Source organism: Cucumis sativus, chromosome 6 (assembly GCF_000004075.3).
Source record: "Cucumis sativus cultivar 9930 chromosome 6, Cucumber_9930_V3, whole genome shotgun sequence".
Classification (NCBI taxonomy): Eukaryota; Viridiplantae; Streptophyta; class Magnoliopsida; order Cucurbitales; family Cucurbitaceae; genus Cucumis; species Cucumis sativus.
The window spans coordinates 29,860,803-29,966,255 of NC_026660.2; the positions used below are offsets into that span (position 1 = coordinate 29,860,803).

The 105,453-nt window shown below is 32.8% G+C and overlaps 17 protein-coding genes across 27 annotated transcripts; 13 read left to right on the top strand and 4 right to left on the bottom strand.

Moving 5' to 3' along the window:
* Window positions 1-1,120: 1,120 nt before the first annotated feature.
* LOC101222448 (protein SRG1) lies at window positions 1,121-3,498 on the top strand. The gene is made up of 4 exons (XM_004134559.3): window positions 1,121-1,469; window positions 2,309-2,556; window positions 2,628-2,952; window positions 3,052-3,498. Exons 1-4 carry the CDS (start codon window positions 1,215-1,217, stop codon window positions 3,316-3,318), a joined length of 1,095 nt encoding a protein of 364 aa, XP_004134607.1. The 5' UTR covers window positions 1,121-1,214; the 3' UTR covers window positions 3,319-3,498.
* Window positions 3,499-4,005: 507 nt separating this feature from the next.
* Window positions 4,006-6,049, top strand: LOC101216705 (protein SRG1). Of its 2 annotated transcripts, XM_004134871.3 has the most exons (4): window positions 4,009-4,519; window positions 4,595-4,842; window positions 4,949-5,273; window positions 5,360-6,049. In XM_004134871.3, exons 1-4 carry the CDS (start codon window positions 4,268-4,270, stop codon window positions 5,609-5,611), a joined length of 1,077 nt encoding a protein of 358 aa, XP_004134919.1. In that variant the 5' UTR covers window positions 4,009-4,267; the 3' UTR covers window positions 5,612-6,049. The 2 variants fall into 2 exon arrangements, with proteins under 2 accessions (XP_031744155.1, XP_004134919.1); XM_031888295.1 differs by having other exon boundaries at window positions 4,006-4,842.
* Window positions 6,050-9,014: 2,965 nt separating this feature from the next.
* On the top strand, window positions 9,015-16,234 carry LOC101210649 (ABC transporter B family member 9). The gene is made up of 12 exons (XM_004134511.3): window positions 9,015-9,461; window positions 10,348-10,402; window positions 10,950-11,125; window positions 11,214-11,435; window positions 11,536-11,774; window positions 11,859-12,384; window positions 12,509-12,782; window positions 12,866-13,520; window positions 13,593-13,821; window positions 14,341-14,607; window positions 14,711-14,974; window positions 15,268-16,234. Exons 1-12 carry the CDS (start codon window positions 9,210-9,212, stop codon window positions 15,919-15,921), a joined length of 3,813 nt encoding a protein of 1,270 aa, XP_004134559.1. The 5' UTR covers window positions 9,015-9,209; the 3' UTR covers window positions 15,922-16,234.
* A 2,196-nt stretch (window positions 16,235-18,430) lies between these two features.
* On the top strand, window positions 18,431-21,492 carry LOC101202888. 2 transcript variants are annotated; one of them, XM_011659969.2, is made up of 6 exons: window positions 18,431-18,738; window positions 19,486-19,787; window positions 19,880-20,147; window positions 20,284-20,312; window positions 20,411-20,523; window positions 21,166-21,492. In XM_011659969.2, exons 1-5 carry the CDS (start codon window positions 18,663-18,665, stop codon window positions 20,501-20,503), a joined length of 768 nt encoding a protein of 255 aa, XP_011658271.1. In that variant the 5' UTR covers window positions 18,431-18,662; the 3' UTR covers window positions 20,504-20,523; window positions 21,166-21,492. The 2 variants fall into 2 exon arrangements, with proteins under 2 accessions (XP_011658271.1, XP_004134611.1); XM_004134563.3 differs by having other exon boundaries at window positions 18,432-18,738; window positions 20,257-20,312.
* Window positions 21,493-21,686: 194 nt separating this feature from the next.
* LOC101209586 lies at window positions 21,687-23,007 on the bottom strand. The gene is made up of 4 exons (XM_004134592.3): window positions 22,787-23,007; window positions 22,475-22,694; window positions 22,126-22,171; window positions 21,687-21,979 (listed from the first exon to the last, which is right to left on the bottom strand). The coding sequence occupies exons 1-4, from the start codon at window positions 22,896-22,898 to the stop codon at window positions 21,893-21,895; spliced, it is 465 nt and encodes a 154-aa protein (XP_004134640.1). The 5' UTR covers window positions 22,899-23,007; the 3' UTR covers window positions 21,687-21,892.
* A 711-nt stretch (window positions 23,008-23,718) lies between these two features.
* LOC101216459 (pentatricopeptide repeat-containing protein At5g46460, mitochondrial) lies at window positions 23,719-28,169 on the top strand. Of its 3 annotated transcripts, XM_031888083.1 has the most exons (3): window positions 23,719-23,971; window positions 24,079-26,232; window positions 26,724-28,169. In XM_031888083.1, exon 2 carries the CDS (start codon window positions 24,119-24,121, stop codon window positions 26,030-26,032), a length of 1,914 nt encoding a protein of 637 aa, XP_031743943.1. In that variant the 5' UTR covers window positions 23,719-23,971; window positions 24,079-24,118; the 3' UTR covers window positions 26,033-26,232; window positions 26,724-28,169. The 3 variants fall into 3 exon arrangements, with proteins under 3 accessions (XP_031743943.1, XP_011658273.1, XP_031743942.1); XM_011659971.2 differs by having other exon boundaries at window positions 23,719-26,232; XM_031888082.1 differs by having other exon boundaries at window positions 23,719-26,232; window positions 26,738-28,169.
* On the top strand, window positions 26,831-27,883 carry LOC105436044 (rho GTPase-activating protein gacV). The gene has a single exon (XM_011660221.2). It carries the CDS (start codon window positions 26,831-26,833, stop codon window positions 27,881-27,883), a length of 1,053 nt encoding a protein of 350 aa, XP_011658523.2.
* Window positions 28,170-35,474: 7,305 nt separating the features above from the next.
* On the top strand, window positions 35,475-37,928 carry LOC101208924 (60S ribosomal protein L32-1). 2 transcript variants are annotated; one of them, XM_004134589.3, is made up of 4 exons: window positions 35,475-35,623; window positions 35,797-35,906; window positions 37,171-37,352; window positions 37,476-37,928. In XM_004134589.3, the coding sequence occupies exons 2-4, from the start codon at window positions 35,817-35,819 to the stop codon at window positions 37,603-37,605; spliced, it is 402 nt and encodes a 133-aa protein (XP_004134637.1). In that variant the 5' UTR covers window positions 35,475-35,623; window positions 35,797-35,816; the 3' UTR covers window positions 37,606-37,928. The 2 variants fall into 2 exon arrangements, with proteins under 2 accessions (XP_004134637.1, XP_011658274.1); XM_011659972.2 differs by having other exon boundaries at window positions 35,496-35,623; window positions 35,804-35,906.
* Window positions 37,929-41,415: 3,487 nt separating this feature from the next.
* LOC101212607 (protein MEI2-like 5) lies at window positions 41,416-48,145 on the top strand. Of its 2 annotated transcripts, XM_004134519.3 has the most exons (13): window positions 41,416-41,728; window positions 42,766-42,889; window positions 42,978-43,118; window positions 43,205-43,674; window positions 44,244-44,402; window positions 44,500-44,616; window positions 44,724-44,875; window positions 45,484-45,575; window positions 45,685-46,606; window positions 46,716-46,800; window positions 46,909-46,977; window positions 47,087-47,266; window positions 47,462-48,145. In XM_004134519.3, the coding sequence occupies exons 2-13, from the start codon at window positions 42,856-42,858 to the stop codon at window positions 47,588-47,590; spliced, it is 2,550 nt and encodes an 849-aa protein (XP_004134567.1). In that variant the 5' UTR covers window positions 41,416-41,728; window positions 42,766-42,855; the 3' UTR covers window positions 47,591-48,145. The 2 variants fall into 2 exon arrangements, with proteins under 2 accessions (XP_004134567.1, XP_011658275.1); XM_011659973.2 differs by lacking the exon at window positions 42,766-42,889 and having other exon boundaries at window positions 41,417-41,728.
* A 1,120-nt stretch (window positions 48,146-49,265) lies between these two features.
* On the top strand, window positions 49,266-57,911 carry LOC101215257 (nuclear envelope morphology protein 1). 2 transcript variants are annotated; one of them, XM_031887691.1, is made up of 9 exons: window positions 49,266-49,405; window positions 50,399-50,631; window positions 51,293-51,456; window positions 51,835-51,934; window positions 52,619-53,143; window positions 53,739-54,076; window positions 54,492-56,400; window positions 56,845-56,892; window positions 57,733-57,911. In XM_031887691.1, the coding sequence occupies exons 2-7, from the start codon at window positions 50,463-50,465 to the stop codon at window positions 54,648-54,650; spliced, it is 1,455 nt and encodes a 484-aa protein (XP_031743551.1). In that variant the 5' UTR covers window positions 49,266-49,405; window positions 50,399-50,462; the 3' UTR covers window positions 54,651-56,400; window positions 56,845-56,892; window positions 57,733-57,911. The 2 variants fall into 2 exon arrangements, with proteins under 2 accessions (XP_031743551.1, XP_004134578.1); XM_004134530.3 differs by having other exon boundaries at window positions 54,492-56,892.
* Window positions 57,912-58,697: 786 nt separating this feature from the next.
* On the bottom strand, window positions 58,698-61,456 carry LOC101206424 (PLASMODESMATA CALLOSE-BINDING PROTEIN 3). Its single transcript, XM_004134578.3, has 4 exons — window positions 60,415-61,456; window positions 59,660-60,154; window positions 59,378-59,420; window positions 58,698-59,288 (listed from the first exon to the last, which is right to left on the bottom strand). Exons 1-4 carry the CDS (start codon window positions 60,473-60,475, stop codon window positions 59,048-59,050), a joined length of 840 nt encoding a protein of 279 aa, XP_004134626.1. The 5' UTR covers window positions 60,476-61,456; the 3' UTR covers window positions 58,698-59,047.
* Window positions 61,457-63,827: 2,371 nt separating this feature from the next.
* LOC101211388 lies at window positions 63,828-71,251 on the top strand. 2 transcript variants are annotated; one of them, XM_011659974.2, is made up of 10 exons: window positions 63,828-64,274; window positions 64,885-64,928; window positions 65,113-65,230; window positions 65,306-65,429; window positions 66,092-66,738; window positions 67,754-68,024; window positions 68,429-68,681; window positions 69,155-69,316; window positions 69,958-70,407; window positions 70,594-71,251. In XM_011659974.2, exons 1-10 carry the CDS (start codon window positions 64,091-64,093, stop codon window positions 70,879-70,881), a joined length of 2,541 nt encoding a protein of 846 aa, XP_011658276.1. In that variant the 5' UTR covers window positions 63,828-64,090; the 3' UTR covers window positions 70,882-71,251. The 2 variants fall into 2 exon arrangements, with proteins under 2 accessions (XP_011658276.1, XP_004134562.1); XM_004134514.3 differs by having other exon boundaries at window positions 66,095-66,738.
* A 655-nt stretch (window positions 71,252-71,906) lies between these two features.
* On the bottom strand, window positions 71,907-75,592 carry LOC101208439 (coatomer subunit zeta-2). The gene is made up of 6 exons (XM_004134587.3): window positions 75,404-75,592; window positions 74,185-74,344; window positions 73,753-73,900; window positions 73,555-73,632; window positions 72,458-72,542; window positions 71,907-72,348 (listed from the first exon to the last, which is right to left on the bottom strand). The coding sequence occupies exons 1-6, from the start codon at window positions 75,404-75,406 to the stop codon at window positions 72,289-72,291; spliced, it is 534 nt and encodes a 177-aa protein (XP_004134635.1). The 5' UTR covers window positions 75,407-75,592; the 3' UTR covers window positions 71,907-72,288.
* A 1,443-nt stretch (window positions 75,593-77,035) lies between these two features.
* On the bottom strand, window positions 77,036-79,818 carry LOC101207464 (pterin-4-alpha-carbinolamine dehydratase 2, mitochondrial). 2 transcript variants are annotated; one of them, XM_004134583.3, is made up of 7 exons: window positions 79,660-79,818; window positions 79,549-79,595; window positions 78,806-78,903; window positions 78,484-78,569; window positions 78,262-78,385; window positions 78,090-78,158; window positions 77,036-77,404 (listed from the first exon to the last, which is right to left on the bottom strand). In XM_004134583.3, the coding sequence occupies exons 1-7, from the start codon at window positions 79,714-79,716 to the stop codon at window positions 77,298-77,300; spliced, it is 588 nt and encodes a 195-aa protein (XP_004134631.1). In that variant the 5' UTR covers window positions 79,717-79,818; the 3' UTR covers window positions 77,036-77,297. The 2 variants fall into 2 exon arrangements, with proteins under 2 accessions (XP_004134631.1, XP_031743552.1); XM_031887692.1 differs by having other exon boundaries at window positions 78,090-78,170.
* A 1,868-nt stretch (window positions 79,819-81,686) lies between these two features.
* LOC101207705 (DNA-binding protein DDB_G0278111) lies at window positions 81,687-85,692 on the top strand. 2 transcript variants are annotated; one of them, XM_011659975.1, is made up of 7 exons: window positions 81,687-81,921; window positions 82,635-82,700; window positions 82,791-82,840; window positions 82,950-83,014; window positions 84,934-85,025; window positions 85,146-85,217; window positions 85,296-85,639. In XM_011659975.1, exons 1-7 carry the CDS (start codon window positions 81,919-81,921, stop codon window positions 85,332-85,334), a joined length of 387 nt encoding a protein of 128 aa, XP_011658277.1. In that variant the 5' UTR covers window positions 81,687-81,918; the 3' UTR covers window positions 85,335-85,639. The 2 variants fall into 2 exon arrangements, with proteins under 2 accessions (XP_011658277.1, XP_031744105.1); XM_031888245.1 differs by lacking the exon at window positions 81,687-81,921 and adding an exon at window positions 82,422-82,541 and having other exon boundaries at window positions 85,296-85,692.
* Window positions 85,693-88,028: 2,336 nt separating this feature from the next.
* LOC101220017 (two-pore potassium channel 3) lies at window positions 88,029-92,334 on the top strand. The gene is made up of 2 exons (XM_004134549.3): window positions 88,029-89,620; window positions 91,835-92,334. The coding sequence occupies exons 1-2, from the start codon at window positions 88,491-88,493 to the stop codon at window positions 91,980-91,982; spliced, it is 1,278 nt and encodes a 425-aa protein (XP_004134597.1). The 5' UTR covers window positions 88,029-88,490; the 3' UTR covers window positions 91,983-92,334.
* Window positions 92,335-101,331: 8,997 nt separating this feature from the next.
* WRKY46 (probable WRKY transcription factor 71) lies at window positions 101,332-103,085 on the top strand. The gene is given in 3 exon segments (NM_001305739.1): window positions 101,332-101,591; window positions 101,675-101,821; window positions 102,707-103,085. Coding segments are annotated over 3 exon segments (786 nt in total).
* The last annotated feature ends 2,368 nt before the right edge of the window (window positions 103,086-105,453 follow it).

Below are 105,453 nucleotides of genomic sequence, written 5' to 3' on the forward strand. Positions count from 1 at the left end.
TGAATTTTAATTAAACTCATAGTTTGTGATAATGTTAAGAGTCTATATAAATTGGAAAAGAAAAACTATAATTAAGTTATGATATAAAGTTGAGGGCAATGGTTTAAAAGGCTATTCCTAATAAGAGTTTGTGATGTGATGAGGGAAGGAAGGAAAGAGAAATGTTACGACGTCCCTTCGTTGAATTTTAAATGGAAGCCTAATGGGCTTTCAAAATTGGGCTTGCAAGAAGCTTGAGACAAGCCCAATAATTGTACTAACCCAAAGGTATATGTCCAACCTAGTTAGTAACCCAATCAAGATCCCTTTCAAATGGAATGATTGTAATTGAAGGTGATTTTATGAATAATAATTAAAAAAATAGCAAATATTTAAGAAAAATTAGTAATATAATAAAACTACTTGTAAATTTTTGTTGTATTTGTAAAATTTTAAAATGTTGCTATATATTTAATTATTTCGAATCTAATTCACATAAACCGTTATTTATAATATTCAACTAAAGTCCGTTTGCAAATCGAACACAATTTCAAACAAATTAATAACTCTCCTATCACATTGTTAGAATAAATGAGCAACAAACTCAACATCAATTGTCTTAATTAAGCTTTAATCGCAATAATTTATTCACGAACAAATTTATCCTTTGGTGTCACTATACATCCATAAAGATAGATGAAAGAATGGCTACTCAACACCTAATGAAAGTCTATTTGATAGTTACATAGTCTCCTCGGATAGCTATTTATTTTTTTGTTTTTAAAGGTTTGCATGTTTTCTTTCTATTTATTGTCTTGATTTTCATTTTTTAAGTAAAAGAAAATTGAATACTTGGCTAAATTCTTAAAAGTTTTTTTTTTTTATAGAAAAGAAAAACTATTTTCTCCCTAGCTAAATATTGAATCAAATTAAAGTTATTTTTAAAAATAACAAATAAATTAAAATATTTTTTTGGATTATATTCATATTATGTATGTCACTAATAAAATAATATTTCTAACAATTAAATATTTGTTATTAATAAAATCTAAAAATTTGGATATAGTTTATAAATATTTTTTCAAATTTGAGATTATTATTAAAAGAAAACGAATATTTTGATGGTTGACTGGTCAATCAGATAGTGAAGAGGGTCAAATGTAAACCGAACCACCGCCTCAAATAACTGTTGAAATTTAACGGTCGACAACACCGGTCACTGCTTTGGGAAATCCATGGAATCGAATACTCAAATGGTTGATTTCGGAACATCCATCGTAGTCCCCAGTGTTATTGAGCTGGCGAAACGGCCCATCCCCAAAATCTCCCTTCGCTATGAACGTCTCGATCAGGACCCTCCAATCGTTCCCGGCGGAGAATCCGGGCCGTCGGTACCGGTCGTTGATATTCACAGACTGGCCATTGGAGGTTCTGCTTCTCCGGAAATAGACACGTTGCATTCTGCCTGTAAGGAATGGGGATTCTTCCAGGTATGTAAATTTAGTGTAAACCTTCTTGGTAATTGTTCCCTAATTTTGTGAGTCGTGAATGAAGGATGGTAGGTTAATGGTTTTGAAGTTGAACTGTGGATTCCCCTTCAAAAATTATATAAGTGCTATTGTTCTAGTTCTTTAATATGTAAAATAAATAACTCGAAACCTCAGTAATCCAACCATGGTTATTTTATTTATGTTGAATAAATTTACTGCAAAACATTCAGAATCTTTCCAATCCAACCCAAAAATAACCATTACCATAGACATCTTGAATGGAGGACTTGGAAAACATAAAAGATAAAGAATAGAAAAAAGGACAGCAATAAGAGAAAGGTTATTATGGTGATTTGTTATAAATAGAGGGAGCCAGGAAGGAGAAAGTGAGGTAGTTATTTAGTGGTTTAGGCTCGAATGACATCTCAAGAAAGGAAAGGTTCCAAGTACTTTCTAGTCTTAGGAGAGTTATATTTTAATTTTGTTATCTTTTATATTCCAATGCATCTAGGATTCAATCATTATGAAGAAGAAACTCTGTATAAAAGTAATGCGAGGACTTGCGAGTTTAGGGGTGCCAGAAATTTTGTTGACCAATAGGTGGGAGGCTTTATTGTACATTAAAAATAATCTGAAAAAAATGTTAGAGATGAAGCTTGAACTTAGGTCTGGAAGGAACTAGAAGACAATATTATCACCGGGCTAACTATTGGTATTGGTTTTATTTCAGTTATATTATATAAAGAGCATAAAGTTGAGGGAGGCAACCTCCCTTGATCTATACTAAACCCATTGGTCTGTGGTTGGTTCAAAAAGACTGAAATAATTGTTGTTGGCAGATTATAAACCATGGGGTTTCGACTACATTGCTGGAGGAATTCAGAATGGAAGTTGAAAGTTTCTTCAATCTTCCCTACGATGAAAAGAAGTTGCTTTGGCAAAACTCAGAGAATCAAGAAGGATTTGGGCAGCTTTTTGTGGTATCGGAGGAGCAGAAGCTTGATTGGTCAGACATGTTCTACATAACCACTCTCCCTCTTAATCTAAGGAAGCCTCATCTTTTTCAAAGGCTTCCACCAAAACTCAGGTCTCTAGCCAATTCTTGAAGCTTCAATTGAATGGTATGTTTTCGATTTCTGATTCACTTACATGTTGCAGAGAGACTTTGGAAGCTTACTCAACTGAAGTTAAGAAGTTAGCAATGGTTATCCTAGGCCATTTGGCTGAAGCTCTGAAGATGGATGTTGAGGAAATGAGAGAGCTATTTGGAGATGGTGTTCAGTCAGTGAGGATGAATTACTATCCTCCATGCCCTGTTCCCGATAAGGCCATTGGGTTCTCAGCTCATTCAGATGCTGATGCTCTGACAATTCTCTATCAGCTCAATGAAGTCGAAGGATTGCAAATTCGAAAAGATGGGAGATGGGTTTCTGTTAAACCACTTCCAAATGCATTTGTAGTCAACATTGGGGACATCATGGAGGTGCGTAATCATTACTGTGCATGGAACTTCTTCTGATTCTTGTCGATAACTTTGTTAGCAACTTACTATCTTTGGCCTGTCTCTCTACCTTTGCTGCAGATTGTAAGCAATGGTGTATACAAGAGCATCGAGCATAGAGTTTCATCAAATTTTTCCAAGGAAAGGCTTTCGGTTGCAACTTTCTACAGTTCAAATATAAACTCGGAGTTGGGTCCAGCCAAAAGTCTTATAGGACCACATAACCCAGCGGTTTTTCGAAGAGTTCTGTTGGAGAAGTATTTCAGAGACTTCTTTGCTCGAAAACTAGAAAGAAAATCATACCTTGAACATATGAGAATAGAGACTGAGGGAGACCACTCATGTTAAAAGTTTGCAACTGAAAGGAAAGGGAAGGAAAATCAGACGTATGCTTGTCTAGGACTCTAGCGTGTGCAAATGAGAATGTAATGTGGAATAAAATGTTACATCAGGACAAAGCGAATTTCTCATCATAATTATGTATTATTTCCATTATCATGGTTTGAATTTTGGAGCTAAGTTTTTTCATCCTTATGTTTGCTTCATCACTGGCCTAGGCATTTTGGACTGCCCTGATCTAGCAGTACATAGAAAGTACAAAATAGAATTAACGGATGGTAAAGATAGGTTAGGTTAAATTTCACCACTTGATATATTTTCAATTTTTGGGAAGTTGAAATAAAATTATTTTGTGCCTCGTTGATCCTACCAAGTAACAAAATCTCATTGGATCGGTAAAATGAAAAAATATTGATGGGAAGTTATCAAGATTGGTTTCAATTTTTTGTGGGGTGGTTGAAATAAAGCTATTGTGTGCGTCATTGGTTCCACAAAGAAACAAAATGTCTAATTAGTTTTAATTCTTTCAAAAAAAAAATCAAACTCTAAAAAGTTTGTTTTTATCTAAAATTTGAACTTATCGAAGGATAGTTTCCAAACTTAAAATTGAACTGTGTGTTTGTGCTTCTTGGGGTCCCAGAAAGAAACAAAATGACCCATTAAGACAGTATAAAAAATTCAACACGAAGTTGAAGTTGAAGTTGCAATATTTTTTTATTTGGAATTAGAGCTTATCCATTTCCTAAAGCTATACTGATAAATTCAAGATTGGCGGAAAGATCTAAGCTAAAGCCGTCTTGGTTGCGAAATTACATTGCAACTGAACTCTATCTTTGTCTTGACATTTGTCTTAACTGTTCCTTGGCAATTCAGGTTTGTTAACTAAGCATATTAGATACAACATTTACTTGCAAGTATATGTGTGTTTAGAGAAAGCTACTGGGAACTTTGTTGGAAGATGGAGACACTATCATCAAAACTGCTGCTGAGAGACCCTCTTCCGGTGCCTTGTGTTCAAGAGTTGGTCAAAAGCTCATTGTCGACGGTTCCCCTTCGATATGTTCGCCCTGATCAAGATCCTCCTTTCGAATTCACTGACGCTTCAGCTGAAGTCCCTGTTATTGATATGCACAAGTTGTTCTCCAACAATTTTGAGAATTCTGAACTTGATAAGCTTCATCATGCTTGCAAAGATTGGGGTTTCTTCCAGGTAGTACTTGCAGTTCGATCTGTTATTGAAGCTTTCATTAATATAATTCTGTTGATTCCTTTTCTTTCTGATCAGGTGATAAATCATGGAGTAAGTGATGTACTGATAGAGAATGTGAAATCAGGGATTCAATCTCTCTTTAATCTTCCTATGGTAGAGAAGAGGAAGTTGTGGCAAAGACCAGGAGATGTTGAAGGATTTGGACAGAGCTTTGTTGTCTCTGAGGAGCAGAAGCTTAATTGGGGAGATCTCTTTGGAATATTTCTCCTCCCCACTTATTTGAGAAAACCTCACTTGTTCCCCAACCTCCCTCTTCCATTCAGGTAGTAATATTTCCTATATTTTTCAGGAATATGCATTTGTAATCAAATTCTAGTATAAAACATTATGAAAATGGATAAAAGATTCTTCTCTTTTTGGTCCTTTTAGAGATGATTTGGATGCCTATACATTGGAGATGAAAAATCTAGGCATGAAACTGTTTGACTTAATGGCGAAAGCTCTGGAAATGGACAGTAGCGAAATGAGAGAGCTGTATGAGGAAGGAGTACTCTCAACAAGAATGAATTACTATCCTCCATGTCCTCAGCCAGAACTTGTCATGGGACTCAATAACCATTCTGATGCTTCAGCCATTACCATTCTTCTTCAAGTCAATGAAATGGAAGGTCTCCAGATAAGGAAGGATGGGAGGTGGACTCCTGTTAAGCCTCTCCCAAATGCTTTTGTTGTCAATATTGGAGATATTTTGGAGGTAAAAACTTCTAATTTTCCCCTCTACATATTTTGAACCAACCCCATAAAACTTATTGTGTTTCGATATTGAAAATGAACTTTCAGATCATCACAAATGGAATATATCGCAGCATCGAGCATCGGGCAACAGTGAACTCAACGAAGGAGAGGCTTTCAGTGGCCATGTTTTTCACTCCAAGGTTGGATGGGGAGATAGGTCCTGCCCCAAGCTTGGTCACTTCAGAAAGACCTGCTTTGTTTAAAAGGATTGGAGTCGCAGATTTCCTCAATGAATTCTTCAAAAGAGAACTGAATGGAAGGTCATATCTTGATGTTATGAGGATCCAAGAGGAATAAGACTAAAAACAGGCGTTAGCTCTTGGTGATTTTCAGACCACACAGACCAACTTCTTGTCAAGTTCTTTCTCTTTTTACAACCCCAGAGGATGGGTATATCTAAACTACATTGACAGATCCTAGCACTCTCATTATACCCTGAATCTAGTCAACATTTTATTACTTAAATGCCCCACCACTTACCTGTTTGCAGCTTGTTGCTTCCAGAAGTTCTTTTGTTGACAAAAGCTGTTTGAAGCAAATTTGAATTGGTAAAAGCTTTCGAAAAGTTGGATCTTTTGTTCAGATTTTGAAGCAAATCTGAGTGGGTTAGAGGGTTCCTTTTTGCTGTTTTGATCCATATGCCAATTCAAATTATAAAGTAAATGCAATATAAGCAGTGGGGTTTCCCCTTTCTTTTCCAGTTTTAATCAAAACTATTTCTAAATCTGAAAAAAATTCAAGTGGGTGACTGTGGGTTTTCAACTGTTTTGATCAAATGCAAACCCCAATACGAATTGGGGGAAACAATCAAGTGTGTAAGTTGGTACGTATTTTCCCATTTTGATCAAATCCCAGTTCAGTTTTGAAGAACAATTACTGCTATATGGTCCATACCCTCTCTTAGAAAATTGGAAAACAATATTTTCCCATCAAAATATGGATGATTGAATATAAATAAAGTCAGTGTGAAAACAAACAAAATACAATGTCAACATGAAGATAAGGTAGATGATTTCTTTTGCCCATTCCCATTCCAATATTGGTATCAGAGTAGTTATGGTCTAAACCAAGTAATGTGCGAGATGAGCAAGTTATCAAGTTCTCTTTGTTAGGAGGGGATAGATGAATTTTATAATGCCATTAACTAATGTTATCTTTAAAAAAGTTAAACAATTAGTCGTATAATCAAAAGTCCAATAAAAAGGGAGATATTTGAGAATTACTTTTACACATTATTTCTTTATATGATCCTATTACTCTAAATTTTCAAGTGACGTCTTCATCTTGCAATGATCAAAATGAAGTTGTTTGAGAAAAAGGCCTATACAAAATCATTTTTTAAACAAATTAGTGACATATAATCACTTCTGTTTTAGTAATATTTGATCTTGTATGGATACATTTAACTTAAGTAATTTTAGGCCAAGGTGATAATTTCCATGTGATTTTTTGGTTGATTGCATGGACTTTTTAAAAGATGGTACCCACATATAACAGAAAAGTAATTACAAAATAAATAACAATAAAACACACAATAACGTCAACTTTGATAATAATGAAAACATACCCACACATGTGATATATATTTAATTAAACTATTAGTTAATGCCAACTTTAATGAGTTTATGAAATAAATTCATACGTGTTCTCTACGATTAGAGTTTATTAAAACATATATAAATTAATGCATTGATATATACTAAGAATTTTGTAAATTTTATATAAATTAGTGGTTAGGCATGAATAACTTCACACACATATATTTTAGGTGGGGCAAGAAGCTAGATGAGGTCGAAGTCGAGATCGGGTTAGGTATTTGTACTGTAGGTTCTTAAAACATATTTACATATATTTATTTTTTCTTCTAATTAAAAATTCTAATTATTATTTAATAAATTGTTCTCAATATTACCTTTTGGATGAATAGATTCAAATTAAAGTATGGAAACTAAGAACCGAACCAACAACAACGAGATTAAAATTATATTTTTTTAAAATTTATTTCTAATTACTTAACATTTTAAACAATCCTTTCAGCTCCGAAAACATATAACATTAGCTAACAATGATCTTAGTCTAAACTACAATACAAATTAAATAATGATATACAAATTGGAATTTAATGTAGTAATTGTTGACTTTGTCATAAGATTTAATTCATTCATAAAATTAAATAATGTTTTTTTAAGCAATCTTGTATTAAATACTATTTCCGTTTATGTTTTTTAGTCGTAATTTCAACTATGTTGATCATTTTAACGTCTATATATTTAATTTTTTTCATTTTATTAAAACAAAATTTGACAAACTATTTACGACTCATAACCTAAAATAAATAACCAAAATTTTACAAAAAGTATCAATTTTTTTTATGTAAATATTTTCATTTTCTTCTAGTTAGGTAAATTATTTTAATATAAAAGTACAAAATGACCCAGATAAATACTTTGAAATATAAATATTTAAATAAACTAAAATTTAAAATACAATGATAATAAATTTTGAAATTACATCCATCAAAATTAACAAAATAAAATAAAATACTTATGGAGTATTTAAAATAATAATATTTATGAAAAATTGATAAAAATAGTACACTTTTAATTTTTGTTTTTAAAATTAACACATTTTTTAAACCGCTTAAAACTATTTTATTTTTCATATTGGACGAAATCGACATTTTTCTAAAATATTATACATTTTCTACTTGTCTATTGTTTTGATTTTCGAGTGGACATTAGATCGAGATTATATATTTTCCAAATTTCTTCAAATTTTATTTAATTTTTTTATCATTCCAAAATATTATTCAAATCTTAATTAATTTTTATCTCCATAAAATTATCTTTTAAGATAAGAAAGAAATATTTTAATATTTTAGAAAAATCTCGGTGATTGATTTTGTCGGATGGACTGAAAAAACAATTTTAGGAGTTTTAAAAAACCGTGCTACTTTTAAAAATGAAAATAAAAATACGTTGTTTTGCTAATTTTTCAATCTTCATGGAACAAATTAAGGAAAGAAAAAAAAGAAGAATAGAATAAATAATAAAATCAGCCAAAGCCCTTTAACACTACAGTGCGTTCTATGCTGTTTCCAACTTTTTTTTAACCAATTTTTCTTACGCTAAAAAATATGTATTAAGGTAATTAAACTACAATTTTATCTCTTAGTATTCAAATTCATTATAATTCAATTTGGATCCACAATTATCAAGATTATTTTATATATTTTAATTTTGAATTCAATGTTAGGCACTTTTAAAAATTCAAATTTCAGTATTTTAATTTTAGGGAAATTATGTTTCTCTTCTAAAAACAATAACAATATTCAAGTTTTAAAACAAAAAAATAACAAGATAATTATATTATTTTTAATCTTGTTTTGTTTGGAGAATTTAACTAAAAATTCAATCATTTTTTAACTAATTAATTTTCAAATCAATTTTATTTAATCTACATGATTACGTCAAAAACCCACGTATGAACTTCCGAAATACAAATTAGCAAAGGAATTAATATAAATGTATGAGAAAAAGAAGGAAGAAACAGATTGTGATTGTGTATTTACCAAATATAAAGTTTCTAGAAGAGGAAGGCTACGTGTTATTTTCATATTTTTCTTCTCTCTTCATCAAAAATTACAATTATTATTGTTTCCCCCAAGCATTCCTTCTTCCTTCTATATAAACCCTCCCCGTTTCCATCCCTTTTTCTCGTTCACATTAAATCTCTCTTCTCTTTATATGCTAACAATATTCAATTTAAATTTTTACTCTTTAATTCCCTTCTCTTTTCTTGATCACCAATCAACAATTCTCACGCGAATCCTCTTTCACGTTACGTTTCCATATTATTCTCATTCCTTTTTCTTCACTTCTAATATCTCCCCGTCATGGGCGGTGGCGGTGGCGGTGGCCACGACCACACACCTTCTCCGCCGAATAATGGACGAAGCGATCAGAAAGTTCCATTTTATAAACTATTCACATTCGCTGATCGCTCCGATAATATATTGATGGCCGTCGGCTCCGTCTGCGCTGTTGCTAACGGCCTCTCTCAGCCAATCATGACGCTTATTTTCGGCAAGATGATCGATTCCTTTGGCTCCTCTAATCAGTCTAATGTCGTTACTCAAGTTTCCAAGGTTTTCATATATATATATATCTACCCCTACATTTTCTTTTTTCAAGAGTAATGCACGTTCTTTTTTTCTTTAATTTATTATTAGTATATGTATATGTATTATGTATACGTATCTTTTTGAAAATATTACTTTGATCTAATCTTATATTCATGATTTGTTTTTGTCACAGAATTAGTATTTATGTTATTTTTGCATGAAAAAAATTTAAATTGTAGTTTGTATATATGAGGTTAATCTTGTAATTGTTTGTGAGAACAGATGTTTAAATCTTATACAAGAAATGTTAACCATTAAGTTTAACTTCTTATCAAAACAAGAGAAGGAAAAAATAAACAAAAAAGAAAAGAAGATTTTGTTTCTTTCGGTTTAACTGTAAACTCTTGTGTCTCGTGATTCTTTTTTCTCAAAGTCAAAAAAGTACTTTGACACAATTGGAAAGCCATCTTTGATTTTTATATCTTACTTACTTCTACTACCCATAATTTTTTAATTCAATTTCTACTTAACTAAGACAGCTTTTGAATATTAATGGAGTGTTTGGAGCTAGTAAACTCTAAGCAGTTATAAACTTAGCCCTCGGTGTAAAGAATTAATGGCATATAAAAGATGTTCTTGTAGTATTAAACGACGAGTATAGTTCGATATTTCACTTATCTCTCAACCCTTACTTACCAACTCCAAGGCCAAACATGTCGAGAATGTTTTGTTTTTTTTTTTAATATGGAAAAAACCATGATTTGAAAGACTGGAATGAAACAAACACGAATTTCAAAATTTGATGAAGTGATTTAATAAAAATGCTGTCTAGAAGCTGAATCTATATTGTATATTTATATTATTATATGTACACTTTTTTAATTAATTAAGCTGTTTGTTTGGGTTTCAGATTTCCATAGACTTTGTGTACCTAGGCATTGGTACTGGAATTGCTTCATTCCTACGTAAGTGTTCCAACTAATATTTCCTCATTATTGGATTTACTGTAATTCTCTTTTAGTCTAAGGTATCAATGTTATATTAAATTAATTAAAACGTCACCTAAATCTCAAATTTTTACCATGATATTATTAATTGGTAATATTATTTTGGTTTTCAAATGCAAACTGTTGTTGTAGTTATGTATCACCTTTCACTATCAATAACAGACCCCTGCTTTGGACTTGCTGACATATATGTGGGCTTTATAGGACCAAACCTTTTTAACCCCAGTGTATATTCAAGCTTTATTATGTCTGGAGATAAGAATATTATTCGAAATTAGTAAGTTGTTGTCACGAAGTATGTGTTTGGAATGAAAAGTGGTTTAGTTCATGTGAAAGAAAATACTCTTGAAGTTGGTGTGGAGTTATTTAACATCGAGTGGGTGGACCAAACACCTTAGAGAAAATTTTAAAATACTCATTTATTCATGTAGTTTAAGTTTAATTTGTTTTTAAGTGTTTAAAGAATATACTAAATTAAGCTTTTTTTTTTAATAATCCTTGGCAGAGGTTGCTTGTTGGATGGTAACAGGAGAAAGACAGGCAGCACGTATTAGAGCATTGTATTTGAAAACAATACTAAGACAAGACATCACATATTTTGACACTGAAACTACAACTGGAGAAGTTATTGGTCGAATGTCTGGTGATACCATTCTTATACAAGATGCCATGGGAGAAAAGGTATATATATATATATATAGATGCTTTGATCTTTTCATTTGCTAGTTAAATATCTAAAATAGTTTGTTTGATTGTTTGATTGGTCCAGGTGGGAAAGTTCATACAGTTGATGTCAACTTTCTTTGGTGGTTTTGTGGTTGCCTTCGCGAGGGGATGGCTTCTTGCTGTGGTTTTACTATCTTGCATTCCTGCAGTTGTTATTGCTGGTGGCACCACTTCACTCATCATGTCTAAAATGTCAAGCCGTGGACAGATTGCTTATGCAGAAGCAGGGAATGTGGTTGAACAAACCGTAGGAGCGATTAGAACGGTAAGGATTGGATCGGATTAAACTCGTGAGTTTTTTTCATCTTTTTTATATGGGACAAAACTTATCAATTTGTAGTTGACTTTCTTTTGAATGATTCAAGGTAGCGTCATTCACAGGAGAGAAACAAGCAATCGAGAAGTATAACGAGAAGCTGAAAATAGCTTATAAGTCTACTGTTCAACAAGGACTTGCCGCAGGTTTAGGACTTGGCATAATCTTGTTAATTGCCTTTGGAACTTATGGGCTTGCAGTATGGTATGGATCTAAGCTTATCATTCAGAAGGGGTACAATGGTGGACAAGTTATCAATGTTATATTTGCAATTATGACTGGGGGAATGTAAGTTTAAATTTTCATTTTTCATGTTACATGATCTAAGTTTTCTATGGGAAATTCACTAACATTTTGATTTATGTTCGATAGGTCATTGGGCCAGACATCACCTGTGGTGAATGCATTTGCTTCAGGGCAGGCTGCAGCTTACAAAATGTTCGAGACGATCAAACGAAAACCAAAAATTGATTCCTATGATGCCAGTGGTATAGCACCAGAAGACATACAGGGTGATATTGAACTTAAAGATATCTACTTCAGATATCCTGCTCGGCCAGATGTGCAGATTTTTTCAGGATTCTCGTTGTTTGTTCCCAGTGGAACAACTGCTGCGCTCGTTGGACATAGCGGAAGTGGAAAGTCGACAGTTATCAGTTTGCTAGAAAGATTCTATGATCCTGATTCTGGTGAAGTACTTATAGACGGAGTGAATTTGAAGCAGTACAAACTTAGATGGATCAGAGAAAAAATCGGTCTTGTTAGTCAAGAACCTATACTCTTTACAACTACTATAAGGGAGAATATATTGTATGGAAAAGACAATGCAACAGAAGAAGAGGTAAGAGCAGCAATTGAGCTTGCAAATGCTGCAAAGTTCATTGACAAGCTGCCTAAGGTAAACTTAAAACTCTAGTCTCTTACCACTTTATAGTTTATGCAATAGTGTTTGAGATTGCAAGCTTCAGCAACAATCTCAAAGTTCTGTTACTAAAGTTTCAAGTCTGCGTTTTATTTTAAAGGGGCTTGATACAATGGTAGGCGAGCACGGGACTCAACTATCAGGTGGACAGAAGCAAAGAATTGCCATTTCAAGAGCCATTTTGAAAAATCCCAGAATTCTACTCCTTGATGAAGCAACTAGTGCTTTAGATTCAGAATCCGAGCGTATTGTTCAAGAAGCACTAGTAAGAGTGATGGCAAACCGGACAACCGTGGTTGTTGCTCATCGCTTGACAACTATAAGGAATTCTGACAATATAGCAGTGGTGCATCAAGGGAAACTGCTAGAGCAAGGTTTGTTGTAGAATCAAGTCATTTGAGATTTCCCTTTCCAAACCTTGCACCAATCTAGTTAGCTAAAAAAATTTGAAATTTAGGAACGCATGATGAGCTAATCAAAAATCCTGATGGAGCTTATTCTCAACTAGTTCGTCTGCAAGAAGGAACAACAACAGGAACAGAAACAGAAACTAATCCGATCAACGATGCCATTGATCTAGACAAAACAATGGGAAGTTCTGCCAGCAAGAGAACATCAGTGATAAGATCTATAAGCAGGACATCATCAGGTAGTCGACGTTCATTCACGATCAACTTTGCCATTCCAGGTTCAGTTCATATCCATGATCAAGAAATTGATGACGATGGACCAAAAAGAAATGACATGGATAAGAAAAAACCTAAACAGGTTTCAATGAAACGATTGGCAACTTTGAATAAGCCTGAGATGCCAGTGTTGCTCCTTGGATGCATTGCAGCAGTTATGAATGGCATGGTCTTTCCTATATTTGGCCTCTTACTCTCAAGTGCCATTGGAATGTTTTATAAGCCTGCAAGCCAGCTTGAGAAAGAATCCAAATTTTGGGCGCTTATTTATCTCGGTCTAGGATGTCTCACATTCTTTGCTTTGCCTACGCAGAATTACTTTTTCGGGATTGCAGGCGGAAAGTTAATCGAAAGGATTCGGTCTTTGACATTTAAAAAGATTGTCCACCAACAGATTAGTTATTTTGATGACCCTGCAAACGCAAGGTTAGTTTAAGCATTTGAATTTATTGCATTAACATCTTTAATTAGAAGCTAAAACTCCTTCCTATGTTTCAGCGGCGCAATTGGAGCAAGGTTGTCAACTGATGCTGCCACAGTAAGAGGGCTTGTAGGGGATGCATTGGCTTTAGTAGTCCAAAACATTGCAACCATCACAGCTGGGCTAATCATAGCATTCACAGCTAACTGGATATTAGCTTTGGTCATTATAGGAGTGTCTCCTTTGCTACTTGTACAAGGCTACCTCCAGACCAAGTTCACAAAAGGGTTCAGTGCTGATGCCAAGGTTTGTCTATTCCACCAATTCTTTATCCAGTGATTAAATGCAGTTTCTTCTTAAGCTAATGCAAATTGATATGAAAGCTCTGGCCATTTCTTTTAGTTGGACCCTTAACAGAAAATTCTAAAACTCTCAAATCAATTCAAAGGAAATGATTAGATTACCTTTTGATTGAGAAGTAAGAGATAAAAAAGAACCAATTCCTCATTCTAAGTTCAAATACTTCGCAAACAATGCAAGTTGATTAAATTGTTCATGGCGTCCAATTCGGGCTGAAAATTGCAAAGGGGTGGAGATTCTGTATTATCTTTGGAGGATTTCAGTAAGAAAAAACCTAAAAGCTAAAAACTACACAAAACCAAAACCCCATGGTTACGCTTTACTTAGCTTCCCAAAACGTTGCTACTAAAATATTCATATTTAAAAGGGATTTAATTGGAAACAATAAAACTACATTTAAATTATTAAAGAAAATACAAATGATATATTTTGAGCTCTTGGCGATTCACACCACAAACTCTACAGATCATGTATGAAGAAGCGAGTCAAGTCGCGAACGACGCGGTCGGCAGCATCAGAACGGTTGCATCATTTTGCTCTGAAAAGAAGGTGATGGATTTATATGAAAAGAAATGTGAGGACCCTGTCAAAAATGGAGTTCGCCTAGGACTCGTCAGTGGTGCCGGATTTGGCTTTTCTTTCTTTGCTCTCTTCTGCACAAATGCCTTTTGCTTCTACATTGGATCCATTCTTGTGAATCATGGCAAGGCAACATTTCCTGAAGTCTTCAAGGTTAAGATTCTAAATATTGTGAAACAACATGGTTTTGCTTTTAGCTAATGATTTCCTAATCTGAATGAATAATGTTATGTTTTCTATTTATTGCTGCCAACAGGTCTTTTTTGCTCTTACAATTTCTGCTATGGGTGTTTCCCAAACCAGTGCCTTGGCTCCTGATAGCAGCAAAGCCAAGGATTCCGCGGCCTCTATATTTGAAATACTCGACAGCAAGCCTAAGATTGATTCAAGTAGTAGTGAAGGAGTGACACTCACCTCTGTAATCGGCAATATTGAGTTTGATCATGTTAGTTTCAAGTATCCAACAAGGCCAGATATTCAAATTTTCCGAGATTTATGCTTAAGAATCCCGTCTGGAAAGGTAAAATTGTCTCTTTGACAATCCTTTTAACTTTCATGAAAGTAATTTAACAATTTATTTAGTAGTCCCTACGTTTTACCATTTACAATTTGATTCAGTCTTCCACTAAACCGTACTAAATTCTTTTGGTATAGAGATTAAATTATTGCAACTTAAAGTACAGGAACTCAATTGTTACACGTTAAACTTCAGAAACTAAATTTTCATGAAAGTTCAAAAAACCAAAAGTATTTTTCAACTTACAATCCTGAAAAGTTGTTTCGCTAAGATTGAGAATGTATTGTCCTCTGCAGACAGTGGCATTGGTTGGAGAGAGTGGCAGTGGAAAATCAACAGTAATAAGTCTGATAGAAAGATTTTACGACCCAGACTCGGGACGAACTCTTCTGGACGGAGTAGAAATTCACAAATTCAAACTGAGTTGGCTAAGGCAACAAATGGGATTAGTGAGTCAAGAACCAATATTATTCAATGAAACAATTCGATCCAACATAGCGTATGGAAAACCAGAAAATGCAGCAAGTGAAGAAGAGATAATAGGAGCAGCAAAAGCAGCAAATGCCCACAATTTCATATCTTCATTACCCGAAGGCTACGAAACCTCAGTAGGAGAAAGAGGAGTTCAATTATCAGGAGGCCAAAAACAGAGGATAGCCATTGCTAGAGCCATTCTAAAGAACCCAAAAATTCTTTTGTTGGATGAAGCAACGAGCGCGTTGGACGCCGAGTCAGAGCGAGTTGTACAAGATGCGTTAGATAGAGTGATGGTTAATAGAACGACAGTCGTCGTTGCCCATCGGCTTACCACTATTAGAGGGGCTGACATTATTGCTGTGGTGAAAAATGGTGTGATTGCTGAGAAAGGAAGCCACGAGGAGCTGATGAAGATCAGTGATGGAGCTTATGCATCGTTAGTGGCACTTCATTCAACTTCTTCAAGTGTTTAGCAAACGAAGATTACAGACTCAAGAAAATAATTTTGATTATCCTATTAATCATTTTTTTACCCCATTTAGTAATAGTATAGAATCCAAAATTATGTTTTCTTTCTTTTTCGTTGTTTGTTTAGATTAACAAAAGCATACAAAAAAAATAATTACAATGTAGATGTCGTTGTAAGTTTAGGATTCAACGGATTAAAAGTGTAAAAATAATCTAACCATCCAACCCGTATTATAATAGTTGGATTGAGTTTTTTTTTCTTTTTCGATTTGGGTTGAAAACCTAAATTAATAATATTATATAACCTTCCATATTATAGTTTTGAATGTTTTTTTATTTTCAAATTTTGATTTATAATCGACTCTTTTTGAGTAATTATTTTATAATTTTGTTTAATATTATTAAATACTTTACAAATCTTTTTAAATTATTTTGATATTTAACAAGTTTTATGAATGGAAAATAAATTATTTTAGTTGAATGGGTTAGAAATGTTTATAAGATCATTTGGGTTGTCATTTCAAACAACTCGAAAACTTTATTTGGTTTCAAAATACAGTGATAGTTACACATACAACACAAATTTAGATCTAGCTTTTATAGTTTATGATATCATATTAGCAATAGAACGATAGAAATATTTTTAACTCAAATTATTGTATTAAAAAAAAACAGGAAAGTGGTGAATTGACCGTATATAAAAATTGTAAATTTAATCTCTACAATTTAAAAAAAATAGAATTCAAATTATTATTATTATTATTATTGGTGGAGACTTATCAAATAAAATTATTATCATTATTATTAACTTGAAAAAATTTGGTTAGGTGTAGTTTGTTTGTAGTCTAATTATTTAGCAACTTATTTATGTCTATAGCATTTAGCCGTTATTTGAATAATGCATGACAATGAAAGATGTCGGTAAAGTAAAGTTCAAAATTTCATCAAATAATCCTTTCAAAATTTTAATAATAATTCAAACTCTTAGTTGGATTTTTGTACTTTTCTTTCTCATCTTTCCTTCTTTTTTTAATCCTTATGAAAATATTGAACTAATTATAAGTGTACTTCCTACTTATAACCCTCAAAAAGTTCATATTTGAAGCATTATAATTATTTTCTTAAAATTCCTATCATTTGATTACGCCATGTTGTATGATTGTATATTACAAAAGTAACCACTTTTTATTAAAAGTTTTCTTCTATTGATTCAATATATATATATATATATATATATATATATATAGCACATTTAAATCCAATTATTCTTCCAACTTCAGAATCATTTAAGCTAAATAACATTTTTTAGTTTAATTTTGATAAACTATTTCTCAAAAAAGTGATTCTGCCAAAGAGGTTCTTCATACATTAAATGAAGTCAAAATTCACTAACAAAAGCAGTTGAAACAGTACTTTGGAATTTCATTTTTCTCAAGAATTAAAAGAAGAAGAAAAAAGGGTGTGGATGGGGATTGTATATAATGACAAAAACAGTGATAGTGAAACATCGCCATTTCCCAATCTCTCAACTTCCCCTTCCCTTTTTTCTTGGTTTTCTTTCATTAAATTTGGGGACCAATTTCTCTTTTTATTGTTCATTCTTCTTTTAATAAATAAATAACATTGTTCTTTCATTTCTTAAAATGCCCCACACAGATTCTTCCAACTTCCCCACGTCCACATTCTTTCTTCCTGTATCATATTAATCTTAATTTTCTTAATTTTCCTTTCTAGTTTTGCTTTTAAGTTAAATTTTTTGATTAATTGGTTCAAAACGTACCTATCTTAATCACTTGAGTTGTCCAAATTAAATTAGACAAACCGTTGAGATTTGACATTGAATGTACCTAAACTCGCTAATACAAGCACAACTCAATTCGTCTAAGTTTTTAGCATCAACTCTAAAGTTAAAGCTTTGTTTTCATGCTTAATGTATATATAATCTAAACCCACCATTTGCTTAAACCATGTGAATAATTAATATTCATTGACATCTCAAGTTTTAGTAGAGAGAAAGTATCAAATGTCAGTGTGATGATCCAAACCTAGGACTAAGTAAAGATACTTTGATGGGTTTTTTTTCAAGTCAAAAGATACTTTAAAGGTTATGTTAGATTTAAATTTGAAGTGAGGAATTTTGAAATCCTATCTAATTAAGATTAGGTTGTTTAGATTTTGATGTTGTAAATAAAAAATACTTTTAAACGAAATCTAAACAAAACAATTAATGAAAAGTGATATGATTTAAGATGATCATACAATATCTTAACAAGGGCTAACTCAAAAATTACAAATGAGAAACTTTTCTCTTTAAAATACATAAATTAATGGGAGGGAATGAAGGAATGAAAATGAATACAAAGTTTTCATTTTGATTATTTTGATTTGATTTAAATGATGCAAAGCTCACCTACCCAACCAAAGCATAGGGGTAAAGATCGAATCTTTTTTCCGTTTGTGATATTTAATATTGGGAGAAATGAGATGAGAAAGGGCATAATATAATACTAATAGCATAGGGATTGGGAATCTCAATTGGCGCCTCAGCAAATTTAGTGAGTGAGTGAACCTCCAATCGTCATCCCCACCTGTCCTTTCCTCTGCCACATCCTTTTTCTTTTTCCTTTTTTTTTCTTCTTTTTATTCTTATAACGCACCACATCACAATTTTTTTTCTCTCATTCAAAGAATTCTGAGGCTGCGGAGCCTCCAAGTTTCTGTTCCCTTCCATTTCTTTTTGTTCATCATGCCCTCAGGCGCTAAGAAACGTAAAGCTGCCAAGAAAAAGAAGGAATTGGAAGCTCATATCAACCCTTCTCAAGGTACAATTCTCATATTCGTACCCCCTTTTTTCAAATTTTTAACCCCATGTTTTCATTTGTTTCATATGGGTCCCTTCTTCTGCTTCTGATTCAATCCCTCCTTCAGTTGCTGTGTATGTAAATGTAATGTAATTTCTCAAGTGGGTTTTGCCACTTGTGTCTTCTTCTTGCTTTTGAGATCTGATTATGTTAGATTTGATTTGGTTTTGTTTTGAATCCTTGTGATTAGAATCTGTGCACCTCTTATTTCTTGTTTGTTATTGTGTTAACCAAATTAGCTTTGTCGGTAGATTTAAATTTCAGCTGTTCTTTTTTGCGAACCTGTTTTTTAATTTTAATTTTCCCCCCTTGGGACGCTTCAGTCCAAAGTAAGAGTCTTTTTTAATTGTTTAATTGAATTAATCTCGCTTCTCTGTTGATCAATCGCAATTTTCAATTTTTTTCCTCTGTTTTGGATTCTGGTTGAAATTGGTGCGTCAAGTCTCACCCTACTCATCATCCACCTTCATCAGCTTTCTTTTACTTTTGGGTTCGAGTTTCTGTTACTGATTCGTTTAGAAAGCTGATTCTTGGGGTATTTTTAACTTCAAGTTCTTTGATTGTTTTGGAGAGAAGGATTTGACTTGAGGTAGATTGCATGAGTTGTTTCATTACAATTTAGAGATAACTTTACCCTCTTTTCCATCTGGGGAGTGGGAATTACATATTTCTCTTTTGAGTTCTTCTGATTATAATTTTTCATGACAGGAAAGGATGATGCTAAGAACCAAGATGATAAGGGAAGTGATAGTGGTGAGATCGATTCCCCAGCTTCTCAGAATCACCCAAGCCACAGCAATCCATTTGGTGAGGGAAATAAAGAAATACAAGAGAGCAGCTCGTCAGACGCTGGGGTCCCGAGCAATGTAGGGACTAATCAGAAAGTTAAACTTTCTTCTGAGAGAAAAAATGGAAATGTTGAGAATGAGTCTGTGAAAGGATCACGTGATGATGACCATAGCAGTAGTAGTTCAGATGATGAATCTGTAGATACAACAAAGAAACCAGAGGTATGTCATCCAGTTTCTAAAATGAAATTGCGACATCTTTTTGTCAGCAAGATTAATTTGCAACTCTGAAAATTTATAAGGTGGATGGATAGGTACTGGATGGGAAGACCGATGATTTGGTTGTGCCAACTGCTGCCTCTATTCTTAACTCGATTACACCAGAGCTCTCGGCATCTGAGGAAACTATCAGTATTGCTGAAAGTGCATCTGTTGAAAATACTGCCATACCTGATATGATTGTTTCGAAAAAGTTAGAGACAACCCCCTTCCACTCAGCAGATGGAGTTACAAATGTGCCAGTGGAAGCTCCAAGGGATCCATCATCAAAACCAAATGAGGATAGAAATTTACACATATCAGGTGAATCTGTTGAATAAGGGCTCTTCTTCTTCTGATGTTTTGAATTCACATCTGGAAAATATTACTGCCACTGTTGGTAATTGGTATGACTGGACTAATAATTTTGCAGCACATGTCGAAAATTCTGAATGTGCAGAAAACTCCAAACCTGAATCTGAAGATCAGGTTTTTTTCCAATCTCTTGTTATTGCTGAACATACTTGCATATCATATGTTTATTCTTCCTTGAGAAACGAGGCTTTTGTATTCCAATTTCTGTGCAGCCGTTGATTGGGTCAAGACCACCAGTGCCACAAAGGTCCTCATGGTTAAGTTGCTGTGGATTATGTGATGTATTTACCAGCTCGGACCGATAACTACAGTTTCTATATATAGGGTTAGAACCTAACCTTTTTGTTTATCAACTTTTACCTTGTCCAATATTTGGTGCTGCTCATATCATAAAGTTGCTTGCAGATGAAAATTTAATTGTTGTGAAAGAAGAATTTTATTTTAATGTGAATAGCTTGTCGAAGCCCATAATCTACAGAATATTCCCATTTACTAATATGTGTATGTGTACAAGGGGTTGTGTGAGATTCATCTTTATATATCTGAATGGAGACTCGGTATTCATATTTCATATTCCATCCTTGATGAACAATTATTCCTCTTTCATGAGATATGGTTTGTGTTTTTGATAAGAAAAGTATTGTAAAGATCAACTATTCTTAAACTTCATTCATCCCAAGTCTCCGATCATATACTTTTTTCCTTTTCCCCCTAAAAGAGGTATTGAACTTTACAGCCCTTAGGTCTTTGTGGTTCCTTTATGACATATGCTTTGTATTTGATATTGGAATCGACTTAGTATGCTTACACTGTCAAATCTGCATTTGAATAGACGCCTACATTGTCAAATTTGCATTTGAACTTACATACACACTATGTCAATGGCTTCTTTTCTAGAACAATATAATCCAAAATCTAGTTGGCAGTTGGCACTGGCACTGAGATCATGTGTTTTATGTTGAGGCAGGAATGAAAATTCTTCACAGGAGGGGTGAAGGTTTAAACAGCAAGTGTCTGTACGAGCACATGATAGGATAGTCATCGAACTTGATGAGCCCAGCCTAAGGTAGATCATATTCTTGGATTTAGAAGCTAGCAAACATGAAGATATTCCCTTACTACATGTCTTTTGTCCTACAGTGAGTTTTTGTTCTTTGGAGCATGATGTTCTCGATTTTGTATTAGTCTTACATTTTACAATTATATTATCATAAATGTTTTGATTGTGTCGATAATCAGTTATCACTTTTTACTTTCATATTCATATGATGGCATCTGCTATTGCTTGGCTGAATGAGTTCTCTGTCTCAACTTATGCAATGCTTTCCCATCCCTCGTACATGGTTTATTCTTTTGGTGAAAACCTTGGACATAAACTTCGTTTTCTACTGATATTGGCATTTTTTTTTTTACCATTTTATGTTAGTTTACGTGGTACTTAGTCTTGGAATTTTTATGTGCATGCTGTTGAAGCTGTTACGGAGGAAATGAAGTCATCAAAGTCACTGAAATCTTATTCTTTTTTTTTGCACACCAATTTTCATAATATCTTCTGTACTTCATCTGCCAATACAATGCAAGTTTCTCCCATTTTACATGATTCGACCAAGATTGATTTAAGAAAACAAATCATATATAAAAAAAATTGAAAACAAACCCACAAACAAACATTCGGTGAACGCTATTTCTAGAATCTACTGGCTGGTTGAGATCCACACAATGATTGCGGTATAAACAAATTGCGTAATTGAAAGGACAATCACGAAAGCCTCCAATGCAATCTGCATTTTTAAAAACACACGAAAAGACTCAAACCTTGGCTTTGTAGTTTACATTACTCTGTGAAGCACTTTTGAAGAACTGAAGCAAAATTTACTAGAAGGGAAAAATAAGAGAGAGAAACAAGAGAAGCGTTTAGGTTCCTCACCAAGTGGCCACTAGTGACTGTCATGGCAATCTCTTTCCAAGCAAACCTGCAGCAGTGACATTTATTCTAGTTATAATCCGTTTTGAAAGTATTCAAACTTTGAGATAGGTTTACAGTTCCCAGATGTTTGGATCATGTTTCTTTTGACACAACTATATTTCAACTGTCCTAACATTGAATGCTTATGTGGGTGATGGTAAGTGAGATTCAATGGTTATATTGTAGCACGAAATTTCAGAATGTTACATTTGCATGGGTTTAGATTTGTTAAATGATTCATGAACGATTGAGGAATACCAACTAAATAGCTGAAGATTCTATAGCCAAAACAAGATTTAAACTTGCATACCCCATAGCGAGAAAAGTTAGGAAGCAGGCGACGAGTGCTGTCGAAGCGGCAGGGGGCTGGTTGGCAGTTTCCGGGAACCGAAAATAAAAGCTTCCGGTTATGGCAGATGCAACAACAGCCACAGCAGCAATCAAGGCAAAAATAATAAAGAACCCAGTGGCAGAGTTCCCAATTTGGAAGAAAATTGGAGAAAAATAGTTGGGAACATCAAATCCAGCACCTGAAAATGAAACATATTGCACAACATTACATTACCATTAAAGTCGAAAGAAGATTAACAGAAAGATGAGGAAGCAGGGTTATGATTCAAACCAATAACAAATCCATTATCAATGGTATGATTCATCACCCAGCCACCAATCCCGAAAATGACGACGCATATGCAGAAATTAAAGAACAAAATTGGTGCTGCAATCGCCTTCATGTCTTCCAGTAGTATATATGGAAGAAAGAAGGTTTTTGAGATGAAAATGAAGTAGGGAGGAGAATGAATTAAACTTGAATGTTCATCATGTGGAGAGTTTGGATATTGTTGAAAGCCTTTTAATGGAGAATGTCATGTTCTTTGCTTGCTAAAAGGGCTCAGAATTGGTTGGAAAGGAGAAGTGAATTATTCTTGCTTGGCTCAGCTTTCAGAGGAAATTTTATGCTTCTTCTTCCAATATAAAAGTTATTACCATTTTTTTTTTTTTTTTTTTGCTTTTCTTTGGAGAGAGATATTCTTTGCCAATTTCATTGATCCCAATATATTAATCTATCAACTTTCAAATGATTTTCTAAGAAGCTATTCTAATTTAATGAAATAAACAAAACTAATTGGGCCCGAAGCCCAGTGGGTTGGGGTGTGTGCTTGATGATCACATTGGCCGTGTTATACTAAAAAAATATGAAGTATTATTATGTTTAAGTAAATAATGATTCTAAGGTGAGTTTAAGTTAGTAGAACAAACATGATCTCAACACCACAATTATTACCCTAAAAATAAAATAAGGAAAGTTATTTATTAAAGATTAATTTTTTTTCTATAGACTTGTATGTTTATTTATATGTGAGAATAATTAAAATTAAATTTATTTTTTAAATACTAAGTTTATTTAAAGTACTTTTTAACAAAGATCAATATGAATATTCGAATTGAATAATGAAAGGTTAAGAAAATAAGGAGAAAAAAAGAACTAAGTGCGGTTAAGAAAATAAGAAAAAGTATGTATACGTGTGTCTCTCTATATATATATCATTTGAACCAATTTAGGGTGCATGTGCTCCACCCCTACGTAGCTCGAACCCTGGTCATCGTGTGCTGGCTCACTTGCTTGCATCAAAGTCAAGAGATGGTGCGCTTTTTATGCGCTTGATTTCTCGTCCCTCTCAAATGCAAAGCGAAGCGAGTGAATTGAACTCTCGCTGAACGTTGGCCAATGGCAATGCCAATCGTTGGCGCCAAATTATTAACTACCAAAATTTTGCCATTCTCATTCCAACTCTCGGTCTCCATTGTACGTACTACCAGTTCTTTGATTTCCTATATTTGTTTGTTTGGAACAAAAAAATTATCTATTTTGACCACGCCTCCTTCCAATTATTTGCTCTCTTTCCATTTAAGAAACGGAAGAATCGATGAAGCTCGATCGTTATTTAATAAGATGTCGTCTCCTGGTGTTAACTTATACACTATGATGATTGGGGGTTATGCAGATGAAGGTAGGCTTGAGGATGCTCTGAAACTTTTCTATGAAATGCCTGTGAAGGATTTGATTTCATGGAATTCTATGCTCAAAGGGTGTCTCAAATGCGGGGATTTAACTATGGCTTGTAACATGTTCGACAAAATGTCTGAAAGGAATGTTGTTTCTTGGACGACGATTATTAATGGGTTGCTGGAGTTTGGGAGAGTTGAGGTTGCTGAATGCTTGTTCAGGGTGATGCCCACTAAGGATGTAACTGCCTGGAATTCAATGGTTCATGGATTTTTTAGTAATGGTAGAGTTGAAGATGCTATAGAGTTGTTTGAGAAAATGCCTAATAGGAATGTGATTTCATGGACTTCGGTCATTGGTGGGCTTGACCATAATGGAAGGAGTTTTGAAGCTCTAGTTGTTTTCCACAAAATGTTGGCTTCCTTCAAAGCCACATCAAGCACATTGGCCTGTGCATTAACAGCTTGTGCAAACATATGTACTCCCTTCATAGGTGTACAGATTCATGGTCTAATTGTTAAGACTGGTTATTGCTTTAATGAGTATATATCTGCTTCCCTTATATCATTTTATGCTAACTGCAAGCTTATAGATAATGCTTCTAGCATTTTCAATGATAACGTGAGTAGAAATGTTGTGGTCTGGACAGCTCTTTTGACAGGATATGGATTGAACTGTAGGCACACAGATGCGTTACAGGTTTTCAAGGGCATGATGAGAATGAGTGTACTTCCTAATCAGTCTTCTCTTACTAGTGCTCTCAATTCATGTTGTGGTTTAGAGGCTGTTGATAGAGGCAGGGAAGTTCATGCTGTAGCCCATAAGCTAGGTTTGGAAAGTGATATCTTTGTCAGTAACTCTCTTGTTGTCATGTATACTAAATGTGGACACATTAATGATGGGATTGCTGTCTTCACAAGAATGTCTAGAAAGAATGTTGTGTCTTGGAATTCAATTATTGTTGGATGTGCTCAACATGGTTTCGGGAGGTGGGCTTTGACTCTATTTGCTCAAATGATTCGTACGAGGGTGGATCCAGACGAGATTACGCTTGCAGGACTACTTTCTGCCTGTGGCCATTCTGGGATGTTAACAAAAGGTAGATGCTTTTTCAAACATTTTGGCAAAAACTTTGGTATTGAGATGACGAATGAGCACTACTCTTCTATGGTCGACCTCTTAGGCCGATATGGCCAATTGGAAGAAGCAGAAGCGTTAATTCATATCATGCCTGGTAAAGCAAACTACATGGTGTGGCTTGCATTGCTTAGCAGTTCCATCAACCATTCAAATGTGCATGTAGCTGAAAGAGCAGCAAAATGTGTGTTGGATCTACAACCAAACTGTAGTGCTGCTTATACATTACTCTCAAATTTGTATGCTTCTACTGGAAAATGGACTGAAGTTTCCAAAATACGGAAAAAGATGAAAGATGAAGGGATTTTAAAACAACCTGGGAGTAGCTGGATTACAATCAAAGGAATCAAGCACAATTTCATTTCGGGAGATCAGTCGCATCCATTGAGCAGAAAGATATACCAAAAGCTGGAATGGCTTGGCGGAAAGTTGAAGGAACTGGGTTATGTGCCTGATCCTAAATTCTCGTTCCACGACGTCGAGACGGAGCAAAAGGAAGAGATGCTGTCTTATCATAGTGAGAGACTTGCTATTGGGTTTGGATTAATCAGTACAGTTGAGGGTAGTACAATAATAGTAATGAAAAACCTCCGTATTTGTGGGGATTGCCATAATGCTGTCAAGCTTACATCAAAAGTTGTTGGTCGCGAAATCGTAGTAAGAGACCCGAGCCGCTTTCATCACTTTCATAACGGAACCTGCTCTTGTGGAGATTACTGGTAGCAACTGCGGTGGTTCAAAACATGTTTTGATAATGAATTCCATAATGCTCAAAAGATCATGGTCACATGAAGAGGAAGAAAACAAAATAATCAATTATATCAACCACTTTGAGAGTATATCCTCATGAAGTAGAACAAGAAGCTAGAATCTTCAAGTACTCAAAAAGGAGAGTTTTTGGCCTTCCGAAGTGATCGATACAGGTACTTCTTGTTTGTTCATCATAGTTGTGTATTGGTAACTATTTAGCTTCTTGTTTTTCAAAAATTAAGAGCTTCTTGTTTTTCAAAAATTAAGTCTACTTCCTCCTAATTTGTTAAAATCATTTGCATATTCTTTAAGTATTAATTTCTTACTCAAATTAAAAAAAACAATAACAAATTTTAGCATTTCTTAAAACATTAATTTAAGAAAATAGAGAGAATATGTTCTACTTTCTACCAAACTAAGCCAATTTTTAAAAACTATTTAGTTTATAAACTCTTTTTTGTTTTAGAAATTTATGTAAGATTTCAAATCAAATGGTAATCAATTATGCTTAATATTTAAAAGCGAAAAACTAAATGGGGCTTATATGTGTCTTATATATATATATATATATCATAATAATAATAATAAATAAATAAATGAGAAATGATAATTTGAATTTTAGATATAGTTTTTAAACGCCTTTTCTGTTTTATTGGTTACAAAGCTATATATCAACAGATGAATCTCGAAGAAAAACAGTGAAAAGAATCCAGTGAACTGAAAGATCCTAAATCAGATTTCACTTTGAATTAAACCCTAGAAATTCGCAAGATGACAGCTACAGAGAGAGAAGAAGAAGGCAATTCATCCACCACGAATATTGTAGAAATCAAGAACGAACTAGTTGAATTTGAACCAGAACCAGAACAAGAAGATATTAACGGTCTGTTGAACCTAGCGTCGAAGGATGCCTATTTCTATGATGGTCAACCTCAAATAGAGATTGAGAAGGAGGAAGATGCCGAAGAATCTGAGAGGTCAACGAAACGAATAAGAACCGCAGAACCCGACGAAGAAGAATCATCGTCGATAAAGAATGCCTCGAATTTGGATGTAAATCAACTTGAATTGGGAATCGATCCTCTTGAAGTAATGGAGGAAATCATATTGAAATACCACGACCTCATTAACGAAATATATCAAATGTTGAAAGATGAACAGAAAGATGAACAGAAAGATAAACAGAAAGATGAACAGAAAGATGAACAGAAAGATGAACAGAAAGATGAACAGAAAGATGAACAGCAAGATGAACAGAAAGATGAACAGAAAGATGAGCAGGAAGATGAGCAGGAAGATGAACAGACAGATGAACATAAGAAAGTAAAAATCCAATGGCAGAAATGGCGAGATATTCTTGACAAAGGAAATCTGATGGTTGAGGATCTGAATGGAAGTTTGAAAACGGTGGAAATAGAAATGGAATGGATGAAATCCGTAGATGAATTACATAGAGAATATTCTATAAGAAAAACCCATGTTCCTGATCTACTAGCTTTACTTCGAGACATAAATGAGCGTATAGAATCATCACCTAATTTCAAAGTTGTTTCAGACATGAAGAAAAGGGATGGAGTGTTAAAAATGTGTTTAGATGAACTTGAGACATCCCAGGAAGAATTGGCTGAAATGGTTGAAGTAATCCAAGAACTGAAGGAATTACATTTACAAGATGATGAAGATGATGAAGCTGTAGCAGGTAGAATACTGGAAGAAATAGGAGTTGAAGAGGTTGAAAAATTTAATGCAGAATTTGATGAAGTGCTAAAAGAAATGGATGAACTTGATGATGTGCTAAAAGAAATGGGGTATAGAACCTGCTGAAGGAACAGATCAGTAAGTAATGGTAGCACAAAATTTTTGCTACTTTTCTACGATTTGATCTTTCAAAATTGTTTTAGTTTTAGTTTGTTGATAGGTGAAATCTCTGTGCAATCCTTTTCTTTTTCCTTTTCTTTTCCTCTGATTTCATTAGAAATTTTACGTTCTTTCCATTAGAAAACCCTAATTCCTGGAAAATTTGTAGTCTCTGTCCATTTCTAGTTGTGGGTGTTCAGGATATTGATGTTTTTTTACACTATCTAAACACAATTAGTGAGTGTTTTAATCATGTCACTGAAATTTTATTGGATTGTAAATACTTTTACATTTTACTTCATTAATGGGAAGGATTTTTATAGTTTTTTTTTTGTACAATCGAAGGTAGAGGATTTGAATCCCAAATCGTTTTCATGTTATGATTTTTATTGGGTTGGAATATGATAGATTTTGTTATTAAACTCGGGAAAGGTTTGATTTTGGGTCATGTTTTGGATTGCTTATCCAAGCATTGGAGAAAAATCTTGTGAAAGGTGTAATTTTATAATTCATTGGAAAATGTTATACAAAAAGTGAGTTTAGAGTGATAAAAAAAAATTGTAAGAAAATAAAATATTTTTGTAATTATTATGATCATTTTTCAATGTGGCACCCAAACAAATTTGTTTTTAAAAGGCATTTAGAAAAAAATATTAATGACAATTTGTGTTAAAAATATTTTAATTTTAAAAATTGACTTTAATATCTAGGAGATTAGAACTAGAAGGATGGTTAAACTGGCCATAACTATAGCTTCTAAAGTAATTTTACAAGAAGTGCTTTAAGAAAAACAAAACAGAAAACATCTACATTTTATCATTTTAAAAAAGAATAAAAAAATCTATGATTAATAAACCTTTAAAACAATTTTAAAAAATTAATTTATCTATCAGACATAATATTGAAATGTGATAATATTAAACTTAGTTAATGAATTTTAGAATATGACTAAAAATCTAGATCTACTAATGTGAATATAAATATATCAACGTGATGAATATATTTTGAAAAATAAAATAAAATAATTTGTTTAAATTAGTAGATAAATTTTTATAAAATGGGTGATGAATTTTATCCTATTTTTTAAATAGTTTTTATATTTTATTAATTTTAAAAATATCTCAATAAATAAGTTATTAAGTAAAATTATATAGTGATATTGTATTGTTTATTTTGATTTTTGTACTATATAGTAAAAATGTCTATACCAAAAGAAAGAAAAGAGTGAAGAGACGGTGCGCTTTTTATGCGCTTGATTTCTCGTCCCTCTCAAATGCAAAGCGAAGCGAGTGAATTGAACTCTCACTGACCCTTGCCCAATGGCAATGCCAATCGTAATGGTAGAGTTGATGATATTATAGAGTTGTTTGAGAAAATGCCTTAAAGGAATGTGATTTCATGGACTTCGGTCATTGGTGGGCTTGACCATAATTGGGCTTATATGTGTTTGATATATATATATATATATAATTTTTTAAAGCCGTTTCTGTTCTGTAGATTACAAAGCTATATATGAACAGATGAATCTCGAAGAAAAACGGTGAAAGAATCCAGTGAACTGAAAGATCCTAAATCAGATTTCACTTTGAATTAAACCCTAGAAATTCGCAAGATGACGGTCACAGAGAGAGAAGAAGAAGGCAATTCATCCAACACTTATATTGTAGAAATCAAGAACGAACCAGTAGAATTTGTACTACTACAACAAGAAAAACAAGAAGAAATCGACGCTCTGTCGAGCGTACTGTTGAAGGGTGCCTATTTCTATGATGATCAACTTCAAATAGAGATTGAGAAGGAGGAAGATGCCGAAGAATCGGAAAGGTCAACGAAACGAATAAGAACCGCAGAATCTGACGAAGTAGAATCATCATCGATAAAGAATACAGCTAGTTTGGAGGAAAATCAACCTGAATTGGGAATCGATCCTCTTGAAGTACTGGAGGAAATCGTATTAAAATACCACGACTTCATTAACGAAATCTATCAAATGTTGAAAGATGAACAGAAGAAAGTAAAAATCCAATGGCAGAAATGGCGATATATTCTTGACAAAGGAAATCTGATAGTTGAGGATCTTACTCGAAGTTTGAAAACAGTGGAAATAGAAATGGAATGGATGAAATCCATAGATGAATTACATAGAGAATATTCTATAAGAAAAACCCATGTTCCTGATCTATTAGCTTTACTTCGAGACATAAATGAGCGTATAGAATCATCACCTAATTTCAAAGTTGTTTCAGACATGAAGAAAAGGGATGAAGTGTTAAAAATGTGTTTAGATGAACTTGAGACATCCCAGGAAGAATTGGCTGAAATGTTTGAAGTAATCCAAGAACTCAAGGAATTAGATTTACAAGATGATGAAGCTGTAGAAGATGGAGAAGAGGAAGAAATAAAAGTTGATGCGCTTCAAAAAATTAATGAATTGCGAAAGAAATGGATATAGAACTTGATGGAGAAACAGATCAGTAAGCAATGGTAGCACAAATTTTTTGCAACTTTTCTACAATTTGATCTTTCAAAATTGTTTTAGTTTGTTGATAGGTGAAATCTCTGTACAATCCTTTTCTTTTCCTCTGATTTCATTAGAAATTTTACTTTCTTTCCATCAGAAAACTCCACTTCCTGGAAAATCAGTAGTCTCTGTCCACTTTTAATTGAGATGTTTATTGAGTTGAAATATGATGTGTTTTGTTATTCAACTTCTGAAAGGTTTGATTTTGGGTATGGTTTGGATTACTTATCTAAGCATTGGAGAAAGATATTGTGAAAAGTTCAATTTTATAATTAATTGGAAAATGATATCCAAAAAGTGAGCTTGGAGTGGTAAAAAAATGTTGTAAGAAAAAAAAATTAAGCTCTCAATTTTGTGATTAATAAACCTCTAACATAACCGAAAAAATATTAATCTATCTATGAAACTATTTTATGTAATGTGATAATATTAAACATCAAATTTGTAACTAATGAGTTAATGAATTTTAGAATAGGACTAAAAATGTATGATAGCTTGAAGACTTATTTACCATAAAGCTAATCTTTCATTAAATAAATTGTTAACTTAATAAGTTAACAATTTATTATTTATTATTACAATAATGACAATTTATTGTTTATTTTTACATTTTTGTAGATTTTCTACTATATAGTAAAATAATTATCATGCATTTTTTTAAAGATCGGATTCCCATTATTACAGCAACTTAATTAGTATCAAATCATTAATTTTGTATCGATTTATTGTGCTACTTTCAAAAGCAATTTAATTGGAAGTTTATGAAATTCATCAATTTACTAAACATAATGTTTAAAAATAAATTATTTGATTGGTAAATATTAATTTATTTTCATAATTCTTGAGAAGGCATATTGACTTTGTGGAAATCGGTTAGTTCCAAATTTCTCTTTAAATATTGAGACGAAAACTGCATATGATGAAGTTGGAAACAATCAATATGGTTAACGCCTTCGAATTTAGTCGTTACTATGACAAAGAAAAGGCGATGGACGACTCTCCGATGGATTTAGATCCGAAATCCAAGAACAAACAAGTGGATCATCATTTGCAGTCAAACGATCGGGAATGGGAACAGAAAGCTCAAGATCTTATTGATAATCAACTAGAGGATCATCTGAAAATAAGAAAGGAAGTTGATCAAGATCTGCATCCATCGCATCCGCCTGTATCATCGAAAATGGCGAATCTGGTAGGAAGAGAAAGGAAGGATCGTGAAGCGGAATCTTGTAAACGAATGAGGATGACAGAATCGTCGTCAGACCCATCTGCGGAGTCTCTGAAATTAATCGAGGAAATAGTGAAAATGTACGGTAAACACGTGGATCATCTGATTCGAGAGGTGAGAAACGGAGTGAAAGATGATATGGTATGGAGTTTTAATCTACATAAGTACGGGGTGATTGATGAAACATTTGGGGAGAAAGTGAGGCGTTTGGGGTGTGAATTAGAACGAATGAAGCATGATGAGAAACAATACAGGGATTATATATACATAGAACCACGTATTATGCAAATAATGACATTCATGTTAAAGGTTCATGAAATATTTGATCCACATTCAAAAGGTTGCGAGAAAGAAAAACAGAAATGCTATGAAATGTGTAGTTTGGATCGATACAGAAGAGAGGTTGATGGAATGAGATGGAGAGTTGAGATGCTGAAAGACCTCAAGACTTACCGGAAGGAGGAGGAGGAAATACGGAGGTTTTTCAAATTCTGAAAACCACACAACAATTTCTTCTTCTTCTTCTTTCCAAATCTTCTTTTTTTTCTTTCTTTTTAGGTTTTCTTTTATGAACGGTCTCAATTCATCAATGCTTCTTGTCACAAAATGCTGTATTAATAAATAAATAAATGAACAATTTTAGTATAAACTTTTGTTTCCTTTTTAATTCTTTTGAGTAAATTCATTATTTTCTTTGCCAATTGTTTACATTCATTTATTTTAGTTCATTAATTAAATTAAACCATCCAGAAGAACCAATGTCAAAACTCTTAATTTCATTTTTACCATAATTTGTTTCAATTATTTGGTTAATTTTATTTGATTAACTGAATCCGAAGAATTAAAAACCAATTCGAAACTTTCACTTTCCTAAATATTTCATTGGAAAATCAAGATGTAAAATCTTTGTGACTAAAATTGTAATATATTAACATCTATAAACTAAAATTGAAATAAATAAACAATAGCTATGTGATGTGAAAAGAAAAAAAAAAAAAAAGATCTTTTATCTAAGTTGCTTCTTCTTGATGTTGTTCTTAATTAAGCATTGAATTGTCCCAATTGAAAACATTCCAAAATTTGAAAAATATAACTGTGCAATTTAATCCAAATTTATGTTCGTATTTGAAAAAAGGCAACAATATTAGCATTGCTTTGTACAATGGTCACGACGTCGTTTCATGGATGACAATTCAACTTCTAATTTATGGTGCAAAATGATCTCTCTAATCAATCATCGCTGCTCTACAAATTTATATACCATAGTCTTCTCTTTGACTAACAATAAAATGAAAAAGAACTACGATGGTATATTATATTATAAATACAAGAAAAACTACGTTCAAATTTTTATATTAGTTATTTTGAGTCACCATAATTTCAATATGATTTAGAATTAATTGTGTATTGTAATTTATAGGAATTAACCTTTTGCACAAATAATTTAAGCTTTAAGCAATTTTGAAGTCACAAATAATAAGAGTAATAAATAAATAAATAAAAGAGGGGTTTTAACAAAGTTAGTAAGCCGTTGTGAGATTTGTAGGCTATAAAAGGGGAAGAAAAAGAAAAGGAATTTGAATAATTTGAATGAGCAAACGGCCCAACAGATTTCGAATCTGAATGACTTCTCAAACTTTCAAATCATCGCCATCTTCGGACCATTTAACTACAGACGCCTTCCTTATTTCAGGCTTCGAGAGAGACACACCACGATCCGCACGGAATTGTTTGAGATTGGTTAATAATTCAAACATGATTGTTCATGAATTCAGTGACGAAGAAGACAACCTTCCCTGTAATCAATTCAAAGAAGACCACCGTAATCATTTCAGTGAAGCACGCCATGAGTTGAATAGAGACAAATTAATCAGTCGACTTCTTCGAAGTGTTCACCAAGACAAAGATGTTCTGAAACGCGGTCAAAATCGGGAAGATAATGTAATGATAGGGTGTGGGGAGTCAGATCCTGAATTGGAGGCACAACAGGATGATATGCCCCGAGGTTTGGATGCAGAGGAACAAATCCACCGCGGATTCAAGCGGAAGCAGCCCCTTGAAAAAGGAAATCAGAGATGTTTCCTTCGAGATCCATTTTATAATCCTCAATATGATGTCGAGGAAGAGGAAGATATCCTCCGCCGGTTGGAATTAGATAGTGAATTCAAGACAGAACCAGAACAGAACGATAACGAGGAAGATGAAGATATCCTTCGCCGGTTGGAATTAGACAATGAAATGGGGGATGATAACAGGAAAGAGGAAGAAGAAATTCTCATTCAATTGCACGAATCATTCATAGAGTCGGCGCTCCGTCAATTCAAAGAACAATCAGAACCGCATATACGTTCGACTTCTCTCCAAAGGCTTCCAGACAGAGAAAGCAATATCGAAATCAAGCTGCAGAGAATGGACGAAGCTATTGAGAAAGATGCATCGCAGCCAGATAATATCAAGGAAGACAAACATCCACTCATTCAGTTCATGAAGTCAGTTCCTGAAGCCATGAACACTGCAGACTATAACGAACAAAAAAATCTGCCCGTAGGTCTAAATTACGGATTGAAGCAGAAAACGATGTTGAAAACGCTTCTAGATCTGGAGGAAATCGGGCTGGAATTCTATATATTCATTGAAGATATAATCCCAATGTTGAATTTGAATGACGATGGTGATGATAAAGAGAAAGTTAGATCCAAACTTGAAGATAAGTTGAAATATGTTGAAAAGGTGAAGGATCTGCTTCTAACTTCATCTAAAACTGTGAACGAAGTGATAAATGAACTGGAACGCATGAAGAAGAAGGATGAAGAAAAAACAGAAAACATACCTGAAATTTTAGCTCAACTCATGGAGTTCAATGCATATTTGGTAGAACGTTCATTCCACCACGGCATTGGCTTTGTGTTTGATAAAAATTATACAAAAACTGAATTATGTGTGAAAGAGCTTAATCGATCAAGGGAAAAGCTGGAGATTATCCTGAGGGGATTGGAGAGAATGATAAAACGAGAGATTGACGAGTATGAGAGATGAATCGGGTTAGTTCTTCTATTAATTTAAATTTCTAATTTTGTTTATTATTAGCTTGAGGATGTGTTTATTTTACTTTCATTTTAGAATCATTTTCGAATGTTTATTTACATTTCTATTCGATTTGAGTATTTTTATATATCAAACAAATAGATCATAAATTTGATATATCATTTTAACATGTAATAATTAAATATTCGTTTAGCATTTAGTTTTTGTACGTAGGAAGAAATAATATTAATATTTAATAAAATTAATTAAAAATAAAGTTGACTTAAAAATTATAAAAATTGAGTTGTTTCCTACCAAATATAATTTTCATTTTGCATTTAGTTTTTGCACTAAATAATTTATTAAAATTTTGAAAACGAGTACAAAATCACAAAATAAATTATAATAATTAAATTTATAACACACTTTTTTATTTTATTTGAAATAGATTATTTTTGCTATATTTACACAATTATAAATATTAAAGACATTTTTACAAAATACCTAAACTAATTTGCTATCTAATGTATTTTATTTTAATTGGTATATTGTTTTAGATATATGGTTACAATTTCACGATAAGATTTTATGTACATTAGTAGTTTAATTTCAGTTTAATAATATAATAAAATATATTATAATGTACAATATTATCTAAAAAGTAATTAAATTAATCCATTATTATTGGAACTTTTAATTTTAGTACTCCTAAATTTAATTTACTAATTAAATATATTTAATATCTTATTAACAAATTAGTTAATAAATTAGGTAAATAAAGGTGAAAAAAGAAAAAAAAAATCGGGAAAACTTTGACCCACAAAAACCCTAATGCCGCAACCCATCCACCGTACCTCTTATATGAATATAAACCAAAAGTTTTGAGGTTCGAGTACGGCGGGTCTTCGGAAGTAAGCTCGGAATCCTATTACCGGTACTTCTATCTCCCTCCCTATCTATTAATGTGCTTTTGATTTCTAGCGTCTATTCTGAGTAGTTTGGTCAAGTCGAGTAGGCGACTCATTGTTTCTGTAGTTTTTATTTTTGTCGAATCAGTATTTGTTGCATTCAGTCATCCGGGAACCGAGAAATCTGTTTGGTTTAAAGTTTACAGGAACTAAGAAGATATGGCGGTGCCGTTGCTGACGAAGAAGATTGTTAAGAAGAGGGTTAAGCAGTTCAAGAGACCCCAGAGCGACCGCAAGATCTCTGTCAAAGTACGTATATGGACCTTTGTTAGTTTTCCTCTCTGTAATTATAATCAGTCTTTCTGCCTGTTTGTGATTTTGTATTCAACTACGTGTATATGCATATGACAATTATGGTTTACTTTGATTCTCCATTGAGTTTGTAAATCTTTTCCATCTCGATCTATAAGTGGATCTGTTGATTTTTCGGTGTTACGGTGCATTCATCTCATAAGGAAATGTCATGAAGGGATTTTGTCCCTCCAGTCTTGTTTGCATTGCTCGTTCAATTGGTGTTTGCCATATTGTATCGTTTAACTTCATTTGTTGCATTTTTCGAAAGTTGTGTTCAATATCATGACACTTTTCTCCGTCGTTTTTTCGTTTTAAAGTGTTTTTCAATCCAACAACTCTTTTTATTATAAGAAAAATATGCAACAGCAAGTTGGGTTTTGGGTTTTAAATGGTTAATAAGATATCATGCACCAAGGATCGGTATTTCGCTTATATGTTGGCTTGTAGTAGCAATCTCCTACTTCAGATGTTGCTCCAACTAATCATCGATAATGTTCATTCTAGGCATTTTGAAGGTGTCAATAAACAAGGGAAATTAGTGTATTTTCACTTTTGGGATTTATTATTGGTATCTTTTGCTTCCTTTCACGCTTCACGTTCATCTGTAAACTTGTGATATTAAATACATTGGTTTTGTTCAATTTTGATTATTATTTGCAAATTACATAAGCAAAAGCTATATCATTTACCACTTTTATGCCAAGTTACAATCGCACATAGATATTTTAATTTTTATCATGGATTTCACTACCTATATAGGCAGTGTTCTGCTTCTTTTCTTTTCTTTTTTCCTGTTTTGTTTTTCTGTTTTCATTTGTGTTATTTGTCCTTGGTAGCTGATGTACGGTAGTCTTCATTTTCGTTTCCATTATTTGGTCTGAAGAGCTTCATTATTTTCTTCTTCTGAATGCTTCTAAATTCCTTGCATTGTTCTCTGATGGGCTTTATATCCCATGACATTGCCGATATTTCTACTGTTATAACTTGATTTGATTTAACTGTAAATAGTAAGTCGGGGATGATTTACAGTGTTTTGTTGACCTTGATGGTAAACTGAGCAAATTATCTTTGATACTTGGTTGGTGTTCAGCCAATCCTGTATTGTATCTCACATGTTTAATGCATCTAAAGTACATGCTTCATGTTCAATCAAATGCATACTTAGTAAAGTTGATCACCTGTAAATTTACCAAGCCATTGCTCATATGTTGGTCGACAGACAAACTGGCGTAGACCAAAGGGTATTGATTCTCGTGTTCGAAGGAAGTTCAAAGGATGCACTTTGATGCCAAACATTGGTTATGGTACTGACAAGAAAACCCGTCACTATCTTCCAAATGGATTCAAGAAGTTCGTTGTGCACAATGTCACAGAGCTTGAACTGTTGATGATGCACAATAGGCAAGCACTGTTCATGATCTCTTCACATTTTATTTAAAGAAGTTATCACTCCTTACTTGATGATTAACTGTGAATAAATAATAGTATTATACAACTTATTTATTTTAAACTCTGATATTTCAGGACTTACTGTGCTGAGATTGCACACGATGTGTCCACAAGAAAAAGGAAGGAGATTGTGGAGAGAGCTGCCCAGCTCGATGTAGTTGTCACCAACAAGCTTGCTAGGTTGCGCAGCCAGGAGGATGAATGAGCCTAGGTCCTCTTTTTGTCTTATTAGTGATGTCTTTTTATTACCCTCTCTTGCGAACTAGCAACATTAACTTTTGCGGTATTTCTATTCTACCTGATGTCTTTTACTTAACTAAGGATTTCTAATTCCATTGTCATTTTTGGTTAGCCCAACAGGCGGATCAGCTTGATTGCTCTTATTTTGGCAGTTTCCTTTTCTAGTCTGAGATTCGTTAGGCTAGAGTGCTTTTTAGACAGAGTAGTAGTCTGCTGATCCCTCTTCTCTCTTCCTTAATTTTGACAGAAAACGCTTTTGTTCCTAAAAAAAATTCTTGGAAGCAACAATTTAGGCCTTGTTTATTGTTCCGTAAGAAAATTGGTGGAATTCTAATGAAATTCCAATGATAGATCAATGTTGTTTCTGTTATGGTTTTCAGTAATGGCGAACCATATAAACTTCAATATATGTATTGAAGATTTCCAACATAAAATCTGATAAAGGTGATCTTATTTATTAAGATTGCTACACTTCCACATCAAAATTAGATGTAGTACTAAATTCTTTTTTCTTTGCTTTAGTGCCTATTGTTGTTCAAAAAGTAGTTGGGGGGAGGAAGGTGCATATTGGGTCATAGCACAATGGTGTTGATTGCTATCTACTCTCAATTGGATGGCGGCTTTCAATGCCAGTGTGGAGAGCAAATCTTTTAAATGAGTATTTTGAGTAATCAATCCACAACTTATTAGTTCAAGAAACTAAACTTATAACTGATTAATTGAATTCATAATTCAAACCTAAATTTGGTCCTTTAAAAATCAATTTTTATCTTTACTTTATAAAAAAATAGGGGAATGATTTTAAATTCAACACAAATAATTTAAACCATTTTAATTAAAATCCCTCCAAAATATAAAATTATTTGAAGTTTAGCTTTAGGCTAAGTCCATTGATATATATACTGACGTAGTTAAAGAGAAATAACATCCATTCCATTTTTCACTCTTTGCAAAATTTGAAAATTTTACGTGAAATCATATTTTAATTAAAACCACAAAAATCTCTACTAACACAAAAAAAGAGTATTAAATTAGAAACTGATGTTTTATTTTAATTATGTCTCTTTCCAATAATTTCTCTCTTAAATATCTCTCTGATTTTGATCTGCTTCGCTTTCTCTTCGCGAGGATGCGTCTCATGATTCTCCAGTGGATAATCATCAAGTTTTCCCTCAATTCATTAAGCCTTCATAACGATAACTCAGCACTACGATGTTTAAACAGACACCCAATGCCTGATCGTTCTACTAATTCTGCACTAAACTCCATCAATTGAACACGAATTTCAATTTCATGAATGTTACGATTTTGATTTTGGTCACCTAATTTTCCACCATTGTTCTTGTGGATGAATTCCAGTAATTTCCCCACGATCTTAGAGGAAGTCATCCATTTTTACGAATCTCACCACTGTCTCCATACCATTAATTATTTCAACTTTCACTCCATTTTTCACCTCTCGAATCAGATGATCCACGCGTTTACCCTACATTTTCACTATTTCAGAGACTACGAAGATGGGTCTGACGATTCTGTCATTCTCATTCGTTTCCATGATTCCGCTTCAGGATTATCCTTCCACCTTTCTCTTCCTTCCAGATTCCCCCTTTTCGATGATACAGGCGGATGCGATGGATGCAGATCTTCTTCAACTTTCTGATTATTTCATTTCAGGTGCTCATTTGGCTGGTTATCATCATCTTGAACGAGATTTTCGTGATTTTCTTCGCAATGGCTTTCTGCAATGTCTGACTGGACGAACAATTCCGCGTTGTAATCTTTGATTTCATGTCGTATTTTGCCTTCCCATCGTACCATATCATCGAGCAACTTATCCAAAATCTTCACTACATTCTTAGAAGCGCTGTTTGCAAACCTCAAATTCAAATGTCCTAAGGTCACTACTAATCTCTGTAACTTGACAGTCATCCAAGCTTGCATTAATCTTCTCCAATCGAGACATTTTTTCATACACTTGTGTGTAGTTTTCCGAGTAGTCTTCCTCCTTCATCCATGACATGTCCTTTGTCAATAGCTTTGTCAGATTTTTATTTATTAACCGAAGCACTTCGATTCCATCTTTAAAATACTCAACCCAACCATTTTTCGTTTTCTGTGTATTCGTCGTCGTCATATCTTTCACATTATCTACATAATCCATGAACCTCACTGTGAGATCATTTAATACCCCCAAAGGGTAATCCAAAAATTAGTTCTTCTTTTCCATTCTTTCTTGAAGACGTAGTAGTCCCTTCATCCTTAATGATCACTAGGCGTCTGTCTCTCATTTTCTTTTGTTTTTTTCCTCGTTCAGATTCCATAGAGTGAACAACTCCAACGTCAATCCTCTCTCCGACTCCAATGTTTCCATTCTTTCTTTTCGCAATGACGTGAGCATATATTTCCTCGGTCACTTCATCTTTCTTGTGTTCATCTGATAACTCCGGCCTCCATTATTGCCGAGATGTTGATCTTGAGTTCTAACAAAGGTTTGAATAAAGGAAGTAATTTTATTAAGCCATTTAAAAAATTGAACGATAGATGAGATAATGTGAAAAGAGTTGATATACAATCGGAAAAAAAAAATCATACATTGTAAATATTGAACCCTCAAACTTTAATATAATTTCATTGCATCGATTTAAAATTCTTTGCTTGAAAATAGTGAAGATAATTTGTTAAGAAATGGTGGAGTTATATACATGTACACAAAGCTCAACAATGTGTGTTTGGGTTTTATACACGTATGCGATTTATACAAATATGACTTGTGACTTATAAGGGATACCAAAATGTAAAATAAAATATTAAAGTGTAACTCCAATGCTTGAGAGTGAAAAATAATTAGACAGTTTTAGGAAGGCATAGACGATTGTGAAAACACTTCACGTTCACACTATGATACCTTAAGTTGTCATTTCATCTAATGATGACGTAAGTTGTCATTTCATCCAAAGATTCTGAGTATTCTAAAATACTCTTACGAGTTTTAGTGTCCTCGTGAATAAATTGATTTTTCATCTTTTAATTAAAATAAATATTGTCACTTGTCAATTACGTATTTATATTGAACTAATATATACTGTTTTGGAAAATCAACAAATAAAACAATACAAAGTACACGTTAATTAAAAGATAAATTTAACCCAACAAAGAAAAACATGTTATATAAGTTCAAAATTACATCTAGATGAGAAATTCTACCAAACAAATACAATTATTCTCTTAATTTATTTCATTTGAATCGAATTAAAAAATATATATTATTCAAGAACTCATTTTTATTTAAATTATATTTTTAAAAATAACTTATTTTATAAATTAAGCAAACATGCAGATGTTAAAATATATATCTAATAGAAAGATAAAAAAAAGAAGAGGAAGAGTACAACATTGAAAGAAGAAGGAAGTAAGTTAGGGAGAAATAGTAAAAAAGTCCCAACTTCCCCAAGTCTATGTGAAGTAATGTAAAACGTGGCCTTCCCATTATATTATTAATTACATCATCACATTTGCGAAATAAAAAATGAAATGAATGTAAAGAAGATGAGGTTTTTAAAGTCAAACAGTCAAATCCGATCAGATGTGGATAATTACGATCCCGTCCTTTAGAATAATTTGTTTATTTATTTTCCTTTCATCTTTGGTAAAGAAAGAAAGAGAAAACTGAAGAAAGAGGATAATCCAAAATTTCCAAGTATTTATGGTAGGTTCCGAAGTTAAGTATAATCAAAAATACAAGTTTTAGCCACAAAAATATTGTTTTAAATACATTTTGAGTACCCCATTCCCACGCCCACCACCATTGTTTTGTTTGCAGCACATAACTCTCTTCTTCTTCTTCTTCTCCTCCTCCTCCTCTTCTTCTTTTCCTCAATGATTCTTCATTTCTTTCTTTCCCAATCATCCTCTTCTTTTCCCTTCTCTTTAATTTCCCTCTTTTTGTTTCAATAGCCTCCCAATTTCTGTTTCACTTCAACTATTTCACTACACCTCTCAGTAACAGGAACCAGAACTCTCCGCTCTCCCATTTCAGCACCGCTGTTTTTTCCTTTGATCGTCCTCGTTTTGAAGGGCTACTACTGGGAGTGAGTTTTTTTAAGACTTTTCTTTTCTGGGTGTTTGAGTTTCGTTGCTTTGAGCTTGATTTTGAGGAGTTTGTGTTTGTTTGTTTTTTTTTTTTTTTGGTGTTTGTCTTCATCTTGCTTGTTTCTTATCTATCACTCTCTCTGTTTTCAGTTGGAACCTATCTTGAATTTCCTAATTTGTTTGATTACATGCAAATTTGAGTGATTTGGTTCTCAAAGTTTCGATTTTTGTTTTTGTTTTCATCTGGGGTTTGATTTTTCTGAAACGTAATATAATGTCTGGGGAGGATCGTTTGACTTCGCTTGTTCAATCCTGTTTTTCATTTTCCCCATTGTGGAGTGGTTTTCACCCTCTTTTTTTAGGGGCTGATCGGACATGTTATAAGTCAACTTCGTTTTGTTTTGGTCGTATGAGTTACGCCTCCACAAAAGTAGAAAGAAGAGCAATATTTTATGTTTTGTAACATGCTTTTGTCTTTTTATATTTCGTCTCATGTCTCCCCTTGCGGTTTGAACCTGAGTTACATTGTATAGTGCTTTTAAAATCCAGGTTACATTTCCTTTTAGTTGATGACGCTTTGATCTAGCCACGATTGGTCTCGCATGTCTGAAAATCTGTGTATTGAGAATATACTAAATTACTAAATATACTCTACTTTTAAGTTTAGCAATGAGTTTTTGATGCCAAGTATTGTGTTTGAATCTTTGCTACGGCATTTTTTCTGTTGTTGATGTTAATAGTTCACCTGTTGAGTTTTCGTGAATCAAATTAGTAATTAAGCCTACATGTGACGATTTGGTCTTGCTGTTATTTAACATTCTTGTACTAAAATCCTAAGTGTATGTGCACCAGGAAGTCTAGTATACTTCTCAATGTCCCTCGTCTCTGTCTGCTTGTGAACTTTTAAGATGGATAGAAGGACCTATTTATTTAGGTGTCAATTAAGTTCGACTGTGGATTACAGAACTTTCCCTGCATTGTGTATTTCCTCAGTCATGACAGTTGACTGTGGATAGTTTTCTTTTCTTCTTGACAGAAAAATTTTCTGGGACATTCTTTTTCTTTACAAGAAAATAGTACAAAATATTATTTTTATCTCATATCTAGTAGAGAAGAGCAGAAAGTGATGCAGAATCAGCCTTCACATAGTTCATTTTCAGGTTCCTTTTGAAACCACAGCCACCATTTCTGTAAAATAATGGTTAAAGTAAAGGAACGAAGTAATAATTTCCTTATCCTGTGTGGCAGGTCATTATAATAGTCCAGTCATGACTAAACCCAAAGAAATGGAAAATGTATGGAGTAATTTCCACAAATCTGATGCTCTCCATGCGTCAAGTGTTACTACACTATTCTCAAGCTCGTTGCCTGTTCTTCCACATGAGAAACGTAAGTTTTTCAATGCCAACTGTCTAATATTCTTCGTCCCTTGTAGTGTTAACTGAGATCCTTTCATTCTTAATTGTGACACACAGTGAACGCGGTTGACAATGGAGTTGCTATTCAATCAGTAGATGATATCGCGTCTCACTTTAAGAACATCAACCCGGGTCCAGAGGGGGATGATCCGATTGAAGACATTGAAACTCATGCAATTGGCAGCTTGCTTCCTGATGATGAGGAGGAGCTTCTAGCTGGTATAATGGATGATTTAGATCTGAATGGCTTGCCTAGCTCTCTTGAAGATCTGGAAGAATATGATCTTTTCAGTAGTGGAGGTGGAATGGAGTTGGAAACAGATGCTCAACAAAATGCTAGCATTGGTTCCTCAAGGATAGGCTTAGGCGATGGTGTAGTTGGAAGTGTGGTACCTCCTTATACCTTTTCAAATGGTGTTGGAACGGTTGCTGGAGAACATCCTTATGGAGAGCATCCTTCTAGAACGTTGTTCGTGCGTAACATTAATAGTAATGTTGAAGATTCAGAACTGAGAGCTCTCTTTGAGGTGATGCATTTCGTGTAATATTATTCAAAATCCTGTGTCAATTTATCAATTTTATTTGTGACACAACCTGATCAGCAAATTCATACTTGAATGTTTCTTAAAATGCCACAATCTAGAGATTTATTTGTGTATGCAAGGTCTACTTGGTGATTTCTTGATTGACTACTTGAATTATGTCGTACAACTAACACTGATAGTTAAAGAAGCCTATTCTATTGGTACGCCTGCCTTTTAAACTAACAGGAGAGCAGATGAAGAAGAGTTGATTAAAACTTATGTAGTATAAATAAAAATCCTAATATTATACTTGCCTATAGGTTTCGGAATTAGGATTGGAGTGAGGATTATCGCTGTTCAGTGAATGATAGAAATAAAAGTAAGGGAACATTGTCATTCCCATTATGAAAATAAGGGTCTCATACAGTTTTTTCCTCGTTCTTTTAATACACGTCACATGGAAGCAATCTGATTTGTTGAGTTTTTTATATTGCCAATGTTGTTGTTGTGCTTCTCCTTCTCTTTCCTATTTATCCCATCTTTTTTGTTTCCTTTTTCCTTCTGGCTTGCAGCAATATGGCGATATTAGGACTTTGTATACTGCTTGTAAACATAGGGGCTTTGTGATGATATCTTATTATGACATCCGTGCTGCTCGAACTGCTATGCGCTCATTACAAAACAAACCACTGCGGCGGAGAAAACTTGACATTCACTTCTCAATTCCCAAGGTGTTGAACACATATTTAACCGTTGATTGCTTACTCAACTTTTGTTTGGTTTCTTAGTATTGAATTCGTTTCTTTGGTTTCTTATTCTGTACAACAGAATAATCCATCTGAGAAAGATATAAACCAAGGAACCTTGGTAGCCTTTAATTTGGATCCTTCAATTCCCAATGAAGATCTTCTTCAAATTTTTGGGGTCTATGGTGAGGTCAAAGAGGTGATTGTTTGACCAACCCTTCTTGTATATCTATTGTCAATTTATTCCAGGTTCTCTCGATTTATGATTATTGACATTCGACTATATGGTACTCATTTAAAAAACAGATAAGGGAAACTCCGCACAAGAGACACCATAAGTTTATTGAATATTATGATGTTAGAGCTGCGGAAGCAGCACTGAAGGCATTAAATAGAAGCGACATTGTTGGTAAACGCATAAAACTAGAACCAAGTCGCCCTGGAGGAGCTCGTCGAAAGTGTGTATTTGAGACCATTAATTTCTATGTTTTCTTCCTCTTTTGTTATGTTATCTTTCCATTAAGTTACACTATATTAACATTGCCTTTTAAATGAATTCATGTCTTGGCGTCTAGTGTATTGTACAAGTACATCTTTTTTTTTTTTGGGGGGGGGGAGGGGGTGCGATATTGGTTGCTTCAATACGACGAAGGCATTGAATCTCACCGATCAACTTAGCTGACACTGTGTGTATACTGTTTCTCCAAATATTATCAATCCACGTTGGCTGTATCCAATCAGCTTGATGGGAATTGTTAAATTTAGATGGCGTGGATGGTACCCAACAGTTATTAACCAATCTATCATATTCGTTCTTTGCCTTTTGTGTTTTAATATTTGCGTTTTGTGTTTTAATATTTTTTGTTTGAAATTGGCTAAACTTTCTTATGCGCTTGGGGACGGTGGAAACTATGAGCTGTTGGTGTCATTCTTAAGTAGTGTGATGTGTTTCTTGGAATCATGTTCTCTATTTTAGAGATTGTGTCTAATTCATACTTGATATCAATATTTTATTTTACTTTATTCTTATTTGATTCATTATTCCGTGTCATCTTAATCCCCCCAGCTTAATGTTGCAACTCAATCAAGAACTTGAACAAGATGATTTGTGGAGTTTCCGCGCTCAAGTTGGTTCACCAATTGTCAATTCTCCGCCAGGTAGGGTACTTTCAAACGCTTCTGTCATCATTTTTACTCATTTTACCATAATATATATGTTCTTTTTTTTTTAAAAAAATCATTTCCACTATCTTTGTATATGTGACAGGTAAATGGATGTCGTTTAACGGTTCAATTAAACCTAGTTCCTTGGGAAGTATCAGTAAATTTCCTAGTTTTACACCCATAAGCCCAACGGGTGGCAACCATTTGCCTGGATTGGCTTCAGTTCTTCCTAAAGCAACAAGAAGTACTATGAAGGTTCCTCCTATTGGCAAGGACCAAGGAAGGGGTAACAATATGGAGCATCCATATTCCATCACAAATCCATTCAATACCTTTCAACCATCCCTTTCATTTCCGGAGCCAAAATCAAGACGGTATAATGAGACTATGGCCTCCTTCAGACCTCCAGCGTCAAGTGGGTCAAGTTTGGAAACGTTATCCGGTCCACAATCTTTATGGGGAAGTCAGAATTCATACTCAGAGTCCTCTAGTTCTTCTGCTTGGTCGAGATCGTATGCAAACCATCACTTCTTATCTAATGGAAATGGTCTGACACTTCCATTTCCCAGCCGGCAAACTTCTTTCTTCAGCTCAACTCCAAATGGCCACTCGCATCATGTTGGATCTGCTCCATCAGGCATACCATCGGAGAGGCACTTTGGGTATTTCTCCGAGTCACCAGATACCTCATTAATGGGTCCTGGGGCATTCAGAGGTTTAGGTTCTAGTCCGCATGCTTCTGTCAATAGCGCCAGCACCATTCCAAGAAACATGTCTGAAATTCACCCTTCAAGTTTTCAAATGATGTCTTCATCCATGCTGAACCCGATGATATCAGGTAGTGTTCCATACCTGGGACTGCTACCAAACAGCCTGGATGGTTTGAATGAGCGTGGCAGAAGCCGATGGATCGAGAATAATGGGAATCAGCTTGACAGTAGAAAGCAGTTTCTGCTTGACTTAGATAAAATTAAGGCTGGGGAAGACACTCGAACAACCTTGATGATAAAAAACATTCCGAATAAGTAAGATACAAAAGATACAGCTAGTTTCACGCTGCCTTTGTTTTTTTTGTTTTTCCCTTCTTTCCTTTTTACTAGTCATAAGTATGTTCAAATGGTTCCCTTCCCACAGGTACACGTCAAAAATGTTATTAGCTGCCATTGATGAAAATCACAGGGGTACTTATGATTTTCTCTATTTGCCAATTGATTTTAAGGTAACTTTAGACTATCCTTTGAGTTGGTATTGAACTAAAACCAAAACTTGTCCCTTTTTTTAGCTACTTTACTCCACACAAATCCAACTCGCTGTCTGAATTGTGCAGAATAAATGCAACGTGGGCTATGCTTTCATTAATATGCTGTCTCCTCAACATATAATATCCTTTTATGAGGTTATTATTATTGTTTATACTACTTGACGAGATATTTTAGAATGTTTCTACATTGATGTTAGTTAACTTGGGTCTGCAGTCTACTAAGTATTTGAGTTCTTCTGCACAGGCTTTTGATGGAAAGAGATGGGAGAAGTTCAATAGTGAGAAAGTTGCTTCATTGGCATATGCTCGAATCCAAGGAAAGGTGGCTCTCGTGAGTCATTTTCAGAACTCTAGTTTAATGAATGAAGATAAGCGCTGCCGTCCCATTCTTTTTCACTCAGAGGGCCCAGAAGCTGGAAATCAGGTCCAAAAGTTAAAATATATCTTATTCAGCAATGCTCAATTTTATCTTGGTTATTTGTGAACATGATAGAACATTTAGTGCAGATAAACTCACTCTTCATCCTTCAAGTTCTGGTGATAGTTTTTAAGCATGGTTGGAACATATTATATTGATCTGTGTTGGTTTTCTTATTACCATTATCATTTCATTTTGCAGATTCTCCATGATCATCTGCCTCCTGTCAATTTGGGGGTCAATATCTGGGCAATGAACGGGTCACTTTCTAGTGATTCTTCGGGAAGTCCCCCGAATTATGGCACTAGTGAGAGGCCTGATAAATGCTAAACGCAATGTCGCCCTCAGCCTTGGTCTTTCACGACTGAATGTTAACTCAAGTAAATACTGAAGTACATATGTCAGGAACAAGTGGATTAGGAAGAACAAACATATGCAGATTTTGTTTTTAATGTGGTTTCTGCAGTGTTTTGGTAGGAAGATGGTATGGAAATGGAGTAGGTGGAATCGTGTTGGTTGCTGTACTCATCAATTGCAACCCGAACAGTCTTCGGTCTCAGCTGACCGTTGTGTTTATGCACTGAATTGTTTCATGATTTCTCCTTCATTTTTGAAGCTTCTTTTTTTGCCTTCCCCCTGAAATGTTGGGTTGAGAAATGGCGAACACAATGTATATACCACAGGCTATTGTGTTTTTTTTTTGGTTGGGAAGCTTTGAGAGGAGAAACCACACAATTGTATAGTGGCTGGATCAGGATGGAACCTTTTACAATTTCCTTGTGTTGAAAAAACTTGTTTCAGCTTTTAAAATACAAGTTCAATTGCTTGTGTTTTATGACATTTGGCTAATGCATTTTCCAAAATGGAGAAACTTCATGTCTTCAAGTTGGAGATTCAAATTTTCTATACCTCAAAAAAATTCATTGACCAATGTATTTCGTTTCTTTATTATAAAGGCAGAAAATGCTTTGGGTAGCTTGTCTTGTTATGTTCTACCACCCAAACAAAAACAAAAGTATGTATTTCACTTTATTAATGGAATTCACTTCTGAAAAGTAAGATTATATTTTATTAATAGGGAAGATGAGTATTACTTTACTATTAACTAATCTAAAACGGAAACAAAAATTCAATTTTCAACTTCGAAACATTAAATTTGTCCCAAATTTTACGATTTTTCCATTAAAAAACTCTCATAGAATATTATCGTCGAGCTAAGGAATTTTTTTTCTTTCAAATGCCTCTAGCCACTTTAAAATTAAAAAAAAAAAAAAAAAAGGTTCAAACTATGTCACTTGCATGCCAATTTGGCAAATAAATCCTCCAATTTAGTTCAAATCACATCAATTTGAGTTTCAGTATATTAATTTTTTAGAATTTTAAATTCGATATTTCTATGCATGCAATACTAGTTATGAATAATACAATTTAGGAGTAGATTTCTTAAATCAAAAGATATCAATTCATAACATAGTGTCAACAATAGCAATAAAAGAAAAAGCTAAATAGTTATCATGAATCGAATTGGTAGACAACACGTGGTTTCAGGAGGGGAATGGTAAGGTTGATATGAGAACTTACAGAAGTCCAACTCGGATTTTCTTTTCCAGAGAGAGAGAAGAAAAACCCAAATGTATTTTGATATTTATCCTCTTCCCATGGGTTTTCCAAACCGAAAACAGCGACCAATGAGAGAGCGCGTGAGAGAATTTGGAAGAATAAATAATAAATTTTGTTTTAAGATGATGTAAATAATAATTTATAATTAAAAGAAAAAGAAAAGGATATATATATATATATATATATATTATTTATTTATTTAATAATATAAATGAAAGAAGAGAGTATCGTATGGAGTCGAGAGGAAGCGTAGACAATGATCAAGCTCCTAGCTCCTTTACCGCGAAGTTGCACGTGTCAAAGAGCTGTGCTTAGCTGGTTCCATTATCCACGTGGCTTCATTCTATCGGTCCAACCATTTTACAATTACCCCCATCAAAGCCGTCTATAAGTCCCCAAACTCTACGTTTTTTCTCTCTCTCACCATTCCTCCAATATAACTTTTTAGGGAGGGAGAGAGAGAGAGAGAGAGACGGAGGAGGAAGGAGGAGAGGAAGAAGAAGACGGACTCTGTTGCTTCTTCAGGTATTTTGATTTTCTTCTTCTTCTCTCTCTCTCTCTCTCTTTCTATCTTTTACTTCATCTCCGGTTTCTCTTCTCTCTGCTTCACTTCAATTTCATAATTATGTCTGGTCAATCAACACTCTGTTTCTCTCTCTTTCGGTTCTTGTTGAATGATTGTTATGCCTTGCCTTCAACTTATCTGGACATTTCTAGGGTTTTAACTTCACAGAGTTTAGTTTCCAGTTTTCTTTTTCTAGTTCTTTACTCTCTTCCACCAAAACTTGCTTTGGTTGACTTTAATTGCTGTGAGGTTCACTTCATGACTTCCAAATTCTTATCTCCTCTTGATTTCCGTTTTCAATTTTTCCGATACTGTGTCCGGAATTTGTGCGGGGTTTCGCTATTCGAGCTTGAAAGATTTTGAATAATTCAACATGTTTTTTTTTTTTACTGCTGTTACTGTTTTACTTCTCTACGCGGGAGTAAGTTAGTTCTTCGATATGAATGTTAATTGTTAATATTGTTTCTGAATTTTCTTGTAGTTTAATTTGAATTTCTTGTTTCCTATATGTTTAGATTTCATTCACGCGTTAATTGTTTATTTATTGCTTAATTGATTGTTAAATTTTTTGGTATTTCATTCTTGCATAAATTCTGTACTAAGAAAAGGGTTTTTTTTTAACACCTTAAGGTTTTGGATTTTTCTTGTGAAGAATCATGATCGTCACTTTCTCACGATGCTTTCGTGCCATGCTGCAGCAAGTTTTTGGATTGTTGACATTCTTGTAATTAAATGTTTACTTGTTGCTACCCCTTTGATGTTTCTGATTGCTTTGGGTTGAATGTGAAATGGCCTTGAGCTGTGATGTACTTACAATTTTATTTCCCTTTCGGAGTGTTACATATAGACTTTTTTATTGGGGAGCACATACAAATTTCAGATGGTTGCTCCGTCTATTAATATGTTAGATTTTTATCTTTGGATACTTACGTCTCGACTTTTGTGCTCTACAGTTGTGTTTTCCACTGATGTCCTTAGATCAACATAGTGGTACATATCATCAAAAGTACAGGACAAATGCCATCAATAAAAATGAAGGCCAAGTTAAGCCCGAGCTGTTTAAGAGAAAAACATTGTCTGCGTGTTTGTCAGAAATCTAGTGTCATCTCTAAGAAAGATTGTACCCACCTGAGGGGTTCTGAAGAGTCAGATGAATTTGATGGCTGTATTAGAAAATGTCTGGAGGGTTAGTAACTTCTAGCTTCTTGCTTTGTTAGTAACTTCTAGCTTCTTGCTTTGTTAGTAACTTAAATGTTATCTTATTTTTTTATTTCACAATATATTGCTGATTACGTTCATAGTTTGTGGAATGCGTCAAAAAGAAACGGTGTAATTCACCAGAATTTTAAACAAATACATCGGCATAATCTTAATTTCCCATCATAACTCTGAGTGAAGAATCACATATATTGAGAACTATAGCTTAATTTCCCATCATAACTCTGAGTGAAGAATCACATATATTGAGAACTATAGCTTCTTAGGAAGGAAAAGTACTGCTGTGGTTTTTCCTATATTTTGATACCATTTATGCAAAAAAAGAAATATGATGTTATTTTTCTCTCTATTGAATTATTCTGAACTATTTTTTTTTCAAGAGAATAGTAAAAGTTTATTTTAGATCTTGGAGCTGTTCAATAGTTTTTTTCTTTCAAGTTACCCTCTTGCTTCACTTTCTCCTCCCCCTCCCAATTTTATAGAAGGAACAACAATATTATTGAGCGAAGAATAAAAAGAAAATTTCTCAGAAAATCCAACTACTTATCATCCATTGCCAAACAATATTATTTGCATTGCTATATTTTTTTTTTTGGTGGGGGGCGTACTGATACTTGTTTCTTGTGCAGCTTCTCTAAACACAGAATCTATTAATAGCAATATAAATCAGAAAGCCATTAATCACCATGAAGCTGTTGACGAAGAAACTTCTGAATTGAAGAGGCACGGAGAAACTTTTGAGTTGAAGAGGGAAGAACCTTTTTCAGTAAATGCTGCAGATATGAATGGAATGGTATGAAGTGGTCTTTTTTAAAGGATCGACTGAAAATACATATTTTGATACTTCTCTAGATTGTGAGCTCACCCTTCATGTGAGCATTGTTAGTTTCTAGATTAATATGCAAAAACAATTTGTGTAGTGCAGTTGTATAATATTGGAGTGAGGGCTTTGATCCTATACTTTGGGTAGGGAAAATGTGGAATCCCTGCCTAGTATCATACATTGACTTTACCACTCATCTTGTTTGTTGCGTCATTTATTAGGTGCAGTTTCAAGGTTTTATTTTTAGTATATCATTGTGTAGCACCATTCTTAGTCTTTCTTTTCTTTCAAAGACTATCTTCATCATTTTATTATTATTATTATGACATTTTTTTTAAAATTTTACAGGACTGCACCTCAACCAACTCTTCTGAAATAGAAGCCATTTTTTCTCCTATTTTGAATAATGTTGACATCCAATGCCATCCTATTATCGAACATGATCCAGGTACTGCCTAAGATTTATGGACATTAACCTGAGATGGTTACTTGCTAATTTTTTTATCACATGTTAATTTTTAAGAATGTAGGAGATAGGAGCCACATGTAAACATTTGTTAAAAATATATTCAACATATCAAGCATTCAATCACGTGCTCAACAAATCTCAGACTTGTTTTAGTTGTTTGACTAGCTTTTAACATGTACCTACTGCAATGAATAAATCTCTGACATGCAAGTATTAGAATCTTCGATTCAAGTCAAGACACATCCCAAACCAAAGTGCCCTTGCCTACTAACATCGTCAGGTCATCTCTTGGTCAAAGGTTATGTTCTACAATTTTGTGTTAGGTCTACAGAGAACTCTATCCTTCTGTCTTCAGACACATCATACATGTTTCCTCCTTCATGTGTTTTACTAGCCATTCTTATTTGTTGTCCCTTCCCTTGAGTTCCTGTCCAATCCAAACTTATGTAGGATCCAACAAATTATTTTCTCGTGGTTATCAGAAAGCTTTTAATATCTAAGTGGGCTATGTATTTGTGGAGTTGAAAGTTGGTTTGAAATTTGAAGAAAAATTCTCCCAACCATCCTGCTGTTCTTGTGACCTCGAAGTTCATGTTTTCATTTATTTGATGAGTGTTGTCTTTGACATATTTCTTATCTGTCTGTCTGGCTTATGTTATGTAGGGAGCAAACTTGATAGAGATATACCAGGAATGGAAATTGATGAAGGGAAAAATAGCAGAAGCTCACATGACAGTCAAACCTGTGACATATCAGATTTTTTTATTTCTGACATGATAGTTGCAAATTTACCTTTATGTGAAAATGATGACATTTGCGACATCAATTATTTTCATGACTACAAATATACTCAATCGAGTGTATTGTCTGATGTTGCTGATCAGTATATGATACTGCCTTTCCTTGAGGACACCATGAAATTCAGCAATTCAGATGATGCTAAATGTTCTGATGAATCAGCCATTGGTTCTGGTAATTCTAGCTTGTATAGAGTTATTGATCAAAGGAATAATTTGAGCCTTGAATTCAGTGTTAGCTCAGAGTCAGATCAGACAGAGTGTTTTGATCCCCAGTTGTTCATAAAAAATTTACCAGAACTTTCAGAAGTGATTTCGAACTTTCAGCCCAGCATATTGCCCAATGAAGATCGGAAACGAAAGGCTGTGACTCTTGTACTTGATTTGGATGGTAAGTGTTTTTTATTTTATATTTTTCTTTTTGAGGATTTGAAATGTTACCACACTTTAACAGGAACAAGTCTTGAGGATTAGGTTATGGAACTTATGCCTGTACTGCATTCTGAGAATTATGGTAGGAATCTTTCAAAATCTCATGATTGTAATCACCAATGCAGGAATTTGGTACTCTTGTTCTCTCTATCTCCCCTGAGTTTTCTTACCCTTTTTCCCGCCCCTATTTTGTGCATGCAACCCACGGATCCTTTCCTCCCACTGAGTACCTCAACCATCTAACAGGCTCTTTATGACTCTACCAGTAGTTGACAACTAATTAACTACTATCTCAACTTCCTATTATTTTAGGCCTTGCATGAGTAAATTGTATAGGTGGATGACTTTGTTAATCAGATTATTAACAGGCATTTAACATATCTAAATCTATATGTAAGATGCAGAACTTAAGTTTAATTTCTAGTGAAGCCATTTAAATAGTTTGTTTGAGTTTTGCTTAGATTTCAAATATGTTTTTATGGTGATTAGTTTACTTTTAAATCTTTATTTATCGTCTATCTGGAGTGTAATGTAAACGTTTTGTATATTTGCAGAAACATTAGTTCACTCTACTTTGGAACCGCAGGATGATGCAGACTTCCGCTTTACTGTCTGCTTGAACATGAAAGAGCACATTGTATATGTTAAACGGAGGCCATATCTTCAAATATTTCTGGACCGTGTTGCAGAGATGTTTGAAGTTGCTATCTTTACAGCCAGTCAAAGTATTTACGCAGAACAAGTCCTCAACAAACTGGACCCGGACAATTGTATTATCTCACGGCGACTTTATCGTGAATCATGCATCTTTTCAGATGGATGTTACACCAAGGATTTGACAGTTTTAGGCATTGATTTAGCAAAAGTTGTCATTGTAGATAATTATCCACAGGTACAGCCCTTAGCCTAGTGTTTTGTGAACTTCCATGTGGTTGGACTCTGCAACTCCTTTCTCTTTCCTCATACTTTTTTTAATAACTTAAAGTGGATACACTATGAGGTTGATAACTGATTTATAAGCTGAAGTTAATGTGAGTTTCAAATGGTTGAATGGAGAGATTGGTAGGTTGAACAACAACTATTTATGTTTTATTGTTGAAGATTCTTATTATTTCTTTTGAGGTCAATAACATGTGGGGTGAAGATTCCAACCAATCTTTCGGTCAAGGATTTTTAACAAGTTGAGCTATGTTCAAGTTGGTTTGAGTTTACAAATGTTGAAGTAGGACATTGAAGACAAAAAAAAAAAAAGAAAAAAAAGAGGAACTGTGTCCTTGAGTTCTAAAGCATGTCTTTGTTAATTTCAGGTTTTTCGATTACAAGTGAACAACGGTATTCCTATTAAGAGTTGGATTGATGACCCCTTGGATTCTGCTTTAATTTCATTGCTTCCATTTCTGGAGACCCTGGTTGATGTTGATGACGTGCGCCCTATTATTGCCCAGAGATTCGGTAACAAGGAATAAGAGCCCTTCATATTTCTTATTCTGTTGTTCTTGAGTATGGTGGCTCCTTGTCCTCTCTCTTTTTCACTGCAAAATTAGCTTCTGATCTTTAGATGCTTATCTCTCTCTCACCATTGAGCTCAAATTAACTATTGAATAAACTTGTTTGTCTTTCTTTGTTGAGTCAGACCTAGGTGCTTGTTTACTTTCTTTTTTCTTTCCTCTTGCTGACTAAAGTGTGCTTTGTCTCATTTTTTGGGTGAAGTTAGGTCTAGGGAATGTCTCTTTAATTTTATTGTACAGTTCATGTGCGTAGTCATATATGAGAAAGAATGTATATGAATTTTAATATTGTGCAAAATAATTCTTGCAGGCTGTTGCTTTCTCTCTTCTCTGCTTTTCTCAGTGTTATCTAATTTTATCTGGTATTTTGGAATGCTTTCTTTTAATTATCGGATTTAAATCTTTGTCCATTTCATTAATTAGAATATGGAACCTCAGACTTGGATCTTCTCTTTCTTCCATCTGATACTACATAAGGTAACTGTGTCATTAATTTTGAAAATTTTACCACGTCATTTATACTTGATGTAGAGTCAGTTCCTGAAATAAGGATTCTATTAGTATTTAAGCTGTGTAGAAAAACTGAAAACAACAAATTCTGAAGTGAGCTGCGTAAAAAGTTAGGATTTGTCATATTTCAAATAGTGGAAACTTGGAGCTATTGAGCCTAATGGTTAGAGCCGTTCGTTTCAATCAAATTGTCAAGAGTTCAAATTTGAATTCTCATGCATAGTTATTAGCTTTATGGTTGTCAAATATTTTAAAGCTACATGGAAGTTCCATAATAAAATTTGATAGGTCAAGGGGTTTGGGTGTATTATGGAGATTGAGAGGTTTATAATTGATTGGTGAATGTTGCTACTCAAGAAAAAACAAGAAAACTATCGCAGAGCAGACCACTGAACGTATATTAATCTCAATCAATTGATAATTGGTGGATTTCTTTTTGACACTTTTGGCACTTTGACAGTCATGCTCTTAGGACATTATCGTATGTGACTTTTCAATTGATAGAGAATTGAGATTAATGTTAAGAGGTTTCATGCTATGAAGTATGTTCAGTCTTAATATCTTCACCTAATAGTTACCTGGAACAAACTAAAACGTTGCCTTTATTTTTTTTATTATTGTTCTTTATCTAGTTTGTACTTTATGTTGGGGTTGAAGCATGGACATATTCAAGTTTAATGCTGTTCTTTATTTCACTTCTATTATCTTTTTATTTACAAGTCATGACTAAGTTAATTTGATTCCTTTAACGTGTTCTTTTCATCTTACTCATGCTTCATACCATATTGTTCCTGGTTGACTCACTCTTGTGTTCTACATGTTCAATAATTCTGCAGCGTTGTACCTTATAGATGGAAATGGGTGCGGGGGGTTTTACTGATAGCAAACCAGGCTTCCTATTTGGAAAATTGAAAAAAAAAATGAAATGAAAAGAAAAAGAAGTAAAGAAAAGAAAAGAAAAGAACAGACAAGATAAGATAAAAGAAAGAAAGAAAAACATAGAGAGGTGGGGGATCCTGCCTGATCAAGGCTTGCTATGTAAATTGCTACCAACTTGCCTAGCAGCACATCCTGGGCAGTTCAACCAAAAGAAAAAGAAAAAAGAAAAAGAGAGAAAAAATGAAAAAAAAAAAAGAAAAAAAAAAGAAAAAAAAAAAGGAGAAGAACGAAGAAGAGAACTCCAGTATTGAAGATGATGGTACCTATTTTCTCTTAGTATATTATATTTTGCATGATGCAAACATTTATGAACATGCGAATCTTTGTTATTCACACTTTATCTGCTATACTATACCAGTTTGTGAAATTTTCTTTAAAAAAGTGTGGAAATGAATATTGCTTCGATGTTAGGTGATGTAAGTTAAATACAAAAGGAACCTAATTTATATATAGGACAAATGCATATTAGCTGCTATTTCCGGCTTGATACACGCAGCTGATCTTGGTGAAGCAGCATCGATGAGGACGAAATCCCTGCTCGTAACTTTCCATTACTATTTCAGGAAAACATTGTCCCAGCTGAAGGAATGCTTTAATATAAGAAGGGATATTTCTTGATGTCTTTGGATTGCATGATTTAGCATATTGATAGATGATGAGTGCTATCCTTTATGCTATAAGACTTTGTGTGGTTTCTCTGCAGGTCGTTTGAAGGGCCAGTTCTAAATTTCTGCATATGGAAAAATGTTAGGTACGCTGAATTCTTTCCTTCCTCATAATGATTAAATGAAATTCTCTTGATAGTTTAACCCTTCCAAGGACTTGTTTGGAATAACCTTTTAAGTGCTTAAATACATTCTTCCACCTAAAAATTGTTAAGCACCTAAAAAGTTATTGCAAATATATCTTAAATCTATTTTATTAGCTTTTTATCAACGTTCTTACTGTAACTGCAACATGTGTTACCTGTGGTGTACATAAGTAGATGTTCCTCACGCTCAACTTATAAGACGAGTAGTTTAGCAGAACGGCTCTCTTTGTAATATTCTCCTTCTCTTAGGACTCGAAACTCTCTTACTTTTTCTATGTGACATATTGTTTCTGTGACAGATTGTGCAATTTTATTGCATTTGTACCTCTGAACTCTGTACGATGGATGGATACATACATACATTTATTATTTATATAAATATATATATATATATATATATATATATATATATATATATATATATATTCAACTTTTTTGAATGGATGTCCGTTTATGTAAACAGCAGCCTGTTGTAGGAAAACTGATATATTGCTCATTATCTTTTCCTCCTTGTGATGAGGAGATTTTCGAAGATCTAAGGTTTAAAAATATAAATGCATTCTCATGAGCAAATCTTTCTGTAATGAAGGCGAAAATTTTCTTTTCTGAACTGAATTACCTGAAAATGAATATGAATGCGTAATTTATATTTTCAGAAGAGTGAGTCTACAGAAATGAATATGCTTAAAGTTGGAATATCAAGTAATGACGATGGATTTCTTCACAGAATAATGACATTTTAAAAGTTTTATTATAATTCAAATATTGAAATGATTATAGGAAGGAAAGGTTTTGATGCTTCGATTAGATACAAAGAAGGTCTTAATGCAGAGAGGCAGGGCCAAGGCCGAAGTTGGAGAACGAACTTGACAAGTGCATCATATTCTATCCATCAATTTCTTCATATTGTACATAAACTTTCATCTTTTAAAAAGCGTTGTTCTCATCTTTTTAAAAAAGTGTTGTACTTTACTCTTTATGTGATATGTTTTAGTTCGAAAAGTTGTTAGAAAAAGGTACTTATATGTACAGTTAGTGAATTATGAATGTTATGCAATTGGTAGGCTTCAACATTGTACCTAGAAAGAAGAATTCTAATGCGACATTTGTGTAGCAAGTGAATTAGCAGAATTTTAGTAAATTAGATCAGAAGTTAAATTTTTTTTTAAAAAAAAAACTTCAACAAGGTAGCTTTTTAAGTAAGTTAACATCAACATGAGTATGCTCAGTTTTTTAAGATTGAAGGCTAAAATCTTCATGCTGTACGTTTGTTCCTCTTTTTAGTAGTAGTCCGATTCCATGATTGTATTGTTTGAAAGTTGTGTACAAGACTTCAAGAATAAGCCTAGTCTGAGAACAGAACTTCCAAAACCTCCAGTTTTGTTACATTTCTTAATTTTAACTGTCATCTTCTGCTTGTAAGAAAGTTGCTCCTATGTCTTATAATTTATGTTTCATCTTACATTTTTCGTGCAATACCAAACTTTTTCTGGATTTATTCTTGTAGAGAGTTTGAAGATCTGTATTTCGTTTGAGAGAGGGTGAGTTAGTCTAAAATTTAGACGGTTGAAAATGGAAAATCAAATCGCTTATTTTGTACTCTCCAAATAATCTTAGAGGAACACCAACCCAAAAAAGTAGAACAATAAATAATTTAAAAGGAAAAAATTCCGAACTTAGAGAAGAAAATTTGAATATTAGTGAATAAATTTTACATAATTAGACTAGTTTAGATTGAAGCTGGATTGGAAATAACTCAAAGAACATGAGATTTTTTCTATTTTATTATTTTTTTTTAATATAGGGATGAACATGAACTAAATTGAAGAACAGAGGGAATATATGATCCTAAAAGTAGATATTAGCTAGAAATTTATTCTATCGCTATTATAGCAGAAACCCTAGCGTAATTTCCTGCCATTTCCCCCCTCTTTTCTTAAGTAATAATTAAACTCTAATTTCTTTCCCCCGAGTTCCCCGTATCCTTTGTGTAAACGTTACAATAAAAGAAAAAGAAGAAAAAAAATAATCTAAACGCCTTCTCGATCTGCAGATTGTAATACTCGAACAGATCCGAGTTGTTTTCTGCTTCATCTTACATGCAATTTGCCATAAGAAGTGACCCCAAGAAGACAAATGAGAAAAACCCCGTCACCGGAATCGCTGAGCTCGCTGTGTCTGATGGTTCTGATCCGTAACCGCCGAAGTCGTTCGGTGGGGTATCGGTTGGCGGCGTATCGGTTGGCATCGTGTCGGTTGGTGTTGGGGTTGTTATGGTTGGTGTTGCCGGTGGCATTGGAGTTGGATTCATTGGTGGATTGATTGGTGTTGTTGTGCTGCGTTTGTATAAAGATGTGAGATGGGATTGTTTTCTTGTTATACTGATTTGGATTCATACATAGGAAGGAAGTATTTTGTCATTTACCTCGGTGTTGACCTTGATGCTCCGTAGTGGCAATTTCCACTGCCTGCAATCGTTAAGAAAATAGTTGTTTATATTTCATGTTGAGGAATGGATATCTAGTTTATCAGGATGCTGGGATGTTCATAGTTTTAAATGAAATGATAGAGGAAGCATCAATCATGACCAAATACCTACTATTGTATTTTTTCTGTTTCTCTTTTCAGTATTTGAGATGGATTATTTGCCTATGTTTTTGTTATGATTCTGAATTTTAAATAAACTTGAAGTGATGATCTTTCTTACTGGGGTCCGTGGTGGTGAGCTGCGCCGTTCCCCCAAACACGCAGCTTGTAGGTGCTGGATTCTTCTGGTAGTAGTCGTTAAAGGCATAAGAAGCATGGTCTCTCATGGTGTTGGGCTCAAAGCAACTACCTCCCGATTGAATCGCCGAGCAATCCGCGCCTCCATAGCCACAAGCATAATCTATAGCTACCTGCAAAGCGGTTGGGGAAGCATTTGGGCTTGCTATGCACCAACTTCCACCACCTGTGGTTGTCGGGGTTGTTGGGGTTGTCGGGGTTATGGTTGGTCCGGTAGGGTTTGTTTGTGCTGGCGGATTAACAATCGGCGTCTGGGTCGGAGTTGTGCCACCTGGGGTGGTTGGATTCACAATGGGGATTGTGTCCAGTTGATTGCTAGATGTTGAAGGTGAAAAGTAGGGTATTTGTTCTTCTTGATTTTGTAGAACATAGTCATCTTGGTTTGCTTCAAAGAACGGTCTCTGTGCAATACTTGAACCTGAAGGCACAAAAAGCAAAGGTCAGTTCCTTCATGTGAAAAGGTGAAACCTCTTCTTGTTGTGATTTTCTTATAATACAGAGTAACATACTAACATCTTATGTTTGGTTTTTCTTTTCTTTCTGATAGGACAACCAATAGAAGAAATGCAGGAAGATGAGCCATAGACTAGCAGAAATAACAGGTACATGATGCATTTATTATTAGAAGATTAGCTTAATATCATCGTACAGAAAAAAAATCAACTAATGCTGATTTACCTAGACTGAGGAAAACCAACAATGAAAGTAATGCAAAATGGAGGTGAATACAGGTACCCATCTCTACAAATTACTCCCAATGTTTGGTTCTGGATCTTCAAATGATTTTGAACAATGATAGAGACCAAAGATTTGTGAAAATCAGAGGTATGTCAAATGTGTTTGTGTAAAGAAGAATTACCCTTTTTGGCGGCAAGCAATATATACAAGTAGCTGGGCGACAGAATCTAAGCTTTCTTGGATCATCAAGAGTCAGAAAGAAGGGTAAGAGAATATGAGGAAACTTGAGAGAGGAGGCATTGTATATTTGAATAGTTGGGAAGTGCAAGCAAGGGAAGTTTTAAAAATTGGAAAAAGGTATATGGAGAAGGAAAGGCAAAATATATCTGCTACGAACTCAAACCTGATAGGTGTTAGAATAAGGTATGAGGAGAAGTACTGATTCTGCAGTTTTCGTGTGGTGGCATTTCCCCTCCTCTTTAGAGCTTCTCTTTTTACTGTTTTTATGGGTACTGAATCAGAAAGTTAAAGGTAGGTTTAGGCTATGGTTTATAGATTTGTATGCACAAGTTGCATCTTCTAGTTTGTGATCAAGAATATTGTCCCCTGGAGAATCTGTTTAAGTCCCAAAGCTCACTGCTCTGCTACTTAGGAAGCAAAACAGGAATCAAATCATTCTCTCTCTTAATCCATCGTCTGTAGAAGCATTTGATTCCCTCTTTCACAAACAAGCCCACTAATCCACTCAACTGATAGATACTAATTATATTACCAGTAGTGCAGCAAACAGATGCCAAGAAGATTCGGCTATTGGCATGATCTCTATTTCAATCGGTCGGAAGTTCAATTTGTCATATTTAGGTCTTTTTTAATTTTAGTGTATTTTATTCATATAAACATCTTCTGTGTAGCTATTCAGTAACTGTTCAGAACTTTTTTAATAGTTCAACCATTAGGTTGTAATTTGTGTCCGATTGGCGTAGTTTCTCCTACCTTAAACCCTTTTTGGTTGAATAATGATGTTGAAGCAACCTATTACTTTTTTGGATATTGAATCAAGGAACATAGAATATTGATCCTCTAATCATTTTCTTTGTAGAAAAACTAACCAACTGTTTAAGAAGTAACTATATTATAATAAACTAACATAGCCTGTTCATTAAAACCAAATTGTTAGGTTATCTTCTAGATTCGTATCTAAATAATGATCATGTCTTAGACGAGGTCGTAAAAAGGTCTTGGCTTAGTAAAGAACTTTATAGAGAATGTTCCTTCATTTATGTTCTAATATTCTTTTATGAGTCTTTTTTACACTCAAATATTGAAATGTTAGTTACTTGTTCGATGAAACTAGTTAAGGTGTGTATAAACTTATCTATACTCTTAAGATTTTTTCTTTTTTTTTAAAAAAATGAATAAGTATGGGTAATGGTCAAATTTTGCATGGATTTGAATGTCATATAGTATATAGTATATGAGGATGTCGGATGGTAACTTCAAATTCTCTTCAATTTATTTAGAATAATTAGAAGGAAAGAAAACACAAAAGAAAAAAGAAATTTATGTCAAAGGAGTACAATTATTCTTTAGCCTAGAGTCTTCACAATGGTTTATACCCTCCTAAAGTAGCCTAATTATTCTTCACTCTTAAGCATTCAAATTATACTTGAATATTTTATTTTTATTTTGGAATCTCTCATAAGTCATAAATCATAGTCGTATTACTCACATATGTAATCCAAGCACACATTGTTGAGCTGTGTACATGTTCACATATATATATATATATATATATATATAATCTTAACATTTATTTATTTATTGTTGGATAAAATTGCATTTAGCAATATGGAAACAGTTATGTATCATATGATTTATTTGTGATTTGATAAGACATATTTATATGCAAAATGAAACTTCACTATTTGACAGGACTCGTTGTGAAGTTGTGATCCATCAAAGGACTTTGATAGGATATATATATAATGGACATATAGTAAACTATGTACATTGTGATTCTTTGTTTGCTTTGCAACATATCTTTTACATTTTTGTATCAATTAAGGACTTATTTGATTGATATGAAGAAGAAAAAATATTTTTTATTTAAAAAATACTCAGTTTTATCTGAACACTTTTAGTTAATAATGGTTTAAAACAAAATAGTATAAGTAATTCTAAGCAATTTAAAATCACTTTGCATAAGTCTTCACAGACAAACCATGCATGAATGATTCCTAAACAAAATCATAACTAGAAACCTTAAATTGCTTTACTTATTAAAGTGCACATTTAATCTTCACAATGACAAGTCTCACATAACACTCATTCAAAACAAACCCAATAGATGAACAACTGATATATTCATAAAGGTCTAACATTTACACTGTCTCGAATACACCCTCTCCCTCAACCGTTCAATTTTAAAACACAAAAAATTGTTTAATTAAAAATGACGTTTATAAAAACACACATTTTCTTTGCTATTTGCTAGTCCAAAGTTTTAATTACGTGTCACCCATTATAGATATAATCGAACATTTCTCACATTATTTCGAAGGATATGAAGTAGAAGCAAAAGAAATTAACATTGGGCCAGTGAACACAAATCACAGGCCCAATGTTTAAAATTGAGGCCCAATATTAATGGACCAACTAGGCCGCCCGTAATACGCAAATCTTGAAAAAAGTAAATAAATATAAATTTTTAGATGAACACTATTTCTATTTTATTTATTTAAAATTTTCCACAAGACAAACCCGAGTCGGCGTATAACTCTTCGGATGTCACCGCCGTCAGTAAAAACATCTCATTAATCAATTGATTAATTAATTAATTAAGTTCTTTAAATTTTTAATTATAAGTTGTTTTGTTAAAAAGGAAAAATAAACTGTTACAGTTCTTAGGTATCGGTTTAAATTTGCTACCAATTAGGTGGGTGCGTTGTATTATCTTTTTATTTAAAGCTAATGGATTCTAATTCCAACTATTTTATTTCAAATTAGTTCAAACTATTTGTTTTATATATCCAGAATAAGATTCTAATTTGTATTTTCTGGGAATCTCCTATTTAACTTAACAAATATGTTTAAATATATATAAGTATTTTGATATGTAATTTCTTTTTTAATTAAAAGATTTCATGTGAAATCAATCATATAAAAGTAATGAAAAGATATATCGTAATTTGATAATTTATCTTCTAGCGTGATTATAATTAATTGCTTTTATGGTATGTGATAAATTGATGTAATTATTCATTTGCATCGAATTTGAAATTTGAAAATTTTATTTATAGATGACATTATTGTTAATGTATTATATTTTTATTATATGGATTAAAATATATTATTGTTATTGTTTTAATAATTTATGTTCCCGAAAAGAAAAAAAGAAAAAGGAAAATTGGGGGGAGACAGAGAAAAAAAGGAGAGAGATTAGAGAGAGGGAAAGGGTTTTCGATGCGTAACAAAAAGCAGAACGAAAGTCGAGAGAGAGAAAGAGAAAGAGAAAGAGAAAGAGAGTTCGTATACAGTGCTTCGAAAAACATATCTTCTTCTTCACACGGCGGAACCCTAGCGGGAAACGGTCTTAACACAGCCCTTTTCGAAGGTTTTTCAGATCTGAATCTTTCGCCGGCGAGGGAGAGAGGTATCTAAACATAGTGAATTAAGTATGGGTGCCAAAGGAGGAGGAGGCAAAACCACCAATGGAACGTCTGGAATTCCGCCAGAGTGGCGGAAGATGGTCCAAAGCTTAAAAGAGATTGTAAATAACTGTACCGACCAGGAGATCTATGCTACCCTAAGAGAATGTAATATGGATCCTGATGAAGCCGTTAATCGTCTCCTCACACAAGGTCTCTCTCTCTCTCTCTTTATTTTTTAAAAATTCCTCTCGTTGGTTCTGTCTTTTTTTTTTTTTCTTGCGTCTGAAAGTTTAATCGTTTTTGTGTTTTAACCGCTGGGGTTTGCCTGCAAGAACCCTGGGTCTTGAAATCAAAGTTCGTAGTTGATTATTTACGTGTTTTGTTTAATGACGTGCTAGTTGTCTAACTGTTGTCATCGATCCTTGCGGTGTTTTTGTTTTTGTTTATGTGTTAAAGTTGAAGGTTTTATTTCCACTGTTATCTTTTGTGAAACCAGACCAGAAAGAATACGTGGTTTGCTAAGTAGTTCCGTTGTAGCACCTAGCAGAAGATTCACCTTTTTGTCCTACGTTATTTGGAAAAGGAAAATTTTTCTTTTATTCATCGTGTTTGATGTTCCAAGTTTGAAGTTTCTGATAAATTTTGTCAACTTCCGTTCGTACTTCTATTACCCATATGAGTGATTTATGCCCCATATTAAGTTCTTGCTTTTCGAATGAATTACCTTCCTGGACATTTTTAGCCTTGCGTTCTATTAGTCTCAGTCTGTGCGATTCTAAAGGTTTGAAGATTATATTAATTTTATTCTATCGTTGTGTAGACCCTTTTCACGAGGTGAAGAGCAAACGAGAAAAGAAAAAAGAGGTGCGTATGTGAGAGAAATGCAGATGTTTGTTCTATAAGTTTTTATTAAGTCATCCGGATGTTGTATTTTTGTTGGTTTAGTTTTCTGGCTCTAGTAGCTAACTTGTCTCGCACAACATGTAATTGATCTTGAATTATGTTCTCACTGTTGTTTACCATTTTTCAATTGCTCTTTTATTTTCAGAACAAGGATCCAATTGATTCTCGATCTCGTGGTTCTAGTATCCCTTCTAGTCGTACGAGCAAGGGTGGTACGGATCGTTATGCTGGACGCAGTAGCTCGATTCAGTTTGGTTCTAGTGGTATGTATGATGCTATAGAGTTGTAGATGTCATATAATTTTACAAAATGTTTACGTACTTTTTCGTTTTTCTCAGACACTGGTTTGTCGTCCAGTAAACCTGTGTACAAAAAAGAAAATGGAGCTAGTGATCATGCTGGTTCGTCTTCTGCGTCTGGTCAATCGGGAAATCACTCATTCTACCAATTTCCATCTCACAGGTTAAATGTTACGACTTATAAGATGGCGTTGTGCTTGTCAAGGGTTTATTGACTACCATAAAATCCATTACTGTTGTTGAACGTTATTTGTGGATATTGGATTGATGAACTCTTTGCTAGTCATGTTTCAAATAATTGTGGGTTTTTAGGTTGAATGCTTGTGTGTTTTTAGGTTGAATGCTTGTGTGTTTTGATTATTAAAGTTTCTGACTTTTGGATTGTTTTTTAAAGGGTCTTGAAAATGTTACATTACTGACTTGTATCCACATTTGTCATGTGGACGTGGTTTCTTTAATAGCGACTTTTTGCTTCTTTCTTACTTCTGGTAAAAGGACTTCATGGAGCATGTATTGAACATTTTAAAACGTCTTTCAGAGGTGTTAGTATCATGAGTTAGGCTTTTGTAACTTGGGATTAAACTGGTGGGCTTTTCATGGGTAAGTTTCCCTCGGCAAGCTACGAGCTCAATATTATACTGGCTAAATAAATTCCAATCAGATAATTCCAGGCTTGTGAAACCTATCATCTATGTATCTATGCATCTTGTAATGCTAAAAGTATACAAGATCTATTTACCTTTGTTGGAAGTTTTGTGTACTGTTGGATTCTATTTTGGTTTGAAAGAATATACTAGTCTTACATGCTCTTAATTACTATTGCAGCAGCAACAACGTGGCTACAGAAAATAAATTATCAGGATTAGGTGCAGGAGATGGAGCAATCTCATCCTCACAGACTTCTTTTGGCTTCCAATCTGCATGGTTGGGTGCTCAGGGCCAAGTTTCAATGGCTGACATTGTTAAGATGGGAAAGCCTCAGAGCAAGAGTTCCTCCATGCAAAACACTTACCTTCAAGGCTCAAGTTCTCATAACAGTGTTCCGTTCCAGTCTACACCAACACTCCCAAATTTTCATTCAGCGCCTCGGGCTTCCACAGTTACAGAAGCTCACTCCGGACCAGGAATTATGAGTCAGCAGGCTTCTCTCAATGATGAATGGCCCTCAATTGAGCCTCCTCAACCTGTTGGCATCTCCAGTTCCGTAGAGTCGCCTGCTGTCTTGGAGTTGCATTCAAGTCCAGCTAACCTATCGTTGGATAGTCCTAATCAGCATGTACACCAAGACAAGGCTCAGGTTGTTGAAAGTAGTTCCGTTGACACAATTGATGTAAACCATGCTGCACATGCTTCTATATTGGGTAGCAATATTCCAGAGGATAACTCTGGGAGTGCCTCTGTGTCAGATAGTAACTTATATGATGACATGAACTCCTATTTGCCTCACAGGCATGTTATTGAACACAATGAAGGTTGTTATTCTGCTACTGGTCGTATAGTATTTTTTTTTCAGTCTGTTTTCAAGTCTGAGTTAATATGATGATGTTTTATTGATTTTGTTCTTTAAAATGGTTTAAGATTAAATCTTGGTAGATATTACAGTGGGTGGTTTTATTTTTAATTCCATTTTTGTCCGTGAAGCTTTTGAAATTTCTTTTTCTGATTAAGATGCGGTTATTAGGTAGTTTCTTGTATTTCTTTTGTCCTACATGCATAGTTTTTCATAAACCTTATTTTTTCAAGGCAGATGTCTTTCTGTGGTTCTTAAAAGAAAAGGTTAAAAGAAATTTACATGTGATTTTGTTTTGGTCTTCATGAGCTATTATGCAATAAATCAGATGCCTTGATTGAGGTTGCTGTATGCTGGTAGGTTATTTGAGTTCTGTCCTGATTTTTGTCTTAATTTATGTTTTATTTTTCTAGTGGACAAAAGTTTGTCTTTATGTTGGAAATACCAGTTATATTGAAACTTGAGATGTTATATGAAACTCATTGTTAGTGGAATGTGGACATAGATATTATCTTTGTAGCTTTTAGGTTGATCCATTGAAGGTATCTTAAATATTTGGTTCTGTAGATGGGGCTTTACTGGTTTTGAGTATATCGTTTACTCCCATTTATGTATATTTTCATCTTTCTTTTGTGTGAAAGTCTTATCCTAAAATATTTATTGTAATGGAGTGAAGTGTTTTTTATCAGAAGAAATTAATCTGACTTTTGGCCACATAATATCTGCTCTTCATATTCTTATATGATAAAACTTGAGAGATACTGTGTCTACAACATTTGTGTGTATTGATTTGTTTATTAAGGTTCTGATCTTTTGGATTTAGTAAATTACTTCAGTTTAATTTGTGGTGTCAAAGATTCTAGTCTTTCCCTTGATACTTCTCAGTTCTTGTATTTTTTTTTAAAAAAAATTAATAACGAAAGCCTGTTCAGCTTTGTTATACCAACGTATAATTTTTTGTATTTATTTTTTCCCAGCTGAAGATGGCGTTTCATCAATGTCTGCAAATTTTCAGCAATTGAGCTTACAGAAGGAAGATCAGGACTCACCACCTGAAGAGGATAATACTTCTGTAGTAATTCCCCATCACCTCCAGCTTCACACCCCAGATTGCTTTCATTTGAGCTTTGGAAGTTTTGGATCTGGGACCAACGCTAACTTTTCTGGTTCTGGGGCATTTCCAAATAGCAATGTGGAGGAGTCTTCTGCACCAGCAGATGTATCATCAGTTGCTCACTCTGAGGCTAGGTATCTTCTTCACAGAGGCTATTATTTCTTATTGTCAAAACACGCACACACACACACACCATGTCAATCGCATGATATAAATATGGTGACATGTCATTTTCTTGAAAAGAAAAGACAAAGTTCATGAATTCAACTTTTATATGATTATTTTTGTACATTCTAATGAATTTCATGTGGAGAGCTTGTCTGTATGTGGAATTTTCATATGAAAGATGGTGTAACATTATTTTGAGTGTTGAAGAAACTATTTACTTGGTTCTAACTTCTAGTGTGTTATGCATTATACCAAAATATTTAGAAAACATCCAAACCAATTTATACATTTTAAATATTATTTCTGGTTAAAATAAATGATTATATTCTCATAGACAGCTTGGCAATAATTTTTAGCTTGTTTTTTGCAGAAATTCTGAGTATTACGAGGATGATGGTGCTAACTCGGATGGGAACCTAATTCACAGAACTAGTGCTAGTGGTGGATATTACGAAACACCTACTACACAAGCAGAGGTGAAGCAGGAAAGCTCTGAAAATGCTCAGGCTAATCTATATGCATTTCCATCCTCTTCTCCTGGATTTAGTTATGAGAGCAACCAACCATCAGAAATTCCATTTATACAGAATAGTTCAGAAATGCAGAACCTTGAAAGAGCAATGGTAATCTCGAACCTTCAAATTTCATTGCATATGAGCTGCATAGTTCCATAGGTCTTTGCTTAAAGAAATTAGCTGCTTGGTTGGATAAATAAGCAGTAAAGTTTTGTTTTGTTTTTGGAACTTCTAAGAAGGAGAAGTGTTTGTGTGCTCTGATGTTGTGAACCTTGAATTTAGGTGTTGGTAAAATGAATTTTGTGTATTGGTTAGTTGATAATTACGTATATTTTAGCTCTTTAGATACTTTAACTAAAATAAAAATGGGAAAAATACATCCGAGTTTTTTTTGGATGCCCTTGTACTCTTCATTTTTTTCTCAATGAAAGTCATTACATCTCTCAAAAAATGTGTAGAAGTCTGCTGAGTGATATCTTCGTTTCTTTTATTAGTTTTGTTATGGGCAATGATCATACATAATACTGTTTGTTTGGATGGCTTATAATCTTTAATTATTGTTTCCCCCCTTCAATTTGCAGCTTGCATACACAAATACTTTATCCAACAATATGTTGTTGGCTTCCACATCTCAGACAGTGAGGGAAGATCCTCAATATTCACCTTTTCCTGACACACAATCAGTGCCAAAATACAGCAATGCTGCTTCTTCCATCACTGGCCCCTCCATGTCCATGCCGGAGGTGAGTTCTGTTTTAATCTATTTATTCACTCAATTCGTTATATTGATCACATGCTTAGCTTATTATATTATTTCAACTCTTGAGTCTGGATATCAGTTACATGATTCCCTCAGATACAAATACACCTGCTTCTGTTTGTGAAGATAGTGATAGAAAATAAAATGAAATCTTGAATTGATTACTTTGTTCTCATCAAATGTGATATATTCTGTGATGTTTGAAGCTGATACATTTTGGCACCACTTGGCTTTTGATTTTTTATCCATTTGCTTGCTTGGTAGCCGCTCATTCTTAGTATTCAAGCAACCGTAAGAGAAATAATCTCAAGTTGAAATTGCATGATTACTACGTAGCTCTCTTACAGAGTTGTGTGCCTCATACTTATAACATGAGACAATTAATGATATTTGAACCACCTAGGATCAGTCGTGGTGACTTAATGACCCATGGACCCAAACTTGTGGTGGTTGTGGGTTGAGACTCGGTCACACAAGGTTCAGTATTACCAAATATTAACTTAGTTACCAGAGATTTATGCCAGTTCAATCTTGTCCTGCTATGTCTCTGACTCTGTCTTTAACCAAACTTAAAGGGCATAAAGCAGAAGGGGCTTTTGATCAACCTTTTTGTTAATTCTGTAGGTTCTAAGAACAAGTAGCATTACTACTTCTCAGCCTACTCCACAGTCTAACGTTGCAGCAGGACCAGCCGTTCCACAACACCTTGCTGTTCATCCTTATTCCCAGCCCACACTTCCTTTGGGTCATTTTGCGAATATGATTGGCTACCCTTTCTTGCCTCAGAGCTATACATATATGCCATCCGGTTTCCAACAGGCATTTGCAGGTAACAGTACATACCATCAAGCTTTGGCAGCAGTACTTCCACAGTACAAAAATAGCATTTCTGTTAGCAGTTTGCCTCAGTCTGCTGCTATTGCTTCTGGCTACGGATTCGGAAGTTCAACTAGCATACCTGGAGGAAATTTCCCGCTGAATCCTCCCACAGCACCTGCAGGATCATCCATTGGCTATGAAGATGCTATAAGTTCACAGTACAAAGATAGTAATCATTTGCTGTCCCTCCAGCAGGTAACTTTTTTGTCACTCGCGGGTTAAATAATAAAAATAATAGGAGGATACAATTCTGGAACACTTAGAGAGGGCTGTGAAATGGATATGGATTTTTCTTTGTATTCCACGTTAAAATGCCTATAGATGATGCTATATGATATACTCAATACCAGCAAGTAACTGTTGACTTAATTTTTGTGACAGAACGATAACCCAGCAATGTGGATTCATGGGCCTGGTTCCCGAACGATGTCTGCTGTTCCCGCTAGTGCATATTACGGCCTTCAAGGGCAGAATCAACAATCTAGTGGATTCCGACAAGCTCAACAGCCTTCACAACAATATGGGGCTCTGGGATATCCTAACTTCTACCATTCTCAGGCGGGTATATCACTGGATGGCCAACAGCAAACTCTCAGGGATGCATCTCTGGGCGGGTCTCAAGGCCAACAGCCGAAGCAGTCGCAACAGATTTGGCAAAACAGCTACTAATAGGCTGAGTGTGTCATAGTAGTGGCCAATCAGAGGTGCCCTTTATGATCTGGCATTAATTTATTAATGAAATATTATTAATTGGTCCGAAGATATCGACTGGCCACTGCTCTGTGCCACGAGGTTGTATTCTACACAATATCATTGTCTGGTTATGTTTAACGAGGTCTGCTAATTTGGATTAGTGAACTACACTCTTTTCAGTCCCCCCCTCTCTCTCTCTCGTAGTAGTTATGGTATGAAGAAGCATTGTTTTTTTTCCCCCACAGTTTTCACTTAGTTTCACATTAATTTAAAGCTTTTACAAGGGGTTATTTGGCTTATTTTGTGACTCTTATAATGGTTGAAATCCCCACCCCTCTCTTCGAAATAAGTACAGTTTAATCTTTGTATTGAATTATTCAACTCCGTTGTGTTTGTCGGGGCATGTTTTCCAACTATTGCCAGAATTGAAAGTCTCACTCTTGATGGATCAATGTCTTTCTTTCTGTCTCCTTCCATGAAAATGTAAGATTCAGACATAAGGCAACTTCGTTATGAAGCCATATAGTTTTCCATCTATGAGGATTTCACCAAAAAGGAAGATAGCAGATTTACTGTGAAATTTCATACTCAGGGAGGAATTTTTTCCCCTTTATTATCAATATCTTTGCTTTAAATTGATTTAAGGTTTAAAATTACACTTCATATATAACTAAAATGGAAGCACGTTTGAAAGTGATACTTCGTAAATTCTGGTTTGAATGCAACTGTGTAGATCTTAGCTTTCCTTTATAGATCTATTCTTCAATGTGAATGACCTTATGGCATATAAACCTTTTATGAAGAGAGCTAGAAGAACTACCAATCTCACTTGAAAACCTTAAAACGTTAGAATCAATGATTTCTCATGCCTTTTGGTTATATAATTCTAAAACACCATTCGATTGTCCAATTAAAATTGTCAAGTAATAGTAGTCTTGTTTCATGATGATAAAAGTATTGTTTTCTTTTTTCGTTGTTTGTTGGGGTAAGCAACAAAAAGATAGATCCAAAGCAAAATAGATATAGAAAAGACCTTCAATTCCTTACATCCCACTCATTTAACATTGAAAGAAAAGATTCAAGGGTAATGCATGCTCGTATTTAAATCAATGAGTGGATGATGTGCCACTAACATCCAACTTGATCCGACACGAAACAAATTTAATAAGCCCTACTTATGGGAAAGATGGTAAAAAGAAGAAGTTCCTTGTTCAACTAATAAGCTTGAACTTCCAATGTGGCGAGAGATAGTCCATGTAAATTTTTTTAAAAAAGAATGCAACTCCAATCTAATATAAATGGTCGTATAGGATCATTATAGCTGGATCGAAGGATACTGCCATAAAGATACTTTCTCCATGCTCCTTCCCATCAGCATTTGTATTATGTAAGAAGAGATCTCGTCAGATGTTCTCGTGCAGTGGCCAGTGCTTGACTTATTGTCTGTGGATAAGATGAGTTAGTTTCTGATCCATTTATCTTAGCATTTAAATTCTCAACGTTCAAGTTTTCCTTTGAGAATAACCTAAATGAAAGAGGGTGGTAATAATACCTGCTCAGACAAAGGAGCGGAAGAATCTATACTTTGAGTTGCAACCTTCCCAGCAATGACATTTCCATCGGTCTCAAGAACAATACTGCATAAAAATAAGGCGGTTTCAAACTTGCTTGTAAAACAACTGCCCTGGTTAACTGAATAACTTAAGATTTGCAACTGAAAATTGTAGTAATTCTTTTGAATTTAGAAAGAATCAAGTCAGCTCTCTGAAACAAATTGGCCATTATCGTTATTACTTTTGACAATTATACTTACCTCTTATAAGTTCTAAAAAGGGTAAATAGAATTCAAACCTCTGACCCTTAATAGACGTTATGAATAATGCAATACTAAAAATATTATCAGAAGTATGTTTCTCACTTCTGTATAAAAATAATAGTAGGAGAAAAGAAGATGCTCAAACAAACGTGTCCTTGGCAGAAATAGATATTAGTACGGAACCAGAATTAATTGTTGGATGCTGCAGAGACGATGATTATTTTGGTCATGTAGAAAGCTTAAATGTTAGAAATCATAGTGATATTTGTAAATACGAAGATATCTGAGCAGAACTAGAACTAACGATAGCTTCCTCCCTAACAGAAGTTTGGTTTTGCGCAAGATTGGATGTTGCTCTTACTTCGGTGAATTTCCATCCTAATCAAGAAGTCCAGGATAAGAGACAAAACACTAAAGGGAATTGGTGGTACAGTTACACTGACATGCTGCAAAATTGGGGAAATTAAAAGTTGATCACGGCTGCTTAACTAATAAATTTATTTTAGTGTTACAATACTGTTTGAACTCATCACTATTAAGTATCATATTCGCGGAGGGAGGTTTTTGAATTCTTTACTACTGCATCAAACAACTAGGAAGTATGATGACGTTTCACCCAAATATAACCACCTTGTAAGGTATCTTCATAATAAATTATTTCAAGTATACATTATTCCTCACATGCCTATTTAAATCTCTAAATTTTAGATAAAATCAAGATCAACAAACTATTCACAGTAGGCTTTTGATAAATATGCTTAAAATATCATGAAAACTAAACAGAATAATAGGATCAATAAACCTTAAAAGCATGAAACGAGCTTAAACCATACCCTCCATCAACAATTTCATCAAGACACAACAGAATAAGATCCAAGTTTTCAAGTGCTTCCTTCTTTTCCACGTGACCCCTGAAGTAGAAGCAAAACATACATTAATTGTGACAGTAACTTTGCACTAATGTACCGTAGATATAGAATGAAGTTGATAACCAGTAAACAGGAACAATTGTTAGGATTTAAAGATAAGACCTAAGGAGAAGGCCAACAGCATCGAAGAATCCCTGAAGAACTGTTGCCAAAATAAGCTCATTCTCATATTCCCCACCAGTGACAAAAAAATGTAGATCTTGCACGAACTTATAAATTACAATATTGTTTTCGAACATTGCGATCTCCGCTGCAGTTAAAGAATAGATAACGAGTTAACAGAATATAGAAGTATAAGACTTTTTTAAAACTGCTTAGTTCGTACTTTTTATTGTCTTTTACTGACTATATTAACGTTACCTTGGTGCTAAGAAGCAAGAGGGTAATGGTAATGGGTTCAAAATTAACATTAAGATGGCGGAAGAAAAAGAACCAACATCACCAATAGAAAAATAGTATGTCTAACTACACAATTAAAATAGTGACACGTATCTATAAAATAGAGAGACCAAAAAGCCACAAACAACAGACTACCTTCATTTCGAGCATTGCTCTTTTGAGTTTTGCTAAAGACAGCTTTCTCGAAAGTTTCCCTTGCACTATTTGTTGGCCACTCATCAGAGTAATACTTGACAGCCACACGTTTCCCCTCAGAATCCAACAGGAGAATATTTTTTATCGAAGGACAAGAATCCTACATCCAAAGCCACATACACAGTAAAGAATCACATGAAAATCCGAAGTATTTGTATTGATACAACAGGCATACACATCAGCATCATGATGAGTTTCTATAGCAGTTTCCTAGACATCCAATAGATGGTACGACAAGGAACATGCAATAATCATGGCTCCGTTACAAGTGGCCCAGGATGCCAAAGCAACAGTGAGATAAAACTCTAAATTAAGAATTCTACTCGTTCATCAAGATTCAACCCAAGCCAAGGAACAGGCTCAGATTGTCGAATGCAATTTATTTAATAAATTTGTAATAAAAACGTAGCTCATTTAATTACTCATAATCCTAAATAGAGAGAAAAAGTCCATTTAATTAAATAAGCTATTATTCACTGATAAATTTCCACAAAAATTGCTGAACTCCGAAACATGAACACTTGATCCCATTCACAAAATCGAACAGCCAGAGACACTCAGCTGAACATCTAAGTCATTTGATGAAGTTAAAACATAAAGGTTAGACTGACGCATCCTGCTAAGTCAAAGCTAAAAATGAAATTTTCCTTTAATTGATAGCAGAACAACTTGTGCAAGCCTACATGTAATTTTACACAATTTCTCATATGAAATTCAAATAGAACAGTTAACCACAATAGAAACAAACAATAACATGTCATTGAGAGAGAGAGGATTAAAAAATTGGCAACGTTCCTACTAACAGCATCCGGAGCATTGGATCATTTTACCTCCAGAACCAAATATTAGCACCTACATAAATGTACGATTACAAATCTGATCTGAGCCTCTAACTAGTCCAATTATAGTCTTTATCTCAAAAGTATTCTCAACATGTATAATTGATACGACACACAAGGCAAAGCGCCAACATCTAAACCCAAATCAAGTATTATGGAAGGAAAAATATTACGGCATTGGAAAACTGGGTTCAAATCGGTGACAAACAACATGAAGATCGTAAGATCAAGGGAACACAGCAGCCAAGGAGAGCAGAAGTTTAAGATACCACAATCACTGAAAGAAATCGAATACGGTACATGTGAAGGGGATAACATACCATGATTTGCAGAAGCAAACAAGGAGATTGAAGAACCAAAGATTTGTGTGTGAAGTGCGAAGGAGTTGAAGAGACGGAGAAATGGCTTCAGCTTTGGATCTCTATTAACAAAAGCTTCAGCTTGAATTCGGATCTTGATTTTTGGTTCCGTAATGTAATTACATAAATCCCAATTTTGAAAAAGTATATTAAAATTTAGGTTAAATTACCATAAAATAAATGTTTCGTTATTATTTTTTTTTGTTGACAATTCCCGTTTTAAAATTTAAAAAATTAAACCATTCATTTAAAATTCAAAGTTTTAATCTCTAAACTTTTTTTAAAAAAATGTATTTTTTGTTCTATTAAGTTATTAACCTTAACCTCTCACTCATACAATCATAAATAAATATCACGTTACATATTAATTGTCATATTAATTATTCTTTTTTCTTTTGTTATTACTGGAAATACGTTTTTTAGACCTATATTTCAAATTTCAAAAGTATTTTTTGCTTGATTGGAATAAATTTTAAAATATAATAATAATAATAATAAACAAGTTTTTTTTAAATTAAGACTCTGAGTGAGATCTAAGATTTTACAAGTAAATTATTTTGTCTTATCAATTCAATCATTTGATGAAATACCTTATTATAGAATCATTTTTAATGTTTGGCGCCTCACTGTTTGTATAGTATAAAAATTGGTCATTAGTTAACTTATAGTTTTGTGAAAAAAATTATGAGGAAAAATAATATTGCTTATTGTCATGTAAGAGAGAAATTTTTCTACACAAATTTATAAAAAAAAAAAAGTCAAATTTTATTGGGTTATTTGGAAAAAGTGGTTGGTTTAAAAAAAAATTAAGAAAAATGGATGATTTGAACTTGACAAGAGAGTGATTAATTATATTTGACAAGTGAGATTAGTTAGATTTGATAGGAGATAGTTAATTGTTTAATGACACTTTGACCAAATTGACAACCAAGAGTTTAATGACACGTTGAGGAGAGATTGATTCTCATGACATTTTCCCTCGTGACATTTCCCCTAAAAGATTTCTAATAGATGGTGATGAATGATAACCAAGAGATTGATTCTCCTAACATTTCCCCTAAAAGATTTCTAATAGATGGTGATGAATGATATAAGAATGTTCGTTCTTATAATATATCCCTAAAAGATTTCTAATAGATGGTGATGAATGATATAAGAATGTTCGTTCTTATAATATATCACTTTGTTAGAAAAGTTGTGATAGTTTTGTTAGAGAAGTTGTGATAGTTGATTATTAGTAGAGAGAAAAAAATATGAAAACTACATTAATCAAGGTATTAATCAAGATTTAAAAACGATCTAATGAGAAAATGTTCATTTAGGTTTTCGTCCTATCAATTCACTCTAAACACCGTCACTAAGTGATGTATTTTATCTTTTGTTTTTCTTTTTAGCACTTGCGAGTTCCCCTGCCAAAATTTGAAATCAACAAAAAATTCAAATCTTTGTTATTATTATTTTTTTTAATTTAACACAATTCTCACTTTTAAAAAATCAAAGGCAAGATATTGATTGGAAATAAACTAAATTACCAAAAAAAAAAAAACAAAAAAAAAAAAGTAAATTACCAAAAACTTGTAAAAAACTTGGACATTTGAACAAAAACTAAAATGATATTATCACAACCTTTCACCTACAGAGTTTAAGCTCACAAAACCACACCAATATAGGGAAAAAGAAATCACAGTTCTTAATTAAACCCCCCCAAAGATAGTAACAACTATCATTCAAACTGCAAAACTTAACTGAATCAACGCGTCATGTATGAAGAGGCAACCTGGGAATCTGACTTAAGAAAAAATGCATAAAAATGAACAAGAACATTGGAGTAATGTTTGAAGGCTTTGGTTCCTGTTCAACAATCATGTTGACTGCTAATGGAAACTTTCCGGCTCAGTAGGTGGTGAACATCAAGCTTGCTGATCTTGGAAGCGAGAATGAAGTCGTTTTCAGTCAGTCCACCTGCCCAAAAGCTAATTAAGTCAGCCGATATCACACACATCTAAGTAAAAACAAACTTGAACAACTTGGGGGGTAAATAAGTCGGGAAATTAGTTTGGTATGAAAGAAACCAATCTATAAACAAGGTAGATGAATATACAATCTAATGGAAGACAAGAAAAAAGGTTTTCATAGCTTATATTACAACATAGATGTGAAAAATTATATAAAATACATTGTTATACTTCAATACAACTTGTTAGCTAAATAGTTATAGAAGTGTTCCCGACGTCCTCGTAACATATTGGTCCCATTGAGCCTTCACCCTCTTTTGCGATTTGTTTAGGGGTAAAGAAGACGGGAAGGAACGTATAACATCCTGAATTTGAATTTTTTTTTATAAAACTTTTTATACTCACTGTCCGGAAATGTTTTGCCAAATGTCCACATAGTTTTCAAGGATCAGGTCAGCATATTACAAATATAAGACTCGTAAATAATAATATTGTTTCAACGAACAGGAATTAGTTTGAAATGTTGAGAAAGATGATCTCTTTATGTTGAATAAGTCTTTTACACAGTTTAAAATAGGCCATTGAAAATTACAGAGTGAAAAGAACAAAACTCATACTTGTATAAGAAAATTGAGTTTTACGTTTAAATTTTAGGGAATTTTATTTAATGCTACATAAAAAACAAGTCTTACCTACTGCATGTGTCCAGATTTCAATTGTTACATTGTTCCATCCAACTAGATGAAGATCAGGGTGATGGCCTGCATTGAATTCTAGAAATCAGATCTATAGCTCAGTAAAATTCTGATTCAAGAAAACAGAAACAGAGTGCATGATATATTTGGTAGATGAAAAGCATGATACCTTCTGCCTCTGCAACTTCTGCTATAAGTTGAAACAAATCCATTCCTTTAAGAAAACTCTTCACCTTCAGCGATCGCCTCAACTTAAGCTTACTATCTTCATTTACAAGGTTCCAGTCAACCAGCTATAGACAATAAAGAGAAATGAATAAATGAAATGAAATTCAATGCAATGCAATGTATAAGATGATAGTTTTAACAAACAGAGATGGACACCACATACCTCTCTAATCAAACGTTTTGCTGCATCCTCAGTCATTGGTCGCAAATCATTTGAATTGCAAGGAACACATTTTTTAGTGGTCAAATCTGACACATACAAAATGGTAAATTATGTCAGATAGGCAAACTACGTACACAAATTTCAAATATGATGCATATGCAAAACAAGCAGTGTGTTTTGGACATGGGACAGTGAGAAGGCTGCCACAAAAAGAGATTGACGATAGGATGCACTGGTTGGATTAGTCATCAACTAGGAAAATCTCATGCATAAATAAATAAAAAATCACGTTAACACTTTGCAAAAGCTGCTCAACACGCACCTTCGCCAGTACAAAGCATTCTAAATCCAGAAAGAGGTTTCCTAGTTGATGGTAAGCCCACATGCTCCCAACATATCCCAGTAATTCGAGACATTGGACTGTACACATACACAAATTACCTTTGTCTGAAACTAAAACGAAGCCCATAGTGATGAAACTTTAATACTGTATTGCTATTCATACAAACATCACAGTAACTATCCGCTCAAAGAAGGTTGTCCACAATGGCTTCACATGCGGGTTCAACCCAACACATGAGGCTTCAATAATCAGGTATAGGCAAACGCATGTGTGCAGTGTCCAGAATAAATAAAAAATACGATTCCTAATGTGATAATATGAAAGCAACTAAGGTCATAGGCCATATGCATTCCACTTGAAATTATCAGGCCACATGTTTTCCGAACACTCAATCCATCAACCAACACACATAATCATCCTTTCTACACCTTTTTTTTTTTATTAATCTTTGATGATCGGACGTCCGGACTGTTAATTACGTAAGCCAAACAAAAGAATCGCAGATTAACCACATGCGAAACACTGCGTTTCTCAACCGCTATCGCTCGTTTACAGATTAATAAAGCAATCAAATGAGCGAGTCAGACATATAATCAAACACCTAGCATGCAATGAAATTTTAACGCGAAGAATTCCAATAACATAGAGATTCGATTCAAACATCATCAGCACGTCATCAAATGGTAAACCTAAAGACATTTGAATAGGGAGAAGCGAATCACCGTCCATGAGAGCGAGAGATAGTGTGAAACAGCGACGGAAACGGGACCTGCAAAATGTGAAATTAGTGAAAAGAATCAACAGTGAATCGGGTTAGATGATTGTGAAACAACCTTAGCTTTGAAAATCAAGCGCAACGGAGATTGGGAACACGGAAACAGAGTCGACATTGGCGATTTTTGCCGATAAAAAAGTGTTACGCGAATGTCTCACACCAACCCCAACCTCCAACTTAACACGTGCGCCGATGACCGTCAAAATTTGGAATTCATAGCCATACCCGTAGTTTATTTACCTTTCCATTATTTATTTTATTATTATTTTCTTAATTCGATGGATTCGAACTATAGATTTGTTAATATTAATAAACTCTATTTACCATTTATTTGTTGAGTTAAAATTAAGGTTATTATTCACAAATCTATATTTAGAACATAAACATTTATTAAAAAAATATAAGAAATTTATGAAGATCCATTCTAATTTGTCAATCCTTAATTTATAGACCATTTATTTAAATTTTGTTTCGTGTTAAGATTTTTAAATTTTGATAACTCCTAAATGTAATTGGTTGCTTTCTTAATTAGAATGATGATTAGTTTCCTCATATTACAAACGTCACCCAACTCACTAATTATAAACAAAATGAAATTTCCTATATTTTATATTCATTCAATAAGTTCAGCAACATTTTCATGGATAATCACTATATAGTGAAATTTACTAACCAAGTTAAAAGTTGGTGCAACTTTCAATTGAATGTTTGATAGCCAATGAGAGTGTAGATTTTTAAAAAATGAGATGGAGGTTTACGAAATTTCTCTTTGTTAATAATTAGAAAAATAAATTAATTCGAGGAAAAAGAAATAAAAAAACATTTACCTATGCAGAGAGGTTGGCGAGGGATGGAATTGCGTATTTGCTTTTGGTTTTTTTCTCGAGTCACTCTCTTTCTAATTTGCACTATGGGTAGGGCACTATTTATAGGAGTCAAGTAAATCTAATGGTATTTGGTAAATCTTTCATTTATTTATCTTTGAGGTACTGTGAATCTAATTAAGTTGTATTTTTAAAAAACGAAAAATAATTATTTGAATTTTAAATTAATTTTGCTTTGATAAACAGAATTAATATATTATTTTCATCTCTTTAAATATGGCTTGTGGATATCGATAAAAATATAAAACGTAAGCTTTTTTTTTTTAATTAAATTAAAATGTTTGTTTCACAACTTTTTTTGTTATTTTTAATTTAAAAACTTTATGAAAAGCTTGGTTCCTCTGCCAAAGTTGGGTAGAAATATAATATTGTTTATTTCAATGTAAATTTTTATCAAGTGTTTAGGGATGGCATTATAGACATGAAAATTAATTTATGGACTGTCATTATTTCAAATAAATACTATTATAATATATATGAGTTATAATAAAAATATTTGATTAAAATACCATATTGTTATTTGTCATTTGAAATTTGGTAAGTACTTTGAATTCTAATAAATCTTTAAATTGAGACATTTTAGTTAACTTTTATTGAAATTGATTAAATAATCTCAATAAATTTCATGCAAATGCAAAATATATTTTAAATTATATAGTGATAGTGTTAATAAAAAAAGAATAAAAATTACAATAAACATGTAATAGAAATTAAATTTAATATTTATCAAAATTACATTGACGGAAATTAAACATTTAAAAATAAATGATCTAAAATTGAAGAAACTCCCCACACACAAAAATTGTGATATTTCAACCTAAATAATTTTAATAATATTAGAAACTTTGGAAAGAGTTAGATTAATTTGATTTTTTAAATGCATAATCGGAAGTCAATTCAGACCAAAAATACATACGAAAATTAATTAAATTACATAATTAGATTTAAAATAATTAAGTATATAACAATATTTAAAAAAGTTACAAATTTATTAAAATGCACGTATCAACCATCAAAATTTATAGATAAAAATGATAGACTTTGCGATATTTATATTTATTTTTTAAAATATTGATACATCCACTAATAATTATTGTTAAAATTACTACCCATTACCATTAACCAAAATAAAACCAACCATTTTCACTATTTTCCTTATTATTGGTGTTAAAAATAATAAATAAAAACCAAAAAACCTCTCTTCCACTACGATTTAATTGGGATTCGGAGGTAAGTGGAAACAATAGTTAGAAAGGCGCCACAACCTGACCCCTGAGAGAGCTACGATACGAGCGACAGGGGAAAAAAGGTGGGTCGCGTCCTGTCAACGCAACCGAGCAATTCTTCCCCCTCTCTTCGTTTTTTCCTCCCCCAGCTTATAGCGAAATCATTCAACTCTACTTCTACTAACTGCTACCTCCTTCCTCGAAACAATGGTAATTTCCCCTATTTCACTTTCCTGTTTTCGATTCATCTCTACTGTCTCCAAACCCTGCAGTTTCCAATTTAATCAAATGCTGCTTCAACTTAATTTTACATTTTATTATTATTGTTATTATTATTTTTGCTTATATTTGCTTTTTATTCATTCGAACTACGGTGAATTCAATGCGGAGTTCTCCGTTTTGCTTCAGTAATATTTATTCCGCTCCTAATTAGGGGTTTATCTTTTATGTAAAGTGTTTTTTTTTTCTTGTGTTCGTCCTTAAATAGTAAATTAGTAATTGTATTTGCACGTACAAGAATTCTTAGAATTAGGTTTTTCGATATCCGTGGGTGTCCGGACAACCCACTGAGCCTATACCACATCTGGGCGTCAAGGAAACACCTCGAAAATTAAATTGTTAAGTAGGTGACCACCATAGGTTGTGATTAAATTAGATTCTGATAGTCCATTTCCAGGTGAAATATGTGAGCCACTATATCTATAGAGTATAGACAAGCTGAAGCGCACTCTACGCATTGAATAGTTGGTGGTTTTTGGATTTGAGAAATATTCATGTGATAAATTTATGTTCACGAATCACGCTGCAGTTTGTGCTAAATGAAGTGCGCCGTAGGTTGCTTTATCTATATCTCATTAACGGGTTACGGTGAAAAGGGTTGTTTATTTTATGTATGTATGACAAAATATTTTACCCTCATGTAGAATGATCCAGAACTAGAAGCAATCAGGCAGAGAAGAATGCAGGAACTCATGGCCCAGCGTGGCATGGTAAGCTGTAATTCTTTTGTTTGCATGCGTAGTCATTGCTTACATTTTACTTGTTCATGGACATCTTTGCTGACTTCTAATTATGATCAGGGGAGCCAAAATAATCCTGAACAACAGAAGGCCCAGGAAGAAGCTAGGAGGTTCTTAATTTCATTTTCATTATTTTGCAGTTGATTTTTAGTTACCACTTCTATTATTCAAGTTCTTCTTTTTTAATATGCATATCATAACAACTACTTTCACTTTCAGTGAAGCAGAGGAACGTAGGCAAATGATGCTGAGTCAGATTCTGTCAATGCAAGCCAGAGAAAGACGTAAGTTGAAACGTGAAAGTTATTTATTCTTGAACTTTGGAGTAATCTAGTTTCTTTTATCTATGTGTTTTATGCGATCTGTGATTGTGTCAATATGGATCTTTTCCTTCCTATTTTTGTTTGAAATTTTGGATCCGATTCAAATCCTGAGTTATTCATGAACTTAATGTAATTTATTGTGTAGTTGAATATTGTATTTACTCGGTGACCTACGTGTCTGAATAGTGTGTGATCATGGAATTTCGAAAACTAGCTGATTCAATCATTTACTAGACTTGGAAGTAACTGTAGGTGTAAGGTTAGTACAATAAGTTTGGTGGCTGCTCTTAGTAGGAATTTGGAATTAAGGTAGCAGAAGGATCTTTTAAGAGAAAATTAGGAATTTATGGAGATTTCAATACACGGGTTACCGTAGTCCTTAAAAATGAGACATACTCAACGACTAACTAAAGAGATCATGAGTTCAGTCAATGGTGGCCGCCTACTTAGGAATTAATTTTCTACGAGATTACTTGACATCCAATTGTTGTAAGGTCAGGCGGGTTGTTTCGTGAGATTAGTCGAGCTACGTGTAAGCTAGTCCGTACACTTGCGGATATAAAAAATTTCAGCTTTCATTCTGTCTAGAAGTGAAAAGGAGTTCTGTTATTTCCCTTCATGTACAAATCGCTTGAGTTGGCTTATTTAGAAGAAAGTCAGAGAAACTTTTGTTGGCTGTGGATTTAAGAGTGCAAAGGTTCTCATGCTTAATGCAACAGGACCATTGTATAACTCCCTGTGACTAGGTAGGAACCTTTATATATTTATTTTTTCCCATGAGAAGTGGTGTATGGAGTAGGATGAAGCTTTGGTCGCAGCTAAGTTTATCGTTATTGTTAGTTCAATTTTAATCTACTTTGGCATGGTCCATGGACTTGGCTGGGAGCATGTTTGACCCTTCTACTTTTCACTGTCTTGATGTTAAAGTATTGATATATAATTAAATTTACCATAACCCATCAGCTTAAACTTTTGGGTTGATTGGTGATTTTGTCTCGGTATTGAAGCAGAAAATCATTTATTTGAACCCCTGTAGTGTCATTTCTTCTCGAATTAATATTGGTTTGTACTTGTTAGGTTTTCTACAAATTATCAACTCTACAAATGAGGGGGAGTGCTAGCATTGATTGAATTTAAATTTTCATAAACTATCGACTTAAGCTTTTAAGTTGATTGTGATCTAGCAAGTGAAACATATTAGATCATATAATTATTGTTCATTGTTTCACAGCTATATTTTGAGGCTTTACCATGATTAAGTTTACATCAGTTGTTTCTAGCTCTTACTTTTTTCTTTTTTTTATCAATGGTTGAAATTTGTACAAGAGCTTAAGATATCAATCTTTTTTTATGCTTATTTTTATTTATTGATTTTAAATTAATTATAATAATAACAAACCAATTTTACAAGAGATGACATTGAACAAAATAAAGGGTTGGATCATACAATAATTCAGGCCAAAAGCCCCAAAAGGAGTCCAAATTAAAATTTTTGTTCCTTGTTTAACAATTAATTTGTATATTATTATTTCTCAACAGTAAAGTTGAATACCTGTCAATTGTACTTTCTGCAACTGAGTAGATTTGTGGTTTTTGCATTGAGACCGTTGACTATACAACATAGTTCTCAAAAAAGGTTACTGAACTAAAAGTATAAAGATTTTGGGTATTCTTTTTTTGTTGAATTTTTTATGTTACTAGACCTGAATTTACCTCCAGCCTTATTTTGGAAAGGTAGTAGTCATTCTCGTCAAGCTGATTTACTATTAGCTGCCGGTGGAATGGGAAAGTTATGCCCCAGTTCGTGATTCTTGCATTTAGTGATTTAGGTTACTAGCTATTTTGTCCTATTCATTTTTTTTTTCTGTGCTTTTATGCAGTTTCTCGAATTGCATTGGTTAAACCTGAGAAGGCACGAGGTGTCGAAGATGTTATACTGAGAGCTGCACAGATGGGGCAAATTGTAGAGAAGGTACGGTAGTATATTGTTTTAGTTTCTCTGGCAAAATTGTTACACCTACATTTAATTTAGAATATGATGAAACCAGTATGAATGGAAGTTGAAAGAACGGATTTTACCATTTCTTTTTAGGTCTCTGAAGAGAGGCTTATTACATTGCTAGAACAAATCAACAATCAGACCACAAAACAGACGAAAGTCACTGTGAGTTCTCATTACTCTATAGGTGTCTGCTGAAATATGGCATATTGTCCTAACGGTCTTCATATATTTACCATACAGATACAAAGGCGTCGAAGCGTTCTAGAGGATGACGATTAGCAAGTGAGATGAATTGCATACCTTATATGATATAATGCATATACCAGCAGTCTTGGTTGTATGTTTATTGCTCGCGTGATACAGTATCTACCTTTTTATCTATTACTCTGCTGCGTTATTTTATGGGGATATTCTCACGTCAGAATGCTAGAGCTCCTCGGAGTTAGCTGTTATTACTCCATTGTTGCGGCTATATTTGCCAAACTATTAAGTACCAACCTTGAAATATTATTTTACTTTCTAATTTGTGATTGTTAAAGTGGAATTGATTTTCTTTCAATTCTGAGTGTGAGTGTTTTAATCTAGAGATTGATCTGATCTGTCGCTGTTTGATGCAATCCACACAAATTTGAAACCATTGAATGCAGCTCTCGATAAAGTGTTTCTTTGAATTACTGTTTATAAGTTGAGTGATGAAAGTGCATTTAGTACCATCTTCTGTTTCAATATAATTGGAGAAGTTAAGAAGTGCAAATCTATATAACAAGAAAAAGAAAGAAAGGAAACTGGAAAAGAAGTCTATTTTTCTGGAGGGAAACATAGATGTAACAAATGTTTAGTACTTAAGCTATATAAATTAGGCCCATCACTTAAAAGAGAGCACTTGCTCTTGTCTTTTTGTTATGATTTTTCTCTTTCTATTAGTTTATGATTTGTGATGTGAAATGTTTATTTTGATAATACCAAGTCACATCATTCCATTTATGCTCTTGATGTGGAAACTTTTGATTGAAAGCATGGATATGGATCTCTGTATATGAAAAAGATAAGGTATTGGAAAAGGATAGTAAAAAATTCCTCACAAAAGAAGAATATTCCTGGTTTTTATGTCAAATATTCCTATCTATTTCATACAAAAAAAATGGACGTAGTAATTGCATATGGTTACTTTATAATGCATTCTGCCTTTAATTATCTTCACCAATTAATGTAGAAAAATGATATTAATTCAAAATTAAGTTAAAGAACCATAATTTATTTATTTTGGTTGTAGTTTCAAATATTCAATTTTAGTTTTTACCCTTTTATTCAATCTTAATTTTAACTTTAGTTCATCAAAATTAATTTTTATTGAATATACAATGTTTACTAAATTTAAGATTTATTAAAGATACAATATAAAAATATTTGTAACAATTTTTATGCTTGAGTTGAGGCTTTAGTTTTACATTTTGAAATCTTGTTGGACCTTTTTAATTATTGACCATTAATTTAATACAAATATAACATGGCACCCGAAAAGTAACCTTTAAAATTTGTTCTTTTTGTTCTTTAATATATATATATATTTTTTGTTATGGTTGAGTTGAACTTGTAACAGGTGAGTGGAAATGTGTAAATATTTCATTGACTTTTTTTATAATAAATAAATTAATTAAAGTTTAGAATATAACTTATGGTTAGTAACAGCTTTCAGGTGTATTTGTTTCAAATTTTCAATGTTTAATTTTGAATTTAAGTCATCTTGAAAAGAGAGGAAAAAAAAAAAAAAAAACAATTTGTTAGTCCCTGAAAGTTGTTTTCAAAAATATTTTAGGCTGTTTTTCATATTAAAAATTAAATAAATTGCCAAATAACCTATTAGTTTCAAATTTTAATTTTCATAAAAAAATTACCCATAATTTTGGGGAAACTTTTTATATTGGAAGAACGAAATTGTTACAAATTGAAAAAAAAAAATTATAGGTTAAATTGTTGTATACTAAAGTTTTGAAATTGAATTATTAAAAAAAAAAATCAGAGAAGATAATTAAAATTAGCTATTTGTTATATGCAATATGATTACAACCTTCTAAAGGAAGAAAAACTAGATGTTCTTTTAACCACTAATTATGGTGTCTTTAAACCATGATTAGTTGTTGATCAATTTTGAAGTGTTTTTTCTTTTATCTAATTTAGATTTTCTCTATTTTATTGTTATTATTGATTTAGAGTGGGATTCAGTGTATCTTAATATCAATATTTTGTATATTAATTTTGAAACCAATACGTTATTCTCATTTAAAATGATATTAAAATCTAGAGATGGAAACATTAACAAACATTAATTTATTAAGGACTGCGTCTATAATATATTCAAATTAATAAAATTCAATGAAAATGACTGATTACTACATATTTGATATAACAAAGTAAGATTCTTCAATTAGATACTGTATATAATTAAAATAATAATAACTCTAAACCTCAAAGTATGTATTTTTTTGGGGGGAGGAAACGTATTTTTTTAGTTGAACAACTACAAACGCTATAATTTAAGCTCCTACTTTTTTTTCTTCAATTAAATTATATTTATAATTTCAACTTTAGTTAAGATTAGATCAATTATAGTTGAGTGAGTTGATAGAAAAAAATAAACATATTCTAACTTATAAGATTATTTAATTTGTATGATAAATTTTATTTTGCAAGTGGTTATGTGATGTAACTTTTTGGTTTTCTAAATTTTGAGATTTGTATTTATTTGGATAGTGTTAATATGTTACAAATACATCATTTTTAAGAATTTAACCATGAATGGGTTATAAATTTGAAGTTCATTATGTATGTAAAATGGGAAACATTAAATTTTACATGAATTTGAAAACTAAACTAAAGATGGTTTCATGTGTTCCAAAAAGGAAAAGGAAAAGGAAAAAAAAGAAGAAAAAAGAATGATATTTATGTGGCTGTAGTTTATATATTTTATGATAAAAACAAAAGAGGGAAGGAGAAGAGGGAAGAAATGCGATTCCCAATCACAGATTACATAACGTTGTCTTCACAGGTTGGGTTGGGCGATCCGTTGTCAATGATCAATCATCTGCCCCTTGCAAATGGCGCGTGAAATGGATTTCTTCTTCCTTTTTATCCGATCCCTTCTTCTTCTTCTTCCTCTGTTTTCTCTTTTTCTTTCTATTTTCTGTTTTCTGTAATGTAATAATCCAACTGGGTTTCCTCCATTTTTCAACATTTTCAAACCTTTCAGCTTCTGGGTCCCAACAAAATACTTCTCTCTTCCTTGTTAACTCCCATTTGAGCTCTCACTTTCTTCATTTGACTTGGAATTCATTCCTCAAAATCCCTCCCCTGCCTCGGTTTCATTTTGACGTTCTTTGTTTCTGCAAGCCTGCTGGTTGTATTTTGTTCTCACAGGTCAACCATCCCCACATCTCAATGGAGAAGGAGCCTCTTCTTCCATATCTAAGCCCAAGAGGGAAACCGTCTCCCATACCTCCTCAATTATGTCCACTTCCTGAAAACGATGAAATTACTCTGCCTATGACGCCCACGGAGTTCAAAGACCGCTTGATCTTTGGTCCTTCATCGTCCCCACAAGACGCTTCTCCTATATTCGACGCTTTGACGCTATCTCTTTCCTCTTCGAGACCTTCTGCTTCATCTTCTCTTCAAGACCCATCTACACCTTTGGACCCAAGATCACAATCGCAGTCTCAACAGGCGTGGCTTGTGGATTCCAATTATACATGGCCCAAAAGCAACCTCCATCGCTCCAGAACTGCACCTGCCATGGCGGTCATCAACGATGTCAATCATTCGCAGGAGCCCAAGCCACAGTTTGGTAAACAGTCTATTATCCGCCAAGCGGTTGTTCTTCTAATTGTTTACTTATCATTGGGTGTGCTTATCTATTGGTTAAATCGTGATAATTTTTCGGCTCAAGAGACTCATCCTGTGGTCGATGCATTGTACTTTTGTATTGTAACGATGTGCACTATTGGGTATGGAGATATTACCCCCAATAGTACGTCGACAAAGTTGTTCTCAGTATTGTTTGTGTTGGTGGGATTTGGGTTTATAGATATATTGCTCTCTGGAATGGTTAGTTATGTGCTTGATTTGCAGGAGAGTTATTTGTTGAGGAATGTAAAGAGGGGGGTGAAGCGTGAATCTGGGAAGTCCTATATAATTGATGTGAAGAAGGGAAGAATGAGGATTAGAATGAAGGTGGCATTGGCCTTAGGTGTTGTGATCCTTTGTATAGGGGTTGGCATGGGTGTTATGCATTTTGTTGAGAACCTGGGATGGTTGGATTCATTTTATCTTTCAGTTATGTCTGTCACAACAGTTGGATATGGTGATCAGGCATTCAAGTCGATGACTGGTCGGATTTTTGCTTCAATCTGGTTGCTTGTATCGACCCTTGCTGTTGCTCGGGCCTTCCTTTATTTAGCGGAGGCAAGAGTAGATAAGCGGCATAGGATGATGGCAAAATGGATACTTGGTCAAGATATGACCGTTTCTGAGTTTCTTGCTGCTGATATTGACAACAATGGCTTTGTGAGGTACGCATTAAGATTATTCATTCAAACCCATTTAGAGAAGTTGCTTGGAAAATTGGATTTGATGTTACTGATTCTGATTGCCGAGAAGTTTTGCTTGCATTGTTTCATGAATATGCATGAGTATTTGTTGCATAAGTTTTATGAAACTGCCCATCTATTCTGGTATGTTTGAAGAGCGAGCCATTGGTTGAAAAAATCACGTTTTAGTTGTGCATTCATGGTATCCCTCTTATGAATATGATCATATTAATGATTCTATGAGACTTTCTACTTTTATAGCATCCAACTCAGCCTTCTGTTTGGCATAGGTTTGATATTATTTATCAACTCAGTCTTCCCTCTCCCAAGTACCACGAACTAACATATACAAAAAAGGATACTCCCCCTCCGACTTTGTCTCTCTCTCTTTTGGCATCCAGTATCCCAACTCATGCCCATTATGCAATCTCAAAATCTTGTTGACAGTAGATTCTTCAAAATTATTACATTCAAGCCAACTCCCTCTCTGAGGCGGTACCATTTTCTAATAAATGGTCTATTAATAAAACATGCTAATTATATGAATCTTTTAGATAGAACGGAAGAAGGATTTTTTTTTTCCTTTTGTTTTTAATGAAAGGGTAGATACTTCGGACTTGGTTCATTTGAAGACTTCTACTTGGTGTATCACCTACACTTTTGCAATAATGATTCTCTTGTTTGATTCTGATATGACAATAATCAAAACTCATGTAGATGTAGAGAGGGTGTCTTCAAAGACTATAGACTTTGCAGAGGAAAATGTTGGGATACCAGTAGGGAAGTATTAAAAATTATTCCTTAGTGATTAGTTGGTAAATTTGTTAGAAGTGAATGGTTATAGACGGAGTCAGGGAACAGAATGTAGGCAAATTTTAAGAGAATGTAGGCAAATTTTAAGAGAATGTAGATGTCTCGGAGTGCTTAGAACTTCATAAATTTTTCTAACGTTAATAGCATATTTCCATTAGTTCTGCTCCTGAGCAGAAGTACTATACAGTTATTGTTTAGTCATGGGAAGATATTGTACAAATAAAAATTAGAAGAGCGTAGAAGGTCGTGAAAGCCTCCTCCTCAAACTATTCTAAATAGAAATCACCTCAGTTCGAAGCCGCATTTCATCAATATGTGATTTAACTGTTCAGAATGTGTTAGGCCACCAATAGTGCATCAGTATAGTAGGAGAGGAAAGAATAATAAGGGCAAGGGAATTGTAAGGGGTGAGGACCACTTAGGGAGAATAATATAAATATGGTCAAAGTACATTGAGTTAGTTAGAAATTGCCTAGTATCTTCTTGAGAGTGAGAGATAGTTAGTTAGGGACGATTGTCTGTGATTGTTCCTAGTTATTCTACTGTGATTTCGGTGTACGATCCATTACTATTACAATAAAGATCGATACCTTTCAGAATGTAGGTACAAAAGTTTCGCAATTGAATGAAATTTGTGTGTGTCGTTTTTTTCTTAAGGTCCTGTCCTGGCTTCTGAATAGTAATTAGTTCTTCATTTGATACAATTTGAAGAAGTGGTAACTGAGAAATCATGATATATTTCTTTGCCATTAGTCTTCTGGTAGGACTCTTTTTTCTTTTAACAAGAAATGACGAGTAATGGGTTTCTTCTGTACATGTTTTCACTGATGACGTTTGTTGTGCACTTGGGCTAACCTGTTGGAATCTTATTACATGTTTGGATGGATTAGGATTACCATAGTAATTATGGTGGTGGATTCACCGAAGTGAACAAGACATAAGATCTTTACCTCAACCATTTTATATTCTCTGGATTTACTCTGATTGAAACTCTACAAGATGATCTTGATCATTCAAAATTGTACTTGATTCTTCTTTTAACGTGTTCTTTATTCAATCTGTAATTCCATCTCTAGTTTGTTTCTAGTGCCAGTTTGAGTTCCGGCTTTCCTTCCCAATCATCCTATCCTTTTCAATTCCCCATATTCTTCTGCCCTCTTAAATATCCTAGTCTAGCAAGTTTGGCTAGTAGCTCATTTGGTACGCATATCATGTTCTCAATCAAGTAATATAATTTATTCTCCTTGCCTTCTGATAGTTTCCATTTTACTAGCCTTGCAAGCTCTCTTGTGGATGAACTGTCTTCCCATTTAGTTTGACATATAACAGACCATCAAAACTTGGTGAGCTCACTTTGTATAGTTTATGTTATCCCTTTTGCAGTAGGTCAGAATATGTGATATACAAGCTGAAGGAGATGGGTAAGGTATCAGAGAAAGATGTCATGCAGATTTCTAATAACTTTGATAGGCTAGACAGTGGCAAATGTGGGAAGATTACACTGGCTGATCTCTTGGAAAGTCATCACTGATGTGAAAATACGATACTGTCAACGAAGAACTCGAGTTATGGGTCATCACAAATTGAAAGCAATTTCACTTTCAAATTGCAGATGTATAGTTGAAAGTGCATATATCTGGGATGTGCAAAGAAAGCCCTGAAAGAGAGTTTGCATTTCCCGGAACAACTATTTACTGCTCTTTCATCAGATGATTCTGTACAAAGTTTTGATAGCATAGGAAATATTCTTCTATAGAAGCTAAATGAATAATTGTTTGAACTTGTTGGACTGTAATTTGTTTATTGGTTTATACCTTTGTATGTATGTGAGCATGGGATGTCGCTCTTGAATATAAATGTCCATAGCTTCCTTTTCCTTTTCATCTCTTTCTTTTCACACTTCTTGCGACTCATCTCTCCCTTAAATCAAGCATTTTCCCCCTCACTCGGTATCTCTTCTAGATTAAAAGTAAGTAAAATTTTCAAACTGCAATGAGCCTAATTCAATAATAAACAGGTATAAAACACTGAGGTTCGATTTTTCATTCTGCAGTTGTAAATGAAATAGTACATACACACGAAGGAGATTATGTTAATCATTACTTAGTTGTATTCGGGTTGGCTTCAAATTGATTTTAGGCACTAATTTTCAGATCTAAATGATTATTTTCTTGCCTAAATTATGTAAGTATTCCAACAACTCTTTCGTCACATACTTCATTTTGTTAGTCAATTGTTATTTGTCTTATTTAAAATCAAAATAATTCAAAGATATTTCTCAGTATGAAATTCATTTTAAATCACAAACTTAAACCTTTCTTCATCACTTAACACTGTATCATCTGTCACGTCAATCATATTTTGCCCCATGCCCTCAGGTCAAAAATCCACATTTTTTGCTTCTTGAATCCCCTTTGGAAAAAGACTTTTCTCCACGTTATAGAACTTACCAATCATTTACATCATAATAAAGTCATATTTCAAATTTTCATTATCAAACTATTCAATTTGAACATCAATTTCTAGTAATACACACCAAAAATAAATTTTCCTTTTTTACTCATATAATCTTCGTGCAAGAATTGTATTATTCTATACCAATTTAAACATAACTCAACTAACTACGACACATATCATCAATCAAAATATCGAAGATTCAAACCTCTTCGCACCATTAGTTAACACGTCTCTCATGGACTTCATATGTGATAAACAAACAAACTAGCTCCTCTTGAATAAGTTCATTATAACTTTCCTTATTTCAACACCAACCTTATACTAATATATGTGTGTATATATATTCAAATGCATCCATGACTTGACTTGCACCCTTCATTCCAAGTCAATCATGTTTCCCACATAATTATCTTCATTGAACAATAATGACAGAAAGCCATTTGAAGTCCAAAATTGAGGTTCCCTTTTGAGGAGTCTTTTAGTTAGTGGAGGGTCAGCAAGAAAAATCAAAATAGAGTCTTGTTTTTATTTAATCTTCTGAAAATGATAGATAAAAAAAAATGTTGAGAAAAGAAAAGACCAAGTAAACTCATATTCATTATGGAAGTCTTTTGAAATAACTAAGCTGATATTTTTGAATAGATTTGGTGAATTGTTACTGACACACACAAAAAGAAAAAAGTATTTTTCTATTTTTTAATGCTGCAATTAATAATCTAAAAGTACTTTGGTTTATAACTTCCAGAACTTATTGAATTGGTAAATTCTAAGCCTTCTTTTTGTTCTTTTTGACTTTTTAGAGAATCTCCTTTTCAGAAAACCTTTTCACATCTGAAATAACAAAGATTGTGACATTACTAAATCATACACATAAAATTATTATTTCCATTTCGGCTTTCTCATTACATTATTGGGCTTTCGTTTTTTTTTTAAATTAATGGCCCATTTGAATTTTCCTTAGTGGAGTAGATGAGATGAGATTCATCGTTTTATATCTTAGTTTTTCTTTTTCCTCTTTCAAAATGTTACATCATGCCTACGACGGAGAATACTTAGAATTCACGAATTATTTATTAATCGCTGTTTTAACCACTAATTATACTTAAATTGACTAATTAAAGTATAACATTACAATATAAAATCCATATTGTTTCGTTAAGTTGCATTCATATAACTTTAAATCCATTTTAATTTAACAAATCATTAATATGAAAATAGTTCAAGTAATTAAGACATTTACATTAGAATAGCACTCTTGTTTAACTTTAAATTATGTAATTATCTTATCTTAATCACTTCTAAGTTTTTTCATATATCTTCAACAAAAAATAAATTGTTAATATATTATATCTTCATTTAAAATTTATCTTCCTTTTTTTCTTATTTAACTCATTTTTCTTAATTACAAATAGTTTAATTCTTAGCTAAATTCTTAAAAAATGTATTTTTTTTTATTTTTTTAATTTTGGTTTGGTTTCAAAATTACTGTGTAGTATTTTAATTTATAGGAAAAAAATGAGAGGAGAAGAAATGTATAAAAGATTTTCTTTATTTGTTTATTTGCCTTGTCTTCAAAATCTTAATCATTGGTTATTAAGATAAATGTGACTAAGATTGCCACATTAAAGCAAATGTTAATTAGAAAACTACTTCTAAAATGTGAATGATTTGGCCATTATTTTCCTCACCCATATTCCTCAATCACAATTATCTTTAAATGTAGACACTCTAACCAAAGAGGACTTCAATGGATTTTTTATGGATGTTTCTAACTTACGCTAACACTCCAAAATGTCAAAAATATCAAGCGATTTTGCGTCATTTACACGTTTCTCTAATTACTTAAATCATATCTTCTTCAATATAACGTTTTGATCTTTTTCAAGCTTTTCTATTTAAATTGTTCAAATTTCGTTTTAATTGAAAAAAATAAATTAAAGAAGATTAATCACTTGACTATGACTTGGATATTTGTTAGTTATCCATTAATCTCATTTAGATTAACAAATTTTGAAATTTATACTATATGTAATAAATTTAGATCCTCACCTAATTGTCAAGAGAACCATTCTTCCCTCTTGAATAATGTTCTAAAAATACATTCCATTCCACCAATAACAAGAAGAAGAAGAATTAAATTAACCATCACTGAAAAGTAATTTACAAATTTCTATAAATTTTCATCATTATTACTTAATTTGACCTTCTAGATTTATGATCTTATAATTATTTAATCCTTCTTTTGGGAATAAAAATACCAATGACGTAGGAGTAGTCATGGGTGTCATGTTATTTTCTGAGAATCTACATTTAATCTATTGTCTATAATATATTAAAAAAATGCACAATAACTTTTATTCTTTTCTTCCATTTTTTTCCCATTGATTTTGATCATGTTCTAGCAATACCAAAATTGATTATAGGAAAATAAAAAATAAAAAAAAGGGAAAATATAATTATCAAATGTTTTACAATTTATGAAATGAAATATGAATTTCATTCAATTTTATCTTCTTTTGTTTTTAACACATTTTACATGATATGTGCACTATCATAACTAGTGGATAAATTTATATTAAATAAATTACAAATTATTACTAAAGGCTAAAATAATATACTTTATAACTTATAAGAACCCAAGCAGCTGCTAAAAAAAGTTGTGAGTACACAATAGAAAACAATAATTTGTTTGAATGTGTATGAAAAGGAGAGAGTTTTGTTGATAATGGAACATTTCTTGATAGTCTAAAATGGAACACTTTTTTTTTTTTTTCTTGTGATTAATTAAAAAGGCAGCAGAAATTTGAGTGGTCAAAAGCACTTAATCTTCATATTCTCAACTACTGACAATACCAAAATTTAAAAACTATGCCAAAAAGAAAAGAGAAGAAACAAGGAAAAGAAAAAGAAGTAGCCATTTGACAAGTGGATGTAGAATTGTAAATCTGTGCACCCCTTTTGTTTTGAATTCTACATTCCCTTTATAACTATACTTTTTTTTTTAATTTCTAATCATTTTTTTCATCAACGTATATTAAACGTCCTTTTCCAATATAGTAAAACGAACCGAAACATCTCATAATTTATCTACAATAGATAACGATAGATCAAGATAGACTATTATAAGTGTCTATTTATATAATAATATTTTGTTATATTTATATATATTTTTAGAAGTTAGACATTTAAAATAATTTTTCATATATCCATCTAAAACTTAATAATTAAAGAAAATTTACATAAATAGAAAAAAAAATGGAAAGTATTTACCTCCTATAGCAAAAAAAAAATCTATACTTTTTGGGATTTGTTTAAAATTTTGGTTATCCATTATAGGCTTAGATTAAAATTTGGGATAGTTGAAAATTAATTTAGCAATTAGATTCAAAATAATTAAGTATATAGCAACATTTTAAAAAATTGCAAATATAGCAAAATTTGTCAAATTCTATCAACAATAAAAGCTATCACTTATAGATCATATAAGTCTATGAACGATACAAGCCTATGAGCTATAGTTTTTTTAAATATTGCTACATCATTTATTATTATTCCTCAAATTGCCATCAATTACAATTACCCTTCAAATTTTGCTATTCACGGTAAATAGTTTGTCAATTATTTTATTTTTAAAATTTCTCTTTAATTAAACCCGCTAAAATTATTTAATTAAAAAGTTAATATTTTTTTCGGACCCAATAAATTAGATAACTTTCATAAATTAATTAAAAGTAGAAGGTAAATTTGTTAAGTTAAGTTAAGATTGGTGTTTAGAACGTACACTCAAATCTACAACTTTAAATTTCTTTTAAAAGGTAGCAACTTGGTGGAAGTTTTTAGTAAACCATAAAAAGTCCATGCAATTGTACTTTGATAGTTTCATGTGATGAATTTGCATGTGCTTTTGTTCAAAAGAAATAACAAAAAAAGAAGAAGATCAAAAAGGGGAATTATTAAAGAAAAGGTAGGGTTTAGTCTCAAAGACAAACTAACTTTATATAACCTTTGAATTTTCAAAATATAATTGCTATTTTTCTGACCAAGTCAAACCTACTTGCTTGCCTTATTGTCACAATGTCAAACACATTTTTTCATGATGCCTCCACTCTTCTTATTGTCCCTATTAAATTACACATTTTTTTTCTTTAAAGTTCTAAGATCCCAAAAAAATAATTTATGATATTTTTTTCATAATCTAAATATAACAAATAATTAGTGATATTATACTGTTATCGTAGGACTATAAATAAATTTTAAAAAATGTAGTGACACGAGTTTTATTATCATTTTTATTTTTGCTATTTTTGCATGCACCACTAAATTTTATGTAGTTTTTGTTTGATCCTTAAGTTTTAAGTTTGATTTCAAATTCTATCGATTGAAATTTGATTTTTTTTTTTCATTTTGATCTCCCGGTTTTTTTAATTTTACACTTATTAACCTTGATTTTTTACTAAATATTCGCTTCTATTGTTAAATTTTCAACCTCAACTATTATGACAAAATTTAGTTTGATTCCTTTTTTTCTTCAAAAAAAAATACAAATTTATCTTATCTTTCTTCATTTCTTTTTGTTATAAAACTAATATAGATGGTGATGGTCTGATTGATTTGACAAAACAACTTATTTAGACTCTATTATTAGCCCTTAGTTACCTATATATATATTATTAAAGGTGCATTTGACAAACCATAAGATCATTAAGAAAATAGGACGAATATATGGTTACAATGTGAAAATGGGAAATATAAAAAGGTTGAGTCAAACAAATAAAAGAAGAATGAACTATTATTATGATGTACAAAAATTGATGAAAAAGGTACATTTTCATTAGGTTCCCTTTACAAGTAAAATAGTTTTTTTTTCTTGACGTTCTAAACATGACAGACACTCCATACGCCTATTTATTCAAATCTAATACCACACATAGAATGGAAGTTTTGTAACCTTTCAATAAACAAAATCTTTTGCATGATCTTTAATTAAATTTATTTTCCTATTTATTCATTCAAAATAAAATAAAAGATGTGAGAGTCACGTCAGAAATGATTATTGTATATAATATATATATTTAAGTTAGATGGTTCAAAATACATGTATGTAATGAATAACACTACAAAAAATAATGAGAAGTGAGCTCTTGATTTAAACTTTATAGTTTATTATATTGAAAAGACTTTCCAACTATATATATATATATATTAAGCTAATATTTTACTGATAATTATGCCTCAACATAGAGTGAGATGAAATTAGGGTTTTTCAAATAACTAAATAAGGTTGTAATAATTTTCCGTTAATCACCTCTCTAAATTTGCATTAGTCAACTTAAGTATCAACAATCAATTTTGAGTGATTCTTTCATTTTTTTCTAAAATCATATTAGGTTACCAAACAGCATATTTTTAATTAGTTACAAAATTTGTATTAGAGCTACACTAGCAAAAGAAATCTATTATGCCCCCATATAGAATTATTTTAATAATATATTTCATTTTCACAACCCCTTTAAAAAGGCATTTTCTTTTCAACTTCTAGGAAGGAAACGTTTGTACCAAATTTGTGTAGAAGTATAAGGAACATAATTTTTCGTATAAGAAAAAAAAAACTCAAAAGGAGACAATGGAAAAAGACTGAAAAGTGGACAAAAAGTGGTTTTTTTTTTTTTTCATACAAATTTTCCACAAGTAAAAAAGGTTATCTAAATCAAGAAATCCCCATTGTCATAAATAAGTATCATGAATCTTCAAAAGGAGATTAAGTGGAAAAAAGGTGAAAGATAGATAACTTATATTATGGGAAGCTTTCTTAACCCTAAACCCTAAAAATTATAATAAATAAAATTCTTAAAACCATTTTTTTTTTTTTAAAAAAAAGTAATGGAAATGAAAATAGAAGTGACGTTGTGTCGTTGGGGAGCGGTGTTGAGGAATATATGAGGAGGAGGTGGTGTGTAAAGGAAGCGGCAGCAGAAAAAGACTGAGTTAAAGGGCCGACATGTAGTTTCGGCTACGGTCAAATGACGGTGCCATATGGGGCACGTGTAACTCTGGAACTCTACTTTCCCCCAAACAAAGAGATTCTTTTTTCTATAAATCAAAAGTTTGAATTATTGACCAAAGACTCGATTTTTATCCCCTTCTGTGACTGACTTTTACGTTTTACGAATGGCCATCTTTCACCCATTCCCCCCTCTCTCTATTCTCTTTTTCTGCTTTGACCTTTTCAATTTTGCTTCTTTATTCCCTTTCCTCCTTTACAACAACAAATTATTATTATTACTAATATTTTAAAAATAAAATAAAAATAATTTTACATCCTATATTTGTACAAAAAAATTAGTGTAATTTTTAGATCAATTTCAAAGTTGACTTCTTAAAATTAACTTGGTCAAAAGTACTTTACTAGCTAGTTTACATTACTGCATGAATCATTTGTAAAATTCGTGATCATTTTTGTATAATCTAGTAATTAAGATAATTAGTTTTTGTATTTATTTGAACATTTAACTCAAACATAATTCCTTCGTTATTCTAAAGAATATTCTTAAAATGTTTTTTTTCATATATAGTTAGTTTAAATATTTTGGTAATTTTTTGAAAAATAGTAATTAGGTTTTTTTTATTTGACTTAATTTGAAGACAATTTTTTTAGAAGGATTTCAAGATAATCTTTAAACTAGGGGCAGGAGACAAAACAAATGAAATATGAGGTATAATTTATTTGTTGAGAATTTAGATCATTATCAAATGGGTTTAGCTACGTTATTAAAAGAATAAAACAGTACTAAAAGAATATAAATAGTATATTACATAGAAAGAAAAGGTCAGCGATATATTTTTTAATTGCGCCAAAGAATATTAATGAAATAAAGATAAATTTATTTGCATTCAAGTCATTTAGTCAAGTTTACAAGTGTGGTTCCTCTACCTAGCTCTGTTTAGGTGTAATAAAAATTAATTAGTCGTATTTAAATAGCATATATAGATCACACCAAACGTACTAAACAAATTAAAAATCAAATACCAAACTTGATCTTTCAATATATCTCATTATCATTTTCTTAAAGATTAATATATTCAAATTACTGCACACAATAATTCTAAATCATGGTATTCAAAAACAATTATTTGAAAGAATGAAGAGTACTTTATAAATATTAAATTCTCTTACAATATATTATGCATACAAATCTCTACACATAAAACCAAAATACCAAGACCCTTAACCATATCGAAGTCGTGCTTAGATATATATTTTGCTATTGTATAACAATTAAATTTCTCCTAAACATAATTAAAAAGTTTAAAGTCGCCATTGTACAATAAATTTATGGTGTATATTTTGTTTAAATTTTTAAATATTTAATTTTGAAAAAACCTAAAAAAAAAAGGGAGAATTTGTTAACCACTCATCATTCCTTTTGCAATAATTTCAATGTATATTTTAAATAGTTAAAATAAAAATGATTTTTTAGAAAATAATTACTATTTAGAAAAATTATAAAAAATAACAAATTTTATAAAATATTTATACGAATAAATTTTTTTTGTTATAAACCAAAACAAAACTTTTTATACCCTGGTTAAGTGGGATTCAACAAATTTTTATTTGCATTTGCATAGTCATCAATATTGAAGTATGCATTGATTAATTTAATATTTTAATTAACTATAATTCATTAACTTTTCATGCTACTTGGATTAATTAGTTAAAAATTAAATTGATATCAACATTAATTAACTAAAAATTAACATCAAATACCACATATCAAAGCTCGAAAAAAAGTTGAGGATAAAAAGGGAGTAAACTATTAAAACCCCAAAGACCATACTTATAAAATTTAAAAGTCGTGAAATTAAAAATAGAAAACGATAATGCATGTAACACATTTTAGAACATGGGAACCAACTAAAAATTAGATATAAAACTTAAAACCCAAACGAGTAGCTTTCCTTGGATAAGCTAGTAGAAAGGTCCAAGACTTAGGACTATAATCAAATAAACTATTTGACTAAAACATTATTTCATAGTTTTGCAATATGAATACACATCTCGCAGACCATATAAATAATAATAATAACATAATTATTCTTATTCAATTAATTATGGAGTCCACCACACTATTATTTACTTTTAGCAGCTACAATAACAACAGCAATAATAATTAATAATTAATAATAATAGTTTATAGAAACCACAGTTCGTCAAAGGTCTTTTATAGAATGATGATTATTGCATGTCTAATTCAAACCTAAACACCTTTTTCATTTTTTAATTTACTTATTTTATATATAAATATATAACGTCGAGGTGGACCAAAAGAGACTAAACGGATTAACTCGTTGCTTCTTCTTCTTCTTCTTCTTCTTTCTGGGCTTGGTTTGTTGAATACACCGTCGTTTTTCGAGATTGATAAACGATGTCGGATGAAATGTTTAAAGATTTATTTTATAGTGGGATGGATGAGTATGAGTCTATAGTGAGAGCTTTTGGAATAACATCGGATTATTCGAATATCAATAATGAAATTTCGGGGACGACTGCGATGAATTCTTCTTGTTCGTTGTCATCTTCGGATGCTGGAGGAGGCGAGGAGGATGATTCTGTGAAAGAGAAGGAGAAACAGATCAGTAAAGATGTTGTGGAAGATAACGGAGGGGAGAGTTCCAAGGCAGCTGGGTATGTTTTTTTTCTTTTTCTTTAAGGGTTTTATTCAAGTTTTTATCTTAATTAATTATTTTGAATTTATGAATTAACCACAGATCGGGTAAATCGAAGAAGAAAGGAGAGAAAAAAGAGAGAGAAGCGAGAGTCGCTTTCATGACCAAGAGCGAGGTTGATCATCTTGAAGATGGATATAGATGGAGAAAATATGGACAGAAGGCTGTCAAGAACAGTGCTTATCCCAGGTTTGATTTTAACTCTCAGTTAAACAAGCCTTTTGTTTATTCATTTATTTTTTGGTCTGTGTTACTTTTTACTTGAAATCTACCCAATAATTAATAGAAATTAAGGGGAAAAAACGTTCTTCAGTTTAAAGAGAATATATGAAGAGATTTATTATGTGTTCTTAACCTAAAATTATTAGTTATGAGATAATTGATGTTTATCGCGTTTAGGAATTATCTCTTTTGTATTTGTAACTGAGTTTGCTTATTATTGTTTAGCTTCCCTCTTTGTGGCTAGCTGCTTTGTCGAATTATTCGATTTGTTTTGTATTAGGCTTTGAGATTCTTTGCTTTCTTAAATAGTTTGAGATGTAATTAACAATGATCTTAGATATTTGGTTCCCTGTGAATTAATGAGGTTTATAGAGAAGTCTTTATTTTTTAAAAAAATGAAAATCTTTTTCTGTGTGTAACATCAAATTTTAATTAACTTCTAAGTTGAATGACAAAATGTTTAATCAACAAATATGATAAATTTATATCTTGATTCACACTTTTGAAGAACCTTGGTTTATATCCAAATGCACAAGTAATAAGAATAATATATGAATACAATGGTTTTTTTTTTAAAAAAATCAATTTGCTTAAGCTTTTTTTATTAGTTTCAGTCGATTAAAAAAGAAGTAAAAAAAAAAAAGAAGCATATTATTTGACCAACGGGTGTGAAATGGAGAAGGAATAATGCAGCTTTCCTTGAATTGACAAACTGAAGATGAGAAATTAAACCATTTCAACGTTGTTAATACATATTTCATGTGCTAAAGTTTAGTTTACTTAATTAATCTTGTATTAAAAATTTAATATAAAGGGTCTAAATTACAATGTTTTTGTGTGATCAATTTGCAGAAGCTATTACAGATGCACAACTCAAAAATGTGGAGTGAAAAAACGAGTAGAGAGATCCTACGAAGATCCGTCCATTGTAATTACAACCTATGAAGGTCAACACAACCACCTAATTCCGGCGACTTTAAGGGGGAACCTGTCGGCGGCGAGCGGGACATTTTCGCCGTCCATGCTGACGCCAATGCCAGTGGTCGGTGGCGTCGGGTTTCTGCCTGCAGAACTATTGAGCAATGCAGGCAACAACCAAGCCGTCGGTGGCGGCGCCACGGTTTATTCACACAACAACTTCGACTATACTTACAACGGTCGGCAACCGGAATATGGGCTTCTGCAGGATATTTTTCCAGCTCCATCGTCGTTTTTCAACCGACAGCCGTGAATGAAGAGTAAAGCAGTTTCTGATATGTTAATTTACATAAAAGCCTCACTGAAGATTTTGATCACAATCTCTCATATAATGTATATATGGTTTTATTATATGGTTATTGGTGGGATAAATTAATTATTATATGATTATATTGAAGAGACATGTTACGTTACAGTTTTGCATGCATTGTATGTACAACAATGGCGTCCATTTACATTGACGTTGTGAGATCAGTAAAACAGAAATCAAAATTTTGACAACGTAGACTTTTAATTTAGAGCATAATACTTGGTTTAACTCTCTCTAATTACATATGAGAAGAAGAAAAATTATTATCATCAAGAAACTGTCAATTTATGAACCTTGATTATTGGAAGGATAATAAGAATTTTTAATAGAAAAATACTAATGCTAATACATTTTAGATACATTAAAAAATGTATGTTCCTTTTAATACTATTATTCAAGTAACATTGCCATATAGTGGGATGCAATACTGTCTACGTAGTTAGGTGCATACCACCCAAGTAATTTTCAAGAAATAGTTTTTGACGTGTCACAATATAATTGGGCCACAAAGTTAGACTAGTTGTAACATGTAGTCAACAAGCAAATACGTATTATACTGATTTTTTAATTAAAAAATAAAATCTAATTAAATAGGGGCAGAAAAAAATGTGATTAATTAATTAGAATTGAATGGGTAGGGGAGGGGGTGACAGAAATTCTGGTGGGTCGGGTCTTTGGCCCACCCACGTGAATTGGAGTTGGGGTTGGTTGGCGATGGACATTGGACGGAATATTTCTCTTTTTAATCCGTTGAATTCAAATCTCATCTTTGACTACATATATATATATATATATTATTATTTATTTTATCTTATTTTCTCGATTTTTTTCCTGCTCTTGGACTATTTAATTGTGTTGTAATTTGAAATAACTTAAAAGTATATTAATTTTATTTTAATTAAATTAATTGAAAACAAAAACACTATCAATTAAAATTTAAATTTTTATTAGTTAATTAATTTAAACACTCTACTACGGTTATATTTGAATTTTATCCATGCATTTAATTTGTTAATATAATATATTAGTAACTATCCCTATTGTTTTGTATGTAATTTATAATTGACACTGAATAATAATTAAATATATAACAATATTTTAAAAAAAATACAAATAACAAAATCTATTAATTATATTTTATATGATCCATCGTTATAAACAACCTTTATACATTTATCGTAAACTTCTATTTTTTATTGATTTTTATTGTTTTTTTATTTACAGTTTTTAAAAAATTACTATCTAATTGATATAGAATAATTATAATTAATAACCATTTTATAAATAATAATTAAAGATATAACAACATTTAAAAATACAAATATAGCAGAATTTATCGTTGTAGACTCGTATAATTTGTTAGTGAATAAACCAGTATTTGTAACATGGTCTATTATATCATAGATGGAATTTGATAAATTTTTTTATATTTATAATTTTCTTTAAAATATTATTTTAAATCTAATCATTAAATTTAGGATTATCCTAATCAATATTTTGTGTAGATGAGTCCTATATGAAACTCGTTTTCAAAATTTGGATTAAAGATGATTAGTGATACAGAACAAGGCCCAATAGGCCCAAATAGATGAAACCAAACCAATTTGGTGTAGACGGTTTATCTCACATGGTTACTGCTTCCCTTCCACAATTCCTGTTTTATTCTCCATATCTAAACAAAAATAGAGATTAGAGGCTTAATTTAATTCAATAATATTAAAATTTATAGGTTGATTGGTTAAGTTTTGACAATCAAGATTGGAAAATAATATTTTCATCTAAATATGTATTTCAATTTTAAAATATTATGTGACCAATTTATTTTAAATTTAAAAAAAAACAATGGAAGATGGTGTTATTTCAACTTAAATATCAATGAAATGGTATGAAAATATGAATTATATTGAATTAATAATGATGTTTCAACAAAAAAAAAAAAAAAAAAATTGAACTAGCAGGAAGACAGAAGGCACTAATTAAATGTATAAATTTTGTGAAATTTATTTTCATAAAAGAAAAATATGAGAAAAAATAAAAAATGGCCACCAATAAATGTCGTAGAACTATTCGTAGTTAATATATGATCAAGTTAATAAGTCAATAAGTGTAAATAAACGAAAAAGACTTCTTATTGAAATTGGCTTTTATGTAAATTCCAACCCTATATCGTAGATCACATCCCACAACCTTAGTAAATCTCATAAATTGTATAACATTACGAAATAACGCCATTGAGTTTAGTTTTACAAATTTAATTATTTCTCAAATATCATATAAGATATGTTTGGTATAAAATTTAGGAATATTTGAA

What these genes read in the sequence shown, in the direction of transcription:
- LOC101211388 (XM_011659974.2), top strand. Translation starts at nt 64,091, where the DNA reads ATGGGTGCCAAAGGAGGAGGAGGCAAAACCACCAATGGAACGTCTGGA. An exon ending in TACCAATTTCCATCTCACAG is followed by an intron (nt 65,430 to 66,091) that starts GTTAAATGTTAC and finishes TTACTATTGCAG; the next exon opens with CAGCAACAACGTGGCTACAG. An exon ending in CCTCCATGTCCATGCCGGAG is followed by an intron (nt 69,317 to 69,957) that starts GTGAGTTCTGTT and finishes TTAATTCTGTAG; the next exon opens with GTTCTAAGAACAAGTAGCAT.
- LOC101208924 (XM_004134589.3), top strand. Translation starts at nt 35,817, where the DNA reads ATGGCGGTGCCGTTGCTGACGAAGAAGATTGTTAAGAAGAGGGTTAAG. An exon ending in ACCGCAAGATCTCTGTCAAA is followed by an intron (nt 35,907 to 37,170) that starts GTACGTATATGG and finishes GTTGGTCGACAG; the next exon opens with ACAAACTGGCGTAGACCAAA. An exon ending in CTGTTGATGATGCACAATAG is followed by an intron (nt 37,353 to 37,475) that starts GCAAGCACTGTT and finishes CTGATATTTCAG; the next exon opens with GACTTACTGTGCTGAGATTG.
- LOC101215257 (XM_004134530.3), top strand. Translation starts at nt 50,463, where the DNA reads ATGCCATCAATAAAAATGAAGGCCAAGTTAAGCCCGAGCTGTTTAAGA. An exon ending in TCTTGTACTTGATTTGGATG is followed by an intron (nt 53,144 to 53,738) that starts GTAAGTGTTTTT and finishes GTATATTTGCAG; the next exon opens with AAACATTAGTTCACTCTACT. An exon ending in TTGTAGATAATTATCCACAG is followed by an intron (nt 54,077 to 54,491) that starts GTACAGCCCTTA and finishes TGTTAATTTCAG; the next exon opens with GTTTTTCGATTACAAGTGAA.
- LOC101210649 (XM_004134511.3), top strand. Translation starts at nt 9,210, where the DNA reads ATGGGCGGTGGCGGTGGCGGTGGCCACGACCACACACCTTCTCCGCCG. An exon ending in TCATTGACAAGCTGCCTAAG is followed by an intron (nt 12,385 to 12,508) that starts GTAAACTTAAAA and finishes TTTATTTTAAAG; the next exon opens with GGGCTTGATACAATGGTAGG. An exon ending in GGTTCAGTGCTGATGCCAAG is followed by an intron (nt 13,822 to 14,340) that starts GTTTGTCTATTC and finishes CAAACTCTACAG; the next exon opens with ATCATGTATGAAGAAGCGAG.
- LOC101207464 (XM_031887692.1), bottom strand. Translation starts at nt 79,716, where the DNA reads ATGTCGACTCTGTTTCCGTGTTCCCAATCTCCGTTGCGCTTGATTTTC. An exon ending in CAAAACGTTTGATTAGAGAG is followed by an intron (nt 78,386 to 78,483) that starts GTATGTGGTGTC and finishes TATTGTCTATAG; the next exon opens with CTGGTTGACTGGAACCTTGT. An exon ending in AATCTGGACACATGCAGTAG is followed by an intron (nt 77,405 to 78,089) that starts GTAAGACTTGTT and finishes GCTTTTGGGCAG; the next exon opens with GTGGACTGACTGAAAACGAC.
- LOC101216705 (XM_031888295.1), top strand. Translation starts at nt 4,268, where the DNA reads ATGGAGACACTATCATCAAAACTGCTGCTGAGAGACCCTCTTCCGGTG. An exon ending in AACCTCCCTCTTCCATTCAG is followed by an intron (nt 4,843 to 4,948) that starts GTAGTAATATTT and finishes TGGTCCTTTTAG; the next exon opens with AGATGATTTGGATGCCTATA. An exon ending in ATATTGGAGATATTTTGGAG is followed by an intron (nt 5,274 to 5,359) that starts GTAAAAACTTCT and finishes ATGAACTTTCAG; the next exon opens with ATCATCACAAATGGAATATA.
- LOC101202888 (XM_004134563.3), top strand. Translation starts at nt 18,663, where the DNA reads ATGCCCTCAGGCGCTAAGAAACGTAAAGCTGCCAAGAAAAAGAAGGAA. An exon ending in TCATATCAACCCTTCTCAAG is followed by an intron (nt 18,739 to 19,485) that starts GTACAATTCTCA and finishes TTTTCATGACAG; the next exon opens with GAAAGGATGATGCTAAGAAC. An exon ending in ATACAACAAAGAAACCAGAG is followed by an intron (nt 19,788 to 19,879) that starts GTATGTCATCCA and finishes GTGGATGGATAG; the next exon opens with GTACTGGATGGGAAGACCGA.
- LOC101206424 (XM_004134578.3), bottom strand. Translation starts at nt 60,475, where the DNA reads ATGGGTACCTGTATTCACCTCCATTTTGCATTACTTTCATTGTTGGTT. An exon ending in GCTCACCACCACGGACCCCA is followed by an intron (nt 59,421 to 59,659) that starts GTAAGAAAGATC and finishes TAACGATTGCAG; the next exon opens with GCAGTGGAAATTGCCACTAC. An exon ending in GCATCAAGGTCAACACCGAG is followed by an intron (nt 59,289 to 59,377) that starts GTAAATGACAAA and finishes ATACAAACGCAG; the next exon opens with CACAACAACACCAATCAATC.
- LOC101207705 (XM_031888245.1), top strand. An exon ending in TCATGGCCCAGCGTGGCATG is followed by an intron (nt 82,701 to 82,790) that starts GTAAGCTGTAAT and finishes AATTATGATCAG; the next exon opens with GGGAGCCAAAATAATCCTGA. An exon ending in GCCCAGGAAGAAGCTAGGAG is followed by an intron (nt 82,841 to 82,949) that starts GTTCTTAATTTC and finishes TTTCACTTTCAG; the next exon opens with TGAAGCAGAGGAACGTAGGC.
- LOC101220017 (XM_004134549.3), top strand. Translation starts at nt 88,491, where the DNA reads ATGGAGAAGGAGCCTCTTCTTCCATATCTAAGCCCAAGAGGGAAACCG. An exon ending in GACAACAATGGCTTTGTGAG is followed by an intron (nt 89,621 to 91,834) that starts GTACGCATTAAG and finishes TCCCTTTTGCAG; the next exon opens with TAGGTCAGAATATGTGATAT.
- LOC101212607 (XM_004134519.3), top strand. Translation starts at nt 42,856, where the DNA reads ATGCAGAATCAGCCTTCACATAGTTCATTTTCAG. An exon ending in ATAAAAAACATTCCGAATAA is followed by an intron (nt 46,607 to 46,715) that starts GTAAGATACAAA and finishes CCCTTCCCACAG; the next exon opens with GTACACGTCAAAAATGTTAT. An exon ending in ATTTGCCAATTGATTTTAAG is followed by an intron (nt 46,801 to 46,908) that starts GTAACTTTAGAC and finishes TGAATTGTGCAG; the next exon opens with AATAAATGCAACGTGGGCTA.
- LOC101208439 (XM_004134587.3), bottom strand. An exon ending in GCTGTTGGCCTTCTCCTTAG is followed by an intron (nt 73,633 to 73,752) that starts GTCTTATCTTTA and finishes CTTCTACTTCAG; the next exon opens with GGGTCACGTGGAAAAGAAGG. An exon ending in GATGAAATTGTTGATGGAGG is followed by an intron (nt 72,543 to 73,554) that starts GTATGGTTTAAG and finishes ATTTTTATGCAG; the next exon opens with TATTGTTCTTGAGACCGATG.
- LOC101222448 (XM_004134559.3), top strand. Translation starts at nt 1,215, where the DNA reads ATGGAATCGAATACTCAAATGGTTGATTTCGGAACATCCATCGTAGTC. An exon ending in AGGCTTCCACCAAAACTCAG is followed by an intron (nt 2,557 to 2,627) that starts GTCTCTAGCCAA and finishes TACATGTTGCAG; the next exon opens with AGAGACTTTGGAAGCTTACT. An exon ending in ACATTGGGGACATCATGGAG is followed by an intron (nt 2,953 to 3,051) that starts GTGCGTAATCAT and finishes CCTTTGCTGCAG; the next exon opens with ATTGTAAGCAATGGTGTATA.
- LOC101216459 (XM_011659971.2), top strand. Translation starts at nt 23,894, where the DNA reads ATGGCAATGCCAATCGTTGGCGCCAAATTATTAACTACCAAAATTTTG.
- LOC105436044 (XM_011660221.2), top strand. Translation starts at nt 26,831, where the DNA reads ATGACAGCTACAGAGAGAGAAGAAGAAGGCAATTCATCCACCACGAAT.
- LOC101209586 (XM_004134592.3), bottom strand. Translation starts at nt 22,898, where the DNA reads ATGAAGGCGATTGCAGCACCAATTTTGTTCTTTAATTTCTGCATATGC. An exon ending in TGATAATGGATTTGTTATTG is followed by an intron (nt 22,695 to 22,786) that starts GTTTGAATCATA and finishes TTTCATTTTCAG; the next exon opens with GTGCTGGATTTGATGTTCCC. An exon ending in CAGTCACTAGTGGCCACTTG is followed by an intron (nt 21,980 to 22,125) that starts GTGAGGAACCTA and finishes TTAAAAATGCAG; the next exon opens with ATTGCATTGGAGGCTTTCGT.